The 106,994-nt window shown below is 47.6% G+C and overlaps 9 protein-coding genes and 1 long non-coding RNA gene across 13 annotated transcripts; 2 read left to right on the forward strand and 8 right to left on the reverse strand.

Moving 5' to 3' along the window:
• The first annotated feature begins 9,301 nt into the window (after positions 1–9,301).
• On the forward strand, positions 9,302–12,858 carry LOC120687598 (MDIS1-interacting receptor like kinase 1-like). The gene is made up of 2 exons (XM_039969612.1): positions 9,302–12,188; positions 12,292–12,858. The coding sequence occupies exons 1-2, from the start codon at positions 9,479–9,481 to the stop codon at positions 12,702–12,704; spliced, it is 3,123 nt and encodes a 1,040-aa protein (XP_039825546.1). The 5' UTR covers positions 9,302–9,478; the 3' UTR covers positions 12,705–12,858.
• A 1,566-nt stretch (positions 12,859–14,424) lies between these two features.
• On the reverse strand, positions 14,425–15,808 carry LOC120692035. The gene is made up of 2 exons (XR_005682460.1): positions 15,693–15,808; positions 14,425–15,409 (listed from the first exon to the last, which is right to left on the reverse strand). It is a non-coding gene; the product is annotated as an uncharacterized LOC120692035 (long non-coding RNA).
• A 2,668-nt stretch (positions 15,809–18,476) lies between these two features.
• Positions 18,477–21,052, reverse strand: LOC120690962 (xyloglucan galactosyltransferase KATAMARI1 homolog). Its single transcript, XM_039973901.1, has one exon. The coding sequence runs from the start codon at positions 20,779–20,781 to the stop codon at positions 18,967–18,969; it is 1,815 nt and encodes a 604-aa protein (XP_039829835.1). The 5' UTR covers positions 20,782–21,052; the 3' UTR covers positions 18,477–18,966.
• A 6,874-nt stretch (positions 21,053–27,926) lies between these two features.
• On the reverse strand, positions 27,927–29,649 carry LOC120692143 (xyloglucan galactosyltransferase KATAMARI1 homolog). The gene has a single exon (XM_039975385.1). It carries the CDS (start codon positions 29,585–29,587, stop codon positions 28,094–28,096), a length of 1,494 nt encoding a protein of 497 aa, XP_039831319.1. The 5' UTR covers positions 29,588–29,649; the 3' UTR covers positions 27,927–28,093.
• Positions 29,650–30,646: 997 nt separating this feature from the next.
• On the reverse strand, positions 30,647–32,356 carry LOC120692841 (xyloglucan galactosyltransferase KATAMARI1 homolog). The gene has a single exon (XM_039976237.1). It carries the CDS (start codon positions 32,050–32,052, stop codon positions 30,811–30,813), a length of 1,242 nt encoding a protein of 413 aa, XP_039832171.1. The 5' UTR covers positions 32,053–32,356; the 3' UTR covers positions 30,647–30,810.
• A 2,717-nt stretch (positions 32,357–35,073) lies between these two features.
• Positions 35,074–36,848, reverse strand: LOC120692237 (xyloglucan galactosyltransferase KATAMARI1 homolog). Its single transcript, XM_039975497.1, has 2 exons — positions 36,728–36,848; positions 35,074–36,595 (listed from the first exon to the last, which is right to left on the reverse strand). The coding sequence occupies exons 1-2, from the start codon at positions 36,761–36,763 to the stop codon at positions 35,111–35,113; spliced, it is 1,521 nt and encodes a 506-aa protein (XP_039831431.1). The 5' UTR covers positions 36,764–36,848; the 3' UTR covers positions 35,074–35,110.
• Positions 36,849–58,237: 21,389 nt separating this feature from the next.
• On the forward strand, positions 58,238–63,522 carry LOC120691164. Of its 2 annotated transcripts, XM_039974164.1 has the most exons (8): positions 58,238–58,448; positions 58,904–58,996; positions 59,175–59,309; positions 59,437–59,535; positions 60,138–60,278; positions 60,735–62,356; positions 62,440–62,540; positions 62,685–63,522. In XM_039974164.1, the coding sequence occupies exons 1-8, from the start codon at positions 58,362–58,364 to the stop codon at positions 63,326–63,328; spliced, it is 2,922 nt and encodes a 973-aa protein (XP_039830098.1). In that variant the 5' UTR covers positions 58,238–58,361; the 3' UTR covers positions 63,329–63,522. The 2 variants fall into 2 exon arrangements, with proteins under 2 accessions (XP_039830098.1, XP_039830097.1); XM_039974163.1 differs by having other exon boundaries at positions 58,239–58,448; positions 62,440–63,522.
• Positions 63,523–64,367: 845 nt separating this feature from the next.
• Positions 64,368–65,425, reverse strand: LOC120692819 (dirigent protein 16-like). The gene has a single exon (XM_039976215.1). It carries the CDS (start codon positions 65,363–65,365, stop codon positions 64,532–64,534), a length of 834 nt encoding a protein of 277 aa, XP_039832149.1. The 5' UTR covers positions 65,366–65,425; the 3' UTR covers positions 64,368–64,531.
• A 588-nt stretch (positions 65,426–66,013) lies between these two features.
• LOC120692818 (protein PIR-like) lies at positions 66,014–97,703 on the reverse strand. Its single transcript, XM_039976213.1, has 30 exons — positions 97,520–97,703; positions 96,653–96,725; positions 96,350–96,414; positions 94,397–94,474; positions 93,661–93,780; positions 93,459–93,529; positions 93,022–93,114; positions 92,261–92,330; positions 86,228–86,292; positions 85,530–85,725; positions 85,271–85,422; positions 84,945–85,038; positions 84,418–84,633; positions 83,418–83,629; positions 82,967–83,114; positions 77,539–77,707; positions 77,165–77,241; positions 76,848–77,018; positions 76,202–76,278; positions 75,950–76,052; positions 75,109–75,228; positions 74,280–74,423; positions 73,763–73,912; positions 73,183–73,326; positions 72,985–73,072; positions 72,410–72,537; positions 71,469–71,673; positions 70,654–70,826; positions 67,088–67,309; positions 66,014–66,502 (listed from the first exon to the last, which is right to left on the reverse strand). Exons 1-30 carry the CDS (start codon positions 97,571–97,573, stop codon positions 66,308–66,310), a joined length of 3,873 nt encoding a protein of 1,290 aa, XP_039832147.1. The 5' UTR covers positions 97,574–97,703; the 3' UTR covers positions 66,014–66,307.
• Positions 97,704–101,771: 4,068 nt separating this feature from the next.
• On the reverse strand, positions 101,772–105,827 carry LOC120687826. Of its 3 annotated transcripts, none has more exons than XM_039969862.1 (6): positions 105,672–105,827; positions 105,117–105,247; positions 104,924–104,979; positions 103,058–104,812; positions 102,815–102,965; positions 101,772–102,642 (listed from the first exon to the last, which is right to left on the reverse strand). In XM_039969862.1, exons 2-6 carry the CDS (start codon positions 105,172–105,174, stop codon positions 101,987–101,989), a joined length of 2,676 nt encoding a protein of 891 aa, XP_039825796.1. In that variant the 5' UTR covers positions 105,175–105,247; positions 105,672–105,827; the 3' UTR covers positions 101,772–101,986. The 3 variants fall into 3 exon arrangements, with proteins under 3 accessions (XP_039825796.1, XP_039825798.1, XP_039825797.1); XM_039969864.1 differs by having other exon boundaries at positions 105,117–105,208; positions 105,672–105,799; XM_039969863.1 differs by lacking the exon at positions 105,672–105,827 and adding an exon at positions 105,492–105,662.
• Positions 105,828–106,994: the final 1,167 nt, after the last annotated feature.

Consider the following 106,994-nt stretch of genomic DNA (forward strand, 5'->3'; position numbering starts at 1 on the left):
CTAAACCTCCTTGTTCTTTAGGTTGGCACAGGATATCCCACTTTGCTAGCCAATATTTTCGTTTGTGCTCATCGCTTTGCCAGAAGAACCGAGATCGGAAGTAATCCAACTTCTTGCGAACCTCTTTTGGAATCTCGAAGAAGGACATCATGTACATTGGTAGGCTGCTAAGAACTGAGTTGATCAAGGTTAGCTGCCCTCCCGTGGAAAGGTTTTTCCCATTCCAGCTACTGAGGCGCTTTTCAAAACATTCTTGTAGTCTCAACCAATCGTTGTTTGACAATCTCCAAAAATGGATCGGGATGCCCAAATAACGAATAGGAAAAGTACCGGTGTTGCATCCGAACAGCTCCCTGTACTGATCCTCAAAGTCCTTGGCCTTGCCAAAACAAAAGAGCTCACTCTTATGGAAGTTAATTTTCAGACCCGATAACTGTTCAAATGCACAAAGAATTAACTTCATGTTTTGAGCCTGTTCCAGGTCATGCTCCATAAAGAGAACAGTATCATCAGCGTACTGTAGGATGGAGAGGCCGCCCTCAACTAGGTGCGGCACCACACCCCTCAGCTGATTGTCCACTTTGGCTCTATTTATGAAAATGGATAGCATATCGGCTACTAAGTTGAAAAGGATGGGTGAGAGGGGGTCGCCCTGTCTCAGACCTTTCCTTGTTTGGAAGAATGGACCTACCTCATCATTGACGTTGATTGCTACACTCCCGCCTGATATAAAGGATTTGATCCACTGTATCCATTTTGGTGCTAATCCTTTCATCCGGAGCGTTTGTAGTAGAAAATCCCATCGTACTTTGTCATAAGCCTTTTCAAAGTCTATTTTGAATATGATTCCACTCTGGTTTTTGCGATGGAGCTCATGCACCATTTCATGAAGAATAACCACTCCTTCGAGCATGTTACGTCCTCTCAGAAACGTTGTTTGAGTGGGGCTAATTAAGTGATCCGCAACCGAGTTGATGCAGATGGTTGCCGCTTTTGTGAGGATTTTAAAGCTTACGTTCAGCAAGCAAATGGGTCTGAATTGTTGGATTTTGCTTGCGTCGTGTGTTTTAGGCAGTAACGTGATTACCCCAAAATTCAGGCTGAAGACTGGTAAGTCTCCAGTATGCAACTCATGGAACACTTGCATCAGGTCCCCCTTGATGATGTCCCAAAAGTGCTGGTAGAACTCAGCTGGGAAACCATTAGGGCCTGGTGCTTTGTTGTGCTCCATGTCGAAAATGGCGTCTCGAATCTCCTTTTCAGTGAAAGGGGCCGTGAGAAAATCGTTTTCGGGTTGGCTGACTTGGGGTATGTCTCCTGTCCTGTGCTCATCAGTATAGAAATTGTTATCCTCAGGAGGGCCGAAGAGATCTTTGTAGAACTGTGTGATATAGGTTTTGAGATTGTTCTGACCCTCAACCTTGATTCCCTCATGGTCCAGTGAAAAGATATGTTTCTTGTGATGTTTGCCATTCGCAACCATCTGGAAATATCTCGTATTGGAGTCTCCAAGGAGGACATCATTTGCTTTGGCCCGCTGGTAGAACTTGATCTCTTCCTCCCGAAGGAGTTTGATCAAGCCATCACGTGCGGTCTCCAGCTGTGATCTTTCATCATCTGTGAGCGGTCTAGTTTCTGCTAAGGTATCAAGAGATGTGACAGTGTTCTGGAAGTGTTGTTTTTGGGTCTTGTATTCCCCTTGTATGTGAGCTGCCCATCCCCGCAGATCTTTTCTAAGGGCCCCCCAATTTACGGTTCCACCGTTGAGCTGCGTTTTGGCCATTCACTGGCTTATTCCATATTTGCACGACACGATCCATGAAGTCCTCATGGGAGAACCAACTCAGCTCCATTTTGAACTGTTTGACCACCCCTGTATAGGATGGTTCACCCGTGTCTAATAGTAGGGGAGCGTGGTCAGATACACCTCTATCGAGAGCATGCACCGTTACCAAAGGGTATTTGAACTCCCATTCTGTGGTCATTAGGACTCTGTCTAATTTTTCAAAAGCCGGGTCTGAAAGAGAGTTAGCCCAGGTGAATTGACAACCTGTTAGCTCAATCTCCCGTAGATCGAAGCTGTCAATTACCGCATTAAACAGGAATGGCCAACGGGGGTTGAAGTTGTTCTTATTCTTCTCTTTGCTATGCCTCATTATATTGAAGTCTCCTCCAATCAACGTTGGCACCGGGTTCTGTTGGCAAGTCCGAACGAGCTCAGCTAAGAATGCTGGTTTAAAGTCATCCTGAGCCGGTCCGTAGACTGCCATTAGAATCCACTTAAAATCGTCACTTTTATTGTGGAGATAGAATTTAATAAAAAAACTCCCCTTCCACAATTAAAGATAACTCTAAGTTTAGGGCATTAATACCTAGCAAAATGCCACCTGACCGCCCTCTCGGTGGAAGACAGTGCTAGATATAATCCGCACCTCCAGATAGGCGATTCAGATTCGCTCTGGACATATCCATTTTTCCGGTTTCCATGACGGCCACAAAGTCTAGATTATGTTCCCTGATTGCCTCTGAAATGTAGCGATATTTAGCCAAGTCTGAAAGACCTCTGTTATTCTAGTAAATTCCTTTCATGGGGAAACACTATTGGATTGCTTTGCAGACCGTCTACGGGCCTTGTCTTTTTTCGCTGATGATTTCGACTTTCGTCCAGATATCTTTAGATCACAAATCTTTGTGGTTAGGTCTGAATCGTCAAAATCAATATCAGTCAGGTCCTTGACCAAGTGGGATAAGAGCACCTCATCTTGTGCGGCGTCTTCCTCATCACTCGGATCAAATGGATTATTCTCCAACCCAGCCTTGTTTAAGTCCTTTTTGCGTAACTGAAGGGGGGCTCTATCTGCTTCTATTCTTCTAAGCGCATTATAGGAGACATGTATGGCATTATTATTGGCCCCTAAGAAGATCCCAATAGGTTTTAATTTTGTCGAGCAGGAATCTTGTGTAAGATTATTGAATAAACCAGTTGAGAGAGTACCTGGTGGCATTCCAGCTGGGCTCGTGCTCGAAGGTGTTGTGGCGCCGATCATATTTTTTGATGCCGTGCGCCTCATTGCCTTTTCCATGATAAGCTCATCTGCTGTAGATATGCCATCAGCATTAAATGAATTGTTTGTGCGAGCACTTCTTCTTTTACCTTCTACTAAGACTGATCCTATAACAGTAGGAGAAGGTTCGTTACCCGGTGTAGTCATTCTTTCTGTCTTTGAGCTGCTGGGCGATATCATCTCTGATGACCCGCGAGGCACCAGCGGCGAGTTGCTGCCGGGTAAATTTGATGAAGGCGCACCCTGGAGACTTCCTGCTGAATCGAGTTGCTGCACAGCTCTGCGAACAGCCGCGGCTGGGCTCGCAACATCTGCCTTCATCGCGCCGGGAGTGGAAAATATGTCCTCACCGGTAGGAATTTCATCTACATCATCGCATCGACACTCGGATAAATCACTAGCACTCAAGTCGATGGAATTACAAGCTGGGTTATACTCACCGTCCGATAGCGCCACCGAATGCTGCATTTGCAGCCCTTGTGTGCTGGACTCCCGTACCTTCTCGTTGTTGCCTGCCGCAGCTGTGTGCGCACGCTGCATGGCCATTATCTGATCATCAGCAGCAGCTAATGCGCTGCCGTTGTTGCTCTTAATCAGCGGTGCACCTGTATCAGACAAAGCTGCAGCAGGTAAGGCATCACCTGATGGTATACATAAAGGATTAGCATTAGTTTTTGCTGAGCACAAAATGTGAAACTTACTAGGAGCGCTTCCAACAGATGGGTGGAAACCATTTTTAGGCCTTGTCACCGCAATCCAGGGGAGCTTATCAGTTTCATTCATGATTTTCAAGGGTTTCCATGGAGGGCAAGGCCGGTTCTTCCCGAGAGGCGTAAGTGCAAGTTGCATGGGTGCAGGACCATAACTATTGCCGGCCTGCGGAATCGACGCATCAGGTTGAGCAGCCTCGTTCCTCCTCTTTTTTGCTGCTGACCCTCCATCCTCATTGTCCTCATTACCCTTATCCGCACCAGCATCATGGTCCATAGGGTCAAAGGTATTTGCCAGAACAATAGCTGGCTGGAAAGAGTCATCTTCGAGCATGTAAGTAACATTATAGCCCACCTTTCCAAAAACCATATTAGTAGTGAGAGGCAGCTGACCCTTGTTCAGAATCCCAACCTTCACTCTAATTACGCCAGTCTTCCTGTAAGTGAGCATGTCGACATCCAGTGTAGCTCCAATGACAGTGCCTAGCGCCCAAAATACCAGGTAGTGACGATAAGAAGGAGGCACCCCCGTGATATGAACCCAGACTTCATCTAGCTCATACGCTGGAATGATGTCTTGATCTTGTTGCCATACCGAAATCGTAAGAGTGACACCATGATTTTTCAATTGATAACCAATGTCGACCATACTGTTTAGGGCTTCTTCACTCGGGAAAGCAACCAAGAAAGAGTCCTGACCCTGTGGAAAGGCCTCCCATTGCCAATCAATCCTTGAAATCCTTGCAAGCTCTGTCTGGACTACCTCAACTGTAACTGGAGCCCCAGTGACCGTAACCAGACTTGTAGGCACTGGGTGAGGGGCATCCAGGTTGTAGTCTGCCTCTGAGATTTGCATGAATGCCAGTTCTGTTTTCGCGGACCCAAAAAAGGCCGCACAGCCATCTGCGAGTGTTTGTACGTACGCTGTCCCGCCGTTTAACTTGAGCCTACGAACGAGAGGAGAGGAGCTTTCTCAGCCCTCCCATTACCAAAAATTATTCAGCGATTAGCAAAAAAGCATTATGCATGCCTGCATGTGGCGATGCAGTACGAAAGTGCATAAGAAATGTGCCAGCCAGCAACCACTAAATCCTTCATGATCATCGGTTTCTGGCTACTTAACGCCAACTTGTTACTGATAACAAATAAAAAAATGCCAAAAAAATTCATGAAACATTTGCATTCACTGAAAACATGAATTTCCAGAGAGGAGCAAAAATTCCCTCGTTCAATGATAGAGATGAGAGAGAGAGAGAGAGAGAGAGAGAGAGAGAGAGAGAGAGAGAGAGAGAGAGAGAGAGAGAGAGAGAGAGAGAGAGAGAGAGAGAATCAAGAGGGCAGATTAGTACCTCCAACGCCATGTGGGTTAATCTAAACACCAAGGAAAAAAACCACCCAGCAGAGCAGAGACGCGTAATAATGCCGCAATAATGGCTGAATAATCCACCCCCTCTTCCAAGGGGATTTCAGAGGCTGCAAAGCGAGGGGAAGGGGCAGCTTCACATCACATGGCCCCCATCTTAGCCCCACCCTGGCCCTTGCTGCCATGGGAGAATTAACAAAGGGGAAGGGGCCGTGAGAGGCGAGCGCAACCGTGGAGGCGGCCATGTGTGCCTGCATGTGGGCTAGCGAAGCGGGGGTTACCGAGTTGGAAGGGAGGCTTAGCTAATCGCATTCCATTTGCAGTTGGTGGCCGCATCTTGCATGATTGCGGTTGCCTTGCTTGCAGGCAGCTCGTATGGGTCAGGTACCTTGTTGCCGCCTCCATCTTTCTCTGTTCCCGCTAAGCCAGAAACTTGCCACACTCACCATCTTTCGAACTGAATTCTGCGACAAACAGAAATGTTAAAAAAAATCAAAGGAATTAGCTTTTTTTTTACATGACCTTTGATTACTGAATGAAGTTGCTGCCTGAGACCGGAACTTAATTGAACTTGTGAAACTGAAATCGCGTATAAGAGTGACAAACCTTAGCAGTCGCCGGAGCCGGACGGTGTGAAATGTAGCATGCATGTTTAGGGAGAGGAGAGGATCCATGGGTGCATCATGTTCATGTTCGCCGGCAGCCAGGTGGGTCCAATAATGGCAGCCCATCTGTAACATGGGAAGGTTCTGAGAGGAAGACAGGGTGGGCGAGTAATTGGAGTTAGGGAGGGAGGGATCATGTTATTTGTTGCGTGACTGAACTACAAAGGGCAGGATTAGTTGTGCAGGATAGTACACTTGATAAAGTGGAAACAGTTGAGTCGGTTGGGCTGACTTTTTGAGGGGAGGACAAGGGTCCTGTTGCTACCTGTACTTTTCAGGGCTTGTTTATAAGGGGCCGTTTAGTTGCCAAAAATTTTCACCCAAAAATTTTCACCTCCCTTTAAACATATGTATGAAGCACTAAATGTAATTAAATAACAAAACTAATTACACAGTTTGGATGTACATGACAAGACGAATCTTTTAAGCCTAATTAGTGCATGATTAGCCATAAGTGCTACAGTAACCCACATGTGCTAATGACGCGGTCAAAGACCTTAAAAGATTCGTTTTGTGGTTTCCAAGTGAGTTCTGAAATTAGTTTTTTAATTAGTGCCCGAAAAACCCTCCCGACATCTGGTCAAACTATTGACGTGACATCCAAAAAATTTCGCGTTTGCAACTAAACGGCCCCTAAGCTAGATGTTCCCCAGGGCAAAGATGATCAATGGCTGCTACATGGCAACTTTTTAGTTTTTACTACTACTACTGCTGCTACCTCTGTAACCCCAATACTTCAACATGACCCCGTATCACGTATCCGATACATATCCGCGTATCCGTATCCGATACTCCGATACACCTTTGTGCCTTTAAGTTTTGCAGAAATTTGACGTATCCACGTATCCGTATCGGGCCGATACTGATACGCCTATCTGTATCGGTGCTACATAGGCTGCTACATATTTAGCTGACAGGATGAAGATGAATACTGTTTCTTATCTGTTTGATTCATGCTCAAAATGTCAAGAAGTTGTGCAGAAACCGTTCGACGCACTGGTAATTGAACATACAAGTGTTACATACAGTGTAATGTGCTGATATACATTAGCCAAAAACCTAGTTGATCTTTGCGTGTAAAGCAGGAATTTATTGATCAATCTAACTGAGGTGATTCAGCAAATAGCCCATCCAACAATGACATTCATATTTGTAAAACAGGGAACATGCCATCAAGTCATCTGAGCTAGACGTCCCAAGCATATAAAAGGGAAGCATGCTCATGAAAAGGAAGACGCCGCATGATGACATTGATTGAAGTTCTTGGACCTGCTTGGATGCTAGCTTTGCTTCATCACGACAAGTTACACGTGTTACTGCATTAGCAGTAATTTACTCAGTGCTTCGTCATGCCACCTTTCCAAGATTCTGATCTTTCCGGGGCAGGCCATTTACGCCACACTTTTATAGCAGGATTTCACATATTGCCTGTTCATGCAGATGACAGCCGTCTCAGACATTCATAGGGACGTTGTTACTTGTTAGAGTGTGACATTTGAATTCTATGGAACTTATCTAAAATATGTACCACTAATTAGACCATGCACTGAAGATTAATACATAGAAACATGCAAAATAGGCTAATGTAATGAACTAATATAATGAAGGCTGGTTACTTCATCTACTTTTCTACTTTATATATTAGAAATGGCATATTACCCTTATTAGGAGATTTTTAAATAGTCATATGCAAGGTCGGCAATCAAATTTTTACATACTACACGTAACCAATATATAGAGAACGTACAAAAAGGTCAAATCAGTACTTCTGCAGTATTGAAATCTATATTTTTGGGATTTCTTTTTTTAAAAAAAAAGTTTCATCAAAGTGCATGGCAGTGAAGATCCCCTAAAATTGACAATCTAGCACACCTATGTGCTACAGGAAACTAAAGGCTGACGTACTCAAGAATCTAATCAATAAGAGGGAGAGAAAAGGACTTTCCATGTGATGGAAATAATTTAGCTTGGGCAAGTTGTGCACATGCTTCTATACCACTATCGTTCAATAACTAATTAGAAATTTCCTAAATCCCATGCCCTTCCGTGCAACTTTTTTATGTTTTTGCAAAGAAGTGCAGTTTCGCTTGAAATATCTTACAGCTCAGATATAACATTGCAGCAAGTGAATCCTGTATAATCAGCTTGGTGGTGCGGAAAACCTGTCAAAAGTTCAGAGTCACTGTTATCATGAAACAAACAGGCCTGGACTTGGAATCTTTGTCACAGAACACTACATGCAATGTATTATGAATCACTGAAATGGTTCTGTATGGATCGTTGCAACCTCACTTAATCTGTTAGACACTTAAAAAGTACCACCGCTGATTAATTGATTTAGAACAAAAGCGGGATTCTTTCTTACCAGCAGGCAAGCCTAACCAGAAAAGAAGGATAGAAGATTCCTGCTCACTTTTCACTCCTTGTATGCTTGTATAAGATAATCATAAAAATATGTGCTACTGATGACACCTGGAACAGAATCTTACAGTGCCTATAGATTTCCAACCTGCAAAGGATCACTGACACAAGTTCCATTGTACATACAAGATGAGATTAAAGTACTAGTTTTGGAATCAGTCATTTGTTAAACACCCACAGCACGCTTGCTGCTCCTCCTATGTAGCTTTGCGGCCTTTGCCTCCTTCGAGTAGTACATTATGCTAACCAAGAGACCTTGGCGTTAACCATGCCTGTCCATTTAGTGAACTCCCATTGTTCAGTGGATGGCACTGCTTGCTTTATTTATTTTCCCAAAATGATGATCGAGTTTCGCTTGAGATCTTCATTTCCTCCGAAATGTTGATAGAATTAGCTTGTTGCCAATATCTGTACTTCAAAGTAGGCTAAATCTTCTGAAGAATTTCAGTACTTTCCAAACTCAAACATAACTACTTCATTAAAAAAAGTTGAAATAAACTCATTTTTCACAAACTCATCATTACTGAAAATTCGCGTTTGTACTTCAGATCAGCAGCAGAACTGTACTCGCTCTCACATAGTTCAAAAAATAAAAAAAATAAAAAACTGGACCCTCAAGCTAAATTATACTCCAATTCAACAGCATCCATAGCTGAAAAACAACTATGCCTACAAGAACACAGTAGGGAATAAACTCCAATGGAAGCCCCCATGTTCTGCGTTATACAATGATTGCAATTCCTTTTCTTTAACCCATTTGTTTAACCCAGCAAGACAAATTTCTCTCTCCAATGACGAGTGACCAATCTGCCTTTCCCACATTCCCTTCACCACATGGGCCATGTCTCCCCAAGCTCTCAATAATTCCAAGGGCATTTCCAGCCTATGTCCATGCCTCCTCCCAACCTTTACACTCTCATACCGAGCTGTTCTTGTGCTATCCTCAGGCCCCACAGAGGCTACTGAACCATCAACCATGTACCTAACACTAAACCAACACAGCAGTATACCAATGCAGTAGCATGCCACCATGTAGTACTTTCTAATCATCCAATCCCTCTCCAAACACATAAATTAATGCATTAATCTGATCCTAATCATAGACATGGACACAGGCTATATACTTTCCTGCGAGTTTCCCTCCATTTCTCTATTGCTTCAAACACGGAAATGAAAACACAATACTGCTAGTGAAGGAGGGCTGGAGACGGCGGCCGAGGAGTGGAGGAGAAGGCAAGAACTGAAGAACCGAGTATGACAAGTGCCACTCCAAGGCGTGGTAGCACTTGGCACTTGTTCTTCCCCTTGTCCTTCTCCTTGGCACTCCTGTGCTGCATTGCCGTGTCCAATGCCGCCGGCGACGAGGCCGCGGCGTTGCTTGCCATCAAGGCGTCGCTCGTCGACCCCTTGGAGAAGCTCGGGGGCTGGACTTCGGCGTCGGTCTCGTCACATTGTACCTGGGAGGGCGTGCGTTGCAATGCCCGGGGAGTGGTCACCGGCCTCAACCTCGCCGGCATGAACCTGAGCGGCACCATCCCCGACGACATCCTCGGCCTTACCGGCCTCACCTCGATCATCCTGCAGAGCAACGCGTTTGAGCACGAGCTGCCGCTGGCGCTCGTGTCCATTCCGACGCTCCAGGAGCTCGACGTCAGCGACAACAACTTCGCCGGCCACTTCCCCTCCGGCCTCGGCGCATGCGCCTCGTTGACATACCTCAACGCGTCGGGCAACAATTTCGCCGGCCCGCTCCCGGCCGACATCGCCAATGCCTCCTCGCTCGAGACGCTCGACTTCAGGGGCGGCTACTTCTCCGGCACGATCCCCAAGTCCTACGGCAAGCTCCAGAAGCTCAAGTTCTTGGGTCTCTCCGGCAACAACCTTGGCGGCGCTCTTCCAGCCGAGCTGTTCGATATGTCGGCATTGGAGCAGATGCTAATTGGCTACAATGAGTTCTCCGGCGCGATCCCGGAAGCAATTGGCAAACTCGCCAGTCTCCAGTATCTCGACCTGGCGATCGGCAAATTGGAAGGCCCAATTCCGGCGGAGCTCGGCAGGCTGCCCAACCTCAATACCATCTACCTCTACAAGAACAACATTGGAGGCCCGATACCCAAGGAGCTCGGCAACCTCACCTCCCTCGTCATGCTCGACCTCTCCGACAACGCGCTCACCGGCACCATCCCCGCGGAGCTGGGGCGGCTCACTAACCTGCAGCTGCTCAACCTCATGTGCAACAGGCTCAAGGGCGGCATTCCGGCGGGCATCGGCGAGCTCCCCAAGCTGGAGGTGTTGGAGCTGTGGAACAACTCCCTCACCGGCCCATTGCCACCGTCGCTCGGGAGCGCGCAGCCGCTTCAGTGGCTCGACGTGTCGACGAACGCGTTGTCCGGGCCGGTGCCCACCGGCCTCTGCGACATCGGCAACCTGACGAAGCTGATCCTGTTCAACAATGTCTTCACAGGCCCGATCCCGGCGGGCCTGACCACGTGCTCGACGCTTGTCCGCGTGCGCGCGCACAACAACCGGCTCAACGGCACGGTGCCCGCGGGGCTCGGGCGGCTCCCGCGGCTGCAGCGTCTCGAGCTCGCCGGCAACGAGCTGTCCGGGGAGATCCCAGACGACTTGGCGCTCTCGACGTCGCTCTCCTTCATCGACCTCTCCCACAACCAGCTCCGGTCCGCGCTGCCGTCGAACATCCTGTCGATCCCGACGCTCCAGACGTTCGCGGCCGCCGACAACGAGCTGATCGGCGGCGTGCCGGACGAGATTGGCGACTGTCCGTCGCTGTCCGCCCTCGACCTGTCCAGCAACCGGCTGTCGGGTGCGATTCCGGCAAGCCTCGCGTCGTGCCAGAGGCTTGTCTCTCTCAGCCTGCGGAACAACCAGTTCACCGGTCAGATCCCAGCGGCGATCGCCAAGATGTCGACACTGTCTGTTCTCGATCTCTCCAACAACTTCTTCTCCGGCGAGATACCGAGCAACTTCGGCACCTCACCGGCGCTCGAAATGCTCAACCTGGCGTACAACAACCTCACTGGTCCCGTGCCAACGACGGGTCTTCTGAGGACAATCAACCCCGACGAGCTTGCCGGGAACCCGGGCCTGTGTGGTGGTGTCCTGCCGGCGTGCGGGGCTACCTCCCTGCGGGCCTCGTCGACTGAGGCGTCTGGCCTCCGGCGGTCACACATGAGGCACATCGCCGCAGGGTGGGCGATCGGAATCTTTGCCTTGATTGCGGCATGCGGCGGCGTCTTTCTCGGCAAGCAGCTGTACCAGCGGTGGTATGTCAATGGCGGGTGCTGCGACGATGCCGCCCTCGAGGAAGACGGGAGCGGTTCGTGGCCGTGGCGCCTCACGGCGTTCCAGCGGCTGAGCTTCACCAGCGCCGAGGTGCTCGCCTGCATCAAGGAGGACAACATCGTGGGGATGGGCGGCACGGGGGTGGTCTACCGCGCGGACATGCCACGGCACCATGCCGTCGTCGCCGTCAAGAAGCTGTGGCGCGCGGCCGGGTGCCCCGAGGAGGCCGCCACGGTCAACGGGCGGCAGGACGTGGAGGCGGGCGGCGAGTTCGCCGCCGAGGTGAAGCTCCTCGGCCGGCTCCGGCACCGCAACGTCGTGCGCATGCTGGGGTACGTGAGCAACAACCTGGACACCATGGTGCTGTACGAGTACATGGTGAACGGCAGCCTGTGGGAGGCGCTGCACGGGCGGGGGAAGGGCAAGATGCTGGTGGACTGGGTGTCGCGGTACAACGTCGCGGCGGGCGTCGCCGCCGGGCTGGCGTACCTCCACCACGACTGCCGGCCGCCGGTCATCCACCGCGACGTCAAGTCGAGCAACGTGCTCCTCGACACCAACATGGACGCCAAGATCGCCGACTTCGGCCTCGCCCGCGTCATGGCGCGCGCGCACGAGACCGTGTCCGTCGTCGCCGGCTCCTACGGCTACATCGCGCCAGGTCAGTAGCAACAGCAATCGCCACCGTCGCCGTCGGCACATCAACGGCAAGTTAGCCTCGGGGAGCTCGTAGTGATGTGTAGTGATCTGGATGGCTGTTGCAGAGTACGGGTACACGCTGAAGGTGGACCAGAAGAGCGACATCTACAGCTTCGGCGTGGTCCTGATGGAGCTCCTCACGGGGCGGCGGCCGATCGAGCCGGAGTACGGCGACAGCACGGACATCGTGGGCTGGATCAGGGAGCGGCTGCGCACCAACAGCGGCGTGGAGGAGCTGCTCGACGACGGCGTCGGCGGCCGCGTGGACCACGTCCGGGAGGAGATGCTGCTGGTGCTGCGCATCGCGGTGCTGTGCACGGCCAAGTCCCCCAAGGACCGGCCCACGATGCGGGACGTGGTGACCATGCTCGGCGAGGCCAAGCCGCGCCGCAAGAGCAGCAGCGCCACCGTGGGCGCCACCGTCGTGGACAAGGACAAGCCGGTGTTCACGACGTCGCCGGACTCCGGTTACCTATAGGCTGGGGATGAGGCGGGAGACCAAAAGACGACTCGGGCGTTCGCGGGATGCGTACGTTCTGTATGTAGTTCATGCCATGTACAATATTTTACATAGTTTTGATCGATTCATGTATACTTTTGTTAAGTTCAGAGGGAAAAGGAGATTAACGTAACCAATGTTTATACGTTTACAATTTTAGGATGTAAAGCAATTGATCCCTTTGAATAATAGAAAAACCATTTTTAGACTACAAGCCGGTAACAGTGCTGCTGCGATCTGTTCCTGTTGGTGTGTGGTAACGCTCCAGATCAGATTTGGCTGCAGCCGTTTCTCCTTTTTGAGGAAAGGTCTGCTACTACAGATGGGCCGTAAGCCCGTAACATGGTTGCCCTATTTCTCGCGTTTTTTTATTTTTATATTTAAAAAAACAAAATTTCAAAAATATATGCTGAATAGGGAAAATTTTAAAAATGGGTGCCTATCGCCCCCCTAATGGGCGACAGGGTGCCTGCCGCCCATCCAGTTGGCGAAAGGATCTAAATGTAAAAAAATTTACATTTAGGTCATGGCGCCCAGGGCGCATTAAACAGTGAACTTGTAAAATTAATATAAAATCGTAGAAAAATTAGAAAAATATAAACTCAACTGTTCTTGATTCTATGAAACAAGATATACAACTTTTGTTACATAAAGTTTTCATTTGATCAATGTATCTTGCTCTATTTTAAATACCAATTTAATGCACTTTTATTTAAATCTCAAGATCCATCCTTTCAATGCATGTTATATTTGGCCAGAGTGTTGCATATGGTGAGCATAGGCTTGTACAAAATTGATAGGCCCAGAAAACATTTATAGAATAAGTTTTTAAATTAGATCTTGCAATATGTCTAGTTTAAATGAGTTATTTATCCATGCTGCTATACTGAGTATTAGAAGCCATAACTTTTACAGTACCATTATTTTATTTCCTAAGAGCTATAAAAAAAGTTTGGTAAATTTTAGATAAGTACAACTAGACCAAATGAATTATTTCATATTTTTCTAGGTACAAGAACTATTTTTCTTGATTTACATACATTGATCAAATGAAAAACTTTATGTAACAAAAGTTGTAGATCTTATTTCATATAATCCATAACAATTGAGTTTGTATTTTTCTGATTTTTTTATAATTTTATATCGATTTTACAAGTTCATTGTTTAATGCGCCCTGGACGCCAGGACCTTTTTTTTACATTTAGATCCTATTGCCAACTGGATGGGCGACAGGGTGGCTGTCGCCCACCCATTTTTGAAAATTTTCCTATTTGACATATATTTTTGAAATTTTGTTTTTTAAAATATAAAAATGAAAAAATGCCCTATTTCTCTTACGCTCGGCCCAGCATTCTTTTTAAGGAAACGAGCCATTGCCCTCTCTCTTCTCTATGACTCGGGACCGCATTCTCTCCCCTTTCAACGATGGGCCAGGGACCCAGGGTCCTCTATAGGCCCGGCCTAGTTTGTCCTGCAAGAACTCCACCCTCATGACTCGGCCCATTCTCTGGCCATGATCGCCCTTGCAAGTTCAAGTCTGCAGTACATCCAAGATGCGAAAGGGCGTCATGCTAGTTCCTCTGCAAGTCTGCAGTACATCCCATGCTGCGACACCTTCTGAAGAAGATAGAAAAGAACGATAGGATAACATTACATAGTTCTTCAGTTCCTTCAAATTTACAGAATCGAAGCAAATATCTATCACAAAACCTCTTCAAAACATATCCAAGATTCAAGGTTAAAGCCAAAATTGGATCCATAATGATTGTTAAAAGTAAATGATTGGCCTAAAAGAAGGCATTACAATGTAATAGAGTAACAATCCTCACGCTTTATGCCGTCAGTTCTCAGTTTGATCCTATGCTTTGAGGTGACACCATCCCTTTGCTTTGCATGGGCCCAGATTCGACTCCCAAACATCGGAACAATGCCGTGCTTTTTGATGCCAAATTTCACCGCAACCTGCCAACATGGAGGACATTATTGCCTTTACTAGCTTGTGATGCCGACTGCCCTGTGGCCTTTTTTACTCGAGCTCCTCCACGGACTGATGTCTGGTTGTTCATCAGCAACAGACCCTGAAAACTGTTAGTTGGCTTGCATGCTTCTGCGTCTTTTTGGGTAACAGCCATCTGTGCTGTTTAAAAAGACTTCGGCGCAAACTGTAGGCGGCGGTGAGACCAAACTCTCTAAACCCTATGTAATTTTGTTGCTGAAAGGTAATGAAATCAGGGCAAAGTCCCGGTTTGGAAAAAGCAACAGACCCTGAAATTCCTCGTCAAAGGAAACAGATACCTTAACTTTTTTGTACAAAAATGTGGCTCTGCTCCAATTTGCATAGATTTAGAATAAGAATACTAAGTAAATTACAAAACCATATGCCCACATCATGCATCTAGTTTGGAGTGCAAGTGTACAGTCCACGGCATATGCAAGATAGACTAGAGAGGACGGCAGCCAACATGAAAGTTGAAAGGTGTGCCTAGCTAGTACTCCTGAATAAATGAGCACGCTAGATTCTTCCAGACAGTAAAACCTTCAACAATCCTCACAGAAATTTCGGTGAAAACAACTTTCACAGAAAGCATGCCACCGTCGATTCAAATTGGGGAAATTGATTGCCAGTAGTGTGCAGTACCAACTTCAGAATAAACCAACCCACATTTATATGAGCAAGGGCCACACTAAAGAGAAAAGAAGAAACAGATGATCGACAGTTAACACGTCAGCCAACAAACCAACAGCAAATACCGAACTATGGGTAAATGGAGAATTAATATTCAAAATATCATATCCGTGTCAGTGGTACATGTCAAAGAGATTTTTGGTAATATTACCATTACGTGACAAAATACATGTAGTAGCCAGCTGACAGGATACTGTATTACAGCTGTAGTAACTTTTTTTTTTTGAAGTAAGATCGAGTGTAGTAACTTCGTTGATAGAAGAACTTCAGAGAGGATGTACCTGACGTCTAGGACTTTCTTTCTTCTACTTCATCCTTCAGTCCTTGTGACTTCTAGGAGGCCATCGTGTGCTCATCGACCAACCACGCATTCACAAAGAAGAGTTAAAAGTCTGTACAACAATAACAACATAGTCTTTTTTCCCAAGCAAGTTGGAGTAGACTAGAGATGAAACCCGAAAGAAATAAGTTCAAGGTTCAGGCACATTGATAGCTAGTCTCCAAGCGCTCCTATCCAAAGCTATCTCTTTAGAGATATTCCAATCATTAAGGTCTCTCTTAACCAACTCATCCCACATCAGTTTAGGTCTACCTATACCTCTCTTTATATTATCGACCCGCTCAAGAACCCTATTACGCACCGGCGCCTCAGGAGATCTTCGTTGGACATGTCCAAACCATCTCAGCCGATGCTGAGTAAGTTTTTCCTCAATTGGTGCCACCCCGACCCTATCCCGAATAACTTCGTTCCGGACTCTATCCATCCTTGTGTGCCCGCAAAACCACCGCAACATCCGCATCTCTGCTACACTCAGTTGCTGCACATGTCGCCTTTTTGTAGGCCAACATTCAGCACCGTATAACATCGCCGGACGAATTGCTGTCCTATAGAATTTGCCTTTTAGCTTTTGTGGCACCCTCTTGTCACAAAGGATGCTAGAAGGTTGCCGCCATTTCAACCAGCCAACTGAAATTCTATGCCTAACATCTTCATCAATGTCGCCATCCTTTTGTAGCACCGATCCTAAATACCGAAAAGTATCCTTCTGGACCACCACTTGCCCATCTAGACTAACGTCAACCCCCCTCATGCCTAGTCGCGCTGAAATCGCACATCATGTACTCGGTCTTGGTCCTACTAAGACTGAACCCTTTCGACTCTAACGTGCGTCTCCACAGCTCTAACTTCCTATTAACCCTGCCCTACTCTCATCAACTAGCACCACATCATCAGCAAAGAGCATACACCAAGGGATCTCACCTTGTATATCCCTTGTGACCTCATCCATCACTAAAGCAAATAAATAAGGGCTCAATGCTGACCCCTGGTGTAGGCCTATGTTAATAGGAAAGTCGGTGGTGTTGCCATCACATGTCCGGACAAACGTCGTCGCATCCTTGTACATATCCTTAATGAGGGTAATGTACTTAGTTGGGACTTTGTGCTTCTCCAAAGCCCATCACATGACATTTCTCGGTACTTTGTCATATGCCTTCTCAAGGTCAATGAAGACCATGTGCAAGTCCTTCTTCTGTTCCCTATATCTCTCCATCAATTGTCGTATTAAGAAAATCGCATCCATGGTTGACCTTCCAGGCATGAACCCAAATTGGTTTTGGGTCACACTTGTCACTCTTCTTAGGCGATGCTCGATAACCCTCTCCCAAAACTTCATCGTATGGCTCATCAGCTTAATCCCACGATAGTTAGTACAACTTTGAACATCGCCCTTGTTTTTGAAGATAGGTACTAATATACTTCTCCTCCATTCTTCCGGCATCTTGTTTGACCGAAAAATGAGATTAAAAAGCTTAGTTAACCATACTATTGCTCTATCTCCTAAGCATCTCCACACCTCAATGGGAATACCATCAGGGCCCATCGCTTTACCTCTCTTCATTCTCTTCAAAGCCTCCCCGATCTCTACCTCCTGAATTCTCCTCACAAAACGTCTGTTGGTATCGTCAAAAGAGTCATCTAACTCAAGGATAGGACCCTCACTCTCCCCATTAAATAACTTGTCGAAGTACTCTCTCCATCTATCCATGATCTCCTCATCCTTCATTAGTAGTCGATCTGTCCCATCCTTAATGCATTTGATTTGATTGATGTCCCTTGTCTTCCGCTCGCGGATCCTAGCCATCCTATAAATGTCCTTCTCCCCTTCTTTCGTGCCTAGCCGCTGATACAGATCATCATACGTCTTATCCTTTGCTACACTCACAGCTCGCTTTGCAACCCTCTTCGCTAATTTATAGCCATCGATGTTGGCTGCACTCTTGTCAAGGTGGAGGCGCCTCAAACACTCCTTATTCTCCTTAATAGCCCTTTGCACCTCGTCGTTCCACCACCAGGTGTCTTTCCCCTCCTGTTTGGCTCCCCTACTCACGCCAAACACCTCTGAGGCCACCTTCCGAACACATGTTGCCATCTTTAGCCACATGTCATCTGCGTCTTCTCCTTCTTCCCAAGGCCCCTCACCTAGCATCCTTTCCTTAAACGCTTGTGCCGCTTCCCCTCTAAGCTTCCCCTCAAGAGTTAAAAGTCTGTACGCCAACTTATTTGAAGAAACAAATTCAATTCATGACAAGATAACTGGTATCATACATGCTTCTATTCTCCAGTTATATGAAAGCACAATTTGAAGAAAAGAGATAGTTTCAGATGAGATTTGGTCCAACATGGTCACAAAAAAATCTTGCATGATCAAAGCAGACAAAGGAACTCATTGACAAATGATGGAAGGCGGCTCACTCTTACCACTAAAAAAACCTAGACCAACTTAGGAGGAACTATGTGGTTTTATATTAAGAAGAAACTTACTCTTACCACTTAACAGCCCCAGTTAACAATATCGAGTCGTCAGTACTTGCAGAACTAGCATAGAATCATCAATCTGAGCACACTAAAGCCAGGCAACTAGGCCTGTTAAGTAGAAGAGATAAATAAGAATAACCAACTACATAGGCTGGCAAGTTATAAGATAAATAGTGACATAAGTTACTACCAAAAAAAAAAGAAATTTTGTAAAGTAGGCAGAGTTATCTCAAATCTCATGTTTGTAAAACACTTCATTCTGACTGGATATCAGAGCATCTTGTATGAGGAAATTAGTCTCCATGTGTCCCTCTTTGATTGATTACATACTAACTTGAACATATGAACAGATGGTACTAGTATCCACAGATCTAAAACATATAGATATAGCTCTAAACACAACAAAACAAACAAGGTAATACAATAACAAAATCGATATACCTCTAAATCCTGTAAGGGCTTACAAAGGATTATTGACCAAAAACATCAAACAAAAATTAGTGTAGAAAATGATATTTATAGGGGTAAGCAAACACTGTGTGCCAAATTTCCCCAAAGCATTTTTGGTGGAATGGCTTCTTACAACTGTAGGGTGAACTAGACCATCAATGATGTTCATGATCATCATAACTACTGGGTCTTGACCTATGTGCAATGTATTTGCATCAGAACATCTTCAGAGAGTGTATCTAACTGTGCTCCCTTGATCACATCTCCAAGATGATATACCTTGTGGTTTAATTCTGTCCTCTTTGTTCACTTTTCCAAGAATTCTTGGCAGCTTCAGCAGATGAGCTATTAGGATCTCCACCTTTTTCTTTGGGTTTCGAGAAGAATGGATCCCATTGGTGAGGTCCAATTGTCCGCTGTCCATCTTCTAATAGACTATACTTCCAGCTATTCTCTTCAATAAAATCTTTATCTTCTCGGCCTGCCATGATATCTCTTCTCAACTTTGTCACTTTGTTAATGATTGCCTCTATGGAAACATCAAATGCATCTTTCAAGGTTTCCAGTTTTGATCTTGGATCAGCATATATCACCCTTGGTATTAGATTGATGACCTCCTCTCTCATGTTCTTGACCACATCTGGGTGAATACTTTTTAGCCGCTCCTCGATGCTGGCATTTCTTGTACGGATGTCATCTTCAGGGATGAAGACGGAGTACCTTGTATAGTTCTTTGGAAGATGCCATGTATATTGGACGTAAGCTGAACCAGGATGGAAGAAAACAGGTATGCAGCCAGCCAACATGGAGTCAAAGGCAGATCTTCTTGTGTAGGAGTCACCCTGAGGCTGCAAGCAGAACAAAGAACTCTGGAACATTTTCATGATTGTGCTCGGGGAGTGGCACTTGCTCTCCCCAAGGTCACACTCCAACAACTTACAAACACTTGAGCTCCTGCATTGATCTATGAGTTGCTCTCTGATGGACATTGGATCACCAGGACGTGGAGCACCTGCAAACGAGAAGAGCCATGGGCGCTCCAAGCTCCTCATTCTATCTTGCCAGAGGAAAACATCAGCATCCTTTGCAGGGTGGAAGTATGTAGGATATGGTATTCCAAAATCATTTGAATTCCACGGGCTTGACTCCACCACAAGCATTGACATGTTCTTTGCAGCCGGCAAGAAGAGCAGCTTGCTTCCCCAATCCGACTCTTCCTCCGTCAACCTTCTGAAATCCCAAGTGATCCTCCCTGCAACTAAGAAATGGTCACGCCCGCCCATCACATTCCACTCAGGCTTCTTCATCAACCAGTCCACCAAATCAAGCGAGGCGGCATCCCTGGTCGAGATATTATGACCCCAGAGATATCTTGCAATATCAAACCCAGCATAGAATGGCACAAATACCGCTGCGGCAATTGACGAGTCCTTGGTCAGGCACTCGTACTGCTTCATCCTGTTGCCAAAAATAACATCCACGGAGAATTGGTTGGTGCCATACCACCCGGTGCTGGAGAAGACACCCTCCTCGTCGCTCAACGGCGGGCCAAGCCCGTCGTTGTTCATGAACCTGCACATGTTGGTCCACACGCTGAGCTTCTCGCAGTCCCGGAGCATGTCCTCGTTGAACCGCGGCGGCAGCTCGTGCACGTAGATGTACCGGCCGCCGCACGGGTCGCTCTTGTTCTCGGCCGTCTTGAGCGCCCGCTCGAACGGGTACGACGCTGCCACCTTGGGCGGCGCCTCCTCCTGGCGGGCTGCGGCGGCAGGATTCTCCTCCTTCTCCTCCTCCTCCTCCTCCTCCTCCTTGGGGCGCGTGACAGGAGGCGGCCGCTCCGACGCGCGGGCGGGCGGCTCTAGGGGCATGTCGTGGCGGGCGGCGCCGTCAGGTTCGGGGAGCTGGAGGCGGGCGCGGGCAATGCGCACCCCGCCAGCCTGCGCGTCGGGCTCGTTGGAGACGACGGCGAAGTGGAAGTAGAAGATGAGGACCCAGAACATGGCGCAGAGCGTGGCGAGGAAGCAGAGGCGGGAGGACGCCGGCTTCCCGCCGCCCTTCTCCATGTCGTCGTGGTGGGACGGCAGGACCGACCGCCGCCTCATGGAGGCCCGCCGCGCCCGCGCCAACACCGCCGCCGCCGCCCCCCGCACCGACAGCTCCGAATCACAGCCCGGGGCCCGAACCGCGCCGCATCAACGACGCCGGTTACCCGGAACAAACGGCGGAATCGGGACGGGGTTCGCGACCGGGCGCGGAGAAACCGGATCGGCGGATCGCGCGAGCGAGCGCTAGAACGGGAGGGGAGGGGAGGGGAGCGGAACGGAGGGGAAAAGGGAGGTTTTGGTTTGGCTTTACGGGGGGTCCGGACGGCCGCTTTCGTTCGTTAGCGTCCGGCGGGGGATTTTGTAATTTTTCTCGGGTTTTGGAAGAACACGGGGGGCGTTTATTATTGCCTGCCGGAGGGTGATGGCGTTGTGGTTGTGGGGGACGGCCGGGCCGGAGGCGGGTGAGACGTGGCGCCCCGCCGGCCGTCTTGCGGGACGTGGGGCAGGAGTGGCGTGCGCGTCGCCGTGGCGCGGCCGCGCTGGACGTGGCGGTGGGGGAGAAGACGACGGAGGACGCAACGAATATGTGCGGGCGCAGCCCAGGTGGAAATGCCGAGCTGCTAAAATTTCCAGTCACCTACCACCTGCGTGAAACCATTTTTTTGCTCCAATAGGGCCGTGTTTGGTTAAGGCTCGAAACAATTTTGCGAAAACTTTTTTTTTCCCCTTTGACCACTAATTTAGAGTATTGAATAAAGTCTAATTACAAAACCACCCCCACAACCCCCCGTGTAAATCGCGAGACGAATCTAACGAGGTCTTTGCCCGTGCGATTAGAGGATTGTTACTGTAGCATCACTGTAGCAAATCATCAATTAATTACCGTCATTAGATTCATCTCAAAAAATTACATCCGTCCCTGAAAATTTTTTGCAAATAAACTACATTTAGTACTCCATGCGAAAGTTCATCTTTTTGTGAAATCTTAATTTGACACGTAGCCAAACGCGGCCTAGTGCTCGGTAGCTGTGACATGCGAACAGTGACGAAATGTGCCCATGGAAATTGACGGCCGCCATCGGAATTTGGAAACGAGATTTTTCGGCATACAAGTCCTTGTTCGTGTGACCTAAGGTAGCACGGTTGAGGCTTTTGCCCTTTTCAAATACTGGGAGTTTGAGCTGAATTTCCCGGACAGTGACAAGGCTAGCGAGATGGTGGCGTCATGGGACGAGGAGGGAAGTCAACGTTTTGAGGGGCATGTTCTGCTCCATTCAATTTCCATCTGCGAGGAAAATATGCTCGAATCCGGGTAGGCATGTTATAACACAAAAAATCTTACCAGCTGAGCTACCAGTTCGTCGCAAGAAAAATATCTGGAGATGGGTTTAGCCAACCTTATTGGTATCCTTAACTAGCATCCAGGTTTTGAGTTCTCTTTAACTTGAATTTAGATGCCAATCCTCATTTTACTGTGTGCCTAAGTGCCTTTATTTAAAGCTCCGTGCCCGAGCTTGATCTAGGCAGGTGGGATGTGGCTCACCAGACTCGCGAAAAGTTGGTGTGGAGCAGATTCGTAACCTCTTCGTTACGGTTCTCATGGGACAACTTTTTGATATGTGAAGTCCTGCACGTAACGTGAGATGGAACATGTATGTAGCACCAGGCTTCAATTAATGAAGCGCAATGCACGCTTAGTTTAGCAGCATCTGTAGGTTGTGGGCGTCAAGTTCGTGACAACTGACAACGAACTCTAGAATAGAATAGAGATAATACTCCAAACAAATGTTTTCGTTGTCAAACCTTGCTAATCCCACTGGAAACCTACGCATGACGCATCATCTAGTTGACCTAGAAATTAAGCAAAATAAAACAATACAAACCAAGTGAAGTATTATTGATGGACTTTCACCGACCTACATTCTGTCTCGGGCTTTGCCATAAGAAGAGAAAAGAAAACAATTGATCACTTTTATCATTGTCGACGCGCTTTGTTTACACCTGTTGAGGCCATCATCAACCGGAGGGGGCAAACAAGCGAGCAGGTCACATGGGTCCGTCCATGGGACATGTGCGTGGAAACCACAGGTTCGCGCCACCCGGCGATCCCGACCGACAAATAAACTGGGCATTGGGCCGGCCGGGCCGGCGCTCCCCACGCAGACAAACGTGCGGGCGCCGGCGGGATCGTCGGTGGGGGGGGGGGGGGGGCAGGGGCCTGGCCTCCCTATCGTTTTCAAATTTATATTAAATATTTAAATTTTAATTAAATTTTTATATAAATTAATATAATTAGTCTTCTATAATAATAAAAAACAAATTTCTGGCTCCGCCGCTGATTCGGTGGCCTCTGGCCGGTAATCACAGCCGCGTGGCTGCGGCGAGCGGTGACGTGCCGGTCGCCGCGCTACAGCCGGCAAGAGGCTGGACCTTTCTTGTGTCCTGGTGTGTGCCTGGACAGCACTGGAGAGCAGGCAGAGGTCATGCCCACGCCGTGCCGGGCGGATCCGCCGCAGCAGATCCCAAATTGGGGCGGGCGAACGCGACGAGGCCTGTTCTGCCGACACCGGCTTCGATGATTCCTGCTTTTTTTATTACCAAATTATACCCACACCGATCTATTCTCATTACAAAAATTAATATTAACCACACCACTCCAAACCACCACCACTACAAACCAATCCAATCCAAACATTTTAGCTTATGATGTAATAAACTACTCCATCCGTTCCAAATTATAAGTCATTCCAACTTCCAAGAATGTTGGAGAATCAAACCATTTCAAAATTTGACCAAAATTATAGAGAGAAATACAAAAATTTATGACATCAAATAGCTATACTATAAAAATATAACTAACAAAAAACCTAATGATACTTAATTGGTATCGTAAATGTTATTATCTTATTGTATAAATTTGGTCAAACTTAGAAAATTTTGACTCTCCAAGATTTTTGGAATGACTTATAATTTGGAACGGATGGAGTATTAGCCAAACTATGGTTACAACCCAACAAGAACCCATTTTTCAAAAACCAAATTATAGTGTAGATTTTGCCACACCGTTTTGCACAGAGTAGCTATCAGTTATACCGAGTCATCTCCAACAAATTTCAGTCAATTTTGATAAAATTTTATGGTGTGAATGCGAGGTTTTATTTCTATGGTCCGGTTTTTGACATGGGATCCACGTATGATTCTAGCCACACTGCTTTGCATAAAGTAGATGCTAGTCATACTGAGACATCTCCAACAAATTTCAGTCAATTTTGATAAAATTTTATAATGTGAATGCGAGGTTTTATTTTCAAGGTACGGCTCTTACGGGACCGACATTTATATATAATCATACTGTTTTGCATAAAGAATCTATTTCAGCCCACTCCAATCCACTCCGATCCATATTTACATAGAACCCACCCCACCCTACCTCATTAGATAATATAACTCATTGAATCCACCCAAACACAATCCATATCAAAATCCAATCCATTAAACTCATTTCAACCCAAACCGTTAACAGGGTGATTTTTGGGGAAGATGGAAATAGAGTACGTACAGTTTAGTTTTTTTTTTTTTGACCGCCGAATATTTGGGCGCCGGTGAAAGGCCTGCCGCACTTGACCCGGGTCGGGACCGTCCGGTCGGAGCTCGTAAACCGGGAGGAATTTTCAAAAGCGAAAAGCCAGAAACGCATGTGGGCCCAGGAGTCCCAGGGGGGCAATGACGTGCGGGTAATTGTAAACTACTCGTACTGTACTAACCGCGTACTAGGCTTTAGGTCTGAACCCTGATACGCAATTTGATTGTTTTGGACTCAACTGCTGTGCTGATGCTCTGTCAGTCTGCTTCATTTTTTTTGGGGGGGGGGGGGGGGGGAAGCAAAAAGAAAAGGAAAGTAAGTAAGATCCACCACGCAGATGATCCACCACGTCGCAATCCGCGAGATGCCGGCATCATGACGGGACGACGAAACCCGCTTGGGGTTACTAGGTTTGTCGATCGAAGATCCAAATCCAAATCATCAGTACGCCGTAGCACGCATGAGCGTGACGCGGTGACGCATCGCGCTTCCATGCGGCGGCCACAGCCACACACATCCATCCCCCCCCCCCCCCCAATCATTTCCGGTCCCCGGGACTGTCCCTGGGCCTGGAGGCCCCCCAAGCATTTATCGATTCAGAGATCCGTGGCAATCTCGTCGCTCAGGAGTAGTGGGCCTTACTCACGTACGTACCTCTTCGTCCTCCATGTGTCTGTGTAGAGCAAGTCTTCTGGGTTGCCCTAATTGTGCGAGGAGCCGCCATTTGTCAACCATGTAACTTCCAAACGTGAAACGAAATGTGAGCAGGTGCGGACCTGCCGGAAGCGAGGGAAAAAAAAACAATGGCGCGCCTCTGTTGGGTGCGCACGATCACCGGCGCGCCTATGGGAGCCTGCCAGCGACTTCAAAGCCACAAGGGCTCCCTGACTCCCTCCCATGAGGCGAGGGCCATGTTAGCGTGTCGAGGCACGACAGAGATGTTTCGGATTTACTGCTGCTTGACGGGATTCAAGACAGGATGTGGGCATGTGGCTGCCCATCCTGTGTCTCGAGATCTGGTTGGGGAGATGCCTCCAAATCCTCCTGTTTATTTTCTTTTTGATTGGACGCGCCTGAATCCAGAATCCTGATGGGCTTCGCTACACGCATGGTTTTGGTGGTTTGTAATTTGAGGCCTGTTTAGATGGGCGGTGTTTGGATGCTGTCGAGAGTTTGGCAGGCCCCAATGGTCGTAGCTCATTTTTGCGTGGTCTGCCCGGCCCAATCGGGGTGCCCGAATCCTTCGCCGAATTTTGGCCACTACCAAGGCTTTGGAAGGGTCCGACGAGGGTAGAATCCAAACACGCCTCTGGATCCATGAAGGCCGCGGTCTTGATAGAGACCAAATACTAGTGGCTAGGTGTCACCGTGTTACTAAATACGGTGTATGTAAAATTGTAACAAAAATATGGATTGACAGAGAACACAATCATCTACTTGCATCTAAAATTTAAGCTTAAACAAAATTTATGCAAGGAGAAACGAAAAAGAGAAATCGACATACAAATATTTGCGAGTTGTGGATCAGATATGAATAGTCGCACCCTCAAGGATTCATGCGCTCATTTCTCTTTTTATTTCTCATAGCACCAATATTTTTTAACCTTAAATTTTACATGTATATAGATGATAGCTTCATCTTTTTATTCATATTTTTTAAATAAGTTTACATGTACCGATTTAGATGCTACCATGTTTGCTTGGTAACACAGTTTTAAGATAGGTTAATAAAAGACGTTCTCGGTTTGGCGAGGTGGCTAGTGGTACAATACAACCTTCGGCGAGTCTGACGGCCTTCGATTCAAACATAACAGGAGTTTGTATTTTAGCAGATTGGCGATTAACTTAGCTTCATTGCACGCCTAAATCTACCAAAGACCCAAAGTTGCAGGATATGTGAGACAATCCCATATTCCCATACCACCCAACTTCTCAAAGATAAATGCATTAGGGAAGCGCGCTAAATAAACTACTAATTCGTTGGGTCTACAACAATTTTGGATGGGCTCCTAACGAGCTAATTTTCACTATTTTTGTTTGTAGTTTTCCTGTTATTCTAGACACTTGTTTGAAATTTTGGATCTTTTTTGTTTAAATCGTCTATATCCTTCACTTCTAGTCATTTATCATTCAATTAGTGAAGCATAAAATCACTCATTTAATTTCCTAATATTTTTCCTAATAATAATCAAATTAGCATATTTTGAGGAGGTTGATCGCATCACAGCGCACAGCAGCGGACTTAAATGGCCCGTCGCGCCTCGTGGGCTGCGGGCAGTGTTTGTTTGGGCCAAAATTGGGCGTCCAGGTTCTGTCCTCCGAACTCGGGTCACTGTTGTTGAGCGGGGGCAGCAGGGTTGGGCACTAAATCTAGCAAAAACAGAACTAGGAGATCTGGGCGGGCCTGCTGCGTGCGTTCTGAAGCGCACTGGGCCCAGTAGACTCCCTATTTCCACTAAGTAAAGGAAAAAATCTGTTTTACTTCCGCCAACTAACACGAAAATTTAGTTTTCCTCCCGCAACTACGAAATCGGGCACTTCACATCCCTCAACTTTTCAAACCGTGGCATTTTTCCTCCCTCCCGTGGTTTTGAAGGATGTTTCGCTACCGTAACCGCGGGTTGCTACAGTATCCATAGTTTTGTCTTTTTAAAGAAAAAAATCAGTTGAATCTTTGAAAAATCATTGTAAATTATAGGAAAATCATAAAATAAAAAATTCAATTTTGTTGGACTCCACATGAGAAGATCTACACATTGAACATATAATATGATATGCTTTAGTATAAAATTTTTGCTAGGAAGGTTTTGTCTTTGTCTTTTTTATTTTTTTGGCTGAATCTATGAAAAATCATTGTAAATTATAGAAAAATCATAAAATATAAAATCTAATTTTGTTAGACTCCACATGAAATTGAATTTACAAAATTGAATTTTGCTAGATTTAATTTCATGTGGACTCTAATTTTGTAAATCATTGTAAATTCAATTTCATGTGGAGCCTAACAAAATTAGATTATCTATTTTATGATTTTTCTATGATTTATAATGATTTTTCATAGATTCAGCCAAATAAATAAAAGAGACAAAGACAAAACCTTCGTAGTAAAAACTTTATACTAAAATATATCATATTATATGTTCAATGTGTAGATCTTCTCATGTGGAGTCCAATAAAATTGAATTTTTTTTATTTTATAATTTTTCTATGATTTACAATGATTTTTCAAAAAAAGAAAAAGACAAAACTATGGTTACTGTAGCAAACAGCCTTCAAAACCACTCGCGGGAGGTAAAATGCCATGGTTTGAAAAGTTGAGGGATGTGAAGTACCCGGTTTCGTAGTTGCGGGAGGAAAACCAAACTTAGTTTTTTTTTTGCGACTAAAACCAAACTTAGTTGGAGGAGGTAAAACAGACTTTTTCCAGAAATAGCTCTGCCAACATCATGGGCTATGCATCAAATAAGAAATTCGTTGATCTGCCATTATCATGCACTGACCTTGCTGTTAGTAGTAGTGCTGCAATGACAATACTACTGTTTGCAAACTTGGAATCAACCTTTTGATAATGCTGTTAGAACGTTGTGTCATTTGTCATCGACTAATTATGAACAGAATATAGAAAAGATCCAAAATTTGCATCAGCCATTCATGCCAACGTCAGTGCAGCAGCACGACTCTGCAGATTGACAGAAATACACTGAAAACCTGCTTCCTATACGACTTTTTTCTCCTTCAAGGTACTACTAGCGCATCGCCATCAGCTAACAATAATCTCTCCCTAATTTAACTTTGCTGTGCACCTCGGCCGCCGCCCATCTCCTCCCTCAGCTTGCTGACCCTCTCGATGATGGCGTCCACCGTCACGTCCACGGCGTCCCTGAGGGTCTCCAGCCTCGACCTCGGGTCCGCGTACACCAGCCTCGGTATCAGCCCGATCACCGTCTCCGTCATCCGCTCCGCGACGTCCTGCGGGATCCGCCGGAGCGTCTCCTCGATGCTGACGTTGCCGGCGCGCACGTCGGCCTCCGGGATGAGCACCGAGTACATCTCGTGCGCCTCCGGGAGATGCCACCTGTACTGCGTGTACGCGGAGTCCGCGTGGAAGAAGACCGGCACGCAGCCGGCCATGATGGCGTCGAACGCCGACCGCCGCGTCATGGTGTCCCCCGTCGGCTGCAGGCAGAAGCGCGTGCCCTGGAACACGCGCATGAAGGTGCTCGGGATGAGGCAGTTGCGCTCGTTCTTCCGGCACTGGACCAGCTTGCAGAAGCTCGACGAGCCGCACTGCCTGATGAGGTGGTGCCGGATCGAGTACGGGTCGTTCCGCGCGCCGCCGGCGAAGGAGAAGAGCCACTCGCGCTTCATGGCGCGCATCCGCCGCTGCCACTCGAGGATCTGGGCGTCCTTGCCGGGGTGGAAGTAGGTCGGGTACGGAATGGCGAAGTCGAAGCTCGTCCACGGGAGCTTCTCGACGAAGAGCACCGTCATGTTCTGCACGGCCGGCAGGTGGAGGAGCTTGTTCCCCCACTCCGAGTCGCTGTCCGTCTGCCTCTGGTGGTCGTACGCCGTCCTGCCGGAGAGGAAGAAGTGGTCGCGGCCGCCCATGGCGCGCCACTCTGGCCGGCGCGTGAGCCAGTCCACGAGGTCCAGCGACAGGGCGTCCTTCTCCCTGGCCGTGGAGTTGACGCCCCACAGGTGCTGCACGATGTCGAAGCCGGCGTAGAACGGCACGAAGACGGCGGCGGCGCGGGACGAGTCGTCGGTCAGGCAGTCGTACTGCTTGATGCGGCTGTGGAAGATGATGTCGAGGCCGAAGTGGTCCGTGGCGTACCACCCCTGGTCGGCGAACACGCCGTCCGCGTTGTCCACCGGCTCGCCGAGGCCGCCGTTCTCGAGGTACCCGCACATGTTGTGCCACGGGTACCAGTTGTGGCAGTTGCCCAGGATGTCCGCGTTGAACCGCGGCGGCAGGTCGTGGATGTACACGTACCGCCCACTGCAGGAGGCCTCGTCGCCGCCGCGCGGGCGCCGCTCCGCCACCGCCGCTGGGAGCGCGCCGACGCTGGCTGACCCGAGCTTCTTGAGCTGCTCCTGCTGCCGGAGGAGGAAACGCTGCCCGTCCTCGCCGTCCGCGGCGAGGGACGCGTGCGGCGCGCTCACCGGCGGGGTGCGGAATACGGCGAGGTGGAAGTAGACCACGAGGATCCATGACATGGCGGCGAGCAGGAGGAGGCGCGGCAGCCACCGCTTGCCGCCGTGGGCGCCGATCTTCTCCATGCTTAGTCTGCTACTGCCATGCCGTGTCGTGAAGGGCTTTGGGGACCTATTAGAGTGTAGCTTAAGCATGCGGATTCCCGAAATGGCAACGCATGTGCAGGAGCAGGCTGGTGTCTGTGCAGCGCAGACTAGATGTGAGAATCGAATGGAATCGCGCGTCAGGAACGGAGACTGCACGAGCCACGAATCATCGGATCCCCAATCGAAGACGAGGGAAGTTGAAAAAAAAGAGAGAGGAATGGCTATTCCTGCCGCTGCATGCACCGCCAGGAGAATCGACGACCGTGGAGATCCGCGCGTCGGCGTCGCACTGAACTGATCCGCCAGCGACGACGGTGGCCGCCATGGCCAGCATCTCGAGGGCTGCTGCACTACACATGGGTTTGCAGCAGGCGCGCTGCCTGAGGAGTTGACGCGGGGGTTAAAAATTTCCATTAGCGGTCAGTAATGGCTACTAGGCTTGCTCAGTCCTCGAGTCGCGCGCGATCGTGGAGACAACGTACAGCATGCACCGTGAAGCTGAAGCATGGCTTGCCCTCAAGGCCTGATAATCGCGTGACAATTCTACGAGGTTCTGTATACGAAATCAGGCTATTTCTGTAGCAATAGTAGTAGTCACTTCTATGACACTTCTATTGAGCTTGACATTAGATTACACATGTACTTCGTCACAAAAAGTGGCAGTTTTGAGGTTGTCTTAAGTTCGTTTGACATTGTAAAATCTACTACGTATTGTCTTTTCTTTGTTAACTTTGGTTATTTAGAAATCAATATCTTAAAATCTCTAAAGAGCTCTTGGAGATGCTTTTAGATCACTGAATCTTCAGTGCACGGGCCTGCGCTTCAGAGCGGCCAACATTGACAAAGGGGAGTTGAATATGCTTAACAAAGGGTTTAGGATTAATATGCCGCTCCTTGCATTGGTTACTTAAAAGAGAGCATATATGCTTATGGTTACAGCCCATATGCATATAATGATATTGACTCTTTTTGAGATGGAGGGAGTATATCCTACTAACAACTTGCTAACCCTTCTTAGCGAGGCGAACTCCCCAAAACTCGATGTTCAAAAATGTTGTATATCCAACCTTTCATATTAATACAACAGACCGTTCAGGCCGGCATCTTTTGCCTGCTGTAGTTTCTCAAAAACAAAACATTTTCGTGTACTGATTTGTCTGTCCAGCATTTCCTTCTTTTTTTCCCCCTCACACCAGCAGAGTTCACGATCCTTCAATCCATTGTTTAAGCCTCGTCATTATTCTTGAAACGACGGATTTAGGCCGGAACCTCGACTCTGTCGAGGCGTACAGGTACGGTGGGTCCTCGCTGACTGGCCGGCCACTGTCCACGTACTCACCTTTCTTGATCCGCGCCACCGTGTCGAGGACCCCCTCGACGGCGATGTCGACGGCGTCCTTGATAGTCTCCAACCTCGATCTGGGGTCGGCGTACAGAACCCTCGGGATGAGCTTGATCACCTCCTCCCGCATCCGCTCCACCGTGGCCGGAGGGATCGCCCGGAGCACGGCCTCGATGCTCACGTTGCGCAGCCGAACGTCGGCGACCGGGATATACACCGAGTAGTTGAGGTGGTCCTCGGGGAGGTGCCACCGGTACTGCTTGTACGCCGTCGCCGTGTGGAAGAACACCGGGATGCAGACGGCAACCATGGAGTCGAACACTGACCGCCGCGTGCACGAGTCCCCCGGCGGCTGCAGGCAGAAGCTTGTCTTCTGGAACAGCCGCATGATGTCGCCGGGGGCGTGGCACTGGGGGCTGCCGGGGGAGCGCGCGCACCCCAGCATGGCGCAAGCGCTGGACGCCTTGCACTGCGCGATGACGTGATCCCGGACCCGGATGTTCACCGGAGTGTCCGGCCGCGGCGCGCCCACGAACGCCATGAGCCACGCCCGCCGCTGGCCGCGCACCTGGTCCTGCCACCGGAGCACGTCGGCGTCCGACCTGGGGTGGAAGTAGGTCGGGTACGGCACGGAATAGTCGCTGCCGTGCAGCAACGTGGACTCCAGCACGAGCACCGACATGTTCCGGCCGGCCGGCATGGCGAGGAGGTCGTTGCCCCAGTCCGGGTCGACGTTGTTGCTCCTCCGGAAGTCACACCCCGTCCGCCCGGCGACGAGGAAGTGGTCGCGTCCCCACATCTGCCGCCACTGTGGCCGCGCCATGAGCCACTGCGCCAGGTCCACGAACGTCGCGTCCCTGGTGGCATTGTCGTAGCCCCAGTGGTAGCGGGCGAAGTCGAAGCCGGCGTAGAACGGGACGAACACGGCGTTCGCCATCGCCGAGTGGTTGGTCAGGCACTTGTACTGCTTCATCCGGTTGTGGAAGATGGCGTCAAGCGCGAACTGGTGCGTGCCGTACCACCCGGCCTCGCTGGTGATGACGCCGTCGGCACGGTCGACGAGTGGCCGGCCGAGGCCGGCGTTGCTGATGACCCCGCACATGTCCCCCCAGTGGTCTTCGTACTTGCGGCAGTCGCGGATGATGTCGGCGTTGAAGCGCGGCGGCAGGTCGTGCACGTAGACGTAGCGCCCCCGGCACGGGTCGGCGCTGTCTGCCCCATCACTCACATCCACTACCTCCACCGCGGCGCTGAGCACGGAGAATTGCACGTACAGGAACAAGGTCCATGCTATCACGGCGAGGATGGCGAGGAGCTGCAGCGGCGGCAGCGCGTTCGCCGCGGCCTTCTCCGCTCCCTTCGCTCCGCCGGCCCGGCGCCACTGAGCACCGCCGCCTTTCGCTGCAGATTTGGACAGCTGCCGGATCAAGAAGCACCAACACCATCAGAAATGGCTATCAGGCAAGATCGGAGGATGGAAATCTATGCGTGTCTCACCAGTTGTGCGATGAAGTTGGCCACGCCCACGCTTAGCTGCATGTCTGAGTGTAGCTACTAGAATCAGGCACAGTACACTTAGCAACGCATTGGACTGTATGATCAATTTGAGAGAAAGGGAGGAGCCGAGGAAGACGAAGGCTGCAGTCTGTACAGAGACACGCAGAGCGAAGGATGAATATGATGTACTCTATGGAAAGCCTACACCCGTGCTGGAGTTTCTGGAACTGGAATTCAACGGGAATACCAATACAGATCGGCCCGCACTTCGGAGCAGCGTTGACAGCGGTGTGGCATTAATGCACGACTGTTTAAGGGTTAAATTATCGCCAGTTTGTTCCTTCTTGTTTGGTTATTATTTTTAATAATTGATTGGCTTGTACTCCCCCGTGGATTCCTGCACAGAATAGGCCCACTGGTATGCTAGTTTCGCGTTAGGGATCGTTGACCGACTTTCTCGACCATTTTATGAACAGAGATCTACTTGCAGGCTCTCGAAGTTTCATTTTTCAAAACGATTTTTTTTTAAAAAAGCACAGGTATAGCCATCTATATACTCATACAAATACACGTATACAATCATACCCCTATAATTACATCAGAGAGACAGACTGAGTCAGATTATTCCGAAAATTGATGAAGTCACCACAAGTATCTTGCTATTCATTAATTAGTAGAATAAATGCAGAAGATGAGCACACATGCCGGATTGAGAACTAGAAATGTTCCACCACGAGAAACCCAAACTTGCCATTTGATATTACACGGTTAAATGCAGTACTACATTATAAAGTCCAGTTTGCTTAGAAAAATACTCCATCTCATAATGTGTGTCTGTGTGTGGTTTGTAGACTAGTTCGTAGATAAAGAAAAGAGTACATCATGACCCCTCAATTTGGAACCCAGAACTCAGCTGAACACAACTTGTCAATATGTAAAACCGCGGATCAAAATATGTCGTCGTCATGAGTAATTTAGATACCCAACTAGTGTGTAAAAGAGTAGTGAACAAATGTCGCAAATTGATTTGACTATCCAGCATTTCTCTTTGTTGTGTTTTTATGTCACCAGCAGGATTACTGATGTCATTTCATCCACACCATTATAACATTTTATAATAAAGAGTAAAATATGAATTTTTCATAGGGAGTTAGAACTGTTCAAGGCCACTCTCCCGCAACCCCCTCCCCACCGACGCCCCCTGTGGGCGGCGGCCCGCGGCTGCGCCGAAGTCGGCCAGCCGCCCTCCTCCCTCAGCCCTAATCTCTCCCTCAACTCAGGTACCGTGGTCGCCCCTTTTCCTCCGTTGGGGTCGCCGGTGGCCGGATCGGCCTGTCCCATCGCCGGATCGCGCCTCTTTGGGCTGGATCTGGCGTGGCGCGGCGCTCCTCCGCCCGGTGGTGCCGGCGCAGCCCCGCCTCCTCTGCCATTGCTTGCATGTTCGGAGGAGATCCTACCGCGGGGCTAGCCGGCGCGGGCCCTTGGCTTCGCGCGGCCTGCAGGTCGTGGGTGGCCCGCCACCGCCTGGGCTGCCGTGGCTTTGGTGGCTCTTCGGCGACCGTGGCTCTGGTGGCCTTCTGTTGCCGTGGCGTTCGGCTTGGTGGGGCCGGTGGGCTTCCTCGCCTCCATTTCGCTCGCTTCGCTTGGCTTCCTTGGCGTCGCATTCTCAGAGGGAAGGATGGGGGTGCAGGCGAAAGCCATGCCCGCTTGCATTGTTGGTCAATGACGACGACGCTCTCGGGCGCCGCTTACCTAGTTGAAGGCGTCACCCATTCCTCCCTTCTTCCCTCCTCTCTGGTGAGCTTTTTAGGTGAAAATCTTGACCTTATGGTCTGGCAATGGTGGCGCCAGTGGCGTCACTTCCTCCTTGGAGGCTTTGCTGTCAGCGCTCTGCCGGCTTTGGAGCCATGGGGTGCCTACCCTACCCACCTTGTTCTCGCGTCGTGGGTTGCCACTGTCGTCGGACCCTCTAATCCTGCCTTCGCTTCATCTTCCTCGCCATCACTCTTGGTTGCTCAGGTCGCTTCAGTCTGGCGGATGCTTTGCCGCCTTGCTGGTTGAAGTTCGTGTGTTGGATGCTTTGCCATCTCTTCTTTGAACTGATCGTGCCTTCTGGTGGATGCTTTGCCACCTCTCTCGGTTTGGGCGGATGCTTTGCCGCCTTGGTTCCTATTCTCCTTTAGCGGATGCTTGGCCGCTGGGGATCTTACTGCTGTGCCGGTGACTGTGCAATCTTGGTGTTGTGGCTTTCCTTCATGCAGGTTCGGTTGTATCAGTGGTGCGGGTTCCCCTTGGTTTGTGGGTTGAGCGCGTTGTCCTCCCCGTGTTGCTTGCTATTGTCTATATCTTTATTGTGTTTTCTCGCTTGTGTGTGTTTCTTCAGTGTTTCTCTGTTTTTAGTCCTTTGTGCTCTTGTGTCGGTCAATCTTTACTTGGCCGTATCAAGATTGTGTCTGTAACTGTTTTCTTCCTATTGAAAAACGTGCTCAGGCTAGGTCGCGAAATAAGAGAGTAAAGTACACTTAGGGGGTCGCTTATATGGACTCCGGGTTCTCATTTGGGATGAACAACCTATTTTAAGGACCAAGATGTTTACTTTATTTAAGAGTTCAAGAAAACATACAGGAGAATGTGAAAAAAATTTCAAGGACCCTGAGCGAGCTTTACTCTTTTGAAACGCTGGATTTGGGTCGGAACGCCGACTCCGTCGACATGTACAGGTTCGGCGGGTCCTCGCTGACCGGCCGACCACTGCCCACGAACTCACCTTTCTTGATCCGCTCCACCTTGTCGAGGATGCACTCAACGGCGACGTCGAACGCGTCCTTGATTGTCTCCAGCCTCGACCTGGGGTCGGCGTATATCACCGTCGGGATGAGCTTGATCACCTCCTCCCGCAGCCGCACCACCATGGCCGGAGGGATCGACCGGAGCACGGCCTCGATGCTCACGTTGCGCTGCTGGACGTCGGTGTCCGGGATGTACACGGAGTAGCTGAGGTGGTCCTTGGGGAGGTGCCACCGGTACTGCTTGTACGCCGACGCCGTGTGGAAGAACACCGGGATGCAGCCGGCCACCATGGCGTCGAACACCGAGCGCCGCGTCCAGGAGTCCCCGGGTGGCTGCAGGCAGAAGCTGGCCTTCTGCAAGAGCCGCATGATGGTGGCTGGGGTGTGGGTGTGACACTGCGCGCTGCCGGCGCCGGGAGATCGCGCGCACCCCAGCATGGCGCAGGCGTTGGAAGCCTTGCACTGCGCGATGACGTGATCCCGTACCTGGGTGCTCACCGGAGTGTCCCGCCGCGTCGCGCCGACGAACGCCATGAGCCACGTCCGCCGCTGGCCTTGCACCCTGTCCTGCCACCGGAGCACGCCGGCGTCCGACCTGGGGTGGAAGTAGGTCGGGTACGGCACGGAGTAGTCGCTGCCATGTTGCAGCGTGGACTCCAGCACGAGCACCGACATGTTCCGGGCGGCCGGCATGCCGAGGAGGTCGTTGCCCCGGCCCGGGCCGACGTTGCTGCTCCTACGGAAGTCAGAGCCTGTCCGCCCGGCGACGAGGAAGTGGTCGCGCCCCCACATGCGCCACGCCCACTGCGGCTGCCCCGTAACCCACACCATCAGCTCCTTGGACGTGGCGGCGCTGCCGTGGTGGCGGGCGAAGTCGAAGCCGGCGTAGAACGGCACGAATATGGCGGCGGCCATGACGGAGCGGTTGGTCAGGCACTCGTACTGCTTCATCCGGTTATGGAAGATGACGTCCAGGGCGAACTGGTTCGTGCCGTACCAACCGCCTTCGCCCGTGAAGACGCCGTCCGTGCGGTCGTCTAGCGGCGGGCCGAGGCCGGCGTTGCCCAGGGAGGCGCACAAGCCCCCCCAGTGGTCTCCAGTCTTGTCGCAGTCGCGGATGATGTCGGCGTTGAAGTGTGGAGGCAGGTTGTACATGAAGATGTACCGGCCCCGGCACGGGTCGTCGGCGCCGCCATTCCCGCGGCTCACCTGCACCGTGTCGCTAAGCCCGGGGAAGTGGAGGTAGAGGAAGAAGGTCCACGCGATCACGGCGAGGGCGGCAAGGAGGCGAGCCTTTCCCTTCGCTCCGGCGGTCCGGCGCGTCCGAGCACCGACTCCGGCTTTCCGCGCCGTTTTGGTCTGCTATCGAATCAAGAAACCACGAAATGACAACATCAGGCAGGAGTAAGTATCATGAGAACGACAGAACTCGAAGAGGAAGAAAGTCGAGGCAAGTTTGGACCGTGGAAATGGCATGGATATGTGCTTCACCTGTTGTCCGATCGAGCTGGCTGCGCTCAGTTGCATGTTGGAGTGTAGCTAGAACAGTGCACAGATCGAGTGGTCAGACACGAGAGGACAGAGGAGGATTGGAGGAAGACGAAGGCTGCAGTCTGTGCAGAGAGTAGGGGCAGAGAGTATAATGAAGTCAATCTGCACAAACGGTCGGCATCAATCTCATCGTTTGTTTTATACTTTCGGATTAATGAAGTACCCAGTGGTTTATTATCTTAAGTAGCATCGTGTAGGAGCTGTGCTAGTAAATTAGTAGTAATTAACATCGATACTGTATGATCCGGTCAATGGAGACAGGAGAGTTGTATGCACACTCGAGGTCGGGGAGTCCGTTTCTTGTTGTTGGGCATGTTAAATTTTTGTGAAAAAACATTTTGTAAAGTGTTCAACGGTCTCGATGCAGGCCATGACTTGGCGCCATGCATTGGGTGCGTTGCTTTTCGCGAGGCGTGCATGGTGCTAGACTTCTAGGTCGTCAGATGACCGGGTCGGTCCTCTGGTCTGGTCAAAGAAAAAGGGAATTATTGCAGAACCTTTTAGGAGTAGTATTACACAACATAACAGTTCCTGCTTAAGTTTGGTCAAGTTAGAAAACAGTAATAATACCATCTACCGAACCAAAATAAGTAAATTAATTATGAAAATATTCCACCATGAATCAGAATAATCTTATTTGATATTACAAACATTCTTTTTCTAGGTTGAATCTAGAATGATTTGTGTCGGTGCTCCGCATCACCAGCTAGTAAATTTGTGTGCGCGTCACTACTTCGGATGATAATGCAAGAATTCGACATAAGGGTTTATACTGGTTCGAGCGGAACGTCCCTACGTCCAGTTCGAGCACTCGTACTCTTGCACTCAAGTTTACAGTAGGGGTTACAAACGGACGAGAGAGGGAGAGGGCTTCCCAAGTCTCTGGTTGCGTGTGTGTGTGCATGTGTGTGTTCGGTTGATCGGATCCCTCTTGCATAGGGTACCTCCGCCCCTTTATAATCTCAGGGAGAACGGGGGGATACAAAAAGGATGAAAAAGTAAAAAGGAAAGAGCCGAGGGGGTCGGATGTTGTAGGGTTGAGATGGCGGACTAGAGGGGGTGAATAGTCTTTTCTAAAACTAATTACGCCGGCTAACCGAAACTTATGCGGAATTGAAACTATTCGCTTAGCCAAGACTTCACCCCTCTAACTATGACTCTAAGGCACTTCTAAAAAGATCCTACACAAAGCAAATGGAGTGCCAAGCTAGTGAGAGCTCTCCTAACAATTCTAATGCCAAGTCATACAAGTCTAAGCACTAGTACTTCATAAACCGGGGGAGCTCCTACACAATTCTAATGAGCAAAAGCACAAAGCCAAACCTAAGCTCACTAGGTGCTCAAGGACAAGGATACACAATCCAAATCCAAGAGCTCAACTTGCTTAGCTACACAATCTAAGCAAGAGCAGCTAATTAAGCTACACAAGCTAACTAGTTACACTAGGATCTCTACTTCTAGCTACACAAGCAAGAAGATGATTAGCAAGCTACACAAGCTAACTAATCACTAGAGAGCAACTACACAAGCACAAGATATAGATGAAAGTAAATACAAGACTTGTGATTTGGAGAATGCAAACCACCGAGAAGAGTAGACAAGATTGACACGGTGATTTTTATCCCGAGGTTCACTTGGTTGCCACCAAGCTAATCCCCGTTGAGACAAGCTCCAAGGTTGCCGCCGATCCTCTTGCTAGTGGTGACTCTCAAGTCACACTCTCCCACATGGAGTGCTCACACCGAGCTCTAGCACATGATCCGGCCGAACCACTTGTTGCTCTTCACGTCTCGCTCAACTAGAGTTGCTCTTCGCGGCTCCCGCGGGGTGAGCACAATACCCCTCACAATCTCTTCTCCGGAGCACCGCACAATCTTCTTGCGGGTTTCAACGGAGTCTCTTGCCACCAAGCCGTCTAGGAGGTGGCAACCTCCAAGAGTAACAAGCACACCGGCTTGCAACACGATCACCTAGTGCCACTCGATGCAATCTCTCAAAGCAATCGCACTAGAATCGCTCTCTCACTCGATCGGATGATTACTATCAAGTTAGAGTGAGTAGAGGGCTCTCAAGCACTCTCACACATGGACACCAAGTCCCCAAGGTGCTCAGCCACCTCAAATGGCCGGCCACACCCTCTATTTATAGAGGGAGGCCCCAAACTAGCCGTTACACTCAAAACCCGTGAAAACAGAGTTTTCGCGGACTGTCCGCCTCACAAAAACCGGACTGTTCGCCATTCAAACCCAACGGCTAGAACTGCAATGATTATGTGTCAGAGTCGACCGTTAGAGCCCCGGGCGGACTGTCTGCGCCCCTGGGGCGGACTGTCCGCGGTTCAAAACTTCGAACCAACCGATTTGCAAATGTCTCTGACTAAATCTGGAAGTGACCTGCGGACTGTCCGCTCCCCAGGGGCGGACTGTCCGCAGTTCAAAACGTGAGCGCACACAGAAACCGCAGTGTTTCTGTCCCAGAATTTTCAGTAGGAGGCGGACCGTCCGCCCCCAAGGACCGGACGGTCCGCAGTTCATTTTGGACACCCAAGACAGAACTACCAAGTTTCTGCGCCCGTTTCAGCTTTTAAAGGCGGACCGTCCGCCCCCATGGACCGGACGGTCCGCAGTTCATTTTGGACCACCAACAGAGCAAAAAACGGCTCTGTTAGAGCTCATCCGAGATAACGGCGGACTATCCGCCCCCCTTGAGCGGACCGTCCGCAGGTATATTTCCAGCAGAAATGTATCTCGGTAAATCGGCCATAACTCTTAGCTCCGATGTCCAAATTAGGTGATCTTGGACTCTATAGAAAGCTAATTCAGAGGGCTACACAACCCAACTGAATACTTGATCCAAAACACAATGGATTAAAGCAGTATTCCACTCCAAGAGACCACCTAATTTCCGGAGAAAACCAAAAAACCTTTCTTGCTTCCCAAAGTTGATCAACATCAACTCTAACTCTTTCTCCTTTGCAAATGTGCCAACACAACCACGTGAACAACACCATGTGCATGTGTGTTAGCATTTCACAATCATTTTCAAAGAACTTTCACTTGATCTCACCACGCCACTCGATCCTAGCAACATCGCAATGTTAGATCGCTCAAGTGGCACTAGATGACCGATATGCAAACTAGTTTGCCCCTCTTGATAGTACGGCCATCTATCCTAAATCCGGTCATGCACTTCTCTACACAACCTTTGACCGGTGAAATGAAATGCCCTACAAGTCATACCTTTGCCTTGCGCATTCCATTTCATCTTCCCAAATGTTGATGCCACACAAGCACCAAACTCCATCAAGCCTTTTGATCATCATCATGAGTCAACACTTGGCTTGATCTTTCTTAAATGATATGATCCACTCCATATCATTACATGACCTCTTTGGTCCATCGATCTTGACCTTGCTCGCTCTTCACCGTTGCCTTGGTCCATCGGCGCCAAATCTGGCCCAAGCTTCACCGCCTCGCGGTCCCTCGCTTCAAAGCCTTGACTTGCCCTTCTCCATTGCAACCGGTCCATCAAGCCAAGCCTTGTCTTGATCTTCTCCACTTTGGTCACATAACTCCATGTCATGTCTCATATGCAATGAGCTCCTCGATCACACTATATGAGCATAGCATCAACCTTTAGCCATTTCTCCTCCATGGCACACGTTGCTCATACTAGTGTCTTTGTGTGGACTAATCTCCTGTGTATCTCAACATAAACACTTATTAGTCCACCTAAGTTGTCACTCAATTACCAAAACTAAACAAGGGCCTTTCAGATGTGACCTGACCCTCCTCTCCCTTATCTTGTCAGCCCGGGTACGGTCCCTAGTCCTCTACTGTGGCAGAACCGCCTAAATTATCCCGGCTCAAGTGCGCAGGCCATCACCATAAAAGCAACATTAGCTCACACGCACTTCAAACGGAATAATTCTGGGTCTGTCGGGTAACGTCCCGATACAACCACCGGTTCTCGGATCGAACAAGCATACCCCGCACAAAGGCGAGTCCAGAGATATTACAACCAAAATTTTACAACACAGGCATAGTAATGATTACAAACCAGTTAAAAACTATTATTACAAAGCCAACTTAAGTAAAACAGTTATACAAACCATAAGTATAAAGATTTAGGGTTTAAACAGCGGAAGATGAAACACGACGACTACAACACGTCGCAAAATGGTACCAAGCTAGCCCAAGCAAGGTATCACTCGTCATGGTCATTGCCGGCCGAAGATGTATCCCACTCTACGGACCAGCCAGGAGGCAAAGAGCAGGGATAGGTCAAACTAGCGACCTGGTCCTCAAGACTCATACCTGAAAAAGGGTTTCAACAGCAAGGCTGAGTATTCTAATACTCAGCAAGACTTAACCGTCAACGGGTATAAGTAGCCCATTATAGCTAGACTATGCAAGGTTTGTGAGGTTCTGGTTTTCCTTTTTGCTAAAAAAGCAATAAAGAGTAGATCCTTACTTTCAAGTTTTAGCTTTCAAGATTCTAGTAGATTAATCATTCTATGTAAGCAACTACTATCCAATCATGGTAGAAAACTAAGCAAACATCAAGATTGACAAATAATATTGTTGCTCTTATTACTCTGTGTGGCAAAGGGATCAAGCAGTCTGATTTCATCGTGGGAGGCGGACGATTCTGAATCGAAATTCAACCTTGCAAGGCAAACCTAACACACACGTTTGGAACACCGTCGGGTCGTATCCAAACAACCGTTGACCTTTCTTTCCGGCTTGTGGATAGTGCCACTCTCCCCGACTACAGGGCTCCAAGGTCCACCCGTGCCCGGTCCACCCTTGTCGCTTGAAGTCGTAGTGTTGCGCAACATAAAATAAAACCTATCCCTAAGAGAGAGTGGGAGGTATATCCACTCCCCGGTCCAATCGGCTACTAGGCTTGCCGCGTACCATATTTACGGCATGTGGCTAGTACTTTCAAAAACTTAACCACCGCTACCACACACCGCGACCTTAGCAAGTTCATCAACACAGACGGGGTCTCACATAGGACATGATATCGAACACAACCCCGTCCGTCGTCCTTATATTGATAACAGAAAGTAAACAAGCAAATCCTATAAAGCTCGCGAGTGACAGGCAATCACTCGACTTTTTGGGGCTCGGGGTGGTCGGATTGGGGGTTCCCCGCGGCGAGGTGCGGCGGCGGCTTGGGTAGCTCGCCGGCGACCGTTCTGCGGCGGCGGATTGGGGTGGGGAAGATGCCTGGGAGATGCGCAGTACTCGTGTGGTGCTAATGGCGGGGTCTGTGGGGGCGGATCGGGTCTGAAATGGTGGGTTCGCGACGGCGGCTTGCTTGCCGGCGTTCAAGTAGATGGCGGCGGCGCTCTGGTGGCGATTGGGAGGAGAAGCCGGGCCTAGGAGCTTCCGTGGAGCGAGGCGAAGCTCGTGGTGCCTCGGGTTTGAGCCAGGTGAGGGTGGAAGGGGGTCGGCGGCGGCCGAGCGGAGCTCGCCGGCAACCACGGAGGGGGCAGCAGCGTTCTGGGGCTTTCGGAGCAGCGAGCGGGCAAAGGAGTGGGGGAAAAGAAGGCTGCGGTGCTCTGGGTTCTCAAGCGCGCGCGAATTGGAGGTCTGGGGTACTGCAGCGGGCTCGTCACCGCGGCGTTGAGGTGGCGGCGGCACGGCGGCTCTGGAAGCGGCGAGGGTGCGTGGCACGGCCTGGGAGCACCAGCGCGAGGAAGGAGGGCGGTGGGGCGGCTCCGGAGCGACGCGTAGGTGCCAGCGCGAAGCAAAGGCGAAGTCGGAGTTGGCCTGCGGCCGGTCCAGCGCGGCGGCGGGCGGCGTGGCGCTGTCGGCGGGAAACAGAGGAGCAGGCAGGCTAAGGAAGAAGACAGGGACCTAAACGCAATTTCCAAAAATTTTAGGGACCAAACTGTAAAGCCTTGATAACTATTAATCTAGGGCTCAAATGAAAAAGTGCCCAACATGAAAGTTGTTCAGTTTTTCAAGATCTACAACATTGATGTTGAGCAAAAATTTATTTGATCAAAGATTCAAGAGCTAAATTTGAAAACATAGAAGGGAATTTGAATTTAAAGGAAACTTGACTTTTTCAATGAAATTTCACTTCAAACTTGGGCTGATTTGAAAGGTTTCCTGCCAAGCAATAAATGTACTGAATTTTTGCAAAAGCACCCTCCACAAAAGCTATAATTGCACATCCTATTCAATTAAACTACAGAAAGGACCTTGCATAAAATCATAATTACACATAGAACCTTTTACATTTACAAAAAGATCCTTTTCCTGCAATGCAAGCATATGATGCATGATTTGGTTCTAATTACCCTAAATTGGCTATTTAAAAACCCGGGCCGTTACAGCCTACCCCCCTTAAAAAGAATCTCGTCCCGAGATTCCGAACGAAAAACTCTCAAGGGAAGAGGAGTAGACTAACCATCAAAGCCAACAGAACTAAGTCACAATAAAGAAGGTTGATGCTGACGATATGATCTTTTGTAGAATAGGATTGAGAACTTAGAGAAAGTTCAAGAAACAAGGTATGAATTTATGCGCGAGAGGAATTACTGTGCGATTGTGTGAACTAATCAATTGTTTTTCCACACTAAAGTCTCTATGATTTCATTCTTTGCAGCAAGAGTCGGTGGATAAAATATGAGATCACAATCACCAGCAAGTTGGCTGGAAAAGACTGGTGGACTATTCTAGTACTAACATATAGTAGGATTTTTGTAAAGAAGAGAGGACCTAAGTTCTGGTAGAATCAAGGTCTCAATCTGGTGGTGAATCTGGATAGAAAAGATATCAAGGTGAGTTTTTGCTCAATGACATTTGGCTCAAACTGTTGATTAAATTAAACATTATGATGTGAGATGCATATGCTCGATGACCATGAGAATGATGCATCTTCAAGATGTATGATTGCAATGCTGGTTAGTGACCCAGAAGGATATACCAAAACTCACAGTTTTTGTTGGCCGAATCAAAACCCCAAGTTAACACAATATTCAGGTCGCGAAAAATGGATTGTCGGGGTATTGCTTACACGTACCAAGATACTAGCGCGCTTCTAGTGGCACAAACGTATGGCTGCAGCACACACGAGGCCCTAGGTCCCGTCGCGGCACCATTGGTCAGTGACAGACACCAAGACAAGGTAAAAATATAGCAACCTAAATAATGTGCATGGCTAGAAAGAAAGACGGAGGGTTAGGTGATAAACGCAAAACCCTTCCCAGATGCATATGATGTTAATTGTAATTGAGCCCCATGATGCACATGTTTAAGTAATGGCCATGCAACAACCATGCTAGTAATGAGCCTGCGTGTTATTCTAGTATTCTTGATTGCCACTCTTCTTAGTTTTCAAGGAGAGTTACACGAGCAAGGAGGGTAATGAGATTTCCCTTTTGAATTGCAAAGTATGGGCTAGACTGTTTGAGAATAGAGAATATACCCGTCATACCCGGTGCACCTTCAAGAAGATCGGCAAGTGGGGTGCCTCCAACCCTTCCTTGTAAACTAGCCTGTCTCTTGCCCTTATTTTTGTTGTTCAGCATAGAATCTTGACCCCGTTTTGGTCGTCTAGGCTGGGAGCAGTGTCGAGCGAAGTGGTTAGGATTCCCACAATTGAAGCAACGTTTTATTTTGCCTGAACCACCACGTGGGATGAAGTCCGTGCAGGTAATTTCCCACCCAGTCAAGTCTATGTCGCTTGGGTCATGCTTGAGAGTTCGACGCTTTGCTTGTCGAGCCTTAAGTTCCATCGGAGGTCGCGATGGTGGTGTTAGGGAGTCTAAGTAAACATCCCTCATCTCCTTTATTCCTTCATTGAGCTCTTGAGATTCTGCAACCAGAGGTTGGGGGACATCATACCCTTCCCCTAGCTGGTGTTGTTGCTGTAGGAGTTGATAAATCTCTTGCTGTATCTGAGCAAGTTGCTGGAGTAGTTTGGTCTGAGTAGCCACGAGTTCAACCAGGTTGGACAGTAGTGGCTGTCCGCTATCACAAGCACTTCTCAACCCTGCAGGAGCATTGGGTGACCCTTGCACCATCTGCAATGCATAATTCTTTCATTAACTAGGGAAAACTTTAATAAAAGCTAGAGAACACGTTTTCGAACAAAACTTTCCACATGATCAACTATAGATCAGATCCCATACTAGGCCAATTAATTTTGTTTTTCCCCAGATACAAAAGAGAGGCAGATTTCTAGATGGATCTTCGGTGATTGAATAGACAGGGTTCTGGTGCTACGCTGCTAATCAGCAGAGATCAAAGAAGTGATTGGACTAAAAATATAGTCTCACAGATTCAATAGGCTAAAATTTGATGAGCACCCATGTCACAAAATTTGCAACATTTTTAGTATTCATCAAACAGCGTAGAAATGCACAAATAAAGAGATTTGGCAAGTAGAAAAGGATTAAGATCTTCCAAACTGGTAGTCCAGGTGGTACTGTTTCATCATTTGAGATTCTAAGGAATGAAAGGATCACTAGACATCAAGATGGGGCTTCGGATGAAGGCATGACTAAAAACCATCTTTTTCAACCAAGAAAGTCTAAGCATTTAACAAGCATGCTCCTAAAATCAAAATTTCACTCACTCATGTTTTAAGCACACTAACACTTATCTATGAGGATTCATACTAGAAATTCCTTACAAAGCTTATGTAACAACTTCACAGACTAGGAACCAAAGTAAACATCAACCAATATGCATGCACGTCCTAACCGTCCTCACAAGATAAACAATTGCCAACTATCGTTGGGCTTACGTGGTTAGCACGGTGGCATACATAAATACGGCTCTCCCTATATAACTAGTCGATACATTCTAACCGTTCTTAACTTATCGAATCGTGGTTAGTGTACCTGCAGAAGATTGACAAAACACATATATATCCAATGAACCTTTCATGCCAGCACTCATGAAAGCGTTCCCAAACATTACCGCTCACTATAGAAGCGGCAGCCATACAATTTCCGCCGTATGGCCAACGTTAACATACGCTACTTAGTGGCGTATTCACGAGTCCCTTTACTCCCAATATAGTCGACCGAGATCGGTATATTGGCAGCAGCTCAAGTAAGTCACTACTTGAGCGCAGCGTTCGGTTCGCATCGCCGACGGGAAGGTCAGACTCCCTCAGCTGACTGAGTACACTTTACCTCCAATATAGTCAACTAATCGTTGGTATATTGGGAGCACCTCAAGTAAGCCACTGCTTGAGGGCAGCGTTCGGCTCGCATCACCGACGGGAAGGTCAGACTCCCTCAGCTGACTGAGGATCCTTACCATCTTACCTCAACGTAGGTGCGTCGTTACAAGAATTAAGAGTTGCTTGTGAGTATGGTTTGACAAAATGTAAAGTGCTGGAAGTCAGATAATATAAACCATACAGAGATAACCACCTAGTAATTCCCATCAATTTCCTAGGACTTTACGTTCTATGCACAACTCTTAACGAATCCAACGTAGTTTTCCGAAATTCTTTATTGTTCCAATTTTATACAGAAAAAATGGTTTTCAAGGTTCCAACACCCCTGGTGTACGCTTGCAGCTCTGATACCAGCTGTGGCAGAACCGCCTAAATTATCCCGGCTCAAGTGCGCAGGCCATCACCATAAAAGCAACATTAGCTCACACGCACTTCAAACAGAATAATTCTGGGTCTGTCGGGTAACGTCCCGATACAACCACCGGTTCTCGGATCGAACAAGCATACCCCGCACGAAGGCGAGTCCAGAGATATTACAACCAAAATTTTACAACACAGGCATAGTAATGATTACAAACCAGTTAAAAACTATTATTACAAAGCCAACTTAAGTAAAACAGTTATACAAACCATAAGTATAAAGATTTAGGGTTTAAACAGCGGAAGATGAAACACGACGACTACAACACGTCGCAAAATGGTACCAAGCTAGCCCAAGCAAGGTATCACTCGTCATGGTCATTGCCGGCCGAAGACGTATCCCACTCTACGGACCAGCCAGGAGGCAAAGAGCAGGGATAGGTCAAACTAGCGACCTGGTCCTCAAGACTCATACCTGAAAAAGGGTTTCAACAGCAAGGCTGAGTATTCTAATACTCAGCAAGACTTAACCGTCAACGGGTATAAGTAGCCCATTATAGCTAGACTATGCAAGGTTTGTGAGGTTCTGGTTTTCCTTTTTGCTAAAAAAGCAATAAAGAGTAGATCCTTACTTTCAAGTTTTAGCTTTCAAGATTCTAGTAGATTAACCATTCTATGTAAGCAACTACTATCCAATCATGGTAGAAAACTAAGCAAACATCAAGATTGATAAATAATATTGTTGCTCTTATTACTCTGTGTGGCAAAGGGATCAAGCAGTCTCATTTCATCGTGGGAGGCGGACGATTCTGAATCAAAATTCAACCTTGCAAGGCAAACCTAACACACACGTTTGGAACACCGTCGGGTCGTATCCAAACAACCGTTGACCTTTCTTTCCGGCTTGTGGATAGTGCCACTCTCCCCGACTACAGGGCTCAAAGGTCCACCCGTGCCCGGTCCACCCTTGTCCCTTGAAGTCGTAGTGTTGCGCAACATAAAATAAAACCTATCCCTAAGAGAGAGTGGGAGGTATATCCACTCCCCGGTCCAATCGGCTACTAGGCTTGCCGCGTACCATATTTACGGCATGTGGCTAGTACTTTCAAAAACTTAACCACCACTACCACACACCGCGACCTTAGCAAGTTCATCAACACAGACGGGTCTCACATAGGACATGATATCGAACACAACCCCGTCCGTCGTCCTTATATTGATAACAGAAAGTAAACAAGCAAATCCTATAAAGCTCGCGAGTGACAGGCAATCACTCGACTTTTACCGGTCCTATAAGCTTAGCAAGTAGTCGAACTCAGGTCTAGTGTTCAGTACATAGGTTCCTAGGATCATGCATCTAGGGTTTCAATTCAACTCCTATGAACTGTAAATGCACAAGTAAAATAATACAGTAAATGATATTAATTTGAAGTATAGGTTATGTCCGGGGCTTGCCTTCTCGGTAGTTGCTAACTATTTCAGCTCTAGGCTCTTCCGAACATTGGTTCGGGGCTTCAGTTAGTTCAGCAGTGTTCGCTTGAGCTTCAAGATCACCTCCGACAGATTCCGGGATCAGCTCGTACGTCCCGTCCGATAAGGCAGTCGTGTCTATATGTAATGCAAGAACAACATTATAAACAAACATGGGCAATCGTTTATAGAGTAGTTAAATAACAAATTTAACTACACAAGGCATCATGATCAACAGCACAAAAGAAGTTAACTAACTTCATTAACAAGTGGGGGTTGATTCCCATAGCACTTAACTCAAGGTTTGCTAAATAAATAAACACCTTAGATCACAAATAGAAATAAATCTAGCAAAAATTACCCTAAACAGAACATGAATAGACTAAGCTACCCTACAAAAATCATGCCAAGACATGTAGCCATTTAATCACAATAAATCATTCATGCAGATAACACCTAGAGCAAGATTGAATTACACAGACTAAAATATAGCACAGTAGAAGCTCAAAATTTAACAGGAGATCTACACAGTGAGGATCTAGCTACTGTGAATTTTTCATGATTTTAACTACACATAATTAATTCTGAGAAAATAAACAAAACAGACATAAGTTTAGCAAGATTAAATTTTATCTCCTGTTCTAGTCATGAACTGAAGCTCAAACTTCCTAGACAAGCTAAGATACTCCAGAGGAACACTCAGGAATAAATTCAGGATTTATCAAGAACAGAAACTATTTATCATAAATAAAGTCTAATAAACAAGGATTAAATCAAATAAATAGCTACACAAGAGAACTAATCATGAAATTTTTATAGCAAAGCTAGTGTTACACAAGTAAACTTCCATAAAAGTTTCACTACAAGACATGGCTTTATGCAGTAGTTAAGAAAAAGATGAAAACAACTAACATTTATGTACTAGAAACACAAATCAAAATCTACAGCAAAAACTTGCAATCAAAGCCTAACATATTATGGTTGTACTGCATAGAGCTCTTCAAGAGGATTCCAAAACATCAAGATTTTCTATTTTAGGAATTTTCTACGAATTGATATTGAATTTCAAAGATCACTGAAAACCATTGCAAACAAGTCCCTAAGGCACTATTGCAATGAGTCTTGGGCTATGCATAAAACCCCCCGGGTTATCTTGAATTTGAACCCGAGGTCCCTGGCCGTGGGGAAAAGGAACAGAGGGAGGATGGCCGGCCTTTACCGGCGCCTCGGCTCACCGGCGGCGAGGTCTGGGTTGGGGGAAACGAAGAAGAGGCCGAGACGAAACCCAAAGGTGGTCTTTTTGGGGCTCGGGGTGGTCGGATTGGGGGTTCCCCGCGGCGAGGTGCGGCGGCGGCTTGGGTAGCTCGCCGGCGACCGTTCTGCGGCGGCGGATTGGGGTGGGGAAGATGCCTGGGAGATGCGCAGTACTCGTGTGGTGCTAATGGCGGGGTCTGTGGGGGCGGATTGGGTCTGAAATGGTGGGTTCGCAACGGCGGCTTGCTTGCCGGCGTTCAAGTAGATGGCGGCGGCGCTCTGGTGGCGATTGGGAGGAGAAGCCGGGCCTAGGAGCTTCAGTGGAGCGAGGCGAAGCTCGTGGTGCCTCGGGTTTGAGCCAGGTGAGGGTGGAAGGGGGTCGGCGGCCGAGCGGAGCTCGCCGGCAACCACGGAGGGGGCAGCAGCGTTCTGGGGCTTTCGGAGCAGCGAGCGGGCAAAGGAGTGGGGGAAAAGAAGGCTGTGGTGCTCTGGGTTCTCAAGCGCGCACGAATTGGAGGTCTGGGGTACTGCAGCGGGCTCGCCACCGCGGCGTTGAGGTGGCGGCGGCACGGCGGCTCTGGAAGCGGCGAGGGTGCGTGGCATGGCCTGGGAGCACCAGCGCGAGGAAGGAGGGCGGTGGGGCGGCTCCGGAGCGACGCGTAGGTGCCAGCGCGAAGCAAAGGCGAAGTCGGAGTTGGCCTGCGGCCGGTCCAGCGCGGCGGCGGGAAACAGAGGAGCAGGCAGGCTAAGGAAGAAGACAGGGACCTAAACGCAATTTCCAAAAATTTTAGGGACCAAACTATAAAGCCTTGATAACTATTAATCTAGGGCTCAAATGAAAAAGTGCCCAACATGAAAGTTGTTCAGTTTTTCAAGATCTACAACATTGATGTTGAGCAAAAATTTATTTGATTAAAGATTCAAGAGCTAAATTTGAAAACATAGAAGGGAATTTGAATTTAAAGGAAACTTGACTTTTTCAATGAAATTTCACTTCAAACTTGGGCTGATTTGAAAGGTTTCCTGCCAAGCAATAAATGTACTGAATTTTTGCAAAAGCACCCTCCACAAAAGCTATAATTGCACATCCTATTCAATTAAACTACAGAAAGGACCTTGCATAAAATCATAATTACACATAGAACCTTTTACATTTACAAAAAGATCCTTTTCCTGCAATTCAAGCATATGATGCATGATTTGGTTCTAATTACCCTAAATTGGCTATTTAAAAACCCGGGCCGTTACATCTACTGTCTTCGGTGGCAGTCATCCTTCCCTGTTTTCCGCCCTTAGCGATCATGACGGATGGGAGAAGCCTTGGCATGCCGTAGGTGTCGTCCCATCGCCGGGACAGGTGTCAGTAGGCGCTTCGCTGATAACGCCGACGTTGGCGGAGATGGCTGTCCTTCCCCTCTGTCCCTGAGAACAGTCTCCTCGTCCTTAGAGCTAACTTCAAGGGGAGTGGTCATGTATCATCCCATCGGTGAGGTGCTATCACGTCAGGGTCCTGTCGCGACTGCCCGGGCTCGTGCTGAGGCATGGGTGAGTGGTCACATCAGCCCACGCGGGTCTCCCCTTGACTAATGATAGTCTTCGTACTGTGGAGCGGTTGGGCTGCCACGTGGTCTCGTACCTTCCCCTTCCGCGGGAATCAGACAGAGCGATATTTTCTCGCAGGGATCGGGCGAGGCAGAAGCCTCCCCGCGGGGCCGTCCTGAGGGAGGCATTCCCTCAGGGGTCGGGTGAGGCGGAGGTGGCTGGTGGTGGATCGTCCCGACTCGTCTTAGGCCGTGCTTAACTTAATCCTCTCGGGAGTTTATCATTTAATGATGGTTTAGAGGGTACCCTGTTGGGAAGAAGACTCCGCCAAGCAGTAGAGAAGGAGAAGGCACCGAACCAGAGCTCAACTCAAGAGAGTGAAAATGCTCATTGGGGGAGAGAGACCCCATTTGACCCCTTGGGCCAGCTATATATAGGAGGGGAGGGGGCGGCAATTTAGCCCCGCCCCCTGGTGGGTACAATATTTATAATTAGGTCCCTGGGCCGCCGCATGAGGCCCATTAAACTCATGGGTTGGGCTATTCCCCCAACAGTAGCCCCTCAGCTACTTTGGTTTGATTGGTACAATAAAGCATAGTAGCTGAATACATAGGAAGTGGCCCAACCCTATCCTTAAGACCACCCGCTCGTACGCCTCGCTAAAAACTCCATCCAAAAACCCAGTGGGACAAAACAGATGGAGAAAAGAGCACGCACGCCTAGCGGGACCACATATACGTGATGATACACTCCAGTCAGTGATTGTCTCTGGTCTTTAACGATGACGAAGGTCTTCGGTGGTGATGAAGGTCTTCGGCGGCGATGAGGGTCTTCGGCGGTGACGAAGGTCTTCGGCGGTGATGAGGGAGGAATCTTCGTCGCCCGACTTCATCGCGCAGGCCTGGGATCCTTGGTTCTTGGGCGCCCTCACCGTAGACACCGGTTGAGACTCGTCGTTTCCACGGATCTCTCTTCGTCATAGCTGATGCAGTCGAAGTATGGGATGTAGTGTCCTCGGCTCTCCGCCTTCGAGCGCCGGACAAGACTTGATGTGCAAGGTGATGCTAGTCTGTCCTGTCCCCAGCCCCTCTTGGCCAGGGTTCATAGTGGAGGGAGTGAAGTTCTTTAGGAGGCGAAGCCAAAACAGCCGATGTCGAGGGTCGAAGTAGTCGTCGCCGAAGTGGAGGGCGAGTCCCTCTAGCCAAGATGTGTCGGCGAGGGCGAATGCTGTAGTAGTCATTGCCGAAATGGAGGGCGAGCCCCTCGAGTCGAGCTGTGTCGGCGAGGGCGAAGGCCGTAGAAGTCATTGCCGAAGTCGAAGGCGAGCCCCTCGAGCCGAGCTGTGTCGGCGAGGGCGAAGGCCGTAGGAGTCGTCGCTGAAGTCGAAGGCGAGCCCCTCTAGCCGAGCTGTGTCGGCGAGGGCGAAGGCCCAAGAGTCGTCGCCGAAGTCGAAGGCAAGCCCCTCGAGCCAAACTGTGTCTGCGAGGGCGAAGACCGTAGTAGTCGTCGCCGAAGTGGAGGGCAAGCCCCTCGAGCCGAACCGTGTCGGCGAGGACGAAGGTCGGAGTAGACATCGCCGCAGTGGAGGGCGAGCCCCTCGAGCCGAGCTATGTCGGCGAGGGCGAAGGTCGGAGTAGACGTCGCCGAAGTGGAGAGTGAGCCCCTCGAGCCGAGCTGTGTCGGCGAGGGCGAAGGCCGCAGGAGTCGTCGCCGAAATCGAAGGCGAGCCCCTCGAGCCGAGCTGTGTCGGCGAGGGCGAAGGCCGCAGGAGTCGTCGCCGAAGTCGAAGGCGAGCCCCTCGAGAGGAGCTGTGTCGGCGAGGGCGAAGGCCGCAGGAGTCGTCGCCGAAGTCGAAGGCGAGCCCCTCGAGCCGAGCTGTGTCGGCGAGGGCGAAGGCCGTAGTAGTCGTCGCTGAAGTGGAGGGCGAGCCCCTCGAGCCGAACCGTATCAGCGAGGGCGAAGGTCGGAGTAGACGCCGCCGAAGTGGTGGGTGAGCCCCTCAGATCGAACAATGTTGACGCGGGCGAAGGCCGAAGCCGAAGTCGTCGTCGCCGACGTGGAGGGCGAGCCCCTCGAGTCGAGCTGTATCGACGAGGGCGAAGGTCGAAGTTAGAGGGTAGGCTGATGTATACGCCGAAGGCCCCTCCAAAGTCAACTTGTGACGAAGATTGTTGATGTTGATGATTTGTTTCTTCAACAATAATGTGAAAACTAAAGATAGGGTTTTGCCGTTCCGAAGATGCCAATTTATACACCTGCAACGCTTGCATCATTTTTACTTGAGAGAGCAATATTTTTCAAATATATTAGGATGCCTTTGGCATAATTACCGAAGGACTTCCCATGCCTTCGGCTTTTCGCACGAAAGAACTTTTCTTAGGGGACCTTCGGCTCTTTAGCTCGCATAGGTAAGCCCTAACCTTTGCCTTTCATACGAAAGGACTTTCCATGCCTTCGGCATTCCGCACGATAGGACTTTGATTGCCTTCAGTGCTCTGCGCGGAAGGTCTTTGAATGCCTTCGGCGCTCTGCGCGGAAGGTCTTTTTCGACTGGGAAAAATTAAGAACTGAGACCAAAGGGTGTTGCGGGCCGCTCAGCTACGCGAGCCCTGGGCTCATTTCTCCAAGTGGTATTCACTTGCAATGCACCGATGACTCCCCTCTTCGCTTGATGAAGAGGGATAGACGCTCGGTGCACCCTTGTAAAGTACACCAATAACCGAAGACCAATCAATACCGAAGGCCAAATTAAATTCCATAAGACCAAAGTATGATCATTTCCATATATAACCGTGCTTTGCTTCGGGGTGAAGACCAATAACCCGAAGGAGGATCCAGCATAAAACATAGATTGCCGAAGCCCATATGGAGTGTCCCTTCGTGGTGAAAGCTAACAACCAGAAGGGGGGATCTTGCATCAAACTCAAATAACCGATGCCCATATATAGTTGTTTTCGGGGTGAAAACCATTAGGCCGAAGGAGAATCTTGCATAAAATTCGGATGACCGAAGCCCCATATAAAGTTTTTTCGGGGTGAAAGCCAATAGCCCGAAGGAGGATCTTGTATCATCCTCGGATACCGAAACCCGTATATAATTGTCTTCGGGGTGAAAACCGATAACCCCGAAGGAGTATCTTTTATTAGACATTAGATAACCGAAGGTCCATATAAGACTGTTTCTGGCTTCGGAGTGAAAACCGATACCCCGAAGTGCACGATAATTTAAGTGAAGTAGATAGTGTGAAGAACACGAACAAAGTATGCAAGCACAAAGACAAAATAGAGTTTCTTACCTTGGCAAAAATCCTGCACAACAGATATATAATATCCTTTCAAATGAAAGGGGTCAGGATAAACATGTAATTAAGCAAGGGGTTAGCACAAGCATATATTTAAGTAAGATGTTGCGAAGGGTAAATTGTAAGATATTAAGCGGGACATTGGATGTCATTGCCATAAAAATGAGGACGGACCGTGTCCGCTTATTTCGGACATTTCAGCCCTTCCGCTGATGGCGAGGGGCAGGATGCCTCAGCGCTAAGAATCAAAAGGTAGCACATGATCTCTTCGGTACCCAAAGAAAGAGTTAGAAAAATTTGTGTGTGTGTGTGTGTGTGTGTGTGTGTATATATATATATATATATATATATATATATATATATATATATATATATATATATATAAAGAAGGTAACTCTTCGGCAAATGTCAATGCATTTAAGATAATAGCAGTGCTTAGAACAAGATGCGGCCACTGGCGTAATTTGCAATGATAATTAAAAACGAAGTGGTACGATCCTGGATGTAGAATGCTATTTAATATGCCCATTATATATGACCGAAGCGGCATTATAAATATCACAAGAATTCCGAAGCCCAATAATCAATATATGACGGCATGCTCACAACCTGAATGGCCGAAGCTCATTTTTATTTTGTGAACGGAGATTTAAATCGAAGGCAACTTTGATGCTTAAAAGAGAGTGTACAGCCGAAGGCCAATTAGTACTGATCGAAGACCTGGCTATAGGAATCCGAAGCCCACTATAGTGCTCCTCCGAAATACAGTTTACAGTAGAAAAGATAACTGCGCAGAGGTGCAACAGTTGTCGAACGACAGTGCTGCCGAAGCTAGGTGCACATCTACACTAAACAGTCCGCACCATGTCTGCATTTTGACCACGGTTCTCTACGGTTATCGTATTGTCGAAGAGAAGTTTCATTGGTAAATTCACTCTTGTGCTGTGGTGGAAATTCAAACACTGGTTCCGGAAAGGAATCAGGTCCAAGAGGCACCTCCCATATTATGGTGTCTCCTTTTCTTCCCTCTTTTCCTTTCCCAAAACCATAGTAATTCTTCCCGCTAGACCCACCTCCAGACATTGGGTATACAATGAGGTTTGGTGTTTGAGTTGTGCTGGGAGTTCACAAACTTGGGAGTATTTATAGGCGCACAAAGGTCTGATACCCGGAGTGTGGAGTGTAAATGCACCTAAAAAACCTACATGACAACACAGTGAAGAGGCTAGATTACCTAACACTGAAAAGGCTAGATTCGATGCTCGAAATGACTACTCGATGCATCTCTGTGCATGCAGACTCACAGCACTGCATTGCTGCCGCTCGGTCGATCGCGCATAGATGCCGCCTTTCCCACTACACGCCACAGACCTTCACTGTAGAATGACACGTCCGTCGTCCTCGCCAGAGAGACTGCTTTGAAGGTGAGCTGGTGTGGTTGCCGTCTTGTCACATCTATTTGAAATGGTGGAAGAGCACTGCTATTGAGTTGTCGTCTTTTGTCACGTATGTTTGGGCAAAGAATGCGACATTTGGGAAACCCGTGATCGCTGTGCTGAGCAGTGGCAACCTGTGATCTCGTACTCACAGCTAGATACACTATGGTTTCTATTTTGAGCTATTCGAGCGTGTAGTCGTCATCATCGTCGGCGGGTGAGGTGTCCAGATACTTTTTAGTATTCTAGTGACATGAAAATGTGTGCTTTTTAGCAGCAAACCCCGATGTATTTCTTAGTTCTTAATTCTTATCGTTATATTAAAAAAATGTGTGTTTTTTAGTATTCTAGTGACATGAAAAGCTCCGAAAATATTAAGGACAAGTTCAAAGATTTTATAGACTCCGGGCTACAACTGTAAATTAATGGTAAAAGTTACAACACACAGAGTTAAGCTCTCAACTTAAAACATAAACAACTAATTACAGTGGCATGTGCACGCGACAAGATAATTTCTTGTTGCATCTAAACCTACCATGCCTTTATGGAATGTAAAATGCGGGATTACATTGTACTACTCTACTGAGTGCACCTAGGATATTTGCCCTTCCTAATTGCTTCGAGCCCGGCTTCCTTCGCACGGAGTGCCCTCTCTCGCTTTCTATCCCTGTCAGCTTCACGTTCGGCCGCCGCCTTACGATCCACCTCCTCCATCCTCTTGCGGATCTCTTCTTGCTCTTTCTTGCGCTTCTCCTCTTGCTGTTCCTCATGCTTCATTCTGCGCCAACGTTCTGCAGCCCACCTTGCTTTTTGTTCCACAATGTCCTTTGCCTGCTGCGACTGCACCGTGTCGAACCACTGCATAAAATCACAAAGAGGCGGGGGAGACTTTGTCCAACACAAGTTAGAATCATAACTCAATGTTAGGTCACAGAGAAAAATAGCGTATGTTCTCCTGCTACCTTGGTCCGGTCTTTGCTGTATCGTTTAGGTGGATCATATTCGTAGTTCTCACACATAAAGAATCTCATGCCGTAGTCATCTCCTAAAACCTCAGATTGCATGAACTTGCATAACGAACCACAGAAGCACATTGGCACATCAATTCCTTCGGGTACGGTGGCTTTACACTTGCTCCACGGAATGTAGGTTGATCCTGACGAAGACATTGGCGCTATAGTGTGGTGCGCCAAATAACAAACAATGATTTAAGCAATGCACATATCGTATACCAAATCAATTCGTGAAAATATAGATACTGTCATAATTCTATTGTCTTATACTGCAATATCAATAAGGTACTGTCATAATTTTATTCTAATGTATAATTATTTTATTTGAAAAAGTCTGTAATAGTACTCAAATTGTAATACTAAACCAGTGTTCTAAAGCACCAAATCTAATTCAGCTAATCTGCTAATTAAATTAAATTGTTATATAATATCAACGAATTTATACGGAAGTTACCGGTAGATCACAAGTGCGGAATTCGGCAGAGCTTCGCCGCTTCCCTTCTTCTCACCCCTCTCTTTTTTCTGGATTTTTGGTGGATTTTTTGAGGTCAAATGAGGAGGGAATGAGGGGGGAGGCCTTATATAGGGAGGGTTGACCCGGTCGCCCGGGGGGGGGGGGGCGACAGGCCCCCCCTGTCGCCCGCGGGAGGGGCGACCAGCCCCCCTGGCGCCTGTAGGCTGGGCCCACTGGTCGGTCGCCCCTGGGGTGGGCGACAGGCCCCCTCTTTTTTTTCCTCCAGGGACTTTGTTGCAAATTTGAAGAAGAAAAAAATTACATTTGAGCCCTGTCGCCCCCCATAGGGCGACCGGGGTATATTTTTGAAAATTTCCAAAACGGACATATATTTTTGAAATTTTAATTTTTTTAAATATAAAAAGAAAAAACCGCCAGTCAGCCTTGGTGTTGAAGCCCAAGCAGAGCTGAGCATGGGCCGAAGGCAGCCGATCGAAGCTTGTCTTCGCGAGCCGGAGCTAGAGCCGCTGGGCGAAGTGAAGCCGCACGGGTCGAAGGTGGAACCACCGGGCGAAGCGGAGCCAGAGCCGAAGCCGTAGGGCGAAGTCATGTATGAGCCGTGTCGAAGCCTCTTGGCTTGGCTTGAAGCCGAAGCGGTGCCAGGCGAAGCCACAGCCACGCGAAGCCGAAGTTTAGCCGCGCGAAGATGAGTCGCGCAAAGCTGAAGTTTAGCCGCGCGAAGATGAGTCGCGCAAAGCCGAAGAGTCAAAGCCGAAGACAAGCCGCGCGAAGCCATAGCCACGCGAGCCGAAGAGCAAGAGCCGAAGCCCCTAGCCAAGCCGAAGCCAAAGCTGTCGGGTCGAAGCTAGTCGAAGCCCCAAGTCGAGCGAAGCCTAAGCAATCGAAGGGTTCTGATTTCATGCCCTTTGTACCTCCTCTCTTCTCTCTTCGTTATTTTTCTCTAGCCAAACATGCGGTGGCGCCAGACTGTTGGGGGAGAAGATTCCGTAAAGAAGGAAAAGGCACCGAATCAGAGCTCAACTCAAGAGAGTGAAAATGCTCATAGGGAGAGAGACCCCATTTGACCCCTTGGACCAGTTATATATAGGAGGGTAGGGGGGCGGCAATTTAACCCCAACCCCCTTGTGGATATAATATTTACAATTAGGTCTTGGGCCGCCACATGAGTCCCATTAAACTTATGGGCTGGGCTACTCCCCCAACATACACTTATTTTCACCCCGTCAATTTGACTTGGGACAAATTTAGGGTGCCTTATATTTTATGATGAAGAGCATAATATTTTTTAGTTAATTATAGTATAGAGTTTTATGTTCTTGTTCCTAAGAGTGGCACATAAGCAAATAACAATCAGTTGTTGGTTAAAGCAACCCAGCGGCCTGTCCTGTACTCCTGTCCGTCCTCACCCGCAACGCTCAGCCCAGACTGAGAAATTGGCGAACGGCCCGCGCAGCCGAGCAGAGAGGCGGGAAACGGCAAAACCAGCACGCGCCCTCCTGTGGAACCAGCAATGGAGGTCGGCGGCGACGGCGGCGGCTTGCCGGAGGGGAGGAGTGGCGAGCTGGAGTCCCTCCTAGAGGCGATCAAATACTCCGAGGTACGTCATCATCTGCGCGCGTCTCGTCGATTTTTCGACTCCGTTTCGTCCGTTCCGTCCTGCCCATTCCCCTCCCCCTAGGGTTTGATCTGGTTCATGGTTCCATGTGTTAGCGGCGGTGCCTGGTTGGGTACGCGCTCGTAAAGCTTCGGAATTAGTTGCATTGCCAATTAATAGATGCCAGCAAACGGGTTTTTGTGAGGGTGGGAGTAGTGTTTTCCGAGCTTGGAGTCAGTGGTAAGCCCCCGATTTGTATTGGGATCTCATGTCTGATTGAGTGATTGTTGTAAATTTTTAGTGCTAATTACCGGTTAATTATGCTGTTCATTTCCATTTGCTCTCCGAGCTCAGACATTGCATTTTTGTTCGTAAATAGATATTACATGTTAGCTGAAGGCTGACGCTCGTGCGATGAAGTCAAATGTAGCGTCCTAACTTTACATTATCTGTAACAGGTGCTGGAGAACAGAATTGCACTTATCAACCAACTCGAGAGTTCCTTTCAGTACTCTCCAGATGATCGGAGCCTAATACTTGACAGTCTTACTGTATCCTTGTCCCCTCATCATTGTTCTTTCATTTAATTGCTTAGCATTTACTATTTACATATAGAGATTGGATGAAGTATCACCATCTAGAAGCTTCTGCTGATTCAGTTTGACCTAGTTCATGCTCTGAATATTTGGTGTTACTGTGTTTCAGTGTATTACCTTCACAGTATTTTAGGTATCTTGGGATGATTCTGGATGTTTAGGTGTATCGCACTGCATGCTACACAAGTCAATTTTGCAGGTTGCTCTGAAATGCTCATGTATAGATATGACTGATTGTCTGAGGCATTTTCTTGCTCTTGGTGCAAAGGTAATTCTTTCATTTTCGAAGTGGAGTTTGTTAGGGGCCCCAGGAGGTGTTTGCCAACGGTAGTGGGTTATCTGCAATCTTGCTCAACCAATGAAACCAAATTTAATTGCTTGTATATCTATAATAGGCCAGCTCATGGTGTCGAAAACATATCTTGTGGTCTGTCGAATCTATTGAGGAATCTGAAGAGGTCCAAGAGGAAGAGCACTCCAGAATTCTTCCAGAGGTCATTGTAAATGTGGAACTGTGCCTTTGACATTGCTTAAATTGTCTGTGTTAATTTGTAATTTTGTATGAATTATCACAACTATATAATGATGAGTATCAACTGCTACCCTTTTCCTCTGCCTGCTCTGTAAGCTTGTAGCCTAAAGCAGACCATAGATCCATACGTGTTTTATGATATAAAATTACATCTTATACCAATACTCTTTTATTGTCTGTGATTCCACTTTTCCCAAGAGTTACAGAAAAAATTATTATAAGGACAGTGGATGGTAGAACCTTGCAATTAGCACACGTCAAGTTTCTTTGTAGCTTTGTGGGTTGTACAGTACGAATTACATAACGTATTGACAGAAAATTGCATTGACATGAATTTGGTTACAACAGAACGTGTGGACAGAATCTTCACTAGGTAAAATAAGTGTTTATGAGAAAATGGAAGTTAGTAGTGTAGTACTATAAGTTGGCATATTTCTTCACTAAATTGTCCATTTTGAGTTTATACTTATTACGACATCTACAGTGCCATTACATCCTTTATCCATTTCTGGTACTGATTCTTCTCATGAGAAATCTAATAGAAACCCAATTTCTTGACTCCAGATAATTTCAATGACCTTAAATATCTCGATCAAGCTCCTTCCTTCCGCGGCAAAATGCATTACTGTTGATATGGTGCATACTGTTGGTGATTTTATTTTGGAGTTGCTAAGTTTGACGGAAAGCTCAATAGCTGACAACACGGTAAACTTTTATCTTGTACAGTGGTAAAATTAGCTTGTTGAAATGGCAAAGCTAGTGGCATACTGGCAGTATATCCTGTATGAGTCAAAGATCAATTTATTGAGAAAGAATATTATTTTGACACCTTTTGCTAATCAGTTCTTTAGTTGCAATTTTGGCATATGTGTATAATCAGTTCTTGTATTTTAGTAGGTCACTATATGTGTTACCTTTTCATAGATATTCTCCCCTTTCCTAAAAGTAGTTTAAATGTTTACTTACATTTCTTTTTGCAACTTCAAATGGGATGTTACACAAAATATAAAATGAGCTTCCTAGTCTTGATTCTTGACATATATTATCTGCATAGTCTGATCATATCAATATGAGATATCTGGTGTTTGTTTCAGATTCTTGCAGTGTTAATCTTGCAGAATGATCCATTATATAATCTCTCTGATGGATATATGATCGCAGAAAATTCACGGACCTGTGACGGACATCGCTAGGGCTGCACCTATTTTTCTAGACGAAACAGCTAAGCTGTGCCGGGTATACTTTGAGGCTGCAAAAGCAGATGAGTGCAAAATGAGCATACCTGATGAAGATACCACTGTCAAACACAGCGAACGAGGTCTTACTAGTGAGGTGACCAGGATTACATCGTCCATTATTCAGACTTTGTGTAAATTGGGAACCTATGCAGCATCCAGTGGTGGAAGCCAGGTGGCTTTACTGAATGTATCGTGGAAAGGCACAGTCTCCTTACTGCAAAGTGGTAAAGGAATGATTGAAGAAAAGGTAAATGTCAGAGAAATCATCTTAACCCTTCTCTCTCTGTCCATAGAATCTCTGAGAGTTGCTGCCGAAACATGGTGCACACCATTAATAAAAACCCTTGGTACCTCTGAAGCCAGAAGGGCATTCCTACCAATAAAGTTTTTCTTAATAAATGCTGTAAGGATTTGTTCAGCATATCTATCTGAAGCGATGGCTATGTACAAGAATATAGTCAGGTGTGCACTTGTGATCACATCGGCAAGCATTTTATTCAGCAAGAAGCCACAGTTGAAAGCAGCAAATGAGGCACTTGTTGAATTATTGGAGCCAACTTTATTTGTTTTATTAGATACATTTATGAAGTCATCTGAAGTTACACCAGAGTCCAAATGTCAGCTTGCACGCTACTTTTTTGAAAATGAAGAAGCTAATGGTTCAGATCACATGGGACAAGCTAATCAGGGAGAGACAAATCTGGCATCACTGGATTGCATTTTCTCTATGGATTCAGATGTTGATCACAGAAATAGAGCACTTTTACCTGCTGAGTTAATTGTGTTTTTGCACTTTCTCAATGCTTCCCCATGGTTGACAGAAGAGGTGGTGATCGAGTTATCCAAAAAGCTACAGAGTCTTCTTAATATCTTAACATCGGAAGACATCTACTCATACGTTCTTGGCTTCGAAATCCCTGCCTTGTACGGTGCAGACCATTCTCCTGCTATTGTTTGGCAACCTGTGTATACTTCTCTCATACAAGCCATGAAGACTTTTATGCTTTCTGCTGTTGCTTTGAGTGCTGCATGGAATGAGTTGGAAGCTTTCTTACTTGAAAACCTTTTCCATCCCCATTTCCTTTGCTTGGAAATTGTTACAGAGCTATGGTGTTTCTTCATGCGTTACGCAGAAACTGAGACTTCAATTAATATAGTTAATCAACTATTCCTTCTATTAAAGATTGTTGCATCACCAGAGGAAGTTCTTGTGCCTCTCAGTGCTCTGCGGAAGGTTGCACATTCAGTGTGCATAATCTTGAGCTATGCATCTTCTGCAACTGTTGATCAAGTATATAATTGTTTGCTGAATGATGAAAACCCTTCCAAGTCCTCAATCTTACACTTAGCATTAGTGATGGAAGGATTTCCTTTCGATTCATTATCTGGTGGTATAAAGGAGCTTGCTGTGAAGAAAATGTTTCCTTCTTTTGCTGCTTATCTGGAGAGCTACTCCAAGAATCATCGAGCAATCAATGTGCCAACTTCAAGCTGGGGTGTGATAGGATTTCCTGTACATGCTCTAGCCTCTGCATTGCAGCGTTGGTAAGTCCTTTCTGTTACTAGTAGTATTTTCAAGTCAGATGATGATGGCTTTCTTTTACACTTGAGCTGTCTTTTTTTTACAGTGAAATAAAGGATGATAGTATCATAGATGAGAAGAGCATCACCGCTATGTTTAAGTTCACCACCTCTCTCATAAACATGTATGGAACTGCACCAGATAGTGGTAAGGATCACCTTTCCAAGCACATTAGCTCCATGTTGGATATTATCTCAAACATGAGGCATCTTTGCGCAATCAGTGAGATGGAGAGGCTGACTTTGCAGTTGCACACTCTGTTCTTGTCCACTTCGGGTAATTCAAATGCAGTGCTGTCTCAGTGCAAACCGTCGATGGCTTCCTTCATGGCAATTCTCGGTCACTTGAATGTTACTGAAGATGATGCTAACGAACTTTCTTCTGCAATGTGGGATCTGTACCATCTCCTGCTGAAGGAACGTCACTGGGCACTCATTCACCTTGTAATGGATTCCTTTGGGTACTTTGCTGCACGCACATCCTTTACACAGCTCTGGAAATTTGTTCCTGGAGACGCTGCCCTTTCATACAATGCAAGCACAGGGACAAGCATAGATGAGAATGGATTCATGCTGGAGCTGAGGGCCTATCTCCAGAAAGAGGCTGCCTTGCACACTGAGGGATGGTCTGAAGAGCAATTCCAGCTCCTAGTTTCAGAGGGGAGAGCGCTGAAGAAACTGGTTGAAGCGTATTCTGAAATTCCAGTAGTCTCCGAGCCTGAGAAAATGGCGACCACGAAGGATGCAAGCACAAAGAAGAGGAAGGTGCCAGATGGCATCTGTGAAGGGATGGTGTTGCTGCAGAATGGTCTCAAGGCCATGCGAGGCGCCTTTGATGAAGCGGATTTTGCAGAGCTGAAGGATAGATTCGCTGCACACTTGTCTCGCCTTGAGGATGCAGTTTCCCAGATTGCTACTTTGTCTGACGAAATCTGATATGGAAGCGTACTGTCGTTAGATGGCATTCGTTGCCGTGCTGTAAAAATGAACTCCCCGTGGTAAATGTGATTGAAAGGCTAATACTTGTTGACCGCCCTTCAACCGTTTAGAAGTCGGGGCCTGGGCTCCGTTTTCTTAACTTGTTTTGGTCTCCATAAGATTCACACAAATGCAGCAGGCATCATCGTCCACGAGCTGACAAGCCAAACTTTGGATGTCGAGCACAATAGTTTGAAATTACAGAGACGAAACTTGCAGTAGAACAAGTAACAATCTTTCTCCATTATTTTTTTAAACGAAACCGACGGTGTTTGAGATTACAGAGACTCAACTGTGGTACAAGGTAGAGTTGATGGTTCCGAACAGTGGGCAATGAGGGTTGCAGACGAGATGATTGGCCAACCATTTGCCGTCGAGAACGACACCAGGTGGGGAGGTGTCGAGGCCATTCCCCCGTGGGCAGGGCCCAAGCGGAGGAGCGGGGGAGACGAATGGGTCAGTACTACCCGCTTCCCGTGCTCTCCATCTGCCTCTGAACTGACGATGCCTGCAGATCAAAGCGGTAGATGAAGCAGCTGCTGGCAGGGCTGCTTCACTGTCGCGAGCGCGGCATCAAGCACTCCAGCATGCTCATCCACCGCCACGGCATCGCCGCGTCAGTATCGACTTCTGCAGCGCCAGGTGCCTCGCGGAGATGTTCTTCGGCAAGCTCGTCTCGTCGCCTTCTCCCTCGTCCACGGAGGGGAGTCGCAGGCGGTTGTGTTGTGTGTTGCGGCGCTGGAGGCGGCGAAGCGAAGGCCGAGCGCGACGGAGCCGGCATCGAGTGCGTTTGGTTTACAGATACCAGCGCAGATGCACGATGGCGGCATCTGCCAAAAAAAAAATGCACGATGGCGGCGGGCGGTGGTCAGCGCCTCAGCGGTGGCTACGTCGACGCGGACGGCTGCTGTTCGTACGGAATCAGAGGCAGCGGAGATTGATTCATGTTTGACATTAGCAAGCGGCCGGGTGTGCGCGAGATCTTTTGTATGTGTAACCACACAACATTTTTTTTACTGCTTTCACAATTCGCACGCCCTGCACGCTAACAGAAATACACACTTGCAGTTACAGCAGCATCTGATCCACGAGACGCGAACACCACATGCATGCACCGGTGACAAGTCCGAAACGACCAACTCAGGCCAGCTCAACTGCTACTTAAGCGAGATGGACGGTGATCCTCAGCAGCGTCTCCGCGCCGTCGGTGACGTGCTGGCCGGAGGCGATGAGCGGGCGCACCTCGGCGAACCCGCAGGCGCCCTTGAACTTGCCGGTGCCGCCGGTGATGGACAGCCGGCACAGCGGGGTGCCCACCTTGTACACCCCGAAGAAGTTGATGGTGTCGCCGTACTCGCCGCCCTCCATCATGGCCGTGAACGCCATCATCTGCGACGTCCCGTCGGCGGAGCTCGCCACGTACACGCCCTGCGCGCGCCCGAGCGGCTGCGCGCCGAGGTCCGGCCCGTTCGTCAGCACGTCGTCGATGACGGTGATGGTGCCGAACCCGAGGCTGAGGCCGTCGGGGCCTAGCTGCACCTGCGCCGGGGCCGCGGCCGCGCCGCCGCTCCCGGGCTGCAGGAAGCCGGCGCCGGACAGGCCGGTGTCCAGCGGGATGCCGTTGTTGCCATTGACCGTGGGCACCTGGCCGTTGGCGTTGGGGATCGCCACGCCGTTCCTCGGCGCGCTGAAGCCGATGGGGCGCGCGAAGGGGACCTGCCCGTTGTAGATGTTGCCGAGCAAGCCGGTGATGGGCCGCGCCGTCGGGCTCGAGCCGCCGAGGATGTCGTGCATGTAGAGCTCCAGCGGCGCGTCCGGGCTGCCGGCGCCTATGCCGCCGGCACCGCCGGCACTCGTTGACTGCGGGTTTGTCGCGGCGACCGCGGCGCCGGTCGTTGTTGCGGCAGGTATCTGTGCATGGATGACGGCAACGTGGAGCGCCGTGATGATGAGAAGAAGGGTGAGAGGAACGGCTGGTGATGGGAAGCTCAACATCGTGGGTTTGGGTTGGTTGGATTGGACGTGCTCGTTTCTGGAGCTCAGCGTGTGTGTTCCTTTGTGTCTCTGGGTGGTTAACGATTGGTAAGAGAAGGGTTTTATATAGATAGATTGAAGAATGTTTGCATGCAGGTATGCATCTGAAGGCATGAAAGGGTGTAGTAGTTGTGTGTTCTAACCCAGGACATCTGGAGCAAGAGTGAAGCAGTTGAGTTATGAGGAAGTGAAGTGGGTCTATCTGAACCAACGAGCTTGAAATAGTAGCTTAACTGTCTCATCTCAAACAAACGAAACACTGAAAAAATAGCACATGCTGACTTCCAACGGCTTGGTGAAGTGCCGAATACTGAAGCTTTGGATTGGGCCCAGAGGTCACTTGGCGAAATTAGAGGGCCGTCGTGAACTCGTGATTGGTGGCTATGCCAGTCTAGATAAGTCCTTAAATGAAGACACATAACTTCACTAGCAAGGGAAATCTTGACATGACCTGGATCAGTCAGATGCATGCCAGTATGACAATGAACATCCCTTATCTGTGCGGCGATACTGGCATCGTTCTGCTAAAATTTTAGCAGAAATAACACAATTTGTTAAGCTAATCTGATTTGTCGAGTATTAAATACAATTCGAGAGCAGATTGAGAAATACGCACATAACAATAACCATGATCTAGCGGTGATCTTCTGGCTCAGCTCTTCATCTGAGTACATTTCGGTTCAGTGAAGTAAAATATCAAATTCCATGGTTAAACTATCGAATTCTGGATCAAGTTTTCTTGAGACTAACACAGACCCTAATTCAGATATACAGCAAGCACGTCCTTTTATTCGAGGTCATGTCCTGGGTTCACCGCTCATGACTTGCCTACATAGTTTACAAATAGCTTACAACAACATACCACAGAACTCACATACAAGAGCACATCTGCCTGGAAGCCCGTCAGGTGGCTCTTTGTGGCAATGTCTCGAATGCAGAAACGGTGTTCATAAACTTCATACGGTGAAGAGGTGCCCCACTTGGCTTGATGGCACACGCAACCTTGTCCTCGAGGGGGCAGCGTGCCCTCAACATGGAGAAAACATGGTTATTGAGCCTCCTGGCCTTCCTCATCGCTTCAAGGATGCCCTCATAGCCCTTCTCACACACATCATATGTACATCAACAAATTTCCAATCAAAATGCGATGAAGTATTCAATAATTTTTCTATTTCAAACAGGCATAAAAAATGAAAAATTAAGTACTAATGTGAGAGACGACCTGTTGTTACCTATGAGACATATGGCTCTGTTAACTATGTGGTGGCTTTTGGACACCAGTGGAACCGAGTGTAAAGTATATAAAAAATTTCTAAAAAAAACTATCAGGCATACAGCAGGGCATGATCCACATCCATTAAAAAAAATTCAGGTGGAAATTCAATAGCATTTGGAAGATATGAAAATGACAATGGATTACTAGCCATGTATTATTTGTCTTTTCCAAAACCTTGCAGATGTAGACGAATCCACCTACATGTCCACCCTACATCTGGTAGTTTATTTTTTTGAGAAATTCTTAACACTCACACCTTGTTCTGCCAAAGGATGTCCTTAGCATCTATATCATGGCCTCATGGAAGCACAGAAAAGTTTAAAATGAAATTAAATGACTACGGAAAGTAGCAAGTCTAAACCAATTTAAAATGGAAGTTCCAAAACAAGTAAAAGAAATGATCTCACTTGCAAGAAATTTGGACTTTTAGTCCTCTCTGAAGATTGGTAATGTGAAACTGTTGCGCTTTCTACTTCTGCCACATTGAGAAATTGATAGGAGAAATCAAAAAGCTCGAAGTGCTGCTGCTGTCCCAGTAAGTACATGATCGTACAACCAGCCCATGCTACAGAATCTCCCAGCATTTCTTGTTTCTTTGAAGGATTGCTAATGCTCTCTTCTAAGTAACTCTGGAGGGGCGAAAAAGGAAAATCTGTCAATTCAAAGCATGCGGAAGCAGCACTAATAGTTTAACACTCACTGGAAGATATAAAAGCATAAGTAGCGCTGAAGCTAAATATATGCCCAAAAAAAAGAATTGCTAAATGGACGAAGATTGGAGAATAAGAACAATTCATGATGAAGGCAAAGACTTTAAATAGAAATATCTAAATTCCTGAAAACCCTTGCTGACACATCCACCAGCAGCCTGCTCCCTAACTGTTTGGTGTTCAATTAGCAAGTATGTTATGGCAAGTGGGCCGGCCACAGGCCCAGGCCCACGAGTACTGTAGCGCGAGACCAGTGGATCAGGATTATCCATTATTTGGATTAGATCTGTTAGCAGTGGTTAGGTGCCTTATGTCTATAAAAGGCTGCCATGAGTCCTAGGGTTAGGCAAGCAGAAAATAGATCAAGAGTGCATCTCAGAGCCTCCTGCGGAGGGCGAGTAGTCGATCTATCCTGCTGTTCTAGTATCAATAATCAGTCTACAACATTTGGTATTCAGAGCCAATTTCTTCCCCAGCGCACACAACTCCCACCCAAAATCCCTCCCAATTCTCACCCTCCATCCAGTCCAGCCACCACGTCTAGCCCCTGCAGCATTGATTCACCCATGGCAGCCACCATGACAGTCCCCAATCTCCGCATCCTGGCCTTTGATGGGAGTACCGACCCCTTGCAATGGCTGCACCGCTGCAACCAGTGCTTCGATGCATGGGGGGCAGAAGAGGAGGATAAGATATGGATCGCTACTTTCCAGTTGAAGGGCACTGCATACCAGTGGTACTGCAAGATCGAACGGAACGTGGGCGTACCTATGTGGCTGGGGTTCATCGCTGCGGTCAGTCGTCAATTTGTGCCAGCATCACCGCCGGCAAACACGGCTACACTGGCTGCGTCCATGGCATCGCTTCCTCCATCCTCGCCAACAGCTTCATCGGCGGAGGCGGCTACATCTGCGCATCTACGCAGCCACCAGCGGAGTCCCCGGCGGCTACACCAGTCACACCGCCAGCACCAGCATCGGTCGTCGCGCCATCATCATCGCCACCGACTATGGCGTCATCACTACCTGCGGGAACTGCACCACCATCGATGGCACCCGCAACAGTCTCGACGACCGCGGCAGCCACCCCGGGGGCAGCCCCACCAGCAAGAAAAACTCTATCTTCTGCGGCTTCCACACCAACGAATGTGGCAGCTTCAGTGGTGCTTCAATCATCCACGCCGCACCCCATGCCTCACGGGGTCATGGCGCCCACGCTCACGCCACGTGCGGCCTCACCTCCGGGATACACCGCGCCACGCACGGTGTCGTCTTCGACGGCTCCGACCCAAGGAAGGTCAACGAGATGTACCCTCCAGCCCTGACAGTGGCTCCACCAGCACCCTCCTATCCGCTGCAGTCACCGCCACCTACTGTCCCACTGCCGTCTTCGCCGCCCCCGCAGCCACCGGTGGCGCCAGGAGCTCCACCGGCGTCTCTTCCTGTACCGCAGCCGGCCACGCCTTCTCCGCCTGTACCGGTGGCGCCCACGCCGTTAGCGCCAGCCCCATTTCCACCATGGGCCCCGTCGGAGATGTCACCATTGAGGCCTGCACCAACGTCGGCCATCGCCGTCGATCCGCTCGTGGGAGGGGAGCAACAGGCCATGCCCGTCATGGATCCGTCACCGCCAGCCCGTCGATGCCTTCCTCGTTGCCGCGGCTCCTCGGCGGCAGCGTCTCCTCCGGTCACGGATCCGGTTGCCCCGGCCGTCGCGGTGCCATCCGCGCTCCTCCTCGGGTCGTCCGTTGCGGCGTCCGTCATCGTCACCGCGGATCCATCCCCGCCTTCGCGGTCCCGTCCACGGCTATCCGCGGCCACCCGCGCGCCGTCCGCGCACGTCCGTCGGTCGCCACCTGCGCGTCCACCGTGCGCACCTCCTATCCATGGCCGCCCACGCGTCCGCGCTTGCCGCCGCCCGTCTGCGGCCGTCCGTCCACCTGCTGCCGCGCGTCGGCGGTTCTTCATCGCCCATTGCGGCATGTTGTCCTAGCTCTCCGCCGCCTTGTCCGCTCGTTTCTCTGCTCCTACGGCTGGGATTGGAGCAGCAAAGGTCTGCTCAGCATCACAGATGTTACTACTGCAGCAACTGGTGCGAGCAGACGCACATCCGTCGCTCCAACCACCTGGGGCACCCCCTGCAATTGCTTATGCAGCAGCAGCTCCGCCATCACAGCCCCACAGTATCGCCAGTGACACCGCCGTCAGCCACGGTTACACCGGCTGCGCCCACGCTACTGCCTTCTCCAGCAGCGTCGCCTGTAATCATGGTGTTGCCAGCCTCCGCAGTCCCACTGACAGCATCAGGACCATTGTCATCACCAGCACCAGCGAATATCCAGATTGCAGGAGCTCTGATGATCACGACACCTTCGTCGGCGACTTTGTCAGCAGCACCGCCCAGTGCCCATGGCTGTTGCTCCAGCCCCAGTAATGTCTCTACATCCAGGACTGTTCGTGAAGCCATGGCTGGTGAAGGAAGCTATCCAGGAGCATCAGCATGTAGGCAGCCAGTGCCATGCTGTCAGAACAAGACATGCTACATCCGTCCTTCGCCTTCAGCGTCTCATGACTTCCCAGCTCGAGGACGAGCTGTCTTTGAGGGGTGGAGAAGTGTTATGGCAAGTGGGCCGGCCACAGGCCCAGGCCCACGATTACTGTAGCACGTAAACAGTGGATCAGGATTATCCGTTATTTGGATTAGATCTGTTAGCAGTGGTTAGGCATCTTATGTCTATAAAAGACTGCCATGAGTCCTAGGGTTAGGCAAGCAGAAAATAGATCAAGAGTGCATCTCAGAGCCTCCTGCGGGAGGGCGAGTAGCCGATTTATCCTGCTGTTCTAGTATCAATAATCAGTCTACAATAAGTATCATGCTCCCCAATCAAAAACAAGCAGAATGGCTGGAATTGTGGTAGAATCGATGACAGATTCATGTTGCCAATATTTCTTAATTCAACAGCATACTCGATCCTACTTTCCGAATAAATACAGAACTTAAATTAATCTAAGAAACCAATAACGGAATTATTTTCTTATGAAAATATTTGCAATAAAATTCTCCCATACACATGAAGTGAATAAAAGGTTCATTGGTGTCCTTAATGCAATAGAAATCAAATAAAATATGATGTTTTCATCATGTCGATTTATCAATCTATATTCATATGAACAACAATAAATGTGAAATAAGAGTTTTTTTTAATGAGATGTGGCGAGTAGCTGAAAAGGTATAATAGAATAAGTCTTCTTGAGTTGACTTACATACTGAAGACCACTAAAAATGCGATAGAAGTCCTTTGAAGTCGTTATGTCAATAAAACCCGTCTTTGGAGTTGCACTCCATTTGCTGTAGTGTCTATCCAAGGCAGCACTTGTGAAAGCAAGAGCATACTCCAGCACACTACCAGAGTTGAGATTTGATTTATACAGTAGACCTGTCGAAACATTTGTGTTATCCAAACTGATAATAGAGTACAATAATGAAAAGGAAATCGCAAGTTTGAACACTTCGAGGAGTCATTTGTATGGGCCAGCATGGTGGGGTTTCAACCCAGTCCATTGTTATCAGAAAAAGAAAAAAAGTTAGTCCATTTGGAATTTTGGATACACTTCGAGGAGTCATTTGTATGGGCCAGCATGGTGGGGTTTCAACCCAGTCCATTGTTATATAAAAAAAAAACATAGGCTAAATTTGTATGGGCCAGCATGGTGGGGTTTCAACCCAGTCCATTGTTATCAGAAAAAGAAAAAAAGTTAGTCCATTTGGAATTTTGGATACACTTCGAGGAGTCATTTGTATGGGCCAGCATGGTGGGGTTTCAACTCAATCCATTGTTATATAAAAAAAAACATAGGCTGTGATCCCATCCATTCCGAACATCCAGTAAGGCCTAACTATGCACAATTGATTTCATCAAAGGTAACAAATAACTATCGACAAGAAACATTTCAGATCATTCGTTTCAGATCTATAACCTGGAAGCCATCAGCCACAAATAACTATTGACTTTTCTCAAAATTTCAGTCAGCATGCAAATCAGTAGAAACACAGCCCAGTAAGTTATATATGGACTTACTGGCAGCTTCAGCTTGCTTTGACATCACAAGAAACGTAGATGGATTTGGGCATGCAGGGCTTGATGTGACAGCATTGGTGGCGGCACTCAAAAGTGTGGTAAATGGAGTACTATCAGAGTAGGCATGCTTCACTTGCCCATCATTTCCTGGAACCAGTCCCAGCCATGGAGCTGACTGCATGAACTGTGTAGTGTCGATTTGTCTCTATGAGAAAAAAAACATGCATATCAGTATTTAGTAAGACAAAGAGAATGCATTATAACAGTACAGTACGAGAAAGGAAGAAAAACGTGACTGAGTCAAGAGGGAAAATCCATAACTAAAAGACTGAAGCTTTTTAAGTATACACAAAATATACAAAGGTCAGCAATATATTATGCTATTGACAGAGAGTATTATAAAAAGTGCAGAGGACAAAGAAGATTAACATGTGCAACAGTTCTAGCACTGAGGGGAGGGCACATGGATTCTCCCAGAGAAACCTTCTGCTCCTTGTTTAGCCAACTAAAGTAACATTCAGTAAAGTATATGATTCAAAGGATCCTGAACCTCCAACTCAAACCAGATAAAGAACAAAATATAAATACAGGATATATTGAGAAAAAAAAGAACGAGACAGAAACAGAAAAAAGTAGACCGTTAGCATCTCCATGACTGGGATGAAAGCAGCATTTTTACTGTCCTACGGCAGAGCACAGTTAAAACTACTCACTTGTGGATCTGACTTCTGTATTTGACATCCTTATGTGCAATAGATAAAAGGGAACTTTTGATCTGCTCTCAATAGGTGTACTACAAAACTTCTCTACAACGGTACTTTTCAACTGCTTTACTAGAGTACCTAAAGGTTTGCAAGATAGCAGAAGAAACAGAGTACCAGACCACAAACTGAAAATTCTGATAAACTACTAAAGCTCCCTCTGAACATACATACGCTTACCAAAACAATGTCTAGAATGCTCATCCAGTACAAAGCACTTCCAATTTCCTTAAGATCATGAAGAACTTCAGTTTTCACTTCTGATTTTGCTTCCCATGTCAATATTTCATGAATTATTTTCTGGCAACCTACAATAAAGGCAGCACACAATTCATCCTTCTTAGAATTTAAATAAGAAAACTCCATTGAGAATGGCCTAACACTGCCCATCACATTGAGACCAATGAAAGAAAATATACTGCAAATATAGCTCTGTTCTGAAGGGGAGATGCTCATGACTAGCACATAATAAAAAATAGAACTTCTGTAAACATATAATTTCCCTTGTAAAAACAAAAGTAGATAAGTTGATTGAACAATGAATGGGGGCAATAAATGATAGTGTAGTACTCCCTCCATTCCAAAATGTAGGTCATTTTGGCTTTTCTAGATTCATAGTGTTTGCTATGCACCTAGATATTATCTAGAAAAAGCCAAAACGACCTACCTTTTGGAACGGAGGGAGTAGTAATGTGGGATGTTAGCTGACATTCACAATGGGATGTAGAACCATGATTGCCACCAGCTGACATTACCTGCTATACCGCCATCAAATGAAAGAAGCCCAATAGATTTTGGCAATGCTTCTTGCAGTGCAGTTATTTTTGGCACCATACCTGTAATCTGAAAAGAAAGAAACATAGTTAGTTCCTTAATTTTGATTATTTATAGGTATTTCTCCTTCTTAGGCATTACACAATAAATTACACAATAAAATGCTCCTTACTACTCACCTTACTCGATATATGATCCAGTAAAGCACGGATGATTGCAGGCAATGATCTGGAACCAAGCAGTTTAACAACTGCAAACATATGAGGAACTCCAAAAAAGTCACGGTACAACCCAGCAAGACCCTGGTATGCCATGGTCAAATCCTACAACGAAAATAAGAGCATGCAGTAGTACAAATTAAGGTATAGCTTATTGGCAGGTACAGATTATAAACTCAGTAAAAATGGAAGAGTTAGTAAAGTCCAAGCTGCGTATTATAATATCTTGCAAATTGCCATATGTAGAAATTAACAATTTCCAGGAAAAAGGTAGAAGTTCCTCTGCTCATTAGTCCATAACAGTATTTATTTTTCCATCAGAATCCATGCTATACAACTCCTAAATTTATATGGTGTGGTTAACCATATCTGTGGAACCAAGAACATTATAGAAGTACTTGTGGACTAGATGCCCAAGATCAGCATTAGAGTAAGACTTGATCAGTTAGATGTTGTGTTGATTGTTGCATTACCAAGACTTTGAATTCACGAGTTGACAACTGTTATAGCAACTTGCCTAGTTAATAAAAAAAATGCTTACATGTGATCCACAATAGAAGTAGGGCTTCCCACTAGATGCACTTGATCTCTGAGAAGAGTGATGAGTTCCTTTTATGGATCTAACAAACCGTTGTGTGGTATTACATAAGATGAAATTGGGCAAGAAATCTGTCTGCATCTCACTCCATATCTGGATACCAGAAAAATTATCAAATTAGAATAAAGTTTTAATTAGATGAAACAGCAAACCTTGCAGGAATAAGCACAAAGATGCATTTCATAATGCAACACAACCATTTATAATGTGATTTCCGAGTAAGACTTTGCTATCAAATTGTTTCTTTTTCATAACTACAACAATAAATCATTCACTGGTTGCACAATAAAGAATTTAAGAACCATCAATGATTGATAATTTTCCTACCGACCAAAGAAACTACAAGCTGGTACAAGCAAATTATAGATCATGACTACCAGAAGCGGCAAGATGACAACATTATCGCATGTATTATGACTGAAAATCAGGATCATGAAAGGAACATGATAGGGTCCCAAACCTGTGAAGAGAAGCGACTTGAATAAGAAACCAGTGAAAGATTCTCTTGCATCTCGCTAAGCATAAGGGAGTAAGAATCCAATTCAAGAAATTTTGATATTGATTGGTGTGTAAGCTCCAAAATATCCAACAGTTGTTGCAGTTCCTAATTTGAAAAGACATAATGAGGTGCTCCAAAAATTAATTTACCAGATCAGCATGTAGATTGCTTAAGAAAATTAAGTATAGTAGCCATGTTTTCAAATCATCTAGTCGAACCTAGTCGTCATGGGACCGATCAGACGACTAGTCGCGATTAGTCGTCGATCAGGCCGATTAGTCGAGCTTAGTCGGTCCTAGTCGCCTGCCTAGTCGTCCTATGTGTCCCAGGACCGATATGATATATGTACTACATATTACTTAATAAAAAGCAAGTATGAAGGCAACAATAATAGTCGATTTTTCACTTATTTGTGAGAGATGATTTGTGAACTGTCCAGAACTCTGTATTCCTGTCCCATAGTCCATATTCCTGTCTCTCAGCCTCTATATACCAAAAACCTAATGGGCCACCTTGCCAGCCCATCACCGGCTGAGGCCCACAACTCAAACAACCCACAAAACAATCTCAAGTCTGATCGTTTTCCAACCTGATCGTGCGACTAATCGCGACTAGTCGACGACTAGTCGGACGACTAGAAAACTAGTCGCCCAGACCTACTCGGTGTCCCTTATCGGGGTCACCGGACCGATAAGCCTGACTAATCGCGACTAATCGCGATTAATCGGACGACTAGATAACATGGTATAGTAGACTACAGACTGTATAGATGACAGTTAAATATTCTTACCACAACACCACATAGATCTCCATTTTCAAAGCGCTCAAGAAGAAAATCAATATTTCCCCGGAATATTTTGTTCATTCTCTGAGTAATTAGGCTTCTTAGGTCAATCGTCCGCCCCAAAACCTGAGATATAAAATGAAATCCTTCAGCAATAATACAATAATCTAGAGGCCAAATATTATAAGTCTTCATAGGAGGGTAAATGCATACATTTAGAAGAGAATAAATTGAGCTTAATCAAACAACTTTGTTTCCTTGACAAAGAATAAAAAAGGAACCAAATGCTCGCTGCTGATTCAGATTTCAGAGGCTGCAGCAAAGCTAAGAGTAATAGAAGGCCAAACATAGGCTGAAGCTGGACACAATGGTCCAAATTCAAGAACGCACATCATAACCATGATACAAGGAATCAAATTATGACATCCAACAAGGGTACGTTGGTCCTAGTTTCGTCACAGTCAGTAAGGTATGGGCTAGTTTTGAAATACAACTTTGGAAACAGAAGTGTTATTGTTGCACTCAGATTATAGAAGAGTAATATAAGTATATAACTATGCAAGCTCTTCAGAAGCAAATCAACAGACTAGGTTACAGAAAATTAAACGCTTGGAATTTTTTATAAAAGAATGCCAACATAAATATCAGGATACTTTTGCTTTTGCTATAAGGCGACCCTTAATTTTGCTTCTTCCATCTATTTTAATCGCCTTTCGGATTTTCCATTCGGTTCTCATTAACATGTTTGCATGGAACGTTCGCAGTCCAACTAGCAACGATGACAGAAAAACAAACGAGCAACAACAACAAAATACCCTGAACCATATCGTATGAGCTAAGACCTTACCATTACTCTTCTTAACTTGAAAATTGCATCAAATCGCAAAGGTTTGACAAAGTACTTCTCACCATCATCGCATGCGTATGTAAATGTACTATCAAGAAGAGTACTGCATAAGAAGGCGAAAGATCAGTTTTAGAGACATATAGACTCCAATCAAATCTTTATACAAAATTCTTGGTCCTATTTTTATATAATGTTGAAGTAAAACTCCTTTATGTACATACAGATAGATGAAACAGATGAAAAGGTTGATACCTTGCTGCACAGCTCTTGTAATATGTAAATATTATCTCATTAAGCTTCTGAGCAAGAAGATCGAAACAAAGATCAACCTACAAGTCAGCACATAAGTAGTACAGGTAAGATGTTTACAAATGCAAAACAGGCAAACAGCAGATTTTTTTTTCTTGAACACACAGGACAGCTGTATATCATTTCATTAAGAATGAAGGTTATAATAAAAGAATTAGGGTTTGGACTCCCTTGTCCCCCACCCACCCACACACACCGCACACTCAAAAGAAACTAGAGAGGCATCTCCACACTTGCTGAAGAAACACGACCTGACCACCCACTAAACAGGACCAAGTGCCTGGGATGAGCGACCTTACAAGTAGTTTGACCACAGAGCACTCACATTTGCTTAAACTGGTCCAAGATGGTGATTTATATGCAACCAGACTATGTGGGGCTTCAAAAAACCACTACCAGCCCCATCATGAATTGAATCGGGCCTGGATGCTACATAGCCGAGTGGACTAATATTGTTCAAATTGGTTCAATATGTTCAGCAGTAAAAACAATAGCGGAGAACACAGTCAAGAGGGAGAACATGTCTGACACCTTCCAAATTTTGGCAGTGCGAGAATGGTTAGGATAAGTGTGAATGGTAACTTCCTACCTCAGCTTCTATTTCATCATAAAGAAATCTCTGCTTGAGACAAGTTAGTGCATGTTGAGCAGAGTCATTGTAAAGGTCAAATGGTATCAAAATGCTTTCGAGAAGACCAGCATCTTGTGATTCAATGACATGGTCCACCAGCATCCATGGGAGCGAGCATTCAATTGGAAACTGTCACCAAGACATAAATTAGTATTGGCCTGCAATTAATTTTAAAAAAGCGGCATAAACATAAATTTTACATTCAAATTATCACAAATAGTTCCTCCCATCTAGAATTTCATTATACTTCACAAAGGAATACAAAAATGCTCCACCTGAATGACACGGGAAGATTCCAGGTAAAATTCTCTGAACCAAAGAAACCCAAGATCAGTAAGAGTACCAATAGTCGCTGCATGCACCCCACAAAAAAGGTAGCAGTTAATTTCAGAATCCAAAGGAACGAAATAAACAAACTGTAAATAGTCGCTGCATGCACCCCACAAAAAAGGTAGCAGTTAATTTCAGAATCCAAAGGAACGAAATAAACAAACTGTAAATATGAATTTCTGAAATCCAGATTGGTAACTCTAGAGTAGTGAATTGAAGGAAGGCTACAAAAGCAAAATATGAAACATATGAAATGTATGCTGAACTTTAAGTGCATGCAAATTGCTATTTCTAAGGTTGACAAAGCTTAAGTAGGCACCTGTATAATCCAAAATATGCAAGAAAAAACTGAGTTTGTAGAAAAATGTCTCTAGTTGTTTAAGATCTTCCACCGGTATTCCGGAGCCACTATTCCCAAATAGTCCTCCAGGTTTTCTCATATTACCACCAGATACAAGCTCACAGATAAGAAATTGCAAACAGTGAATCTGCAAAGATATTGGTAACAAAAATATTAGTCAAGTCAGTAACACAGTGAACAGAAGATATCTTTGTTACGATTGAGGGAAGGAAGAGGACTGAAATGTGTTGCCTCTATTGAGATATGCCCAAAGGGCTATATATACAAGAGGAGACCCCAAACCCTAGACTAGTACAATGACACTTATACCCTTAACACCCCCTCTCAAATGCATTATTTGGAGAGTTGATACTAAGCACTAGACTCAACAAAAAGAAAATGATACATCCAAAGTCCAAAAATCAAAGATGTCGTCGAAGCGGGCAACTCTTGAACATGTCGATGTAGAAAAAGATCTCCTCCACAAGAGGGTGTCGCCTTCACAACCGTACTTCAGCGAATAGCCTGAGTCTTCACAAACCAGTACATCAACTCCTCAAACACGAGCATTGCTTTGGAGACTTTGAACTTGACAGTAACATTGAGATGTGTCAAACCAGTCAAATGGAGAGGAGAGTGAAAGATCACTGCTGCAAGACGGCAAGCAGGATGACAAGGTGATGACGACAAATAAACGGCCATTGATCATGACGTGGAGCAAAACGGCTCCGAAAGGGACCAAGAGGGCATTGACGTACCACAATGATGATGTGATTAGCTAAATAGACAGGACTCAGCTAACCATAAAACAAAACAAATAAATTGGCTGATCTGACAATGAATTTTGTGGACACGCACGGCATTGACGAATTGAAGGTATGCAATTGGACTTGGATTGATAGTGATTTGGATGGATACGACATAATTGGACAATTAGGACTAAGATAGCAGCAGGTACAGGCAAAATCTGATGATGGATACAAGCAGCAGCAAGCAACAAGCAAAATATGATATGGATGGACAGCCGACCATATGAGTAGATGCAAGTGCAACGAAGCAAAGCAATACTACCAGCAGCTGCATGTGCGAGATCAATTTCAGAACGGGCCACCAGCAGCAGTAGCTGCAAGTAGCAAAACAGAGCACCGCAGAATAGAGGACTACTGCAGCACAGAGTACCAAGGCACGGACAGACTGAAGACGGGCGGAAACAGAGGAACCTGCTACTCACGAGCGGAAGATGCAGGTGAACGAGCAATGGCAACCTCCTCTACGATGATGGGCGGCAGGATGACGGAGAAGATACGGCCAGCCGTGATTTGAAGGAGCCAAAGATGAGCAGGCCTCTGCTGCTCCAATCGCGGCCACAGAGCTGCACGGGCAGCAGCATCCCGGCGAGATCCGCAACAGGCGGACGACAGGAAGGCTGCGACGGGGCGGAGACGGGGCGCTGCAGAGGACGGCCCACGACTGGATGGCCGCGACGGCGCAGGAGGCGGACGGCGGCCGCGCAACGGGCGCGGCGGACGGGCTCCGCGCGATGGACGCACGGGCGGAGCGGGTGGAGGCGCGCAGACACGAGGACGAGCCGGCGGGGACGGGAGCCACGGACGGGTGGTGAAGAGGAGAGCCGCGACGGCGGCCAGACAGGCGGCGACGCGCGACGACGGCGGCCGGCCGGGACGAAGGAAGTGGCCGCGGACGGCGCCGCGCGACGGCGCGAATGGATCCGCCACAACGGGCGGCGGACAGAGGACGGCGGCGACGGATCCATGACAGGCGGGGGCTGCTGCTCCGGTGCTCCCCTCCCGCGAGCGGATCGACGACGGCAGGCGGCAGATGGCACCCGACGGGGGGAAAAAAATTGGGTAAGTGTTGCTGCTGCTGTGACTCAAACTTGAAAGGGGAAATGGGTTTGGGGCTTAAGGAGATGCCGCCCCCAGGAGCAAGATCGATGCTCCCAGGGGCAGCGCAGCAGGATGACGAGGGTGGTGGACGGATCGAAACCTAGAGCTTTGATACATGTTACGATTGAGGGAAGAGGACTGAAATGTGTTGCCTCTATTGAGATATGCCCAAAGGGCTATATATACAAGAGGAGACCCCAAACCCTAGACTAGTACAATGACACTTATACCCTTAACAATCTTAAGTAGAATAAAAAAGTACAACAAACATTACAGCAATATATTGTAAAATAAAATAAATGAGTAAAAGTTTACGGTTGCTATACTCATGGGAATCTCATTGTGTCCTAGTCCGGTCATTTGTTAAAATGCACTACTTTCCTACTTAAAATGCTGGCGCCACAACATACAGATTCAAAAGCATAAAAATAATGTACCAAACCTTTTAATTTACTTTTCCAGTGAGTGCAATAAGGATGTACATTGATTGAATTCAATGGTTAGAGTTTTCCAGATCTGAAAAAAATACTCAGTCAAAAGGGGTGCTAATTGGTGACTGTAGGAGAGAATAATGACTTGTATTCCTCCAAACCCTAGAAGGGTAGGATATATAGATCCTATACATGGGCCTCTAGATGGGCCTCTATACATGGGCTTACATATACACCAACACCCCCCCCCCCCCCGCAGTCTGAACTACCGACGCAGCGGTGTTCAAGACTGGACAACAAAAAAGCCAACACCCCCTCCCCCCGCAGTCTGAACTACCGGCGCAGCGGTGTTCAAGACTGGACAAGAAGAGATTACAAATAGAGTACAAAGGGCAAATACCCCCGCAGCCACAACTAGCCACCGGCTACGTTAAGGCTGGAGCGAAACTCCGAGAAGGTCGAGAAGGGCAGTCCCTTGGTGAAGATGTCAGCAAACTGGGAGGTAGTCGGGACATGGAGTACCCGAACATCGCCGATGGCGCTGACGTGTAGGTCGATCTCCACATGCTTCGTCCGCTGATGCTGGGTTGGTGGAAAGATACACGGCGCTGACGTTGTCGCAGTAGACGAGCGTGCTCTTGACAAGCGGGCTATGGAGCTCCGCCAAGAGCTGTCGTAGCCAGGACGCCTTCGCCACGCCGTTAGCGACAGCCCGGTACTCTGCCTCAGCACTGGAGCGGGAGACAACCGGCTGCCGCTTGGACGACCAGGAGACCAGGTTGCCGCCCAGAAAGACGGTGTAGCTGGAAGTGGAGCGACGAGTGTCCGGGCAACCAGCCCAGTCAGCGTCGGTGTAGACCACCAGCTCAGCAGGAGACGAGCGGTGAAGCACCAGGCCGAGGTCCACAGTGTCACGGACGTAGAGGAGGAAACGCTTCAGCGCAGCAAGGTGTGACTCCTGGAGATCATGCATATGGAGACAGACCTGCTGAACAGCGTAGGTGAGGTCCGGCCTGGTGAAGGTGAGGTACTGCAAAGCGCCAGCCAGACTCCGGTAGGCAGTAGGATCAGCCACCGGATCACCCAGATCAGCAGACAGCTTCGACTGAGTGTCGACAGGAGTAGAGCAGGGCTTGCAATCAGTCATCCCAGGCCACTCCAGAATATCGAGTGCGTACTGCCGCTGGTGAAGGAGAAGACCAGACGAGCGAGGCTCAACAGTAACGCCCAAGAAGTGGTGGAGCTGACCCAGATCCTTCATAGCAAACTCCTGCTGCAGAGAGGAGATGACACTCTGAAGCAACTGCTGACTGGAGGCTGTGAGCACAATGTCATCGACAATTCGACATAGAGCAGCAGATATGCAATCTCATCCCCACGACAGTAGATGAAGAGAGACGTGTCAGACTTGGCCTGGTGAACCCCAAAGTCAGCAAGAACGTGGCGAACCGAGAGTACCAAGCCCGAGGAGCCTGTTTCAGACCATAGAGGGACTTGTTGAGCCGGCAGACCATATCCGGACGACTCGAGTCCACAAATCCCGCCGGCTGAGAGCAGTACACTATCTCTGACAGAGTGCCGTGAAGAAAGGCATTCTTCACGTTCAGCTGGTACACAGGCCAGAAGCGCGAGAGCGCAAGCGAGAGGACCGTGCGCACAGTAGCAGGCTTCACCACAGGACTGAAGGTCTCATCATAGTCCACACCAGGCCACTGAGTGAAACCCCGGAGAACCCAGCGAGCCTAGTAGCGCTCTAGTGTGCCATCAGCCCGACGCTTATGCGTCCAGATCCACTTGCCGGTGACCACATTGCAACCAGATGGACGCGGCACGAGGTCCCACGTCTGGTTGGCAAGGAGAGCCGCGTACTCCTCTTCCATCGCGCGACGCCAGTGAGGATCCGCCAGGGCGTCGCGGACAGAGGAGGGTACCGGAGAGACCCGCGGCTCGCCCTCGGTGGCGGAGAGAGTCGCGGCCGGAGACGCCATCCGCCGAGTCACCATGGGATGGATATGCCGAGGATCCCGATGGACGACGGGCGGGTGGTACACCTCCGGCTCGACTCGAGAGCGAGTCGGCGTTGGCGGAGGCGGCGGAAGCTCCGGTGTAGATGGCGGCGGCGACGACTCCGGTGTAGGCGTCGGAGAAGCCTCCGGAGCCAGAGTCGGCGCCAGTGCCGGCACCGAACGACGCTGGTACACCTGCACCGGCTGAGCGTACCGCGGCGGCGCCGGAGTCGGCACCGGACGACACTGGTACACCTGCACCGGCTGAGCGTACCGCGCAGGTGCAGCGGGAGGCACCGGGGCCGCGCGTGGCGCAGCAGGAGACACCGGGTCCGCGCGAGGCACGACCGGAGGTCTGGGGGCCGCGTGTGGCGCGACCGCGGGCACCGGGGCCGCGCGTGGCGCAGCATGGATCACCGGCAGCGGTGCCGGTGTGCCGGGAAAACCTGCAGGGAAAGGAAAGACAGGTAAAGGTGGCTGAACCACCGGATCAGTCGGAAACAGGGACTCCAGCTCGGGGTCAGGAGAAGGTGTGGAGGAGGTAGAGTAGGGGAAATCCGACTCGTCAAAGACGACGTGTCGGGAGATCAGGACGCGGCGAGAGGTGAGGGCAAAGCATCGGTACCCCTTGTGGTCAGAGGAGTAACCAAGGAACACACAACGAGTCGAGCGGGGCGTCAGCTTGTGAGGAGCAATGGCGGTGGTGTTAGGGTAACACGCACACCCGAAGACCCGAAGGTGGTCGTAGCGAGGAGGGGTACCGAAATGAGCGCTCACGCTCCCAAGCAAGGGCAGCCGCGCGGGCCCGCTTCTGAGCCGCCGAAGTCTCGAGGTCCCGGAGGGCAGCCTGGGCGGGCCTGGGCGTTTAGGGTTGGAGGGGCTCAATTTGGAGAATTAGTACAAAATTTTGAACTAAAGAGGGTTGGAGGGGCTCCTAATGGTCATCAATTGACACCCCTAGATTGTATCAACACTGGAAAGAACACGGACTTCGCCAGGCAATGCAAGAGCTAAGAACATAAATTCATAGATAATTGCATACTAAAAAACATGAAAAAAAAACCTGTGCAGCTGTTGGTGCAACTGGTCTAGGGTAAAATGTGTTTTGTCTCATTTCCTCAGTTTCTTGGTGTAGTGAGTGCTGCTCTGGGTCTGCCTTGCTAGTGTTGGCCATCCAATCTGCTGAAAGGGTTCGCATATCAGAGAGAATCCTGAAACAATACAAAGGAAAATGAGAAAAAAATCATTTTCCAAATATGTTCTCAAAATAGGAGTGCACTGTCACACAAGATTCAATTCAGACACTATCAATCAAGAATTATATTAAGAAAATAGGCACCCAAATTCGCCTTGACAAGGACTTGGAACTAGGGTTATCTCGGCATACATTCATATCAACAATAAACTGAGCTAGGTCAAGTTCCTCATCTGGCATCATATTTTTACTATTTTTTGGATATAAAAATATGATGTCAACAGTCAAGTAAAAAGGGGGTGTTGTGAGAGCGAGTTACCGAGAAAGGTCCTTCTTCTTTCTAAATGTTGTACGAAGCATAGTATCTAGTTTATCCTGCACAAAATCTTGGACCTCCATATGTATTGTTTCCCACAAAGCTTCAGAAACTAGAGTATCACAATGTTGCATCATCAATCCAATACTCTTTATGTAACCAATCAATTCAAGCAGAGCCCTTCGTTCTTCCGCAGTATAGTTCCAGCGTACTACCTGTATTGCAAATAGTTGAAAACTCTTATTGTTATTATGAGTTATGAGGTCATAAGGGGACCATTAACACAGTGCAAAAATAAATCAAGAAAAACAAAAGAGAATAGTGCAACACTAATGGATTTCTAACATAACTTGTCCTTGAAGATGCATGTTTAAACAACAAAGCCCGCATTGGAATGGAGTAAACTTAAGCAGCAGACGACAGAACTTAAGCTGCTATCAGGGCCCCATCAAAGTGAAAACACAACAATACAAGGTTTATTAAAGACAAAATCATTCATGCACACAAATCCCATGGTTCATGAAAAAATTGTTTGAGGCGTCAAGCATGTTCTCAAAGGAAGAGAGACGCATATATTGGGATAAAAGAACTAAAAGGATTGAAAGATAGCAAATAAAAGAGAAGGATTTATTTCTTGATTCTAATGGAAATATGGAATGCTATCTTTTCGTAGGGATGGCTTGATTTGGACCTCAATTAATAATATATAAACTTAGGAAACCTGGAATTATTTACAAGGGAACAACCCCAACAAATAAGGAAACTATTCACTATTAGTCCAATTCCCAGTTAGCACTAAAGTACACCATTGTTTTCCTACAAAAGTTTGCCCCTTATGCATCCTTCACTTAAACAAGCAGCAATGCAAGGAAATGAACGTGTTGTAAATTGCACTAAATGACAACAGTCATTCTGGAAACTTAAAAGGAATAAAAGCTTCAATAGTCAAATCATAAGTCCTAGTAAAAAAGGTGAGAACGGCTTGCAGTGAAGCGGGGAAGACCTTTTCATAGTCAAAAAATGTCGTGGCGTTTTGTTGAGAATCTGAAATAGGTGGTTCTTTACAGGGGCGAGAGAATTTCCAAGCACACTGTTCCCAAATCCTGCCAGTCCAACGACTAAGAAGCTGGAAGCCTTCAATGACAATGTCATACATGTTCCCTTTAATATCTCTAGACCAGTCATTATCTACACCATCTGATGACTTGAGCATTATCATCTGAAAGAAAAGATCAATGTCAATGCATGCAACAGTGAACCAAAGAAAAATAAGTGCCATTATTTTAGAGTTAAATGAAAGTTTTTTAAAAGTTTTTCTTTTCCTTTTGGTGACTCAATGAACATGGTATACTGCGAATATATGTTTCATCAACCCAAAGGTAGAGAATACAATTGGAAGGAATACTTGAACCAATGTTCTAACAGTTACTATGCAAAGAACAGCAATCATGGCTTGTAGACATCAGTTGTACTGTTATTATAGAAAAGATAACAAAGTAACGGAATGAAAATTTATATCTTCAGTTTTACCTGATTCATAGCAGAGGCAAAACGTATAGAGAAGTCGTCATGCTCAGCTCTGATAGTTCCCATGTGATTCAAAATCAAGTAATGCCTCTGATAAGTGGTTCAGTTAAGGAATTTCAAGCATGTGATGACCTTCCATAAGCAGATTTAGTTCATTCTAATTGTGCTTTATGCTCTAACAAAATCCCATTTGCCTTTATGTGGAATAAATCATTAGAACCTGCTGTTTGTGTAAGTAAATAAATAAACAATAATGCTTCTGTTCAAAACCAACATTTATTTGAACCCATTTGTGAAAACATTCTTAGAAAACTTAGCAGAAAGGATATTCTTGTAGCTCTCGGGGAGGAATTTCATGAGGTGCTGGAAGACTAAGGAGACGAGTTTGACTAGAAAAATTTTGAAAATATGATGATAATTCCTTCAAAATTGCAGCGGGAGAGAGATGCAGATCTGGAAATGCTGGGATAACTGGGTCATTCTGTACAAAAAGAAGGTAAGAGCAATAGAAAATTAATGTGATAAACATCAACTCCAAATCTTCTAACAATAAGTAAGTTAAGTAGATATACAAGGAGATAATCAAACCTTAAAAATGTTGAGAAGACGATTTATCTTCACCCTCTTATAAAGTGACTCGCTCTCCTTCTCTGATGAGGTTGCTAGAACAACCAAAACTGGGAGGACGCGAAGCAGGGTATGACGCTCAGGGAAAAGTAGAGCAAAATCCAACTCCAATGACTCCACACAAAATACTATAAGAACCTGTAGGATATCCTCTACGCTATTGTTTTGAGTTAAGAAAATCTACATAAGGAATAAAGTGAAGCAACAATGGATGAGAACATTACTTTGTTCTAGCATAGAAGGTGCACAGTAACATGCAGAGTTTATAGCTATATGAAAATTTAAATTTAACATAACTAACAATCAGCTACTCAGACAGCTCAAGTGCACGGTCTACCATACTGGTGTGCAGATTTGTTTATTGAAGTGAGCTTTCAGTAACAATTTCAAGTGCAGGATTGTGTTACCAAATTTTCATCATGACCTGAACAAAAATAACATATTTACCTTCAATCCATCATACAAAGTAACTTGTACTTTCACCTATAGCAGGAAAAGTTATAGGAGACATGATCTCTGTCGTAAACATATCAAAATCTATCAATTTTGAAATTGCATTTTTTTCCTACTACTAGCAACAAAATCATCTCAAATAGATCATGTAGAATGTTTATAAAAAGCAAAGAAATTGTGATATTCGAAGACAGGAAGTGGGATACGTATTCGTCCGAAACATCTCAGAATGCAAGTTTAACAAGATGGCCCATCTGGTGCTCAGAAAAATCTGCAGATGCAAGTGAGAAGTCAATATAAAAATATGCATACATAATAATATATATAACAGATACCACAATAAAACTTGCATATGTCAGACGATTCAACGAGAGGCATTTGTGTGGACCATTTCCATCCCTTGAAAATTTGAAGTGTTTTTCTATAAGTATGTTTATAAAATTGATTATTCTACTAAAGTACTTCACAAACATTAATCCAATAATCCATTCGATGGACCAGTAAACAATAGCATCTGTTAGCGTGATGTATAGGCCCACGGGCCCAAGGGGGTTCGGCTGCAACCCTAGGGGGTGCGGCTGCTGCCTCCCTCCCTGGTTTTGGTAGTGTTGGTTATGTTCGGCAAGGATTCCCTAGATTAGCTCTTTCCTTTCTAGATTAGATCTTTCCTATTCCTGGGACATCCTTGCCTATATGTACTGAGCCTTGGGCTCCTTCCATAATCAATCTACTATTTTTCCCAGCCATCCTCTTTCATGGTATCAGAGACTGGGACTCTTCCCTCTCGCCCTTCCGCTGCCCCTGCGCACACTAGCTGTGCATCGGTATGGTTGGGACTCCTCCCCCCTCCCTCGTCGATCCTGCCGATCAGCCTCGCCAAGACGGCGATGCTCCTTCGCAGACCGACGCCGAGGCTCACCGCGCCCTCCGCGAGGCTGCTCTGGCCGCCGCCCAGGCAGCTGAGCAGGAAGCCGCCGACGCCTCCAACGAGCGCGACGCCGCCGCGGAGCGCGTCCGCGCTGCCCTCGCTCGGGCGGTCAAGACCCGGGCCGCCGCCGCCGCCGCGGTTGATCCCGTCAAACAGCCTCACGCGGGCGGCGACATGAGCGTCACCCACGCCATGGTGCTCCACGAGGCCGCTGCCGTCCTCAACCTCCACGCCCAGGCGGTCTCCGTGCAGAACGCACGTAGCCTGGTGCCGACCGTCCTCGACACCGCCGGCAACTACCCCCGTTGGCGCGAGCAGTTCCTCCTCGCCGTCACCAAATACTCGCTGCTGGACCACGTCCACAGCGACTCCGTCTCGGCCCTTGCTGACTGGACTCGGATGGACGCCGTCGTCAAGTCATGGCTCTACAGCACGGTCTCCGCTGACCTCGCCGACGCCGTGATCGACCACCGCGCCTCCGCCCGTGAGGCCTGGCTCGCCATCGAGGATCACTTCCTCGGCAACCAGGAGACCCGCGCCCTCCACCTCGACGCCAAATTTCGCGCGTTTGCTCAAGGTGATCTCTCCATCACCGAGCATTGCAAGCGCTTCAAGAAGATGGCCGACGACCTCGCTGATCTCAACGAGCACGTCACTGACCGCACCTTGGTCCTCAACGTGCTTCGTGGGCTCAACGAGCGCTACAAGGACATCGGCGTCCATCTCCGGCGCGGGCGCCCGTTCCCCTCCTTCGCTGCCGTCCGCAACGAGTTCCTTCTCGAGGAGATCATCATGGTGCAGCACCCTGTTGCCCCCTCCACTGCTCTTGTCGCCACTGGCTCCTCTCGCCAGCCTGCAGCGACCGGCGGTGGCCCTCCTCGGACCGGTGGTGGCGCCCCCAAGCCGAAGAACAAGAAGGACCGCCGGGCTGGCAGCGACTCTGCTCCAGGCCCCAGCGCTCCCCCTGCTCCCTCCTCCGCACCTGGGGCGCCTGCTGGGTCCGGCGCGAACTGGCCCTCCGTCTACAATCCGTGGACCGGGTCCATTCAAATGTGGCCCGGTCCCAGGACTCCTCCGTTGGCCCCGCTCCCTCAGGGCCGCGCCGGCCCTCAGCAGCAAGCACTGCAACAGGCTCTGTTGGCCCAGCAGATGCAGCTCCCCCAGCCGGCCTACTTGCCGGCCCACGGGACCTCCGTCCAGCAGGCTTACCTGCTAGCCCCCGGCGTCTCCGTCCAGCAGGCCTTCCGCCGCAGCAGCTGGCGCCGTCCCACTACCAGCCCATGGTGGGCTCTCCGGTTTGGGACCATAACTCGCTGGCCTCTACATTCAGTACCATGACGCTCACTCCGCCGGTGAACAACGACTGGTACCTTGACACCGGTGCTTCCTCTCACATGACCTCTCATGATGGTACTCTCTCTCACTCCTCAAACCCCTCGGTTTCCCTCTCCCACATCCATTGTTGTCGGTAATGGTTCGCTCTTGCCCGTCACTGCCACCGGCAAGGCGCAACTTGGCCCCTTTGTTTTAAATAACGTTTTTGTTTCGCCTCAGCTTATCAAGAATCTTATTTCTGTTCGCCAATTTACTGTTGATAACAATTGTTCTGTGGAGTTTGACCCGTATGGTTGTTCTGTGAAGGATCTTTTCTCGCGGAACGTGATCATCAGGTGCAATAGCTCCGGTCCGCTCTACCCCTTGCAGCTGCCCGTCGCTCACTCCCTTGTCGCCAGCTCTGCGCCACCTTACCTGTGGCACCGTCGCCTCGGCCATCCCGGTCGCGAGGCCCTCTCCAAACTCGCTTCAGCTATTCCGGCTTGCAATAAAAGTTTGGATTCTATATGTCATGCGTGTCAGTTGGGACGACATGTTCGTCTTCCTTTTGGTACTTCAGCATCTCTGGCGTCAAACAATTTTGATCTTATTCATTGTGACCTATGGACATCACCTGTTGCTAGTGTCTCTGGTTACAAATATTATCTTGTTGTTCTTGACGATTGCTCACATTACTTGTGGACATTCCCTTTACGCCTGAAATCTGACACTTTTACCACTCTGTCTAACTTTTTTGCCTATGTGTCTACCCAGTTCGGCACCCGCGTTAAGGCCGTCCAGAGTGACAACGGCAAGGAGTTCGACAACTCCAGCACCCACACCTTCTTCCTCACTCATGGCGTCTTGTTTCGCATGTCGTGTCCCTACACGTCCCCGCAGAATGGTAAAGCGGAGCGGATTATTCGTACCACTAACGATGTCATCCGCTCTCTTCTGTTTCAGGCGAGCATGCCCCCTCCATATTGGGCCGAGGCGTTGCACACTGCGACCCTCCTCCTTAACATCTTACCAACCAAGACGCTCGATTTCTCGACCCCGCACTCTGCCCTGCTTGGTAGTGCGCCGTCCTACGATCATCTCCGCGTTTTTGGTTGTAAGTGTTATCCCAATCTCTCGGCCACCGCTCCCCACAAACTTGCACCTCGTTCTGCCCTTTGCATTTTCCTTGGCTACTCTGCTCACCATAAGGGATAGCGATGCCTTGATCCTACCACCAATAGAATCATCATCTCTCGTCACGTTGTCTTCGACGAGTCCACCTTCCCTTTCGCCGAGCAGCCCTCGCCACCCACGGCTGCGGACTTCACCTTTTTAGATGAATTCCCTAACCCGACAGTCCCTCCTATAGGACTGCCGACCATGTCTTCTGCAGGATCTCCAGGCTCTCGTGGTGCTGTTCTTCCTGCGCCCCCAGTCCCCCCGGGGTTCCCCGCACTCCCACGTGCGGGTGCTGCGCCACGCGCGACCTCGACTCCCTCCTCGCCGACCGGGGCGCTGCTGTCCTCGCCACGACCAGTCGCGACCCCGACCACTCCCGCGCCACGCGCGGCCACGCCGGCCTCCTCCGCACTCCCACGTGCGGGACAGCCGGGCTTCCCCGCGCTGCCACGCGCGGCACCGTCTCCACCAGGCGCGCAGCCCCCAGTTCTGCGCGTCTACTCCAGGCGCCCCAAACCGGCCGCCCCAGCCCCAGCTGGACCGGCTCCTGCGCCAGCCCCTGCAGCACCGGCTGCTCCTCCAGTACCCGGCCCTCTTCCCCGGGGTGCTGTCGTCGTCCCACCCACGGTCAACCAGCATCGCATGGTGACTCGGGCCAAGGACGGTTTCCGCATGCCGGTCCTGTACCATGCTGCGCCCCTGTCTCCGGTTCCGAAGACCTTCCGTAGTGCCCTTGCCGATCCCAATTGGCGGGCTGCTATGGAGGAAGAGCATACAGCGCTTCTCTAGAACCAGACTTGGGACTTGGTTCCTCGCCCCCGACATGCCAACACTGTCACGGGCAAGTGGATCTTCAAGCACAAGTTCCACGCCGATGGTTCTCTGGAACGCTACAAGGCTCGTTGGGTCCTTCGTGGTTTCACCCAGCGTCCTGGAGTTGACTTTGCCGAAACCTTCAGTCCCGTCGTCAAGCCTGCCACAGTCCGCACGGTGCTCTCTCTGGCTCTCTCCCGCCAATGGCCAGTTCACCAGCTCGACGTCAAGAATGCCTTCCTCCATGGCACCCTGACAGAGACGGTGTTCGCTGCTCAGCCCTCCGGATTCGAGGATCCTGCTCACCCTGACTTTGTTTGTCGCCTGAACAAGTCGCTTTATGGGTTGAAGCAGGCTCCTCATGCTTGGTACAGCCGCTTCGCCACGTACCTGGTCTCCCTCGGCTTTGTGGAGGCCAAGTCAGACACTTCGTTGTTCGTCTACCACCGAGGTTCTGACATGGCCTATCTGCTCCTCTATGTCGACGATATTGTTCTCACAGCCTCTTCGACACATCTTCTGCGGAAGGTCATCCTGGCTCTCCAGCGGGAATTTGCTATGAAGGATTTGGGAGAACTTCATCACTTCTTGGGGATGCAGGTTCAGCGCACTGCTGATGGTATGGTTCTCTCAGCGGCAGTATATGTTGAACATCTTGGATCGTGCTGGCATGGCGGAGTGCAAACCTTGTACTACGCCCGTCGACACCAGTCCCAAGACCTCAGCCGACTCTGGAGCTCCAGTCGCCGACCCGTCAGATTACCGCAGTCTTGCTGGCGCCCTGCAGTACCTGACCTTCACACGGCCCGACATTGCCTACGCCGTGCAGCAGGTCTGTCTTCACATGCATGATCCGCGAGAGCCTCACCTAGCAGCTCTCAAGCGCATTCTTCGGTACATTCGGGGTACTCTTCACCTGGGTCTTCATCTCCGACCGTCGACTCAGGATGACTTGGTGGTTTACTCTGATGCTGACTGGGCTGGCTGTCCCGATACGCGCAAGTCCATCTCGGGCTATGCTGTGTTCCTCGGCGACAACTTGGTCTCCTGGTCCTCCAAGCGTCAGAATACTGTCTCTCGCTCCAGTGCAGAAGCTGAGTACCGCGCTGTCGCCAATGGTGTTGCTGAGGCTTCTTGGCTACGCCAGCTCCTCCACGAGCTCCACATTCCGCTTCGCCGCGCCACAATTGTCTACTGTGACAATGTCAGCGCAGTCTACATGTCCTCCAACCCGGTACAACATCAACGGACGAAGCACATCGAGATCGATCTTCACTTCGTCCGTGAGAAGGTCGCCATGGGTGCCGTGCGGGTTCTTCATGTTCCCACAACATCCCAGTTCGCCGACGTCTTCACGAAGGGGCTGCCTTCTTCGGTGTTCACTGAGTTTCGGTCCAGTCTGAATGTCCGTGGCTAAGCACCGACGTTCAAACTGCGGGGGCGTGTTAACGTGATGTATAGGCCCACGGGCCCAGGGGGGTTCGGCTGCAACCCTAGGGGGTGCGGCTGCTGCCTCCCTCCCTGGTTTTGGTAGTGTTGGTTATGTTCGGCAAGGATTCCCTAGATTAGCTCTTTCCTTTCTAGATTAGATCTTTCCTATTCCTGGGACATCCTTGCCTATATGTACTGAGCCTTGGGCTCATTCCATAATCAATCTACTATTTTTCCCAGCCATCCTCTTTCAGCATCAGCTACACTGTCAAGAGAACAACACCGCACTGCAGTTCCTGTAATGCAAATCCATACATCATATTCCTATAAATTCTATAGTTTTACTGCCTTACAAGTGTATTAATTGCTGATCTTAACACAGTTGAACTTAACTTTGTAGAAGTACAGAGGAAAATGGTGCATAAAATTCTTGAATCCCATTAGCATATATGATTGGCATACTGGTGTAGAAGTGGGGAATAAGTTCATTAAAAGGATGCACGAATAACCAGGAAGGATTTAAAAGTTCCAATATAACAAGAACTGTAATATTGAGATATGATAAACCAGCAACCTGAAGATCATCTAGCTCTTCTCTCATGGTGTCAGTATCCTGCCACTGGCTGCTTACTTGAGTAAATGTTCTACATGAAAATATTAGAAATAATCAATTGCTTGCTGCATCTATGAGGACATGGACTAACAATCAAACATGAATATATTCTAGAATCCATACAACAACAACAACATAGCCTTTTTTCCCAAGCAAGTTGGGGTAGGCTAGAGATGAAACCCGAAAGAAATAAGTTCTAATAATTAAGTTGCAATGTGGTAAAAGTGACAGTGTATTCATTACTATATGTTCTCCCTTTTAGGCCTCTGGAAAGTATTCCACTTTATGTTGCAAGTGGTAACTTTGTAGCATCTATAATAAATTTAATCCACTGAAAGATGTACAGGTTACTCTACACAACTTAAAACAGTGCCAAGAAGTCATGCAGGTCAATATTTGGCTCATCCAAAGATTAATGTCATAGCAACATGAGGCAATACTTTCAATGCAACTGCATACAAACATCATATCACACTACAGCCACAAAAAACATGGACATAAGAACATGCCATTCTTCATTGGATTCAAAAAAAATAAACAAACAACAAGGACAAAAAAATATTGTTTCGAGGCATGAAAACTTTGGAAAACAACTTGGTGCACAACTATAGAATGACAATGTAATCAACTGGCAGTCAGCAAATTTTAGAGCAGCCACAGTTCAATACTCATTGCCGTCACTCTGTTATAGATGCTCCGAAAGACAAGGTGTGACCATGTACCTCTTGTACCATGAAAAATCATTAGGTATGCTGGCTTTTGCATTCTTGAGATGATCAAGCTGCAGTAGGACATCAAGTAACTTCAGCATAGACCTGCATTCAAATCACAAGAACAACAACAACAACAACAACAACAACAATAAGCCTTTATTCCCAAGAAAGTTGGGGTACGCTAGAGAGTAAACCCAACCCACGAACAAACAAAGAGGGTAAAAACTAGCAAATAGAAGCATCTCTTATGGAGATGTACTCAGATGAGTGACATCAACATAAAATCATACATCTCATTCTCAACTTGAACAAGAAAAGGTCAAACGATATTAAACTAGAACATGAGAGAACATAGTTGGCATCAAACCTATGTATTCCTATACAATCTGAGACAACATCTCGAAAAAACATAAGCTAAGCAATGGTCACCAGGCGAAAGAACAAACCAAAAATGAGTGATTGTGGGTCCATTAACCAGTCTCTCTGGCCTTGAGAATCTCTGCATGTCCGCTGCCAACTGCACCAGACGATACAATGGTGTGAAATCAACAAGAGGTGCCGAAAAGTGCCTTATGAAGGAAAATACACTATAGATAGAAGAGACAATTATCTTAAAGAGATTCACAATGCCATCTCTGGAGCTATTACCTTAGAAGCAGCCGATGCTTGCCATCTCTGAATTTCACGTAAACGACTCATTTCCAAGTCAAGAACTTGATAGGTTTCCAGATACAAGTCAGCTTGGCTATGCTTCATTGAATCAGGCAGCTGCATTCAAGGTTCTATATTATATTATTCTCATGGCCAAAGAAAGTGATAGGGAATTATGTGCTTCATTCATGTTGGAGAATTTTAACCATCTCTGGAAGATATCAGATACCCATTTGGAATCAACAACAGAGATAGCAAAAGAAATACAGATGTTCTGAAACACACTTGGTTAGAAAGAAGAAATCTAGCTCCAACACCAACAAGATGGCACTTCAGAAGAATAATAAACTCAGATCAGAAACAGCAAATACCTGGCAGAGGATGCGATTCAATCAACAAAAAAAAACTGATCGAAACTCACCCAAATTTTGATTGATTGGCATGCGAGGTGGGAAAAAGAGACTAGTAGTATGCACGTAAAATGACTTCATATAATTCATGAAGGAAAACTGGCATTGGGATAAGAGAACCATAGTAACAAAAAACTAAAAAGAAAAGGTAGAAAACATTGTTACCCTCGTTACAAGAAATATAGACATTTATGTGTCATATCAGTATGCTGCGGAATTGGAAGGGAACATGGCATGTCAAGTGATTTCTTTACATAATTAACACGATAATGGCATAATGCAACTCAGACACAATAATAACCAGAGAGTTAACTAAAGCTAACCTGAGGTAGTGCTTTTACACAGCTACGGTATGTGTACAGCAAAGAAGCCATTTCTTTTCCCTCTTGAATCAGTGAATTCTGCAATTCATTTTTCCACCCAAAATAAAGTGGAAGATAGAAAATAAACATGTTTCATTAAATGCAAGATGAAGAAGTTTGATTACACAAAGCAGAGGGGATAAGGTTTAAAAGAGAAGAAAAAAAAGGACATGCATATGCCTTAAAAATTCATAAAATGGGTGAGTAAGTTCAGTAAAGCATTGCACTGCAAAAAAAAAACAAATATACAATCTTTTCGATATATATTTATTCCTTCAAATGGTCAGAACCACACAAGGTTTTTCTGATAAAAGAGGGACAATTTGGAATGCGAGACTTCAACAGGAATAGGAAATAACTCACACATTCCATATTTCGTCAAAAGGTGGTAAGGGCAAAGCCTTGCTAACCATTTCTACAGCAATTAAGCCTAGCCCTGAGACCCAGATAAACTTAGAAGTCCCAATCATAAAAGAGAATAAACAATGTAAGCAGTGTTCATACAAGTGGCATTAGACCTGTTATTGCTGTAAAATGTAAATGTTGCTGCGAAATAGTGGTGACATGAAGCAGGTACAATGGAACATTGTCGAAAATCATGATGAAGACCAAGGGCAGATAGTATATAATAAAATTAGACCAAATGTTCACAACTCACAAGGAACTGGTTGTCATAGAAAGAAAGTTTGTGTCTGCGTGCTTGGGTGCAAATTTGTAAATGTGTATCTGCTATGTGCACTAACAGGAGGACGCAATACAACATGAAATAAAGTGGTTTTATCAAGGAGGGACATCCTTGATTAAAACTTCATACTTCGGCCCTGTTTGTTTCCGCTTTTTTGGATGTCGCTTTTCTGAGAATCAAGATTCTCAGATAATCCGGCTGTCTGGAAAATCGGCTGTCTGGATAAGCTGGGTGTTTGGCAATCCTGATTATTTGGTGCCGATTCTCTGAATTGAGTGGTAAAAAGTCTGAAATGCCCCTGAGGCTGATAATATCTCATTTTTGTACTGAATACAAGTAGAATTCAATAATTCTAATATTTTTTTAGTATCTTGACTACATAATTATATTACAATTAGATCATGAATTATAATTCACACAGTTAGAATAAGAAAGTAAACAGTCCAAATTTCCATGAATTAATCACAAAAGCAACAGTAAAAAAGCTTACACAAGCCAACAAGAAAGATACATGCAAGCACTTAAATTGTAGAAGTCTAGAACAGAAGCAACAAGATAGGAAGCAACGGAGTACTAATTATACACGGCACCTACAGACAAGCATTCGTAGGTCCGGAGGGACGTGGAATCGACGATGCTCGCTTGATTGCTTCTGAATCGATGAAGCTTGCTTGCTTGGTCGGGTGGACGAAAGGGCCAGCGGCGCTGCTCCACCTCGGGGAGGGCAGGGGCCACCGCTCTGCTTGGGGGCGGCGCAGATCCAGAGTCAAGGAGGGGCGGCGCGATTCCAGAACGCCGGAGCTCGAGCAGAGGCGCCGCAGGGAGAGGAGCGCGGAGGGGAAGGGGCGCACGCCAGTGGCGTCAGGGGAGAGGACTGACAGGGAGAGGGGCAGCCGAGGAAAATCCGCTCGCTTACCAGGTACGCGAGGTTTGGGACGCGTCTGGGGGAATCGAGCTTTCAGTTGTTTTGGCGATTCGCTGGTAAGCGGCGACCGATAGAAGCGAGAATTAATCGAGCCGTTTGGGTGGGCTTTTGGCTTATATCCATCTAGAATCAGCTTATAAGCGGAAACAAACAGGCCCTTCATCTAGACCATTAGCAGAGTAGTTATCAGTTTGCAAGGACATCTCTTAAAGTCATCGCTTGCCAAGTAGGATCAAAACAGTTATGGGTGGAGACAAAATGAGAATGTGCAATGCAATCGCAGAGACAACAAGGAGCTACATACCAGCTGGTTTATTGCTTTTGTGTCTTCTCCAAGTGATAGACGATAAGCAGCAACATCGCTGTACTCTGAATACAAAATTACAAACTTCATATGACAACAGGGAAGTATGAATCTGTAGCAAATGTTAATACCAATTCAAGTACCCAAGTTTCGCTTTGATTATAATGTTTCTCTAAGCTTAGCAACAACAAGGAAAACAAATAGAACATGCTATTTGGTTCCATGAGCCTATCAGACATCACCATGACAACCATGTAGAATAGTGTACTTAAAACCAACAGCGTTGAAGGCGTATTCACATACCAATAGGACTGTTAGTTGCATATCTTTCACTAGACAGGAGCACAGCTAACCCCTGCACATCTGGTTGCTCATCCTGAAATTTGAAGCTTATTAATTTGAAATCTGAATCCAGCAAACGCAACACATTTGTACTGATACGAAGAATGCAAACCACATACAGGATACCAATCACAGGAAGTTAGAAAATGCATGAGCAAACACAAACTGCAAGTGGGAATGCCAACACGCTCCCAATCAGTTCAGAGAACCATCAATCAAAGTTCTCGATAACCCAGTTCAAACCACTGGATTGACAATGAGGAGCTTGACAACCACTAGAGTTGGCAGGCGTCACAACTCTCTATAACAGCCTTCTAGTTTTCAACAATACAGTGCGCTGAAAGTAAATCATTAATGCCCGATATTTTAACTAGGGACGGATATTAGCAAGAATTCAAGAGTGCACGCCCCTCTCCTTTTTCCCCTCACAACACCTCGACCCTATGATTAAATCTAAGAAAGTGCAACAATGCACAACAATCTTCCTGGGGATTAAGACTAAGCATCTCGGTCAAAAACTGCAAGTCATTGGTCTAATTATCCCCACATATTCACGTAAGCGACCACTAGGCACCCCTCATGATTCCATTCCGACTTTGCGCTAACCCAATTTCGGTAGCAAAATCCCTCCCACTTCACCAAGCGTTCGAAACTTTGAAGACAGGCAAAAACAAGCAATGCAATAAGCTACCCGGGCCAATTCGCGGACCCCGCGGCTGGAGGAGACGCGCGAGCGCCGCATTTCGCCTACGCATTACTAGGTCGCGCAGACGGCAGATCAGGCGCGAAATTGGGGCGGGGGCGGGAGGAGGGGCCGAGCGCGCGTACCTCGAGGGAGAAGGTGGAGAGGGCGGCGATGGCCTCCTCGACGGGGATGGCCATGTCGCCGGTGCCGGTGCCGGCGCGGCCCAGGCCGCCGGGGAGGAGGCAGGGGGTCGCAGGCGAGGCAGTAGTGGCGGGGTGGTTGGAAGTGGGAGCGAACTGGTGTCTGGTGGTACCGTGCTAGCGCTAGAGAGAGACGAAAACGAGTTCGTGGTTCGTGCTGTCGTGCAGAGAGAGAGAGAGAGAGAGGAGAGGAGAGGAGATGCACCAACTCGTCCTCTCCCCGTGAGGCGTGAGCTGTGGGCTGTGGCCTGTGGGCAGCGGTGGGTCAGAGGGGTGAAGACGTGAAGTGCACTCGAAGTTGAAAGGGGGAAGAGAAAGTTACCAAATGATCCCGGGCCAGTGTACCGCAGAGTGGGCCTATTTCGTTGGAGCCTATTTAGTGCCCTTTAGTGCGAGACTAAAGTTGACCCGACGTGGGCCTTGTAATTGTTTATTGGGAAGGATGAACAGAGAGTTCTGGGCCAAGAAAAGGGCCAAATCCAAATTGGGTTCATCTTTATTTTGAGAAAGGAAGAAGACCATCTGAAAAGAGTCATCAATCAATAAAGAGTGTTTCTAAAAAAACAATCAATAAGAGCGATAAATTTCCTAAAAAAATCTGAAGAGAATGGTGAAGTAGTGAAGACACAAAAACGCCCATGATGGCTGCTGGATGCTCGGATCACATTGTCTGCCTCTGCCTCAGTGCCGCTCGTAAAGTCCAACTTGGTAACTTTTAGATGTGCCTTCAATTTTTCATTTAATATTTTTTAAATGAACCAGATAGAAAGTTGCTGATTATATTAAAAAAGCCAAAACACAATTTTTAATTTAATATTTATAATAAAATAAAATCTCATTTAAAAAATGATAGCTGCTGATTATATTAAAAAGAAGAATGAAGCATAATCTTTTGTTTTAAAGAAAAGCATTGGAGGAGTTAACAATCACCTAGCCGCTCCTCTCTTCACCAGCTGACCCGGCGTCGCTGCGTCGCTGTCCTGCAGCTAATTGATGCGCACGCAGTGACGCCGGCAGGGCCGGTCCGCGCCGGTGGCGGTGGCCCGTTCCGCTAGGGCGCTAGGCCTCCGGGCCATCCATCATTTCATTCATTTGTCAATCGATGCCGCTGTCGGCTGCTGAAGCCGGATGCCGGCCAGAGCATTCAACGCGGGCCCGGCCGGGCTCTACAGTTTCTTCCCGGATGATCCAGAGCACCTTGGCTCGTCTGGACCAACTGATTAGTGCTGATAAAGACGTGTAGTGCTGATGTTTCACTAAAACACGAGTTTTAGTAGAAAGTGTCATCCTATAGTTAACAAGACTGAAAATTTAGTAACCATACCGAATAAGTGTTATTATTATGATACTCCTCTCTCATCCCATAAGAGCAAGATTAATAATTCAGCCGGCAGCTAGCTGTAAAAATCCTTACAGCATACCTCTCAGCTCACTCATATAGTAGTTAGTCTTTAATCATAAATGTGGTGCACTTGTCTCTCTCACAAAATTTCTTGATTCTTGTCGACTCATTGCTTCTCGTGCCCCCATCAGCATCCAACCTGCTTATAGCATGTTATAATACTTACTCAAAACCCCCTTCTCACTTCACACAAATAACACTGTCATATCAGCAAATTTGCTGACGTGGAATAATATTTGATGTTTATGACACTTTTATGATACTCCCACTGAAATTGGTCTAACAATTACCAAGACTGAGAACTGGGTAACTGTGACGGCTAAGTTTTATGGGAATAAAACTTCTCTCTCATCCCACGAAATTCACTCATCTCTTCTTGTCATTTTAGCAAAATTGATGATATGATGTAGAATTTAGTGTTATAAAACTCTCTTCTTGTCATCTTAGCAAAATTAATGATATGGTATAGAATTTAATGTTATAAAATTCTGCATGAAATTTTCAATGAGACTGGCTTTATAGATTTCATAATTGCTGATCAAAGTAATGTGCAAAGCATTACAATTGATCATTTGCTTGCACAGAAATTTCCAGTCAGGTTGCAGGATGAACAAGACAAGTTCTGTCCGGCGACCCTGTCTAAGGAGCTACTCAGTTTCGCAGCTCAGAACGGCAAAGCGGCTGGATGGGCTCGTGGAGACACACCGGGCACCGACCCGAGGACATTGCCACAACTGTGCAGCGAGTGCGTCCTGACGAACCCGCGGCAGCGGACAGACACAGGAGGTGGAATCTTCAACGTCATGCCAACGAAGAACGAGCCGTTGTAATTTGTAATCTGAAGAGGCAAAGAGCAGCCCCAGACGGAACATGGAAAGGCGATGTCTTTTTATTTTTATCGAACGATAAGTCCCGTCCAGCGTCCAGGTCACTGCCCCCGGAGGAATGAGAGCATGTACTTCAGGGTAACATGTACAGTGGCAGCACCGCAACAGCCAACAGCAAGGGTGTGGAATCTTCAACGCCATGCCAACCAAGGATAAGACAAAGCGGAACGAGCCGTTGTAATCAGAGCAGCAGACCCAGAGAGGGGACCTAGCTGGAAGGAAGACGACGAAGTTTATCAGCGAAAGATTATACATATGTTCTTGCTTCAAATAAAAACCTCTCGTAGCAGTGGCGGATGTACACCCCGGGCCACCCGTGCCATGGCCCGGGGTTCGGCCCAAAAAATTGCTGAAGAAGAATAAATATACTACTTCGCGATGACACTTGTATGTTTTCTATCTTTCCATTATGTTCTCGTGTATCTTTTGAACTTCCATTATGTTCTCGTGTATCTTTTGAACTATGAGTTTGTCGACGTCTGGTTTTTGTCACAACTATATTTAAAACTCGGCCCGGGGTTCAACTCAATCCTGGTTCCGCCACTGTCTCGTAGTATTCTCACACCTAGATCGACATCAACTACTGAGACCAACATTAACGAGCCGGTAACTTGTTTGGAGTAATGTGGTAAGAAATACTACAATACAAAGCACCTGCAGTTGGTGTCATTTAACTTTGTTGGATGCTTCCACGAAGCATGCATTAAATGGTTCATAAATTGCTTCACGTAGCATGGGTCGAACGGAACCACAACCCACTATCCACAGTTCAACTTCTGAACAGAATACAGTAGCTCATTATTTGCTAGTCAATAGTCATATAGGTAGTGAACGAGCCCATAACCTGAGGGGTTATATAAAATTTTAGCCAATCCAGTTACAACTGCAGAGTAAAAATATGACAGGGTCCCTAGTAGTTTAATCACCAAGAACCAAAAAACAATTTCTGGACGGACAAAAGGAACGTTGCTATTGTCTTATCGAAAACAGCATTCAGGCAAGCCTCCAAATGAGCAGGTCAAAGTTGAAGCTAACCGTGAGCCAGTTAACCACCATCATCAAGTGATCAAGCCACCGCGCAAGGTAACCACCGTCGTCTCTACAACTATTCTGCCTGGAAGGGACAGAGAACTTATCCAGCACATAGATAATTAATTGTTATAGCACGGCGTGGTTAGTTGCAGCAACTAAAAAGATTCAGAAAGTTGACCAACAGCACAACATGTACAACAGAGAACTGGGAGAGAAGTCCTGCATCTTCATGGACCGCGAGGCCCAGCTACCAGCGCCTGACAGATAACAACACTTACGCATCGCCGGACCATACCACGACAAGCAATGGCGCCGAGCTGGCACGCAAGTAACAGCACTTAGAAGAAGGCAAACAAAGCACTCACTAACCTAAAAGATGCTACTCAAACGAAACACTAGCCTAAAAGATGCTACTGCTAGATCAAGGCAAAAAAAAGCAACTGAAAAGCACATCTGAGAGGGCAGCCATTGGATCCACAAAACAATGCAAGGATTCCACTCTCACCAGCAAAAAGGCTGTTATTCCCCAGAATGTCAATGGATTTTGCTGCCAGCACGCCCTTTTTAATTCTCCTCAAGAACTTGCAGCTTGTAACCTTGCTGCAAGTTGGATTAACAAAGTGATCAAAGGCAGAAGAGGACAGGAGGGTTAGTAAAGAAATGCACTGAAAGGTGGTGCATTGGTTGGACTGCTGTAGGCTTTCAAAGGAGGCACATGACCTCTAATCATACTCGCTTGGAAGTGATAGACGGTAATTATCCCCTAGGAGCCTGCAATGAGCACTAAGGCTGCACAGCTCAACACTTGAGGCCTTCAGCTTTACAGACATCTATCTTTTGTCACCTAGCAGAGAACATAACATGTGGCCAAAAATAATTTTAAATGCAGCAGTTGTATTCATAAAAGTTATTACTGTGAATGTATCAATGGTGGTGAGGAATATTTGAGCACCATACATAACAGTTATGAGGGCAATATACACACGAGAACAGATTTGGGTAGTGCAGATCAGCCTCAGTGGACGGTCTTCACCATATTGGAAATAAAAGCAACAGGTGGACACCACAAGCAGGGAAAATAAAGCAGCTTCAATGGCACCCAGCATCAGTAAGCTCTGAAAATGCCTCCCCAACCAACTTGTTCAGGACATCCCCACATATCTCCTTGCTGATTTCATCCACCTCCAACCTCAGCATTTCAGACCACCCTTTCCCATGAATCTCCTTACCGACAACCCAATCCGCTGCAAGGCCTGCATGGTCTCCCAAACCGGCAATATCGTTCTCATCATCGAGGAGCCAACTTTTTATTAACCTCCATGCTTCATCGGTTACTAGCACATCACATGTAGCAACTCTCGGTGCATTGGAATACCGTGCAGTGCAAGGGTATGCACCCCAAAGTTTACTTTGACCAATGTCTAGTAGGGCAGCATTGACAGAATCAATGAGGAGCCTCTGGTTTGACCGTCTCTCTCTGCACTTGGCATCTTCCACTTTGCGTTCCAACAGTTGGTCAAACACAACTGGGTCCAAAGGGCAGTCAAGTGAATGCCACCTAACAAAGATATCTTTGGCCTTCTCATTACAGAACCCAGCAGACGTTAGAATCTTCTCGACAAACTCATATTGTTCTCGATCATGGCTATCATCTTGAGCACAACACAATGGAGCTTCTTGAGAAGCATCATCCCATGATAAGGTCCTTGCAATCGATCCAATTGGAAGCGACCTGGATAGAGGTTCTGCAAGCAAGATAATTGCACTTATTGACCTAGCCAACTATAATTAAGCACACATTATTGGTACTACAGTCCTAACTTCATGCCCAAAATAAAACAACTCACGGTCACACCAATAGAGTTAATCATGGCGTTCAACAGTTAGAATGCTAGAAGAACTAACGTGATGTTTTACCTTGTTTAACAGTAATTTCGCTCTCTGATGAAACGGGGGATTTCTCATTGACATCCTCAAACTGTGCATCAAGAACTGATGTAGGGCTAGGCTGATCGAAGTGAGAATTGTGAATCTCAAATGACAGTGCCTTTTCAAGGGAAACTAGAGACTGCAAAGGCAAACACAAGCATCCAAGTCAACAAATATTAATTACATTCCAGATTGAAGAAAGCTAAACTTAGAGTGGGTAAGGAAATGTACCTTAGAAGTAGAGGGTGCTTCAAGTTCATCAACTGGAACTACAGTTAGTTCATTCTCGAACCGCTCTTCCAAATAGCCCAAAGCAACCCCATCTTGTAAGGTAGTACAAACATGTTCTGGAACATCTGATTTATCAATTTCAGCAGTACTGGCTGACAAAACTTGATTATTCGGGGTTCCCACGGGAGTTGGGCTAACCTTCACTTTTTCTGCTTTCTTACGTTTTGAGAAGAAACTCGATATCTTTCCCTTCAGAGATGACTTCCCATTCTTAGGTTTGACCTCCTTCGTCACTGTAGATTCTTTATGTTGAGCATCTGAACATCTACCATCTAACCTTAGGCTGTCAAAAGCTAATGAAGAGACTGGAACAGATCTTGACCTTGAGATCTTCCTTAGGGAGCTTTCTCCCTCACCATCATCAACAACACAATTAGATGATACACCAACTGTTGGCTCATTGCTGCATAACTGTCTGGTAACATCCGGAGATGCTTGATCAGCAACATCTTCTTTCTTCATATCAGGCATAGCAAGCATTTCACCAAGTGTGCTCAAACTTCTTCGCACTGGCACCTTTTCCTGGGTTATCTCACTGGATGGAACAATTGCCCATCTGTCAGAAGTATATTTCTTAGCCTCCCTAGTCACATGTGACTCCGGGGAACAAGAAGCATGGCTCAAAGATGAGCCAAAGTAAGGATTGCTAAACCGGTAGATGTAATCCCAAGAATGGTGTGATGTTGGAGTTCCGATATTCGAGTCACATAAGCTAGTGCCCTCATCTTCAGCATATTGATCATATGGTCTACCTGCGCTAAAAGTATTTGACTGTATGCAACCTTGCAAAGATTCATAGTGGCGTCGACGCATTCCGTGCATTGGCCAATCTATCTCATCACTCAAATGCCTTGATACAGCAGGTGCTTCAGAATCATCCAGATCGGCATGATAACATTGCTCAAATTGCTCCATAGAAGCAATCATCGAGGTAGGTTTCAAGACCACTATCCGGGTGTGTTTCGGAAGTCTTTCAACTTTCAAATGAGCAGCATCAGACTTGTGATTATTGTTCCTTTCTGCTCTGTTCCCATCAAGTGCATGGTTTTTTTGCCTTTTAATTTCTTTGTCACCCTTTGTGTCCACTGGTTTCGAGGGCTTCAACACAGTAATGCGTTTTCTCTGAGGTGATGTTGGTGCAGCATGAAGTTCTCCAGATTGCTTTGCAAAGAGCGAGTTCGGTTCTTCAAGAAATTTGAGAAACAAATCTTTGTTTGAATTCAGGACTTCAAGAGCATCATGAAATTCCTTTGACTGGAGGAGATTATCATGTGATGCTAGCCGCTTTGCTTCAACAAATTTCTGCCGGACAAGATCCATCCTTCGCTTGTCATGATCTTCATATGGCCTCCTTGGAGATTCACTGCTCAGATATTCACCTCTTGGTGGCTGGTATCCAACTTCATAGACATCCTTGTACTCCACCTCTTCCATTGAACTTGCACGTTTTCCGACTGGAATTTGGTTGTTAGCTCTTGCCAATGTAGCAGACAAATGGCCATCCGGAAAACCCCTCCTGTTAGAAGGTGGATGCTTAGGAAGATCCACATTGCCATCAAGCCCCATCAGCCTTGCCACAACATTAGTTGTCTTCTGACTCGTGTCACCCTCCTTAGCCATTTCCTGAGCTATCAGCATTTTCATTGGCGTACCACTTGATCTATCCGACGAGCTCCTCCTTGTGTAGCCAGTCACCTGCCAACATGGATCATGTTGTGATCAGCAGGTGGACAACATTTGACAGACAGCACTGACAGGCGCATGGTCGATAAAAGCCAGCAACAGTAGAACAAAAATTACACTTACTGTCTTTGATCCGTTGTACTCCTTCCGTTCTGATTGAGTTCCTCTCACCGGAGAGCCTGTCAGGAGAAGGTAAGATCCATAATTAGGACGTTCATATCTCCCTATATCTCCATAACTGAAGAATTATCACGGGGCTAATCATATGGGCAACTGCTGGAAATTGTGACTCAGTTCGGCGGTTGCATAATAATACCATCTCTGGAGGCGACCTTGGCACTGGATCCAACGCTCAAATCAAAGAGGTTGATCATTCTTTATTCCCTCAATCCACCACCCCGGAAACAGCTGCAACGAAAATTGCCTCCACTAAATCATGGCAAATGCCTGAGGAATAAACGTGTCAACAAGTTAACACTCAAACCAAAGAACAGAGTGGCTTGAAAGCGGAAGGGGAAATTGAAATGGCCATCAAAACAGAGAGGGTGGGATTGAACAGGAACGAGCTGAGCAGAGTGGATGCAGAAGAGAATTTGAAAGGCATCGACGCCCGTGAAGCGGCCCAAGCATAAAGCGGAGTAATTTTACCGCAGAAAGTGTACAAACGGGTGCCAGGATGGCAAGATCTCACCCCCTCTCGCGCCAATTCGCCCCAATTCCGCACGGAGGAGCCCCGAACCACAATCCCATGCGGAAGCAACACAACTCAGCGAACAACGCAGCCAAATCGAATCAAACGTCCCTAGGAAGGGCGAGAGGAAAGAGGCCAAGAAAAAGGAAAACCAAAAAGGCTAAAAGGCACGGCACGCACCTGTCCGAGAATGCGGGGGCGGTGAGGATGATAACGGCGGCGGCGGCGCCCGGTCACCGGCAGCCGCAGACCCCCCCACCGGCGCTGTAGCGGGAGGTGGGGTGGGGAGAGCGAGACGTGGGGTGGGTGGGGTGCGCGCGGGGTGCGGTTATATGTTACTTAAGCGACAAATTTTCTTATTATCATATCACCTGAATCAGTCCAGTAGACATCCAATTCATGTAAAACAGTCTGTCCACTCTACTGTAAATGATCAGACCAGTGTACTCGGCTGTAAATGATCAGACCGGTGTACTCGGCTGATTCGCCTAGAAGTAAGCCCTCCTCTGCGGCCTCCACCTTGTGGAGTTTGGCTCTGTTGTCCGACGACAATTGGGAAGCGGCTTCGGCGGCGGTGACGAACGGATCTTTGTAGGCTTCGAGGAAGATGAATAGGAGTTTTGGACTTCTTTGTAATTTTTATTTTCTTTGGAGTCCTGTTTGTGAAAGGGTCGGTGTAATGCGCTAAGATCAATATATTTTTCTTCTAAAAAAACACAATGAAAGCGACATGTTAGAAAAGAAAAAAATATAAATCCATATGACAAAAATTAAAATAAAATATTAATCTCAAATTGAGTATCTAAATTAGATTGCGATTTTACAATAAGGGTCTTTAAATAAAGAACACACTTAACTACTCCTATGTCTAAAATATTTTCTAAAAAATATTTCTTTTTAATACAGGATAATCACCGTTCATCATGGATACGATACGAACGATGTGCAGGTGGCTGTTTAAACGGGGGTAACGTAAAATCTCCAAGCGCATTCGTATTGAACGATGGCGTCGCGTCGCTGTAGCTTAGCTAGGCAGCCCCCAGCAACGTGTGGATTTCGAGCACGTCTGACGGTGACTGGTGAGGGACGCAGGTACCGTCAAAATGTACTTGGAAACCACAACGAACTGAATTTCCATGCGCCACAAAAAGGAAACACACAGCTAACGCTAAGGCCTCACACTTGGAAGGAAGGAAGTGCATGAAAATTCATCCAAATATCACGAGAGTGTGTGATGATCAGTGAGCAGTGAAATCTCATCGACGACCGTCAGGTGCGTCTGCCGTGAGGAGTTGCATTGCGTTGCGTGGGAGGTTTGTTAGCGATGTGGAATGGATCACCTGTCTCCATCATAAGCAAAACGCAATTGGCGTGTTGTCCGTTTGCGTTAGCATCTAGCAAGGCATGCCACTTTCGCTAAACAAAGCGCCTTCCTTTGGCCTTACGCGAGAGGCAATTGCATTTTCTTCTTCTGTATATACACACAGGTGCGCAGCATGCATG

This window comes from Panicum virgatum, chromosome 9N, assembly GCF_016808335.1.
Source record: "Panicum virgatum strain AP13 chromosome 9N, P.virgatum_v5, whole genome shotgun sequence".
NCBI classification, from domain to species: domain Eukaryota; kingdom Viridiplantae; phylum Streptophyta; class Magnoliopsida; order Poales; family Poaceae; genus Panicum; species Panicum virgatum.

What these genes read in the sequence shown, in the direction of transcription:
- LOC120687598 (XM_039969612.1), top strand. Translation starts at nt 9,479, where the DNA reads ATGACAAGTGCCACTCCAAGGCGTGGTAGCACTTGGCACTTGTTCTTC. An exon ending in CTACGGCTACATCGCGCCAG is followed by an intron (nt 12,189 to 12,291) that starts GTCAGTAGCAAC and finishes TGGCTGTTGCAG; the next exon opens with AGTACGGGTACACGCTGAAG.
- LOC120690962 (XM_039973901.1), bottom strand. Translation starts at nt 20,781, where the DNA reads ATGAGGCGGCGGTCGGTCCTGCCGTCCCACCACGACGACATGGAGAAG.
- LOC120692143 (XM_039975385.1), bottom strand. Translation starts at nt 29,587, where the DNA reads ATGGAGAAGATCGGCGCCCACGGCGGCAAGCGGTGGCTGCCGCGCCTC.
- LOC120692841 (XM_039976237.1), bottom strand. Translation starts at nt 32,052, where the DNA reads ATGTGCGGGGTCATCAGCAACGCCGGCCTCGGCCGGCCACTCGTCGAC.
- LOC120692237 (XM_039975497.1), bottom strand. Translation starts at nt 36,763, where the DNA reads ATGCAACTGAGCGCAGCCAGCTCGATCGGACAACAG. An exon ending in CCAGCTCGATCGGACAACAG is followed by an intron (nt 36,596 to 36,727) that starts GTGAAGCACATA and finishes ATTCGATAGCAG; the next exon opens with ACCAAAACGGCGCGGAAAGC.
- LOC120691164 (XM_039974163.1), top strand. Translation starts at nt 58,362, where the DNA reads ATGGAGGTCGGCGGCGACGGCGGCGGCTTGCCGGAGGGGAGGAGTGGC. An exon ending in AGGCGATCAAATACTCCGAG is followed by an intron (nt 58,449 to 58,903) that starts GTACGTCATCAT and finishes TATCTGTAACAG; the next exon opens with GTGCTGGAGAACAGAATTGC. An exon ending in GCTCAATAGCTGACAACACG is followed by an intron (nt 60,279 to 60,734) that starts GTAAACTTTTAT and finishes ATATGATCGCAG; the next exon opens with AAAATTCACGGACCTGTGAC.
- LOC120692819 (XM_039976215.1), bottom strand. Translation starts at nt 65,365, where the DNA reads ATGTTGAGCTTCCCATCACCAGCCGTTCCTCTCACCCTTCTTCTCATC.
- LOC120692818 (XM_039976213.1), bottom strand. Translation starts at nt 97,573, where the DNA reads ATGGCCATCCCCGTCGAGGAGGCCATCGCCGCCCTCTCCACCTTCTCC. An exon ending in AAGAGCTAGATGATCTTCAG is followed by an intron (nt 86,293 to 92,260) that starts GTTGCTGGTTTA and finishes TTGCATCTGCAG; the next exon opens with ATTTTTCTGAGCACCAGATG. An exon ending in GCATATTTTGGATTATACAG is followed by an intron (nt 77,242 to 77,538) that starts GTGCCTACTTAA and finishes GGGTGCATGCAG; the next exon opens with CGACTATTGGTACTCTTACT.
- LOC120687826 (XM_039969862.1), bottom strand. Translation starts at nt 105,174, where the DNA reads ATGATCAACCTCTTTGATTTGAGCGTTGGATCCAGTGCCAAGGTCGCC. An exon ending in AGTACAACGGATCAAAGACA is followed by an intron (nt 104,813 to 104,923) that starts GTAAGTGTAATT and finishes CCATGTTGGCAG; the next exon opens with GTGACTGGCTACACAAGGAG. An exon ending in CGAAATTACTGTTAAACAAG is followed by an intron (nt 102,643 to 102,814) that starts GTAAAACATCAC and finishes TCTTGCTTGCAG; the next exon opens with AACCTCTATCCAGGTCGCTT.